At 43.4% G+C, this 126,981-nt stretch overlaps 2 protein-coding genes across 6 annotated transcripts; one reads left to right on the top strand and one right to left on the bottom strand.

Moving 5' to 3' along the window:
* Positions 1–8,985: 8,985 nt before the first annotated feature.
* Positions 8,986–125,742, bottom strand: RASSF4 (Ras association domain family member 4). Of its 5 annotated transcripts, XM_030203183.1 has the most exons (12): positions 100,199–100,318; positions 98,000–98,268; positions 79,238–79,334; positions 76,075–76,150; positions 38,493–38,641; positions 37,830–37,906; positions 33,079–33,233; positions 25,150–25,251; positions 23,966–24,017; positions 21,495–21,616; positions 17,720–17,817; positions 8,986–9,280 (listed from the first exon to the last, which is right to left on the bottom strand). In XM_030203183.1, the coding sequence occupies exons 3-12, from the start codon at positions 79,294–79,296 to the stop codon at positions 9,211–9,213; spliced, it is 960 nt and encodes a 319-aa protein (XP_030059043.1). In that variant the 5' UTR covers positions 79,297–79,334; positions 98,000–98,268; positions 100,199–100,318; the 3' UTR covers positions 8,986–9,210. The 5 variants fall into 5 exon arrangements, with proteins under 5 accessions (XP_030059043.1, XP_030059040.1, XP_030059044.1 ...); XM_030203180.1 differs by lacking the exons at positions 98,000–98,268; positions 100,199–100,318 and adding an exon at positions 125,659–125,742; XM_030203184.1 differs by lacking the exons at positions 98,000–98,268; positions 100,199–100,318 and adding an exon at positions 125,659–125,742 and having other exon boundaries at positions 33,079–33,230.
* Positions 63,880–66,305, top strand: DEPP1 (DEPP1 autophagy regulator). Its single transcript, XM_030203185.1, has 2 exons — positions 63,880–64,119; positions 65,471–66,305. The coding sequence occupies exon 2, from the start codon at positions 65,473–65,475 to the stop codon at positions 66,199–66,201; it is 729 nt and encodes a 242-aa protein (XP_030059045.1). The 5' UTR covers positions 63,880–64,119; positions 65,471–65,472; the 3' UTR covers positions 66,202–66,305.
* Positions 125,743–126,981: the final 1,239 nt, after the last annotated feature.

The raw sequence follows: 126,981 nt of genomic DNA, 5'->3' as shown, positions 1-126,981 counted from the left end.
TTTCTCATTCATTCTCCTCAGAGCCTCTGTGCCAGTACAGTAATCCTGAACATTACTATCCCTTGGTGCAGAGACGCCAGGAGTGACCCATCCCAGTGCTGGAGATTTACCACCGCAACGGTGCAGACTGAAAATGAGTGAGATTTTTCTCGTGGGCTCCAGCCATGGCATGTGAGCTGGAGAATAGCCTATTCTCCAGCTCACATGAATATCTTATTCTGAATAGGGCCAAATGCGTGTATCGCTGTAGGTGCAAAACAAAAATGGAACTGGGGGCCACGGCGGAAGTGAACTTCTATACACACAATACTGTATTTGTAACAGAAACATGTGGGCAGGTAAAGACCAAATGGCCACAGAGATCCTATGTACTAGTTCCAAAGCTCTCTTTAATTGAGATACTGTTTTCATCTACACCGCTCTGCACTCTGAAAAATATAAAGAAAGCAGAGTACATTTGCTGTGAAATTGACATTTTCTCTTTACTGAATTAAGAATAAAATTCTTTGTACCTTTGTCGTCTGGTTGTTTTTTGTTTTTATTTTTTCCAATCAATCATGTTTGTCCCAGGCTCCAGTTTCTGCTTTCCTGTGTCTTTTAACTTTACAGTAACCAAAAACAGCGAAGATGACACAAAAAAAGGAAAAGAAAAAAAAAAAGGACGACACAAAAATAATGATAAAACTATGGATTTATTAAGGTGGTATGACTCGACACAGCTGTGTTTCAGCCCAACTGGCCTGCATCAGGAGTCTGTTACACCATGTGCCTATTCTCTGGTTGTATCAATATTTCTGTGAAGAATGTTCTATTAAACAATACCTTATTGTAATTACTCTCCCTTAAAAACGGCTGTGTGCGCAATCTTGCAACAATCGCTATAAAGAACTATGGCTAGAAACCGTCTCACTGGAGTAGCTGCAGATGAGCTTCTCATTCACTTTACAACATCTCCAGTCCAGCTGCCATTTTTTCTCTCCCTTCTGGTTTTCACTTCTTCTATCCATCTTTGACTTTGATCTCTTCCTTTCAGCTTTCCTTCATTTATTTTTCTGCCTCTCTATTTGCTCAGACTTCATTCATTCTTACTATTCAGTCTTCAATCCTGGAGTTTTTTTAAACATTTTTTTACCATATGTACCTGCTGCTTTTCATCTCCCTCTCCCCATCCGGTCAATAGTGAGTTAATTGAAATCACCTATTATTATACTGTTGCCCAACCTGTCAGCTTTCCTAATTTCTGTAACCATTTCTTCATCTGTCTATTTGTTCTGTCCTGGTGGACGGTAGTACAGCCCTACTAGTATACTCTGCTTCACAGATGGAATTTCTATCCATACAGATTCCAGGCTGTTTCATGTAGAATGTAATTCCCCCTAACATAATAGCACAACACCCCCCCCCCCCCCAAATTAGATCCATTCTATTATTGCGATATAATCTATACCTGATAACATAGTGTCCCATTGATTGCCCTCTTTCCACCACATCTCCGAGATACCTATTGTATCTACCTCTTCATTTAGTGCTATATACTCTACACTCACTCCTATCTTATTTTTTTGAGGCTTCTAGCATTTGTATATAGACATTTCAAATTGTTTTTTTCCTTGCAGTTATAAGCTGCTTTGAAGTTGACAGGAATAATTTGCATTCTCGTAAGTATTGCCATACTGCGAGAGACCAAAGGTCCATCAAGCCCAGCATCCTGTTTTCAACAGTGGCCAATTCAGATCACAAATACCTGGCAAGATCCCAAAAAGTACAAAACATTTTATACTGCTTTTCCCAGAAATAGTGGATTTTCCCCAAGTCCATTTAATAACGGTCTATGTACTTTTCCTTCAGGAAGCCGTCCAAACCTTTTTAAAACTCCGCTAAGCTAACCACCGTTACCACATTCTCTGGCAACGAATAATTACACGTTGAGTGAAGAAATATTTTCTCCAATTAATTTTAAATTTACTACATTACATCTTCATCGCATGCCCACTAGTCCTAGCATTTTTGGAAAGCGTGAACAGACGCTTCACATCTACCCGTTAACTCCACTCATTATTTTATAGACCTCTATCATATCTCCTCTCAGCCGCCTTTTCTCCAAGCTGAAGAGCCCTAGCCGCTTTAGCCTTTCCTTATAGGGAAGTCGTCCCATCCCCTTTATCATTTTTGTCGCCCTTCTCTGCACCTTTTCTAATTCCACTATATCTTTTTTGAGATACGGCGACCCGAATTGAACACAGTATTCGAGGTGTGGTCGCACCATGGAGCGATACAAAGGCATTATAACATCCTCATTTTTGTTTTCCATTCCTTTCCTAATAATACCTAACATTCTATTTGCTTTCTTAGTCACAGCAGCACACTGAGCAGAAGGTTTCAATGTATCATCAATGACGACACCTAGATCTCAGTTTGGGGCCTGCTCAACAAACACCACATTAGGCACATTTGCAACTTTTGACAGAAACTGGCCCAGATGCATTAAAGACGTCGGTAATTCCTGTTCCCTACCGATTCCATAGCGAATCGGTAGGGAACGGGAATGCATCAACGATAGGGAATGCAAATGAGCTACTCGTAGCTCACTTGCATTCTCTATTCCTTCGGTACCTGAGTCGGAGAATCGGGACGTCCCTTTTGATTAGGCTCCGCTTCCTGGTCTCTTCAGCCAATCAAAGCGGGCTTAGCTGGCTGTTGTCAGCGAAACGCGCTCTGATTGGCTGAAGAGACCAGGAAGAGGAGCCTAATCTAAAGGGACGTCCCGATTCTCCGGCAACCAGGAAAATATAAAAGTTTTGCTGTGGAGGGGCGGCGAAGACAAAATAGAAGGGGGGAAAAAACACCAGCGCCGGCAGAGCTAAAAAAAAATGCGAAAAAAAGACGCCTCTCAGAAGCGCAGGGAGAGTACGTCCTTAAAGGATGCCCCTCACATGCGCTCCCTGCTTTTTTTTTTTTTTCTTTTTTACCTTTTTTGGGGGCCCTTTTCTTTTCCGATTCCCTCACAGGAGCCCTAACGAGAGGTCAGACATCTCGTTAGGGTTCCTACGGTAAGGGAATCGGAAAAACGGTAGTGCATCTCATTATAATGGGCTGCAACGGTAGTGCAGCTCATTATAATAGCTTTTCAATCATTTGCATTCCATTTTCGTTGCCTGCTACCGTGGCAGCGAAAATGCCCTTAGTGCATGCCCAGGGTGAACTACTTGCGTTTTAAACTGGCTGGAACCAGTTTAAAACGCAAGTTGTGGGCTCGTTAGGTTTTGTGCATCTGGATTCTATACATCACGCCTAAAAAAAATCGGCACCAAAACTAAATACGCCTAGGCATATTTTATAAAGTATGCCTAAATTTAGACATACTTTATAGAATAAGCCTATATTTCCACACAGCTTATAGAATATGTTGTGTGCCTGTCCACATGACTAAATTTAGTTAAGGGCAGTTACGCCAAGTAAAACTTGGTGTAAATGCTGACACCTAAATTATGCACAGACCAGGTGTATTCTATAACCACACGCATAGATTTTTGAAACGCCTAAAACCTGTCCATTCCACGCCCTCTTTTCAAATTATGCAACTTAGAATTTATGTGCATCACGTTATAGAATACACCATTAATTGCCATTAATTCTAATTCATGGCAATTAATGTCAATAATTAAGTGGCAATTATTGGTGCCAATGGGCTAAAGTTGTGCAAACAAATCCATAATACGACTGGATTTGTGAGTGCAACTTAAGTCATGCTATATAGAATCCGGGGGTAAATGTAGTAAAATTAAAAAAAGACAATTCTCAAAGCCATTTACACAAGGAGATAGCCATTTATGCTTCTAAACTGGCCATCTTAAATTTGTCTTTCCTCTGTGATTTAATATAAAACACAATTTCAGTTCTAAAGTGGTTTACAATATCAAAAATACAACAAACAATTTAAAATATAATATATAGTAGGAAATAAACAATCAATCAAAATCTTACTAAATGGGGTTAAAGAAAGAAAAAAGTATTTAATGTAAATCCAATCCATAACTCTTCTCAAATAACCAACCCCCGATATTCAGCTGGTGGTGGGCAGTGCTTTTTATGTCCGTCACTGGCATTGAACCTGGATATTTAATACCAGGCCACAGTGCATTTTGTTCTAGCAAAAAAGGTGCCAGTATTCAAATGCTAGGCCACCCTTCAGGGGTGGGGTGATCACGGAGGGACCTACCCCACAATAGCCAGGTCCCCTGCAACAAGTCACAGAATCTATGACAAGGTAGAATTGCTATGTAGAGTCTGAGCTCTTTCATCAAAACCTAGGGTCCATGGTTCAGTTTTAGCAGACAATGGAAAAGGTCAGGGCCATGCCTAGGGTCTCTGGCGCCCCCCTGCAGTTGGCCCCGCGTCCACCCCCCCTGAAAACGATCGCTACACTACCCGCCGCCCCCAGAAAACGATCGCTACACTACCCGCCCTCCCCAGATCCTTTTCTTTTTGTTTAAATTTACCTCTGTCCGGCGGCAGCGTAGCGTTAGTGAGGAGGTGGCGCTCCCCCGCCCCGACGTGCCAGTCTTCCCTTCACTCAGTTCCCGCCTTCTTCTGATGTCATTTCTGATGTCAGAAGAAGGCGGAACTGAGCGAAGGGAAGACTGACACGTCGGGGCGGGTGAGCGCCGCCTCCTTCTCACTAACGCTACGCTGCCGCCGGAGAGAGGTAAATTTAAACAAAAAAAAAAAGGAAAAGGATCTGGGGAGAAGAGGGCGAGGTAAGCATGGTGCGGCGGGGCGCCCCCCAGAGGATGGTGCCCTCCTGCCATGCTTACCTCGCTTACCGTGTTGGCATGGCCCTGGAAAAGGTGCCAGTACTCAGTACCCCCAAGTACCCCCTCAAAAAAAGCCATGTTGTGCCATATCCAGTTGCCATCATTGAATATCTTTTAAGCTGGCTAGCATATGCTCAGTTAACTCAATATTCAGAGCTAACTGGCCGTTTGTTAAGGTATAAAAGATAGGACAGTTATTTATGTAGCTTTATTTATATTTATTACATTTGTATCCCACATTTTCCCAACTATTTGTAGGCTCAATGTGGCTTACATAGTTCCGGAGAGGTGGTTACAGACTCCGGATTAGTTAGTACAAGTACAATTAATTAGAATTGGGGTGATTCGTCCCATGCAGATTGCAAGGGTGGGATCCGCAGCAAGGGATAGGATATTTTCTGTTTCCTAGTTTGATTATTGTGCTTCATTATTTGGTGTTTATGTCTGTTCTGTGGGGTATGCCTTTTTGAAAAGGCAAGTCTTTAGTTTTTTTTGGAAGTTTAGATGGTTGTTCGTGGTTTTCAGATTTTTTGGTAATGTATTCCAGAGCTGTGTAGGAAAAGCTGGACGCATATGTTGATTTATACTTCAATCCCTTGCATCTTGGAAAGTGAAGGTTTAGGTACATTCTTGCTGATTCAATTGTGTTTCTAGCTGGTAAAGTCGATTAAATCAGTCATGTAGCCCGGAGCTAAGCCATGGATTATTTTGTGAATGAAAGTACAAATCTTGAAGGCAATGCGTTCTTTGATAGATAGCCAGTGCAGTTGTTCGCAAAGGAGTTTTGTGCTTTCAAATCTTGTTTTTCCATAAATGAGCCTGGCCGCCGTGTTCTGAGCGCTTTGAAGTTTCCTTAAGATCTGTTCCTTGCATCCCGCGTAAATTCCATTGCAATAATCGACGTGGGTTAGTACTATTGTTTGAATCATATTACAAAGTTTCCCAGGAAAGAATTGTTTTACCTGTTTGAGTTTCCACATTGTGTGGAACATTTTCTTTGTAGTGGCAGTGGCTTGGTGCTCTAGAGTTAAGTTGCTGTTTATGGTAATGCCAAGGATTTTCAGGTTATCTGAGATCAGTATTCCTGGGTATGTGTGGCTGTGGGGTGGATTGTGCTATGTTGGGATGAAAGAATGAGACAGTGTATTTTTTTCCTTTGTTGAGTTTTAATTTGAAAGCTAATACCCAAGAATTCATTATGCTTATGCTATTCTTTATTACGCTGGTGATTTCTGATGGGTTCGATTTGAAAGGTATGTATATTGTGACATTGTCTGCATACAGAAAAGGGTTAAGGCCTTGGATGGCAAGTGCCTTGGCTAATGGGGTCATCATTAGGTTGAACAGAATGGGTGAGAGGGGTGATCCCTGTGGTACTCCACAATTGGTTTTCCAGGCTGGTGAAATGCTAACACTGGCCAGTTAGCTCTGCATATCGGAAGCTAACTGGACTCTACGCCTGAACCCCCCTCCCCCCGAAACCTAACTAGCTCGTATTTCAGAGCTAACGGGTCATTTTCAGTGAATATAACCAGTTAAATGCTGCTAAAAATGACCAGATAGCCACTGATAAACAAGTTAACTGGTCAGTGGCTGTTCCCAGCCAGTTAACTCACTTTGAATATTGGCCAGCAAGTCTTTAAAGGCTTGCAAAATGCCAGATTAGTAATACTACTCAACTGTGATGGTAATAAATTCCATAATGACGCTCCAGCACAGAAAAATACCCCGTTTCTGGTATTCCTTAGTATGATAGAACTCAAATGTGCTTACAATTACATCTGCTTTTAAACATACACAAAATTCCAGGGTTAACATACTCATACATTTATTTTAACATATGGCCATTAATGCTAATCCTACTCAGGAAGGCCTCAGCTTAGTTTGGGAAAAGTAAAGGTGTATATATGCAGGTAACATTTATGCATATATTGGATGGGCAATTTTATAATCACCTATTTCCGTGAATAAAGGAAGCATGGCTTATACCTGCAGAAATGGCTTCCAAAATCGTCTTCTCAGTGTTGATGCCAATGGAGGTCAGTCAGTTTAGAAGGCTTGGATTTGGATTCAGATTTTAGTTCATGCCATTCCCAGTAGATAAAAGGTTGGTTATAGTCAGGTACATTAGGGATTTTCCTGTTCCCAGAGAACTTACAATCTAATCCCCTGACATTTAAACACTGTAGACAGTATTGAATTCAAACATTGATGGTGCCACTTAAGTCTATACTCAGATATTCAGAGCCAGCCGATGCCCAGATATTGCCAGATACTGGTGCTGAATATTTGGGTATAGAGCTTTCTGCTGTCCTAACTTCCCTGGGTAGCTGTCTGGGTACTGCTGCTGAATACAGGTGGTATGCGGATAACTTTCCACTCCCTCCCCTGGACCACCTTGGCACTACTCGGATAGTGTGGAGACCTTCAGAGATGATGTTCATAGCATTAAACAGATAGTATAAAAAAGGGTTGCTTAACTCTTGCTCCCTTTGTGCAGCGTTGCTTCAGATAAGTACTCACCTGTTGCTTAAAGACTATTTAAGAATGTTGAAAGACTTTTTAATTTCACATATGGGATATGAAGCACAACTTATATTGCTAAAGCCATTGGGCAAATGATTGAGAAAACTTTTAAGGTCTGGACATCATAAGGGAGATATTCCCTATAAAATATCCTTACTCTCTGGGCAGAACATAAGTGTGTAACCCACTTATGCACACAGCTTACAGAATACTGTAAGTTACGTGAGTCCCTGCTGTATTTAGGTGCCCACAGTTATGCCAGCTCTATGGCTGGTGTAAATGCAGCACCTAAATTTAAGATGAACTGATGCTGGGTTATGCTAAAATTCTATAACAGAATCTGGGCACTCAAGATGCCATTACAGAAAAGACGCTCACCACATAGAACTGAAACACATGAACAGGGCTGCCCAGTTACAGACTTGCATTAATGGTCATAACAAGCTGGCCTCCCTGCTGGCACAGTTGTGACTCACCATGATCCCGTCTCCTGGCTAGTTCATTGCAGCTTCCCCCACATGAAGAATACTGAGTCCACTGTGGCCCTCCGAGCCTCCCAAATGATCATGCAACAATCTAGACCCCACTTATAATATCAGAAGTACCTCTGACATGTTTCTCTCCTGCCAGTCAGGGTGCCAAAATCAAAATTACATCACAGGCATTCTGAACAGAACATCAAATCATAGGGGTTGGGCAGGTCTGCTACAAGGGGCCTGTGTCTTTTAAGGGTGGTGAAAAGTTTGTTTCCATGTTGATTTTAATAGAGCTTAGTACATAGATTTCTACATTAGTAAAGCATGTGCTCCCTACTGATAAAGGAAATGCTACATCACTATCCTTTTATTTTACAGTGAACTTTCCCAAAGTACTTTGGGACCTTCAAAATGCAGAATTCCTTAGTTTCTTTTAATCCCTGGACGAGGTTCATTTTATTAGACAGTAATGAGGAACACATAATCATGTTAACAGGCACAAAAATGAGGATGTTATAATGCCTTTGTATCGCTCCATGGTGCAACCGCACCTCGAATTTTGTGTTCAATTCTGGTTGCGGCATCTCAAAAAAGATATAGTGAAATTAGAAAAGGGCGACGAAAATGATAAAGGGGATGGGACGACTTCCCTGTGAGGAAAGGCTAAAGCGGCTAGGGCTCTTCAGCTTGGAGAAAAGGTGGCTGAGGGGAGATATGATAGAGGTCTATAAAATAATGAGTGGAGTTAACGGGTAGATGTGAAGTGTCTGTTTACGCTTTCCAAAAATATTAGGACTAGGGTGCATGCAATGAAGCTACAATGTAGTAAGTTTAAAACGAATCGGAGAAAAGTTTTCTTCACTCAACGTGTAATTAAACTCTGGAATTCGTTGCTAGAGAATTTGGTAAAGCCAGTTAGCTTAGCGGAGTTTAAAAAAGGTTTGGACGGCTTCCTAAAGGAAAAGTCCATAGACCATTAGTAAATGGACTTGGGGAAAATCCACTATTTCTGGGATAAGCAGTATAAAATCTTTTGTACTTTTTGGGGATCTTGCCAGGTATTTGTGACCTGGATTGGCCACTGTTGGAAACAGAATGTACTTAAAGCAATGAAGTCAGTTAATTTAGTTATAATGTAAACTTTTATTATAAATCAAAGTTTTCACATGTTCAATATTTGTATTAGGGGAAACATTTCCTCTCTGTTTATTAGTACAAATAAATATGAAAATCGGAGAAATTAAAATGTTACAGAACATAGCCGTTTACAAAAGTATAAATCTGTGCAATAGATTTTAGAAATGAAAGCTTTGGTTTCGGCTCAGTGGCATGTAATCTGAATAAATCATTAATTCTCTGCTACATGTCTGACTTGTTACTACAGATATCTGCTGTTAGACGTGATCTTCAATATCCACAAGTTTCTCCAAGTGCTGCTGTATCATTAAGCGAAGAACACTGAACCTTTGAAAGATAAAGAAATAATTGACAGAGCTGCATTTGCCGCAAACTTATAACTTGTTATTGATAAACAGAAATGTATATCCTTAAATACTACTGCATACAAAAAACAAACAAAAAAAATCTTCTAATGCATCTACAGTAAATTTAATTTTAACCTAGCAATTTTCACTTGCCTCTATGGAGATATTCTGATATTCAAACAACTGGACTCCTAACTTTGAGAGTTAGGTTCCTAAATTAGCTTCTTTGAAAACCGATTAGAGTGTCTAAATTTAAGCTCCTAGTTTCACTATACTCCTAAATTTAGAAGCCTAAACAGTATCAGTCAACAGGGCAGATTTAAGGCAGGGGAAAATATTAGGAACCTAGCACATATTTTCAACACTAGGGACTAGATTTTATATAAGGCGCCAAAACAATTGGCATGGAACCCCCCCCCCCCCCCCCCCCGCACTTGGCGCTATTCTATAACCCATGCCTAATATTAGGCGTGGCTTAAAGAATACGTGAAGCGCCCATACCCGTGACTAAATTTAGATGCTATTACTTACACCAACTAAAACCTGGTGTAAATTCCAATGCCTAACTTAGGTGTGGGTCGGGTATATTCTATAAGTGTGTCTAATTTCTAGAAACACCAATGACCCACCCGTGCCCCTCCCATGGCCACACCCTCTTTTTAGACCTGCGCATTAGAATTTATATGCACCACTTTACTGAATACATAAATTCTAATTAGTGACAATAATTTCTCGTTACTGACCAATTATCAGCACCGATTGGCTTGCTAAGCAATTAAGTTGCACGCACAACTTTAGTCGCCATATATAGAATCTGGGGGTAGAAACCTAAATTAGGCTCATAAAGCTAGGTAAATTAATGACAAGCCTAAATTCTAGAGCCTAACTTAAAGGCACCTAAATTTAGCTTATTTTTCAGCTGAAACCTTAGGGTTCTAAGTTTGGCTGAAAATAGGACTGATCCAGGTGTACATTTGGGTATGTAAACACTATGCAATTCTGTCCCAGTTCTTCCCAAACTAAGCCCTTGGGAACACTTCCACACAGTCTCCAATCGACATTCAGCAGTCAGCTGTTTTTAAGCCACTGTGAGCAGAGTTAAGCTCAGTTGTTTAATGTTAAGCCATGACCTTCACTAAAACTGAGTATCAGTGGTCAGACAGCAATATTCAGTGCTGAGACCTGCATAACTAAACGGGTAAAGACAGGACTGACTTTTGTGCAGTCCTATCTGCATGCTTAGCTGTGCGGGCACAGGCACTGAATATGAGTGCTGCCAGTATCACTGCTGGTTCCTCTCCGACTCTGCCCGCCGACTTCCCCGGAACTACCCAGGTGGTGCTGAAGCTGATACTGAGCAGTTAAGTGCTGCCGAATATGGATGGCCAGCCTGCTCAGTGTGGTTTAAGTGGGCAAAAGCATCTGTTGCCTGCCTAAACTATGCTGAAAAGTGAAACTGTAAACCAAGCGGTATATAAATACTCAAATGAATGAACGAATGTCATCTCTTCTGTGTAAAAGTAGGCATGCTTTTCCTGTGTGCTTTCTTTTTATTCATGTTTAGTCCCATGCTATATAATAAAAGTGTTTTTCTGTTTGTAAAATACGTTTTACACATGGAAAATGTTTTATAAAATTACCCCCATGTGGAGTACTTTTATAAGACATTTCTGCATATAAAGGACCAAATTCAATAAATAGTGCTGAAAAAAATAACATGCTAAGCGCTAACAGCACTGAAAGCTAGACACAGTTTATAGAATACATTTAGGACAGGGATCAGTGCCCAACTTTAGACACACACATTTACACCAAGTAAACCCTGGTATAAATCCTTGCATCCAAATTAGGCGTGGATCCTCCTTATTCTATAACAGTGCACAAAAATTGTAGGTATGCCCCGATCCGCTCATGACCCTCCCATGGGCATGTCCCCTTTTTGGAGCCACGCGATTTCCATGACTACAAATGCATGCATAAATTTCAATTAATGCTAATTAGCACCCAATTATCAGTGCTAATTGGCTCATTATTCAATTAAATTGCATGCACAATTTTAAGCGCCATTCATAGAATTTGGGGGAAAACAACCTTTTGGGGGCAATGCTATAACTGAGTGCCCTATAATTAGGCACCCCAAGGGGTGCGTGATAGGATCCTATTCTATAAAGGAAAGTAGGCAACTCCTTTTCCTTTACAGCGGTGGTTCTCAACCCAGTCCTCAGGACACACTCAGCCAATCATGATTTCAGGATACTCACAATGAATACGCATGTGATAGATCTGTATGCAATTGAAGCAGTGCATGCAAATCTAACTCATGAACTAGGTGTGCCCCGAGGACTGGGTTGGGAATGGATGGTCTATATATTTAAGCTTATATGATAATACCACTCCTTGGGAGAGAAGAAGGTATGTGAGGATTTGTATTCTGCTTTTCCAAGAACACCTGCCACAGGGAAGTAACTTGGTTTTCTTTAAGGAAATAGGACAGCAAGTTCTCATAACTTAGGACTCTCTAGCTACAGGCTGCTTTGAACAGAAAAAAAGATGAATTAACTAATATGTAGGGCGTTTTTCCCGGGGTACTCTGTCAAACTGAGTACCAGAACTTTTTCCACTTGACTCATGGTCCCCAAGTATTAATGAAAGAGCCCAGGCTCTGCACACTCCGAATGTATATACAAAGAATACCCACCATGGGAGAAGGTGCACCTTCAGTCAAGGCCTGCAGTCCAGTGCAAAAATGTGAGCCCCGAAGTCCCAAAACTGTCTCCCAAGCATGCTGCCACATCCACACAGTAGCAAGGGAATACATCGCCACCTTGCTGGAGACAGTAAGGTAGTCTCCACCTAGGATGTAACTGTACACCGTGTAGAATAAGCCCACGAGGCCTGAGGAGCCCGTTTGTCTGCTTTCTTTGAGTACTTTCATGCTGATTGCTTACATTGCACACTGTCACACAAGTACATGCACACAAAGAGCATGTAGGATGCTATGCAAGACGTTAGCATAGCATTCTGGAAAATTTTCTTCCAGAAGACTCTAATGTCCAAGCTCCTCTCCCAGGGGGCAACGAGGAGTGAGTTTTGGAAAATGTAATTCTTCTGAGTGGATCTGACCACCATAGAATAGTAAGGAAGCTGCTGCTGCTCGAATCCCAAAAGCCTTTTGGACTCTGTATATAGGGTCGACCTTCTTAATTAGGAGGAACAGAGAGGTGAGTCTCCCACATTCACATCTGAACCTTCTTCAGGATTCTGTGAATGGGCACAGTGCCTCCTTGGGTAGGTCAAGGAACTCTTGTTTATCAAGTTTGTCATGGAAATGGCTCAGGTCATCCTATTTAAGCTGGAGATGGTAAAGGAGCCTAAGTCATAAACACTGGATATCTTCCAGTTCTTCTTGTGGGGAAATATCTTTCGTGAGGTGGGAAGATATCTAAAGGAAGATCTTGGAGACTCCAAGACCACATCTAGTTCTTCCTCACACTCCCTGGAATGTTCTGAATCAAACTCATAAAAATACTACAATGAAGAGGTTTGAGTCTGCTATTTCAATTTACTGACCTCAGGTTCAGGCATTGGCCAAAGGCACAGAGAATCCCCAATGAGTTGGCGAAGTGTCCTTCCCTGACGCACTGGAGACTGACTATGCCACTCAAAGCCTCAGTGTCCAAGGGGCTCATTTTCGAAAGAGAAAAACGTGCAAAAGTGTCATAAAAAACACTTGGACAGATTTATTCTCTAAACATCCAAATTGAAATTGTCAAAACCTATTTTGCAGACACTTATCTATACATTTCATCTGCAGTGTGTCCAAATCACAAGAGGGCATGTCGGGAGCATTTTGAAGGGCAGGCTTAGGGCGTGCTTAAATACTTACGCCCTAGATGTTTTACAGCCATAATAGAACAAAATGAAAATGTCTAGGGTGAAAACTTCAACGTTTTGGTTTAGACCAGTTTTCAGAACGAATAAGGCACAAGAAGGTGCCCTATATGACCAGATGACCACTGAAGGGAACCAGGGATGACCCCCTTACTCCCCCAGTGGTCACTGACCCCCTCCCACCCCCCAAAAACATGAATAAAAATAGTATTCACCAGCCTCTATGACAGCCTCAGATGTTATAGCCAGGTCCATTAGAGCAGCATGCAGTGCACTGTAAACAGGTGGACCCAGGCCTATACCTCCCCCTACCTGTTACACTTGTCGTGGAAACTGCAAACCCTCCAAAACTCACCAAAAACCCAGTGTATCCATCCACATATAGGTACTCCCTTCACCCATAAGTACTATTGTTGTGGTGTACAGTAGGGGGGGGGGGGGGTAGTTGGTTTGGGTGAGTGATTTCAACTGCTATAAGCAGGAACTAGAAACACCAAAATGCACTGGCATATACGTTTAAAAACAGAGGAAGAGCACAGGGGGAGGGACCCGGCCACCCGGGTGTGACACCCCACAGGGAATAAGAAGCCCCTTAGGACTTACACCCTGTAATAGAGATCCAAGTGTGGGTTCTCTAACATTTACAACCCAAACGGGCCTATCAGACTGAGTACACTGCACAGGCTGCACACATCTACTCTCTGCTGAGACTGAGAAAATACTGGTTAGTAGAAGGTCTGCACAGGCTACTTGTATAAGAAGTTTTAGTGTTCTCAGTCTCCCTCTGCTGGTAGGAGTGCATAACCCAAGCGTCTTGAACGGTCTGGAGGATTGCTGAGGAATAACAAATATTAAGGCAATTATAATTCATTATTGTCTGGTATTTGCCAATTAGATATTTGTCATCTGCAGATCATTCAAAACACAGCATTTAAACTTATCAAGGGAGTGAGGAAATGGGACCACATGAATCCATTTTTGAAATTTGAACACTGGCTTCTTGTTACACACATGATTACATTTAAAATTCTGATTTTGGTCTTCAAAATCTAGCTTACAGGGTTATCTCTCTTTTTAGAGCGAATACTGGTATTTTATTCGTCATCTAGGGCCCGATCAGCACATCAAACTTCATTGTTGATCCCATCCTTCTGACAAATGTATCATGATAAAATTAGAAATTGTTTCTTTAGTGTTATTGGTCCTGTGTCTTTGAATAAGCTTCCTAACTCACTTAGAATGGGATCCTTGCTTTCTTAAAATATATCGTTTCCTTTGTATTTGTACCTGATGGACAGGGGAGGATGGTGGGTGATCTGCCCAGATTGTGTAGAAAGCTATAGAAAACGTTGCGGACCTGCATCTGAGAAACTGTAGAGGTCCATATGGTGCTTACCCTCAATAGAATGAAAGCACTGAAAGCAGTAGCCATCCTAACGGCAAGAGTGAGTGCCGCAAAATATTGCAAAACTAGGAAAAAAGGCCCGTTTCTGAAACTAATGAAACGGGCGCTAGCAAGGTGTTTCCTCAGAGTGTGTATGTCTGAAAGAGTGTGTGTGAGAGTGACTGTATGAGAGAGAGAGAGAGAGAGAGAGAGAGAGAGAGAGAGAGAGAGAGAGAATATGCGAGTGTGTGTGTGTGTGAGAGAAAGTGAGACTGAGTGTGTGTGTGAGAGAGAGAGTGTGTGTGAGAATGAGAGTGTGTGCCGGCAGGTCCCCCCTCCCCTCCCCTCACTCCCTCCCAGTTCCAGGGTCGTCCATCCGTCTGAGTTCCAGGGTCGTCGTCACCCCCCTCCCCCCCCTCTTCCAGGGTCGTCCCTACCTCCCAGTTCCAGGTTTGGTCTTTCCCTCCCTCCCTGTTTCAAGGTTCCCCCCTCCCTCGCAGTTCCAGGGTCCTCTCTCCCTCCCAGTTCCAGAGTCCTCCCTGAGTTCTCTCCCTCCCATCCAGCATCTCTCCCCACCAACCCCATGTCCACCATCAGTCGCTTTCTGTTCCCATCCAAGCCCCTCCCCCTGAGGTCTCCAGTCGCCCCTGCCCCCGATATCACCGATCACAGTTCCCCCCATCTTACCGCCGTTTCAAAGTGCTGCACGCAGCAAGCCAGCCCAGCAGTTCGCTTCCTTTTGTGTCTTCTTCCCTCCTTGTGCCCCGCCCTCGTGTGACGTAACTTCCGCAAGGGCGGCACACAGGGAGGGAAGAAGACCCGAAGAGAAGCGATCATGTGGTGGAGTGCTGCTTGCAGAAGTTTGACAGGTATTTGAGAGGCGGTGTTCCTTCAATGCTGGGGGCCTGTGCCGTTGGTAGACCGGGTGGGGGGCGGCTGAAGCAGCAAACTCGTGGGCGGAGTGGTGAGCTGGGTGGGTGAGCGAGCGATCGAGTGAGCGATCTGTGTGTGGGGGGGGGGGGGGGGGTAGCGGCATTGTGGAAGGCTGGGTGTGAGTCTGTTTCCCTGGCTGGGGGCTGTTTTTGTTAGTGGCAGCGGGAGTGCTCGGGTGGAGTGGTGAACTGGTGGGCGGAGTGGTGACCTGGCTGGATGAGCGAGCGAGCGACCTGGGGGGGGGGGGGGGGGGGGGGGGTTGCAGCATTGTGGATGGCTGGGTGTGAGTCTGTTTCCCTGGCTGGGGGCTCTTTTTTTGAGTGGCAGCGGGAGTGCCTGGGTCGCTGTTTGCTTGGCGTGGTGGTGCAGGGTGGTATTGGTGGCTACCTGGGGTGGGTGTAGGGGTGAGGTGTGTGGCGACCTTGGGGGGGGGGGCATTGCGAAGTGCAGATACTGTGCCTCCTACCTTCCAAAACACACCTCCAATGCGATTGGGTGAGTGATTGCTCCTCCCCCGACGCCATAACGTTTGACGCGTGGGCGGGGCAGACAAGTGGTCTCAGCCGCCTCACTTTAGAATGTTGGGAAAGTGAGGCTTCATTAGAACGTTGGAGGTGCGTTTTATATAGAGAGATGGGAGTGAACTGAAGGGAAAGACGTATCCATTAAATAGCAGAGCCAACATTCTTTTTAAAGACCTTCTGGCCGAAACACAACGTTGTGTTGAGTCGCTTTGATTTTCAATAAACACTGTTTTACTAAAGACTGTTTGTGTTCCTGTCTCTGGAAACCTTGGTCTCTATTCCCACTCTTCTCCCTTTCTTAAATAAACTAAAGGCAGGCCAAAATTAAAAAAAAAAATAAGAGAGAGAGAGAGAGAGAGAGCGAGAGAGAGCACGAGATCTCTTTTCATTTATCAGAGTTATATTTTTCAGTGATTCCAACATCAAATATTAAGATTTACTAAGCCATGCTGTAGGTGCACTAGCGTTTTTAGCGCACGTTAATGCTAGAGACGCCCATATATTCCTATGGGTGTCTCTAGTGTCAGCACGCGCTAAAAACACTAGCGCACCTAGTAAACAGGGCCCTAAGAATTATGCAGATGGGGCTTACCCCAAGGCTAAGTGCCGCCACTTAGATGGTTCTAGTTCAATTCCCAGATCAGGATTTCTGCACTGCAGGTTGACTGAGGCTAGCAGTACTGCAGTGGTAGCATTCACAACCCCAGGGGAAAGGAATGATGCTCATCATTACGGTGGTCAGATTCACAGTCCATGATGCAGGGTCCTGGTGCATAGTCTCTGGTCTCGGGAGCACTGACTAGAGTAGGACTAGTGGGAAAGTAGAGGCCGGCCGTTGCAAGACTCCCCCACCCCCATCAAACCAGTCTCCTGCTCCCCAAGAGAAATCCCATCCCCCCCCCCCCCCCCCACCAGCTCCACCTGCCCTCCTCCTCCCGGGCCTACTTTCTAAAGGCCCTGATAGTCTAGTGGCTTCTTTGGGGGCAAGAGCATTCCATGTTGCTCCTGCCCCTGGTGGCTCCATGTTAAAAATGGTGGTCGTGAAATCCCCAAGACAATCCACATTAGGGAAGTTGAGGCCATCATTTCGAACACGGAACCACCGAGGGCAGGAGCAACGCGGGTTGATCCTCCCTTAAAGAAGCCACTAGACCACCAGGGCCTTTAGAAAGTAGGCCCGGGGAGGAGGGTAGGGCTGGGTTTTGTCTGGAGGAGTGTAAGAGGCTCACATGGGAAGGGTAAGAGGTTTGACTCAAGGGGTGGGGTAGGGCCATGTTTTCAGTTCCGACTGAAAATGCTTAGGCATTTTTGGCCAAAACCCGAACCCAAATTTTGGGGCAGTTTTGGTGACGAATCTGAAATCTGGTCAGCCTCTATAGCAAGGTGGGGCTATTAAAATGAGAGAAAGTCCCCAGGTCCTTGTGAAGGCTCAGGGTGGCATTATCCCCAGCACTGGTTCTGATTCAGAAAAAAAAGGGGAAAAAAAGGAGAAGTACTTGTTCAAAAAACCCCCCAAAAAACCCCAAAGGAATCAAATACAAGTATTAAACTGTCATTTCCTTATACAGCCCAAAATATTTGACAAGCAGAAGTATAAGAATGATATTATCACAGATGTAATTGGTGGCATGCATTCAGTTCACAAAAGGTAGTTCTACATTTCCCATGCCTGTAAAATTAGCTTTACCTCAACGTCAGTTTGGAAATTTCTCTCTCTTCTTCCTCTTTCAGCTTTTCAACAAAACTGTCCAGCACCGGCATTTCAAACTTAATATATTGTGCAACCTAGGGATGTCAAATCAACACATGCTAGTAAAAGGCTCTTTAATATTTATGATGAGAGAGCGCTGTGCACTTCTGCAAGAATAGTGATGGACCAAGACAAAGATGAAAGCCCTCAAGGCTGCCAGCCACAGGAGGCATGAAATCCACTTTACAGTAGTGCTAAATTAACTACAATAAAAAACATTAAGGGCTTGATTTTATAACAGGGCACCTTTTTAGAATGTCCAAAACAAGGGACTATTTTCAGTTGTTTTATAAAAGCAACATAGGTGCCTATGAGGCATATTTTCAAAGCACTTTGGGAGGCTAAGTTCCATAGGTTTCTATGGAACTTTGGGAGGCTAAGTGCTTTGAAAATGAGCCTCTATGTGTTTCTATAAAACAGGCTCGTATAATGACCCCCAGCAATGCACAAATGCTCCTGTGCAAATTTACACTTGCTCTGAAGGTGAGAATGTGTGCATATTCTTCAAGTATACAAGTATATTTAATAAAACACATATGTACATAACAATTTTTCACCAGCTCCATCTGAACTAAGTCCCCAGGAATGCCTATGTAAAAAAGTAAGTGTTGATTTTCTGTGCACCTACAATTTACTTGTGTATAGCCCTACATAATTTTATAAATCGCTTTCTCTATGTAAACATGTTTGCATATGAAAAAAAGATCTATAAATTTACCCCTAAATGGGTACTTTTTGCATTGGAAATTAAAGGTGTTGGAAAATAGAATAAGGTGCTTACTTTTGAAGCATATGAAAGTCTCAAAATGCTGAAATGACGTCCATGTGCTTGAAATGTCCAAATCCCAATTTTGCAAAGGCAGGATTTGTCTATCTGACACTGCTGAATGTCCAAATAGCAAGGGTGTGTGTTGTGGGCATGTTTTGGACGAGATTAAGAAGGGGTCAAAATCAGAATATTCAACAGCAGTTATCAAAGGGGAAGAAACATCCAAATCTAAAAAGAAGGATGTCCTAAATTAGACCTGTTTCAGGAACATCCAGGGTACATAAAGGAGCTCTGATTGAGCAAGCTATCCACTGGAGGGATTAGGCATGACACCTCCTTAAACCACCAGTGACTACTGTCACCCACCCGTCTCCCCTGAAAATGGGCATTCTTAACAAAACAGGAAGCAAGACCGAGGAGTAGCCTAATGGTTAGTGTAGTGGACTGTAAACCAAGGAACCCAGGTTCAAATCCTACTTTTTTTTTTTTTAAATATTGTGAGCCCTCCAGAACAGGAAAATACTTTCTGTAACTAAATATATAAGTGAGTCAGTAATAAAATCTCTGTTTGACCCTGCTGTCCCAGTCTCTGGAGTCATTGGTCCACTTCCCACTTTTTATTGTTCGTTGGTTTTGTGGGATTTTGTTGTTCATCCACCTAGGTGGATTACCCGTCCCTGTATGTGTGAAGAGGTCATTTAAAGTTGTTTTGTGTGTGGTAGTAATAGTGAGTGGGGAAGATTGGAAAAAAAGGACAGGGAGGAAATTGGGGGTCCCCTCCTTAATTTCTGCCCTGGGCCCCTAGTATGTCTAACACCAGCCCTGCCTGCCACCCTTTATTTGGTAGCCTTGTGAACTTTTCCTCATTTAAATGAGTGTGTCTCCAGGCCAATGGCATAGCCAGACCTACCATTATGGGTGAACCTAGACTTAACATGGGTGGGCCCTTCCAAAACTCCTCCCCTTTTGTCATGTGTCACTCTCCCTCTCCTCTGTCCCTGGATCTGGCAACTGTCCCTCTGAGCCCCCCCACCCTTTCTTCCCTGCTCTATTTCAGAATCATCACCGGCTGCAGCAGCAATTCATATCCACTGCCTGCACTGGTTCCACTGGCTTTCTTTTGCCATGTCCCGCCAGAGAGGAAACAGTGACATTGGCAAGGGTGGGACACAGCAGAGGGAGCCTGCAGGGCCTGCGTAGGCAGTGGATAGGAGTTGCTGTTGATGCCGGCAATGGTTCTGCGGTAGAGTGGGGAAGGAGGGGTTTAGAGAGAGAGGGGCAGATACTGGATCTAGGGGTAGAGGAGAGGGAGCTAAGAGAGTGATGTGGCCGCCACTGAAATGTTTTGGGCGCCTCAGTGGCCACCAGACAAGGTGAGCCTGAGCCAAGAATGAGTGGGCCTGTGTCCAAATAGGCCCAACCATAGCTATGCCACTGCTCCAGGCTACCTGATGCAGCTGTAGCTAAGCCCTCACTATCCTTTGGGGGAGTCTTGTGGTGAGAGACCTAGGTCATTACTGAAGTTATTTCAGAGCAGATGAGTGTTTTTTTCTACTGATACTATTTCCAAATTAGAGGAACAGGACTAAAGACTTACTACAAGTGGAAGGTCTTTGTTCCAGACTGGAAGCTCAGAATTTGCCCCTGAAAATTACTGGACTTTACAACAAAAGACAGTCTTATTCTTCATAGAAAAGCTGAATTACTTTAGAATGTGTGTGCTTGGAATTTGTTAACTTTTCCTAACACACACTTATTTGTTCCTATTATACTGCTCAGACAGTATTTTCATGAAGTTCTGGAACTGTCATATGTGAACTATTTGATTTCTAATGTTTTATTATATTTCCCCACGAGGTTTATATAGGAACGCAATGGGGGGGGGGGGGGGGCTGATATTTTGAGATCAGCTAGTATGGATTTCTCAGCTTTTTTTTTTTTTTTTGTCTGCTGTCGATGAAATTAGTGAGAGGGCTACTCGCCTCAGTGTGTTCCAGAATAAGTCTGATATGACTAGTATTTTGAAGATTTAGGGGTCCTTTTACTAAGGTGCGCCGAAAAATGGTCTGTGCTGGTGTAGACGCATGTACTGGATGCGCGCAGGTCCATTTTTCAGTGCACCTGTAAAAATAAAAAGGCCTTTTTTTATAGCTTGTAAGTAAGAATCAGGTCCTTCTCACCTCTTGATTTGGGCTTGATTGAGCTTTATGACACTACAACTTACTTATTTTTAATTATTGCTGATTAATACTTGCAAAATAATGTGTAGTTATAAAAATTAAATAAAAAAGTATGGCATGCTCTATATTATTTAGTTCAGGCATAAAAAAAGTAACCCCCCTAGAATTGTTTGTGGTTTACTCTTGAATATCAGACTTTGAATTTTAAAATGTGTGTGCAGGCTGCATAGGCCTAGGTAGGAAAATTCTTTCAGGTCAATATTCAGCCAGTGGTGGTCTTTTTTTTTTTAAACACTGGCAGTAGTCAGCTAAATTAGCCTCAAATATTCAGTGCCAGACCATGTGCAGGCACTGGAACTAAACATCCAGGGCAGGTCCCAGCCGATATTCAGCTGGGGCCCACTTAAGACAGTTATGTGGCCCCCAGCTAACGTCCAGAACCCACATGACAAAAAAATTCTGCAAATTCTCTCCAGCCCCAATCCCCACTCCTCCCATCATGCAAAATCCCACCTACTCCTTCAACAAGCAAGATAGGTCCCTCCAAACCTACCTGCAATACCTAGTCCAGCAGAGGTGGTGGGGCAGAAGCGAAGCCCACTCGCCTCCGCCCCTAGCAGCTGCATTTCCAAAATGGCTGCTGTAACCTCTAGCGGTAGCCTCGTGGTACTACCGGAACTTTGTTTCAATGGGGTGCTGTTAAGTAACACCACATTTTTCATGCTACCCTTACTTTGAAGGAACTCACAAATCTAAGTCTTACATCATAGGGCACTTCTTCTCCCAGATCAGCTTCCATTAAAAATATTTTTGCTATCTTCTCGCAAGGTCCATGAAGTATTCTGCAGATCAGAGGGTATTCTGTATCTTTTAATTTTGACCTTTCTGAAAGGAAAAACAGAAATGGTATTTTGAAAGACACAATCTTCCTGAAAATTAGAAGGAAATTAGTTTGTAACTATTACAGTAATACTACTTTATAATCAATATTTACTTGAACTTGAAGCAGATGTGTATTTGTTTTCACTGTTCACAATCTATTAGAACAAGGGACCATTTTACAATTCATGTAGAATACAAGTATTTATATAATATAGAACCCCATTTTACACAGAACATAGAGACTGCCCTGTAGTATATCACATAATTGAATCATCCAGGCCAGGGCATGTTCAGTTCCAGTGGAATTTCTGAAAAGGATCTGCTGACAAATCCTTTTCTAAAATACCTGCAGGCATTCACGTTTCCTTTGCACATGCAGCAGGCACAGCCATTTTACTACGTTGTGTGCTGGAATGTGCCAAGTGGTAGTTTCACAACACATGGAAGTGGTGCCATTTCCAAGTGGAGCTGTGCCATTTTACAAATCTCAACCTGCCAGTGCTGTCAGTTTAAGTACTGAGCCTGCAATATTAACTTGGCTTCATTGAAGTGTTGCACTTGGGGGGGAGGGGTACCTTTTTTTTAAGATACCCTTGCAAGTGCATAATAAGGCTTGGGGGCAAAAAATATGTATTTCTGGAACCTGCTCATGTCTCTGCACTTATAGCCTCAGCAAAATTGGATAAACGACAAAATAATTTAGGCATCACCTCTTAATGTAGTGCAATATCCAGTTAGAATTTCTTTTTCTGTTGTTAGTTTCCAGTATTTTTCCTATATCTTGGATTCCTCATTTATGGACTTGAGTGTCAATTTCTTATGAAGAGTGAAATTATTTTACTTTTTGTGATTAAGTTTTCTCTGAGAAAGATTTATGTATATGTATGACACTTCCTAAACAAGATGTTTCTTGCAATAATTTGAATAATTGAATAAATAAATAAATAAAAAAAAACTTGGCTTCATTGTAGAGGAGGAAATAAACTACATGGGATCAAGAAGAATAATTTTTTGACCCCCCTCATGTAAAATCCTGGTTAAAATGAGCTGGTGTAAAACCTGATGTAGAAATATTTCCACATGCATGTGTATTCCCTTTATATAGTTTTTAAAATTATTTTTATGAAAGTTTTAAATTCAAGTAACCATCACACATCAAGCAATTATGACAATAACTGAACATAAAACAATGCCTTTAAATCGCAATCCCCATCCCCTCCCTTCCCCCACCCCTGCTAATTAAACTTGTAGTCCGATTGATGGCCAGTGTCCATAAGCATGTCATCTGCCCAGTCGATCAATCCGGTAGTACTATCAGCCTAGGGGCATCAAGATCAATCCCAGCGTGGGATCTCCAAGTAACATATTTGTCCCATTGTCTATAAAATTGTATAATGTGTCTAGCAGTCATTTTTGACATCTGGTATCAATGGTCCATTTCATGGATAACCGTCAAAATCCCAGGCGGAAGGGGACTCTTTCAGGCCGACGCAGTGATTTTCCCCGCCACCAACCACACTGAGGCTAGGCGATGCATAGCCGGAGGAACCCCAATGGGGCAAAAATGCAAAAGGCAAGTTGTATTCCCTTTATAAATGGGGAATACATGTGTAGCTTTTAGTCTCGCCCAACCCCTTGTAACTAGTGGCTTTCTGAAATCAGTATGCGATATATACATGGAAATGCTGTGATACACACATACAAATAGCAGCATCGTGCATGTGATATATACATGCATATGCTGCTATTTACACATGAATCTGTTTCTAAAGTAATGGCCATATTGTCTGAACGTACACAAAGTTATTTGCTAATAGGGTGCGGTAATGCCATTCATATGCATTATTTGCTGCAGGACCCATTTTATACAATAGGTCCTACGGCAAATGACACACGTTACCAGCATTAGCATGCACTGCTGGTAAATTACCGTGACAGTGTGCAATGGTGCTGATCTATCCATGCCTAAACATTAGGAAGCTGATTTTCAGACTGTGGGAGTTAGACCAGGATAGCTGGTTATTCCCCACTGAATACTGGCGGACAACCGGTTAAGCACTATTTAACTGGTCAGCAGCTGTTCTGGCCGGTTAAATAGCTTGAATATTCGGGGGTAGGAGTTAGCTACAGTCAAAAAAGAGAATCAACTAGGGTGTAAGGATCTTTGGGTTATTACTATTATTATCATCACAATCATCATCACAAGGTCAGCTATAGGAAAGATGCAATGGCAGCTTAAGAAGGCCCCTATAAAAAGATATCACTGATATATTGTTGAATATAGTTTTTCATTTCTAGCACAGTGAAAAAATATCAAAATACTGATCACAAGTAATATTATAAGTAACATACCACCAGATTCATGAACCAAATAAAGTGCAAATTCATGTGGGCTGCTCTCAACCTGCAGCATTAAAAAGAACAAATCAGTTTGTCATATTTATTTATTAGGATTTAATTTACCGCCTTTTTGAAGAAATTCACTTAAGGCGGTGTACAGTAAGAATAAATTAAACATGAGCAATAGACAATTACAGCGGTAAAAATATTCAAACAACAATAATACAAAGTATGGTATAGTATACTACTTACGAAGTCAACACAATATGTAATAGAACGTTTTAATTGACGGTGTAGGGAATAAGCAAAGATGGAACATTTAGGGGGCCTTTTACAAAGGCGTGTAAGGGCCTATTCATGTCCAGCATGTGCCAAATCAGCATTACTGACCAGCTACCATGTACTCCAGTAGGTAATTCTGAATTTGGCGCGCACCAAAAACATGAGGTGGAAAATATTTTCCATTTTCTACCACATGGCACTTACCCGGCGGTAAATGGCAGTGGACACGCGCTGCACATCTACTGTCCAGGTAGTGAACAAGACCTTACTGCTAAGTCAATGGGAAGCGGTAAGGTCTCAGGCCAAAAATGGACACGTGCTGGATTTTATTTTGCTACACGTCCATTTTTCAGCCCCTTAAGCCCTTTTTCCAGGACACCTCGAAAACTGGCCCGACATGTGCCCAAAAGCCGCACTCGTACTGCTGAAGGCCACTTTTTGCCGCGGCTTAGTAAAAAGGCACCATAGATAGGTAAGAGAGTATGAGGAGTTAGAAAATAAGGTGACTAATTTAAATAAAGGTTCACATGAGGTCAGAGAGATGGTTAAATATTATCTTATCTAGGGTAGGAGTGGGTAAATATGTCCTATTGCAGTATGGGCAGCCTGTGTCACTCCTTGTGTGTGTGAGTGAGACTAATAAGTTAGTTACTTCTTCCATTAAAGGCCTGGTTGAACAGCCAAGCTTTAACCTGCTTCCTGAAGTAGAGATAGTCTTGTATTAAGCGAAGCCTTTCAGGGAGTGCATTCCAGAGTGTAGGGGCTATTCCAGAGAAGGCTCACTTGCGGGTATCACAGTGTGTAACGTCTTTTGGAGAGGGTGTGGTTAGTGATAGTCCTTATGATCGTAAGTCTTACATTTTACTTACAGAGAATGTCATTTTAACAAAAGTTAACCTTACAAAGTGACTTACTTTGAATTTGTTAAGCAGCAGACTCAACACTTGAGGCGTGGTCATGGTACTGTTGACACGAACATTGGTTATAGAACCATACGCTGGTGTAAAGACAGATGTCTACAAAGGAGGAAGGTTTAATCAAAAAACAGAAAAATTGCTGATCTATGCTACATGTAATGCCTATAAAACAGCAACATCATTAGACCTTAACCCTTATTACTGCTCAGTCACTCATCTCTCATAAGCACTACACCAGTGATCTTCACTATTTTTCTAGTGGGGTACGTTTGCAAAAAGAGTGAGAGCCAAGATTATTGCTTCACAAAGCAGACAGTACAATGGTCTAGTCCTGAGTCTCCCTAGTTGGCTCCCGTGCATTGTAACAAAACAAAGTTTACCACATACATTTTCTCTTTCCCTAAGCCCATTTCCCCACATATATTCTCTATCCCTGTTCCCCAGATCCTTTCCCCAACACACTCTCCTCCAATTCCGTCCTAGCTAGTCCCAATCCCATCCCCACCAGCCAGCTTTCACTATGCTGTGTCCACTTCCAATCCCTTCAAGCTAGCTCTTCCCCAGTTTTCTATAATCCTCCTATATTTGTTCCAAAGGCTGACAGTGACACATCTGGAACATGTTTTCTTCTGGCACCACATGACTCAGCAAGTATGAGCTTTTCAGTGCCTAATCTCCCATACTGCTTGTTCAGTCTTATCAGAACAGGAAAGGAGTTAAGGCAACAGGGTGTCAGACATACAGACAGCTGAATGGCAGCAGCAGAGAACACAACTGATATGGATGTAGTGCTAATAGTAAGATGGGGGGGGGGGGGGGGGGATGTCGCTGGCCCCAGAGGAGGTGAATACTTGGAAGTAGTATGTGTTGAGGTGCCGAAGATGGCATTGATGCTCAAAGCATTCCAGTTTTTTTTTCCTGTATGCTCTATGGGTCCAATACATGCTATTGTACTTTTTCAAAAATCTAAAAAGATAAGCAATAACAATTTTACATTTTTCTCAAATTACACTGACTCTGTGGGCATAACAGATTATCTGTTCATCTTGGTCTGTTCAAAGAACAAAAACTGATACCTTGAAAGAAAAAGTCATAGATCAAATGAAAATAGAAATGACAAAAGAAAATTATATCATTGTGTGCCATGCTAGCCCACTTGGCTAAATAAAAATCAAGATCCATAAATAAGGTACCAGTGATACCTTTTATAGGACTAACTTATGGCTACATTTACTAATGTGTGTTTACCACGTGTTATTGCACAAACATGTTATTTAACACAGGTCCCATTATTACTAATCATACGTGTTAACACATTAGTAAATCTAGTCATTAATACATTTGTAACTCAAGAGTTGTTATTTATAGGGAATCAGTTGTCAGTTTACTGATGTAGATGCAAACAAATGACAAATTTATTATTTGGTATTTCAATGTAACAACGTACATGCTACTCAGTTAAAGAAGAAAGGGAAACCAATTTCTATATAAAGAATGCTGGAATCACAGAATGCTCACAGACACAAGACTCCTTTATTAAATCATAGGACCCTCCCCTTTTCTTGTGATTTGAGATTGTTGTGCAATGCATTAGGAAAGCTAAGTTCTACCAAGTTAGCAAGACAACTTTTCAAGGGCCTATTTTAGAAAGATATTTTCAAAGCACTTTGGGAGGCTAAGTTCCATAGGTTTCTATGGAACTTTGGGAGGCTAAGTGCTTTGAAAATGAGCTTGACTGGCACCTAAAGTCTTTTACTCCTGCTGGAATTCTATGTGCGGAAAAAAAAATTCTGCACACAAAATTAACAAATTCTGCAAGTTTATTTGTCATAATTTAAATATTACAGACCCCCTCCCTGCAACCACACATTACATCCACCTTTTTCAGCACCCCACAATTCATCCAAATTCTGTATGGCTGGTGAGCCCCCACCTTTTTAGCCCCCCCCCCCCACTCCATCCAAATTCTGGCAGGCTGGCTGGTGAGCCCCATCTTTTTAAGCCCCTCCACTCCATCCAAATTCTGGATGCTGGTGAGCCTCAAACTTTTTGAGCCCCCCTTACTACATCCAAATTCTGGCTGGCTGTCCCCTGATGCCAATGCCCCCCCCCCCTCCGCCCCACCGAGACTTGGTGGGCTCAACCCGAGCCTAGATGAATACTCCTGGTGGTCCAGTGGCCTCTTCGGGAGCAGGAAGGAACACCACTCTTTCCTGCCCACTGCTGCTGCTCTGGGCCAGTATCGCCACTTCTTCAAAATGTCCACTGAGACTTCCTGTGGCAGCCTCATGAGATTACTGCTTGAAGTCTCAGCAGCCATTCTGATGAAGCGGTGGCACTGGCCAGAGCACAGTGATAGCGGGCTGGAAAGAGTGAGGTTCTTTCCTGCCCCTGAAGAGGCCACTAGATCACCAGGGGTGTTAAGGTAGGCCTGGGGAGGGCCCACCAAGGCTGGGGGGGGGGGGGGTAGAGGTTGGTGGGCGGCCAGTCAGCATTCCCACATTACTACCACACCTCGGGATTTCTGCTTAAATTCTGTGCTGCACAGTACCATGCTTGATTTTAAAGATAAATTAGATATTACAAAACAATTGTTCTGCAAGTTCATTTTTCAATTCTATCAGTATTCTGGGATATATACCATCCTGTCCAGTCCAGGTGATTTGCTACACTTCAATTTTGTCAGATTGTCCCATTACATTTTCCAGGTTTACAGAGATTTGTTTCAGTTTCTCTGACTCGTCAGCATTGAATACTATTTCCGGCACAAGTATCTCTTCCACATGAAGCAAAGAATTCATTGAATCTCTCCACTATGGCCTTGTTTTCCCTGAGTGCTCCTTTTACCCCTCGGTAATCTAGTTTTCCAACAGATTCTTTTACCGGCTTCTTGCTTCTAATTTACCTAAAAAAGATTTTACTATGTGTTTTCCTCTCCAACGTAATCTTCTTATCAAAGTCTCTCTTTGCCTTCCTTATCAGCACTTTGCATTTGATTTGCCAGTCCATATGCTGTTTCCTATTATTTTCAGTCAGATCCTTCTTCAATTATCTGAAGGATTTTCTTTTAGCTTGAATAGCTTCCTTCACCTCACTTTTTAGCTATGCCAGCTGTCATTTGGTCTTCCTTCCTCCTTTAGAACATGGAATTAGAGAATGACACAGGGACAAAAAGTTTGTCCCTGTCCCCACAGGCTGTCTCTGTCCCCGCCCCCAGGTTCTGTCCCCATCCCCGCCCCTGCTCTGTCCCCATGGGCTCTGTCCTCATTTGCAGATACCTCGAACAATTATGATTAAATCTTTTTATTATATTAAGTATAAAAAGGAACAATATGCTGTGCAACTATTGTGTATAAGTTACAAATAGAAAACAATAACAGCGAGCAGCTTTAATAACCCTCCTCACCACCACCCTCCACCCTTCCAACCCCAACAATAGCTGATTTCTACTACTCCAAGGAATCCTAATTCACCCTGTTAAAATGTCTAGGGGTACAAAATGCAACCCGTTTTGTATGCCCTAGAGGGGAGAAATATGCCCTATGAAGCACTGTTAAGATTTTTTTAAATCTGTGGATAAATAAGAATAATCAGAAGTCATTAACAATCTCAGGATTCAGTCTAGCTCTCCTGTCTTCCACATTCCTTCCTGCAATAGAAGATGTCTTCTTAGAAGATGTGCTGGTAGCAGGATGTACAGGATCCCACGTGAAAATTTTGCTAGTTGTGGCCAGCATGTTTGCTTGTTTTTCCAAAAACTCAAAATACCGTTGTCTGCATCACTCAAACATAAATAACAGTCCAGTTCATTAACAGGCCTCAGAGTAGAAAATGACATAGGAACAAAGTTTGTCCCCATCCTTGTGGGCTCTGTTCCCACCCAGTCCCTGTGGGCTCTGACCCTGTCCCCATCCCCGTGTCATTCTCTACATGGAATATATCTGGTCTGGGCTTCCAGGATGGTACTTCTGAATAGCATCCATGCCTGATGTAAATTTTTGACCTTTGCAGCTGCTCCTGCAATTTTTTTTTTTCACCATTCTCCTCATTTTATCAATGTCTCCTTTTTGAATGTCAAATGATATATATTGGATTTCCTGTGCATACACAATCCAGAGATTATATCAAATCTGATCATCATGGGCATAGCCTGGAAGGGGAAAAAGGGGGCACATGAGGGAGGGGAGATTGCGAAAAATGCTGGCTGCGGAGGGGGAGTGCGAGATGCACTACTATGGGGATGGGACAGGGGAGAGAAGATTGAGAAATGCTGAACTTGGGGTGGGAGTTCAGGAGAAAGAGAGAAAGAAGGGGGAGAAATACAGGGACAGGGGGAGGGATGGGGCACATACGGCAGATACTTAACATGGAGGGAAAAGGGACAGGGACACAAAAGAGAGGTAATAAACAGGAGAGATAGGGAGACAGACAGAATAACAGTGGACACAGAGAAAAAAGTCAAATAGATAGGAGGTACTGGAAGAAGAAGATGGATGGGACTAGGATGTGTATGTGGGAGAGGGAAGGAGCAGAAGGTGGATGGGGCTAGGGTGGAGGGGAGGGGGAACAGAGCAGAAACTGGATGGGGGGGGGGGAGAATGGGAATAGAGCAAAGATGACTAAAAGGGGGGATATCAGAAGATGGATATGACTAGGGTGTGGGGGGAAAAGAGGAACAAAGCAGAAGATGACTGGAACTTGGTGATTGAATGGGAGAGTGCTGGGGAGCAGAGCAGGGAATTATGGATAGGAAAGAGTGAGAATTTTTAAGGGACAGTGAATACTTGGCAGTTTTAGGTATGAATGGGGGTATAATGATGGGTTGGGAAAATGAGTGAGGGTGTGAAATGAGGGATAAGAGAAGAGGGACAAGAAAAGGGGATGTACGTATGTACTTATGACATAGGCAAAGATTGAGACATAATGTGAATGACCTGGAAGACTGAAGAAAGTATGAGAGACATTGAAAAAGGAGGAAAGGGATGGGTCTCTGAAGGGGTTGCATGGGTGGAAATGGGGTTAAAAAGATGGTGAAAGAGAGGCAATAAGACATGGGGTAAGAGATATAAGAATGGCCTTGGAGGAGGATAAAACATTTAACTGGTTAGGATAACTGCATAAAACACAGTCCCCATCTTTATGCAGTTCATCCTAGCCAGTTAAATGCTGGATATCACACTAAACCAGCAATGTTTTATCTGGCCGCGTATGCCTGGATATTCAATGCTAGGCATGACCTGGTACTGAATATCTGTGAATAAAGCTGGAAGTGGTCAGCAAACACTCACTACTGGCGGATGAATATTGGGTCCAGTATGTCTGCAACTGGAGACGGATTATGTTGCTGATACTGAGAAGAAACCAGAATCAGATTTATTTTTTTTGTATGGTGAATTCTATGGGGAAATACTCCAGTTCAGCTCTGCACCCATTGTTGCATGAGGAAGGTTCCCTGTGGATGCAGAATATATGCTTGCATTTAACACTGTGACATTGTAAAGTCAGGGGTCAGTATTTTATTTATACTGGAGCTCCAGGCAACATAATTTAACTCAAATAATTTTTGTGGAGTATAACCAGTGATGGCAGTTTTTTTTTTTTTTTTTTGTATGGCTTGGGAATATAAACTGCATTCTTTTTTTCCTTGGGACAACTGCCTGACTAGTGTTTAGAATGAGGGGACCTCCTCACCATCCTTCCTGATCAGAGGTTTCAGGGGTCCCTCTCTTTTGGGTGCCTGGGGGGATGCTATTCTCGCCTTAGGCAGCAGACTGCCAACACAGTAAGTGCTGTCAGTGGAGGGGGCCAAGAGGAAAAAAGTTATGACTGAGGGGTAAGTGTTGCCTCTAGGGGAGGAGAGTAGGAAAAAATTGTTGCCTGTAGTTGGGGGTGGAGAGTGCTGCCTGTGGATTGCCCTAGGAAAAAAGAAATGCTGCCTGCCTGTTTGGAGTGGCAGGGGGGTGGTATTTTTTCCTATCCATGTGGCATGGTATGTGGAGTTGCTGGTAAGGAGGGAGAGAGAGCTGGTATCGGGTCTAGGGAGAGAGGGTAAGTGTACTCGCCCCTTGCTAATTCACGTAAATGTGAGAAGGGGCATAATGAGAGAAATTTCCCATGGTGCTGGCTCATTTCAGTTAAAAAATAAATATATCTTCACTGTTTTGATATGCTGTCTTCATAGTCCATGTTTTAGTCTGGTGTGTGTGTTTTTTAAAATAACTATAATGTATGTTTGCAAATGAATATACTAATGTGCAAAGGCCCCCCTCCCCCCCAAATGAAACAAACTACGCCCATACTGATCATGTTATGCTCACCGTTATCAAGTGGCCCCAACACCATTACTTCTTGCACCAGATCATACGCTCCACTAAGGACTACGTCTAAAATTGTCCCCCCTTTCTTTGGTTCCTGAACCAGCTGCTCCAAAAAGCAATCCTTTATTCCATCAAGGAAGTTTACTTCCTTAGCTGCCCTGATGTTACATTTACCCAGTCAATATTAGGGTAATTGAAATCACCAATTATTATTGTGTTACCAGTTTGTTAGCCTCCCTAATTTCTGATAATATTTTTGAATCTGTCTGTTCATCCTGGCCAGGTGGACGATAGTAAACTCATATCACTATCCTTTTCCTCTTTACACATGGAATTTCTATCCATTGGGATTCCAAGATGTGTTTTGTGCCCTGAAGAAAAAAATAAGTCTATTCAATTCAAAGCCCTTCTTAACATATGTTACTCCTCCACCAATTCGATCCACCCTATCACTGCGATATAATTTGTACCCTTGTATGACAGTGTCCCATTGGTTATCGTGTATCCACCAGGTCTCAGAGATGCCTATTATATCTATCTTTTATTTAGTGCAATATATTCTAACTCTCCCATCTTATTTCTTAAGTTTCTGGCATTTGAAACAATGTTTGTTGCTCCTATTTACAAATTGCTCAGCAGTAGACAATGATAATTTACAACCTTGAAAATCTGTCTGCTCTTTATTTAGAAGACACCAGGTCTGCTATGGTCTCTACTGAACCTCGCTATTGGGATGCCCCATCATCCCTATTTTGGTGATATCTTTTAAAGATACCTTGTTTCAAATCATGCACTTTTGAGCAACTGTCAGCCTTCCACTGGTTTCTAGTTTAAAAGCTACTGTATATCCTTTTGAAATGTTGATGCCAACAGCTTGGTTCCACTCTGGTTAAGGTGGAACCTATCTTTCCGGAATAGGCCCTTCCCTAGAATATTGCCCAGTTCCTAACAAATCTAAGCCCCTTCTCCCCGCCTCATCCACGCATTGAGACTCCAGAGCTCTGCCTGTCTCTTGAGCCCTGTGTGTATGGAATGGGGAGCATTTCTGAAAATGTTACCCTGCATGTTCTGGAGCTTTATACGCAAGAACCTAAATTGGCTTCCAGAACCTCCCACACTTTCCTATGTCATTGGTACCCACATGTACCAAGACAGCAGGCTCCTCCCCAGCACTTTCTAAAATCTTATCTATATGATGTGCGAGGTCCACCACCTTTGCACTAGGCAGACAAGTGACTAAGCGATTCTCATGTTCACCAGTCACTCAGCTATCTACACATCTAATGATCGAATCTCCAACTACTATGGCCATCTTAACTCTTCCCTCCTGGAGACACATCCTCAGTGTGAGTGGATATTACATCACCTGACGGGCAGGTCCTGGCCACAGGATCACTTCCTGCCTCTCCACAGTGATTTTCGGTTGTAAAGTTACCCTCTTTATGGTCAAAGGCAGTTCATAAAAGCATAACCTGCTCCTCTGGGAAGACAGAAAGGATTATAACTCACACACATGCTTCCTAAACTATTTGTAATCTAGTAGTAATAGCCACCCATGTCTTTATGTCAACTGCTTATGCAAACAGCCAAACACATCAGCATCAATTACCTTGTGATTATAGAAGTGACCATTAATTGAAAATCGGTGACGTTTTATCTTTTGCACTTCACCAGAACTGCGAGAATTAGTTCTCCTTTGTACCATGAAACTAGCATCACTTTTTGTTCGCATTAGCTGAGGAATCTCCTCTTCACAGGAGTCTGCTGTGTGAATGAAAGTTGCATAAAAATTAGCACTGGTATGTTGGTAGGGAATCTCTAATGCCATATACAGAAAGAGCCCATTATGATATAAATCAATTGCCGAGAATGAATAGAGCAAAGATGTAAAATATTTCATGATATGTTATCTTTCACCTAAAAGTTGAAGAAAGCAGCAGTTTTAGCTCATTTTAAAGAAAAGCATTGTTAGTTTTACAATCCTGCAACAACATCCTACATAGGTATTCTATAGTTATTCAACATGGTGCCCCATGATTGCATCACACTGCTAAGGTACTGTAGCGTGAACTGATGATCCTGGAAGAGAGAACCTTCAGCTGTGCACCCCCCCCCCCCCAGGGGTGACCCAAGGCCCCATACCACCCTTAATTAAGCATTCCCTCTTCCCTCCTCCCTATAGTCTAACATTTCCCCTTCCCTTCCCCCCCAGGTGGCCAGAATCTCCCTTCCCCTCTATCTCCCCTTCCTCTCCCTAACCGCCAATAGCCAGCATCTTCCTTTCCCCTCTAACACCCCACCTATTTTGCCAGAATGTCCCCTTCATCTTGCTACCCTTCAAGATGCTCAAGATCTTTCCTTCCCTTCTAACCTCCTCCCTCAGTTTACCAGCATCTCATCTCCTCTTCCCTTCCTCCCCATAGTTGAACATTTCCCCTTCCTGTCCCTAACCCCCTAAGTGGCCAGAATCTCCCCTTCTCTCTCTGCCTAAGTGGCCTGCATCTCCCCTTCCCCTCTCAACCTCCCCTCCCCCGGGTTGCCAGTATCTTCCTTTTCCCCTCTACCCACCATTTTGCCCACATTTCCTCTTTGTCTCTCTAACCCCTAAGGTGGTCAACATCTTTTCTTCCCCTGTAACCACACCCCCTCAGTTGACCAGCATATCATCTCATCTTCCCTTCCTCCTCATTCTGCATCTACTTCCTCCTGCACCAGCCGAATAATGCACAAGTCCTCCAAGCACAGGCCCACACTCATGTACCGCTTTGTCCTGTCTTGAAGCAGGACTTTTTGACGCCAACCTATACACATTGGTGCTGGACTTTAGAGCACACAAATGGCAGTGTCTAAAAGTCCTGCCATCACAGCAGTTTACTCCACTAGAACCTGTGGTTTACACTGTAACAAGGTGTGCTCCGTCTCCACTGTCCCAGACGTTGACTGCCAGCACAGAAGGCCCACTCTCAGGCTTATTTTTGAAAGAGAAGGGCGTCCATCTTCCGACACAAATCAGGAGATGGGCGTCCTTCTCTCAGGGGCACCCAAATTGTCATAATCGAAAGCCGATTTTGGGCACCCTCAACTGCTTTCCATCGCGGGGATGACCAAAGTTCACGGGGGCGTGTCGGCAATGTAGCGAAGGCGGGACTGGGGCGTGCCTAACACATGGGCATCCTCGGCTGATAATGGAAAAAAGAAGGGCGTCCCTGACGAAAACTTGGCCGACTTTACTTGGTCCATTTTTTCTTGTGACCAAGCCTTAAAAAGGTGCCTGAACTGACCAGATGACCATCGGAGGAAATTGGGGATGACCTTCCCTTACTCCTCCAGTGGTCACCAACCCCCTCCCACCCTAAAAAAAAACAAACTTATTTTTTTTTTTTGCCAGCCTCAAATGTTATACCCAGCTCCATGAAAGCAGTATGCAGGTCCCTGGAGCAGTCTTAGTGGGTGCAGTGCACTTCAGGCAGGTGGGCCCCTACCTGTTACACTTGTGGTGGTAAAGGTGAGCCCCTCAAAACCCACCACAAACCCACTGTACCCACATGTATGTGCCCCCCTTCACCCCTTAGGGCTATGGTAGTAGTGTACAGTTGTGGGGAGTGGGGTTTTTTTTTGGGGGGGGGGGGTTGGGGGGCTCAGCACCCAAGGTAAGGGAGCTATGCACCTGGGAGCAATTTGTGAAGTCCACTGCAGTGCCCCCTAGGGTGCCCGGTTGGTGTCCTGGCATATGAGGGGGACCAGTGCACTACGAATGCTGGCTTCTCCCAGGACCAAATGGCTTGGATTTTCTCGTTTATGAGATGGGCGTCCTCGGTTTCCATTATTGCCAAAAATCGGGGACGACCATCTCTAAGATCGACCTAAATGTGGAGATTTCGGCATCCCCGACCGTATTATCGAAACAAAAGATGGCCGCCCATCTTTCGTTTCGATAATACGGGTTTCCCTGCCCCTTCGCGGGGTCGTCCTGCGAGGACGGCCCCAGGAAAACTTGGGCACCCCGTTCGATTATGCCCCTCCACGCCTCCCAGACTGCTGCTGCTGAAGCTCCACCACTGAAACGCTCCCCTACACCAGTGATGTCAGCAGGGAAGAGAGACAACCTGCGCTGCGAACTGCAGGGGTGAAGCATCAGATGAGAGCTCCTGAATGACAGCATTGTCAGTCAGGGATCCCTCTGCTGCACCTTCCCACACCCAGTGACTTGAGAGCTCTCGAATGAAAGTACAGCCGATCAGAAATCCCTCTGCTGCACGTCTTGCATCCTTCAGTTTGGACGGCGAGTGCTTCCACATGGCAGAACTGCACAGGCGGTGGTGTGGTGGGGGTCTCAGTGCTGGGCTCCTCATCGGTGTCATGCTGCCGGTGGCTGTGTGGTTTGGTGCTGAGGTCCTGCTGCAGCCTATACAGGGCGTGATGGTGTTCCGTGGGAAGGGGAGTGGGTCCTACTAGGCCCCTAGATTGGTGCAGCTACTGTACTGGCACAGCAACATGACGCTCTTCGTCAGCAACAACAGCTAACACTTACTGGCCAAGCTGCTGCAGTACTTCTCGCGCCTGGGCTTTGGAAGCATGCAGTCAGAACACTTGTTCAGCTTGACCCTCTGCTCAGCACTTTTCCTGCGCCACTGACTCACCACCGAGCCCAACACCAAGGTGTACGTTATACAGGACCCCGACCTGCGCACACTGAGGTTCATTGAGGACCTGGTAGAGAAAGGGGCTGGCGAGGTCAACTCTAAATCTGAGTCTAAGTCCTGTGTGCATGCTGTGCTGGTGGGCTATGATAAGGAGTTCAACTTCCCAGCAAGTGAGAGACCTCAGCTTCTGATCCACTGGGCTCAGCCCAATTGCAGGCACAAGTGTATAGCTGATGGGAGTAGAGCAGCATGGATAGTGCCTATCAGCCAGCCGTGGTGCCCATAAGTCTTAGACACCCAAACACCAGTGTCCAAACAGAAGGCCAAAACAGTGGCACCCAAAAGTCACAACCCCATCCTGCATTCCTCAATCTAGACTTGATTTCTACTACTTTGTCACAAATATTTTATACAGACACATGGACACCTATGTGTCTTTATAAAATGGGCCCGAAATAGGCACCTAGGTGGCCTGTTATATCATCACTCTTTATACATGTACATGTGTATTTTATAGTATGTAAAGTACGCTACAATTCTTCCCCTGCTCCACCCAAATTATGCCCCTGGGAACTTGTATGCACAGACTGCATAAAAGTAGTGATATCTTTCTGCCGACCTGAACGTGTATAACTTGGAGGAAAGGAGAAACAAGGGTGACATGATATAGACATTCAAATATTTGAAAGGTATTAATCCACAAACAAACCTTTTCCGGAGACAGGAAGGCAGTAGAACTAGAGGACATGAATTGGGGTTGAAGGGGGGCAGACTCAGGAGTAATGTCAGGAAGTATTTTTTTCACAGAGAGGGTGATGGATAGATGGAATGCCCTCCCGCAGGAGGTGGTGGTGATGAAAACGGTAATGAAATTCAAACATGCATGGGTTAAACACAAAGGAATCCTGTTTAGAAGGAATGGCTCCATGGAATCTTAGCGGAGATTGGGTGGCAACGCTGGTAATTGGGAAGCAAAACCAGTGATGGGCAGACTTCTATGGTCTACGCCCTGAAAATGGCAAGGACAAATCAAACTCGGTTACACATATAAAGTAACGCATACCATGTAAAATGAATTTATCTTGTTGAGCAGACTAGATGGACCGTACAGGTCTTTATCTGCAGTCATTTACTATGTTACTATAAAATCTACTGAATAAGTGAAAATGCCTTCTAAAATTATTTCCATGTTCATAGATTACCAAGAAGCCCAATAAGGCAAGAGGAAGTGGCAGTCTGCCAAATCCTGCAGGGGAGATGGTAACAGTGGCATTTTAGAGAGGTTACTGTTGGCCACCCTAAGAGGTCTCTGTCATATTGGCCCAAATGGCAGGGGGCTGTTTTATATTCAGGCCAATATAGTAATACATGAAAACCATCTATGCTGCAGTCTAGTTTAAACCCTGCTATAGGAATGAGGCAAGTGAAGTTTATTACTGTTAGGGAGCTCCGTTTGGATTTCATTATAGACTAGATGGGATAAATAATGGCTTAACAGTATAAAAGTTGTTGACATGTTTATATGTCTGAATTTTTGTTCTCTGTCAAAGCATCACCTTGTACTTTGGGGAAAGGGGTTTAATATACAGAAATAATCAAAAATCCAAAATCGGTTCAAAATTTTGATCAGGGCACATTGGTGGAGTGAATAGGGCAAAAGCAGGGATGTTGACAAGTGATCCGTTTTGGTTTAAGCCAGTTTGAGCATTCTACTTACTTATGTCTGGTTTTAGACTTATTGCAGAGTTTACTGCATTATTATTAGACTCCATCACTCTGTCCTTGCTTTCACATCTGAAAAATATTAACATTTGATTATATATGAGGAAATAATAATATTTTACCAAATAAATATAATACATTTTTGTCTCAAGAAACAAGGCAGACGATCCGTAAAATCCAATGTAGATTGTAGTATCTGGCTGACAAAAAAAATCGGAGTAATTCTACAAATTGGTGCCTCTGTTTAGGCACCCCAATGCCGTGTGCTTAGTGCCAATTCTATGATGGCATCTTGGCACCAAGGTTCAGGCATAAGTTGGCGCGCCCAGATGCACTAAGGGGTCTTTTTACTACGCAGTAGTAGGGCTAACACACAGATAGTGCACGGCAAATTGGAACTACTGCCGGGGTAGTGCAGGCACCCGGAAGTAATTCCGAAGTTGGCATGCGCTGTTTTCCAGTGGTAGAAAATAATTTTCTATTTTCTACTGCGGTGAGTGGCCTATATGTGCCAGTTCACAGAATTGTCCCATATGTGCATCTGAGTAGTGTTATCAGAAACAGAACTGGTATTTAAAAACAAATTAAACTACAAAAACATATTATTAAAGAACATTTTTTGGTCTCTTTCGTATCAGGTGAACTACTTTTTGCTCACCTGTTCAAAAATCCAGATTGGTCAGCCTTCCACTGTCCAGAGGAAGGAAGCCAAATTCTTTCATTATCATCCTGCATCTGAAGCCTGATAGGCCGTTTTAGCCCCCATGAGATGTTCAGAAGACCTTCAATTATTAGCTCACCTTCTTCCTATCAATGTAATAAATCATTTATTTATTAGGATTTATTTACTGCCTTTTGAAAAAATTCACTCAAAGCGGTATATATATTTATTTATTGCATTTGTATCCCACATTTTCCCACTGTATGCCAGGTTCAATGTGGCTTAAGGTAAAATTATGTATCATACCTGATAATTTTCTTTCCATTAATCATAGCTGATCAATCCATAGACTGATGGAGATAGAGAGCAATCCTTTTGCCTCCCTATATGTGGTCATGTGCTGCCGGAAACTCCTCAGTATGTCGATATCCAAGCTCCATCCGCAGGACTCAGCACTTAGAGAATTACACCCACAAAGGGACACTCTGCCCAGCTCACCACCGCCGAAACGGGGGAGGGGAATTAACCCAGCTCATCCCCACATAAGTGGGGGAGGGGAATCCGTCCAGCTCATCCCCGCGGAGCGGGGGAGGGACACCACCCCGCCGATGCGGGGGGATCTGGCTTATCCTGCAACCGCAACCACGGGAGGAGCTGACTGACCCTAACTCCGCCGAAGCGGGAGGGGTACAAAGCTGCCCTACTGCCGCACGAAGCGGCAGGGAGCGCCGGCAGAATTTAAGTCTCAATCCAGCCCCGTAAAACGGAGGGGAGAGGAATGCAGCAGCTCACTGTAACACAAATTCGTCTCAACTCTTGAAGAATCCATTGAAAAACTTGAACACGAAGTCCTCCTGAACAGGAACTGAAGACTAACTTGAACCTGAAATGCAACCAGAATATAAACAATACAGATTTCTGGGAGGGACTATGGATTGATCAGCTATGATTAATGGATAGAAAATTATCAGGTATGATACATAATTTTACCTTCCATATCATCATGCTGATCAATCCATAGACTGGTGGGATGTACCGAAGCAGTACTCACCCAGGGTGGGACATAAAAATCCCTGACCGCAACACTGAAGCTCCAAACCGGGCCTCCGCCCGAGCAGCCACAGTCAAGCGGTAATGCCTGGAGAAGGTATGGGCCGATGCCCAAGTTGCCGCCTTGCAAATCTCTTCCAAGGAGACGGACCCGGCCTCTGCCATCGAGGCCGCCTGAGCTCTAGTGGAGTGAGCCTTCAGCTGGATAGGCGGCACCTTCCCCGCGGCCACATAAGCTGCTGCAATGGCTTCCTTGACCCATCTTGCCACTGTAGGCTTAGCAGCCTGCAGACCCTTACGAGGACCTGCAAACAGGACAGATGATCCGACTTCCGGAAATCATTGGTCACTTCCAAGTATCTGATGATGACTCGTCTCACATCCAGATATTTGAGAGCACAGTATTCCTCTGGGTAGTCCTCCCTACGAAAGGAAGGGAGACAGAGCTGCTGATTCACATGGAAGCGAGAAACAATCTTGGGCAGGAAGGAAGGCACTGTGCGAATAGACACTCCTGCCTCCGTGAACTGCAGAAAGGGCTCTCGACATGAGAGTGCCTGGAGCTCGGAAACTCTTCTGGCTGAAGTGATAGCCACCAAAAAGACTGCTTTCAACGTCAGGTCTTTCAGAGATGCCCTTGACAAGGGTTCAAAAGGCGGCTTCTGCAAGGCTCTTAGCACCAGGTTCAGATTCCACACAGGCACCACTGAGTGCAGAGGAGGGCACAGGTGATTAACTCCCTTGAGAAAGCACACCACATCTGGCTGCGAAGCCAGGGAAGCACCCTTCAGGCGGCCCCTGAAGCAAGCCAGAGCCGCTACCTGGACTTTAAGGGAACTGAGCGACAGGCCTTTCTCCAGACCTTCTTGCAGGAATGCCAACACTGAAGAAATTGGAGCAGTGAAGGGAGAAAGTGAGCCTGCTTCACACCACGCTGCAAAGGTACGCCAAACCCTGGCGTAAGCAGTAGAAGTAGAGCGCTTCCTCGCTCTCAGCATAGTGGCGATGACTTTGTCTGAGAAGCCCTTCTTTCTCAGACGCTGCCGCTCAATAGCCAGGCCGTAAGACCAAAGGGGGAGGGATCCTCCATCACCACGGAACCCTGATGCAACAGGCCCTGCTCCACTGGCAGCCGCAGAGGATCGTCCACTGAGCCTGATCAAGTCCGCATACCAGGGACGTCTGGGCCAGTCCGGACCCACCAGGATTATCCGGCCCAGATGCTTTGTCACCCGGTCTAGCACCCTGCCCAACATGGGCCAGGGCAGAAACACATAGAGAAGCTCCTGTGTCGGCCACTGTTGGAGAAGAGCATCTACTCCCAGGGATCGAGGGTCCCGTCCTCTGCTGAAAAAGCGCGGCACTTGGCAATTGGCCGATGACGCCATCAGATCTAGGCTCGGCTGGCCCCAGCGCTTCGTGATGTCCAAGAACGCCTGAGCAGATAGCTGCCACTCTCCGGGATCCAAGGTATGGCGACTGAGAAAGTCCGCCTTGACATTCATGACTCCGGCAATGTGGGCCGCTGACAGCTGTTCCAGGTTCGCTTCCGCCCACTGGCATAGATTCATGGCCTCCTTGGCTAGAGGGGCGCTCTTGGTACCTCCCTGGCGGTTGACATAGGCCACAGCCGTGGCATTGTCCGACAGGACCCGTACTGGCTTCAACGCCAGTACCGGGATGAACTCCAAAAGCGCCAACCGAATGGCTCTGAGTTCCAGGAGGTTGATAGACCACTTTGCCTCTGCAGGAGACCAGAGCCCCTGCGCTGTCCTTCCCAAGCAGTGGGCTCCCCAGCCCGACAAAGAGGCGTCCGTCGTGACGACAATCCACTCCGGGGTCACCAGAGGCATTCCTGCAGACAACTTGTCTGTCTGCAGCCACCAGCTCAGCGCCTTGCGCACTGCTGGGTCCAAGGGAAGGCGCACAGCATAATCCTCCGACATCGGAGTCCAGCGCTGCAGCAGAGAGTGTTGTAGTGGTCTCATATGAGCCCTGGCCCAGGGCACTACTTCCATCGTGGCCGTCATAGAGCCCAACAGCTGCACATAGTCCCAAGCCCGAAGAGGAGAGGCTACTAGGAACTGGTCCACCTGAGCCTGAAGTTTGACAATCCGATTGTCTGGCAGGAACACTCTGCCCACTTGGGTGTCGAATCGAACTCCCAGATACTCCAGGGACTGAGTCGGGCGCAGCTGGCTCTTCTCCCAGTTGATGATCCACCCCAGGGAGCTCAAAAGAGCAACCACCCGGTCCACAGCTTTGCCGCACTCTGTATAAGAGGGGGCTCGGATCAACCAGTCGTCCAGATAAGGATGGACTTGTACTCCTTCCTTTCGCAGGAAGGCCGCGATGACCACCATTACTTTGGAGAAGGTCCGCGGAGCAGTAGCCAACCCGAAAGGGAGGGCTCTGAACTGAAAGTGTCGGCCCAGGACTGCAAAACGCAGAAAGCGTTGATGAGGAGGCCAGATGGGAATATGCAGGTACGCTTCCTTGATGTCCAAGGAAGCCAAGAACTCCCCTGCCTTCACTGCCGCTATAACAGAGCGGAGAGTCTCCATGCGAAAGTGCCGGACTTTCAAGGCCCGATTGACCCCTTTGAGGTCGAGGATAGGCCGGACAGAACCTCCTTTCTTTGGTACCACAAAGTAAATGGAGTAACGTCCCTTGCCAATCTGATTTTCTGGCACCGGAACGTCCGCACCCAGGCGTATCAGGTTGTCCAAGGTCTGCTGCACTGCCACAGCTTTGACCGGAGACTTGCAGGGAGAGAGTACAAACCCGTCTCTTAAGGGTCGGCAGAACTCTAACTTGTAGCCGTCTCTGATGACTTCCAGAACCCAAGTGTCTGAAGTTACCCTGGTCCACTCGCCCAGAAACGAGGACAGGCGTCCTCCAATCTGCACTGGGCCATGGACCAGGGCCCCGTCATTGGGTACGAGACCCTGGGGGAGGACCGGAGGGCGTACCTCCGGGACGGCGGTCTCTGCGAAAGGAATGCTGCTTGGGGGAGAAGTTCCTTTTGAAGGAAGAGGGGGCACAGGAGCCCGACTTGCCCGGGCGGTACCGACGGGCTTCCTGAAACCGTCCTCTGGAGATACCGGGGCGAGCACTGGCCCGAGCCCTGACCTCTGGTAACCTCTTGCCCTTAGACGTGCCGAGATCGGTCACGATTTTGTCCAGCTCGACCCCAAAGAGCAGCTTGCCTTTAAAAGGCAACTTAGCCAGGCGGGACTTAGAGGCGTGGTCCGCAGACCAATGTTTCAGCCAAAGCCAGCGCCGCGCAGAGACTGTCTGAGCCATACCTTTAGCCGAGGCTCTCAAGACATCATACAGTAAGTCTGCCAAATAAGCCAAGCCCGATTCCAGGGCCGGCCAGTCAGCCCTCAAGGAAGGATCCGAGGGGGAAGCCCGCTGCACCATCGTCAGGCACGCCCTGGCCACATAGGAGCCGCAAACTGAGGCCTGCAAACTTAAGGCAGCCGCCTCGAAGGACGACCTTAAAGCCGCTTCCAATCTTGTCTTGGGCGTCCTTTAGGGCCGTGCCACCTTCCACCGGCAACGCCGTTTTCTTAGTCACCGCAGTGATTAAAGAATCCACGGTAGGCCAAATAAAGGCCTCACGTTCACTTTCAGGCAAAGGATAGAGGCGGGACATAGCCCTAGCCACTTTGAGGCTCGCTTCCGGGACATCCCATTGAGCCGAAATTAAGGTGTGCATGGCATCATGCACGTGGAAGGTTCTAGGCGGGCGCTTCGTCCCCAGCATAATGGCAGAGCCAACAGGGGCTGAGGGAGAGACGTCCTCTGGCGAGGAAATCTTCAAAATGCTCATGGCCTGCAGGAACAGGTTGGGCAAATCCTCTGAGCGAAAGATCCACGCTGCAGAGGGGTCATCCGCTCCATCCGAGCGGGAACCCGTCTCCTCCAAGGAATCCCCAAAGGACCGTTGGGAGAACTCAGATACGCTGCCCTCATCTACATCAGAGGAAACAGCGTCCTCTAAGGCCTGGGAATCCAACCGAGGGCGTTTACTTCCGGGGGCCTCAACCCCGTTATCGGACAAGGGAGAAGGGGCAGCGTTTTGCATAAGGAAGGCCTGATGCAGCAGCAAAATAAACTCGGGGGAGAAACCCCCCAGACTGTGTATTTCAGTAGCCTGGGCCACAGCCCTAGACGCACCCTCAACCGGCGCTCGCAAGAGCGGGGGAGCAACATGCTGTGCATCCAAGATGGCGTCCGGCGCGACACTCCGCGAAGGAGCCGCGCGGGAAGAACGGCGCTTAACTTTAGCCGCTTTTTTGCCGTCGCCCAAATCAAGGGCGGCCATGGCATGAACGTCTCCCAGCTCAAGGGCGGCCCAAGAAGAAGCCGTCCGAGCAGAGTGGCCGGCCAAGATGGCGGAGGCGAGCAGCGGGGGATGGGCGTTTATGGCGGGAAAAACAGCCGCGCCGGAGGAAGACCCGGGACACTGACCGGCCTCCAAACTGACACCCAACAAGGGCGAATCGGACTTTAAAACCCCCGCATCCCCGCTAGAAGCGCACACGCGGTCCGGGGAGCGATTCTTTGCGCCCTCGCCCTCCGACGCCATAGGCCACGTGGAGATCAATCGGGGAACCCCCTGCCCGCTATAAAAAGGTAAAAATTACCTGCTTCTCGCTCCGAGCTGTAACGACCTGGTGTCCTAGTGAGTAGCTGCAATAAACGTTTAAATAAACGTCGAAATAAACGCCCTTAAGGACGTCCAAAAATTTTTTTTTTTTTTTTTAACGGAGCCAGCGGGAGGGGGGAGAAAAGGAGGGACCTGGCGCCACCAGGTTTGCACTTGCTCAAGAAGAGCCCTCAACTCCAGGTACTCAACAAAACCTAAAGATTAGGCTTGGAGACCTAGCCAGAGCTGCTGCTGTGTGTGACCACCACCTGCTGAGATAGAGAACATACTGAGGAGTTTCCGGCAGCACATGACCACATATAGGGAGGCAAAAGGATTGCTCTTTATCTCCACCTGCTGCTAGATGGACACAACCCACCAGTCTATGGATTGATCAGCATGATGATATGGAAAAGGCGGTTACAAAACTTAGATTTTTAGAAGTCTAGTACATAATACAGAAGTACAATAAACACGTAGGTTGATATATTAGCACATTGTGAGAGCGGTTAATATTATTGTTTTCCATTTCTGAACTTTTCGTGATGTAAGGTGGTGTGGGATTAGGCAGATCCGGGGGTGGGGGGGAAAGACTTCTTGAAAAGATGTGTGTTTTCAGTTTTTTTCTGAATTGTAGGTAGTTTTCTGTGAGTTTCAGGTCTTTGAGTAGTGAGTTCCAAAGTTGTGTGCCTATAAACGAGAGGCTTGCGGCATGTGAAGATTTGTATTTTATACCTTTGCAATTGGGGTAGTGAATGGTTAGGCAGGTTCTTGCTGTTCTCGTCACGTTTCTTATTGGTAGATCGATAAGTTCAGTCATATAATCTGGTGTGAGTCCGTAGATGATTCTGTGGACTATTGTGCATATTTTGAATGTTATGCGAGCATTAATAGGAAGCCAATGTAAGCTTCTTAGGAGGGGTTTCACGCATTCGAAGCGTGTTTTTCCGAAGATGAGTCTGGCAGCCGTGTTTTGTGCCGTCTGTAGTTTTCTTATGATTTGATCTTTGCAGCCTATGTAAATACTATTGCAGTAGTCTACATGGGTTAGCACCATGGTTTGGATCATGTTGCTGAATGAATCCCTGGGAAAGTAAGGTTTTATACGTTTGAGCTTCCACATAGTATGGCACATTTTCTTGGTCGTGTTCTTAGCTTGGCTTTCTAGCGTTAGGTTGCAGTCAACTGTTATGCCTAAGACTTTCAAGTGGTCTGAGATTGGGATATTGGTATATAGCAAGTATAACCCCAGACAAATGCAAATAAGCAATTTCAACAGTAAAATATTCAAATAGCAATACTTAGTCCGTTATTGAGATGGACATGCGGGAAGCCACTGCTTGCCCTGGGATTGGTAGCATGGAATGTTGCTACTAATTGGGTTTCTGCCAGGAACTTGGCCACTGTTGGGAGGCAGGATACTGGGCTAGATGGACCATTGTTCTGACCCAGTATGGCTACTCTTATGTTCTTATACTACGGCACAGCAAGCTATTTACAAAGTCAAGACAACACACATTAAAACAGCTTAACAGCGTAACTTACTATCAGTAATGTGCATCACTTGGTGCATGTAGGTATGCCCATTTACACCTGTCACTGACATAGTTGTAAAGGGTTGGCATGCCCATGCCAACTTACGCTACTATTTTATGTTTAAATATTTTATTGGAAGGATAACACCAAATTACACAACCATCATACCAAATCGTCAAATCAGTATGTCATCATTCTAGCATTAGATAAGAACATGTACACTTATGAGTTTTTGTGTGTTTTCTCCCTTCCTTTCCCCTCCCCTACCCAATTCCTGTCCCTGCTACTACAGTATCAACACAAACCTGTGTCTCTATATTTGATTAAGTGAGTGAGTGATAGTGCCTTCCACAGTAACCCACAATCACAAAATGTAACAGCAAGGTGTATAGGCCTAAGCTAAGTGCATTTCAGGGCTTAATTACTGATATGCCCCCGTTCTTGCAAACAATCCTCGCCCATCCTAAGCGTAAATATTCATTTAACAAGGAACTTCTCCCTCTAGATGGGAGAGTGACCCACATGGGCTCCCACTGTGCCTGGAACATCTGGCTCAGGGTGCTTTCCATATCAGTTACTCCACATCTATCTACTCGCATTTGCTTTACTAGCTGTGACCGCCACACCTGCATAGGGGGCTCTTCTTTAAGTCTCCAAAACTGTAAAATAGTAGTTATTCCAAAATCTACTGCCATCCTTGCAAATGCTTTAAATCCCTCCGGGGGATCCGCTGTATATTTAAAAATGTTAAATAATAATAAAGGATCCCAGAGAAAGGTGCAGTTCCATAAATCGGTCCATCCCCCTTACCACCCTTCGCCAGAAATGTTCTATATACTGGCAACTCCAGAACATATGCCCCAGAGTAGCCAATCTGTGGTTACATTTCGGACATGCCCCGCTTGCAGCAAACCCCGCTCGACATGCTCTATGGGGAGATATGTGTGTTCTCAATACCCACCTATATAGTCTCTCTCTTACGCTACTATTTTATAATGGCACCTTCAATATAGAAATGGCGCCCAGCACATTGGATTAGATTTATTAATTTGATATACCGCTTAATACAATTGTGTTAAAGTGATGTACGATAAAACACTTCAAAATACAAAATGATCATACAGTTACAATAAAATAAGATACAGTATTAGTATTAGAATTTAACAATAGGTTCCATAACCTAACAGAAGCAAGTTTCGAAAATCCAAGTTTTCAACACCTTGTGAAAGCCAAAGTTGCTAGCCATGTCACTAACATTGGATGGTAATGCGTTCCATAATAAGGGTCTTATGTAGCTAAAAGCTTTTTTTCTTGTAGTAGGCAGCTTAACAATTTGGAGTGAAGAAGTTGTAACAAACAGTGCTGAGAAGAGGATAAGAAAAATGTTATTGCTTAACTAACTCATCAGAAAGATATTCAGATAAATTCAAAACAGAGCTTTAAAAACCAAATATATTTTAAAATAAATTCTTGAAGAGATAGGCAGCCAGTGTCAATCAGATAATAAGATACCCAGGCAGTACTTTAAATTTTGAGAAACAAAAACCAGATCCAAAATGTTGCCCTGCGAATGAGTAGGAAAATGAACTACTTGAATAAAACCCAAATTTCCCATTGTTTCTAAAAACAAAGCATGCATGCCATTCTTAGGTCTGAGCAACAGGTATATTAATATCTCCCAAGACTAAAAACCTATCACTATCCATACATAGGTTAGAAAGGATATCTATAAATGCATAATATACTCAGCATTAGGAGGACAATATACTATGAGAATACGAATCCCAGATCATTTGGTTTCTTTTTATTCAACCAGACATTCTATGTTTACAAAACTAACAGAAATCTGTGTAAATATTAAATGGGTATGGTATGCATTTCTTAATACGTTTACCATTTAATTGATGCAGTGTGACATTAAGTTGCGGATTTATGACAGTATTTGGATTTACAGCAGGGGAAGAGGGGGGAGTGGCGGGGGAAGGGGAATTTCTTGGAAAACACTGTCATTTATATTTGGTTATATTTTGGATGAAAATTGGAATGTGACCATTTGGTAATTTGTATCTTGATTCTAAAATATATTTGACGTAAATCAGTACGGTAAATTAACACAAGTCCCCCTCCCCTTTTAAATTTACGAGGCATATTAAAGTATAACCTGTTGGACAAAGTTGATTAAGAGAAACACTGTCCCTTTCCACCAACCAAGTTTCAGTTAAACATAAAAAAATTCAAACTCTTATAAATAATCCAATCACAAATATCAAATCTCTTTTTTTACCTACAGCACCTGTGGCAGTGATTTAGATTTCATGACTGGTATTGGCAGCAAAACTCAAGGCCTGTGCACATCATTAAGTTTCTTAACAAAATCAGGCCTAGAAGAAATAAATACAGGAATGGTATTTAAACCATCCACCTTAGCAAAACACATGATCATCGGTAACACCACTTCACAAAACCAAATACTAGGTCTTCATATAAGTCGCTGCTCAATCGCTGTGCAAAGCAGCGCACCTTTGGCTTGCACCTTAGATGACGTATCAAGTGATGGTGCGCTGCTAGGCGCTAAGTTTAAATAGTGCTGCATGTGATATCAGAAAGGGGGCAAAGCAAGCTCCTACACCCGGACTCCAGAAGCAGTGGCTGGCACAGCAGAGATGGAACAAGACTGCACTTCAGAGTCAAGCTGGAACGCTCCTGGATGCCAAAGTAGAACAGCTCAGCACTCTGGTGCACTTAAATGGAGACACCAATTTATAGAATTGCTTCTTACATGCTTAATGGCAGCTGAGAAATATAGAACTTTCCTATCCATGTATTTTGAAAGGCTCTATGAATAGTTCAGGTCAAAAATCTGCCTGACATGCTGAAGGGGAGGAGAAAGAGCAGAGTGAAGGTGGCACAACTAAACTGTCCATATAGAACCAATATTCAGCCTCTATGCTAGAGCTTCCCAAACCATGGGTTGGGAACTCAAATAGGGGAACAAAACCTGCATTTGAGTTCACAATGTGGGTGGACCCTCCATAGGTGCATCATTATTCTGCCCCTCCAGTTCTATTTAACCACAATCATGGGGTCACGGCCACAAAAAGAATGAAAAGTTCTGCTCTATACAGATAATACAGGTAATTAATAAACCCTGAACAGCAGGCCTAAACTAAATGGATTAAGCCAACAGTGGTCAACAGCCAATATGTATATTCAGTGCTAACCATAAATATTAAATTTAAAAAGTGGCATCTGTCTAATGCTGTAAACTATGCCCATAGTTATTAATTAGATACAAGACACAAACAAGACAGTTAAGAGAATACACAGTAACAGATTTACAACAATATTTAAAACTTTTTGCCTTAGAAAGAATGCTTTGCTAAAAATAGAGCTTGTGATTTTCTCATAATTCAAAATAAAACTTTTAGAAACCACTGGATCAACATTCATCTAGTACAGTCATTGTCTTAAGTTAGGCATCAGCACTTGCAATTAACTTAGTATGTATATTCAGCCGTGCTAATCTGTACAGGAAGCAGTGTGAATGTACTTACTTATGTTTATTAGATATAAAACACTTAGCCTGCCCATCCACAGTTCTAGGTAGGTCTCAAACAATATATGAAATATTTAAAAAGCAAATAATAATCAATAAAAACAGATCATAAAATATATAAATTGATTACAAAACAGAGGCCAAACACTCACCCATTCACACCTGCAAACACACCTTGGATACTCAACAACAAACTATCACAAGTATTTCCAAATGCTATCCTAAACAAGCGAGTTTTAATCTGCTTCCTGAAACACAAGAGACTCTTCTTCAATCTAATCTCTTCCGGAAGGGAGTTCCAGAGAACAGGACCAGTGATCAACAAGAGCACTTAAGTGACCTTATTTGAAACAACTGTCAACAAGCCATACCTGCTGGAGCACAACAAACAAAAGCGTACCAAAAAATGATGGAAGAGCGTAGTGTATGGTAACTTCAAGTGAGAACGAAAAACCACTAACGAGTCTTCGCTTGCAGCCAAATAGCTCGTGTGAGATCTCACTTGCTTTAGCGCTCGGAACACTTTATGTGCTGCTTGTTTATCTCATATTGATTATAGACATCATTCCAAGTGGACATTTCAATACAATTTAAGAGACCCCCTGATGCAGGCCCTGTTGGCTGAAACACAGCTGTGTCGAGTCTTGTTTGCTTCATAACAAACATTTAGACCAACTGAAGCATTGTCTGCCATTTTTGAGTCATCTATGCTGTTGTGCTCTGTACCTGGATATTCAGCATCAATATCTGAATATCAGGTGGTGTTGAATATCTGTTTGTAATGGACAGAGCCAGGAGTTAGTCAGATCATGGAGATATCCATTGCTGCTATTATTATTATTAGCATTTGTATAGCGCTACCAGACGCACGCAGCGCTGAACACCTGATACAAAGAGACAGTCCCCGCTCAAAAGAGCTTACAATCTAAATAATACAGACAGACAAGACAGTTACGGGTGAGGGAAGTAATGGGTGAGAAGGGAGAAAGGGACAAGGGGAGGGCAATTGTGGCTAGGAGCTAAAAGCAGCAGTGAAAAGGTGGGTTTTCTGCATAGATTTGAAAACAGGTAGAGATGGAGCTAGATGTATAGGTGCAGGAAGTCTATTCCAGGCATAAGGTGCTGCGAGAGAAAAGGAGCGAAGCCTGGAGTTAGCAGTGGAGGAGAAGGAGGACGACGAGAGACTTGTCCAGTGAGCGAGGTTCACGGGGAGGAATGTAGGGAGAGATGAGAGCGGAGAGGTAATGGGGGGGCTGCAGAGTGGATGCATTTAAAGGTCAGTACGAGAAGTTTAAACTGAATGCGGAAGCGGACAGGGAGCCAGTGAAGTGACTTGAGGAGCGGGCTAGTGTGGGTATAACGGTTCTGGCGGAAAACAAGTCGTGCCGCAGAATTTTGGACAGATTGGAGAGGAGAGAGATGGCTGAGCGGAAGACCAGTGAGAAGTAAATTGCAATAGTCCAAGTGAGAGGCGACAAGGGTGTGGATAAGGGTTCTGGCAGCTTATTCAGAAAGGAAACCTCCAGATAAGTTAGGAGATGGTGTCCTATGTTATCTGGAAGGTTACCCAGATAGTAGAGCTGAATATTACCGGTCTCCAGGCAATCCTGGGCTCTGCCTAAGCACCGTCCTGGACTGTTAGTGCTAGGGCAGTTTGTAGAGCTTTCCAGTATCATTATTTAGATCAATGGTTCTCAAACCTATTGTCACCATCATTATATGCAAATCTCTCATATGCACATTCATTAGGGATATCCTGAAAACCCAACTGGCTGGTGGTTTCCCCAGGAAAGGTTTAAGAATCACTGAGCTAGATAATGCCACTGAAAATCCAGGACATTGCCCTGGTTAGTGTCACTTATCTCGAGAGTGCCATCTGCTATTGGAGAAATGCCAAAGAATACCAGGCCGTATGTTTTCTAAATCCACAGCAATTTTGGGCTTTTGTACATATTAAAGAGCATGCTGGCATCCCGGGATCCATAAATGTCAGGATGTATTTTTTCACGGAGAGAGTAGTGGATGCTTGGAATGCCCTCCCGCGGGAGGTGGTAAAAATGAAAACGGTAACAGAATTCAAACACGCGTGGGATAAACATAAAGGAATCCTGTTCAGAAGGAATGGATCCTAAGGAGCTTAGCCGAGATTGGGTGGCAGAGCCGGTGGCGGGAGGCGGGGATAGTGCTGGGCAGACTTATACGGTCTGTGCCAGAGCCGGTGGTGGGAGGCGGGGCTGGTGGTTGGGAGGCGGGGATAGTGCTGGGCAGACTTACACGGTCTGTGCCCTGAAAAGGACAGGTACAAATCAAGGTAAGGTATACACAAAAAGTAGCGCATATGAGTTTATCTTGTAGGGCAGACTGGATGGACCATGCAGGTCTTTTTCTGCCGTCATTTACTATGTTACTATAACTGCTCAATCAATTAATGGTCAAGTTTGTCCACTTCTATGCCTTGCTGATTTTTGTTTCCCTTTGATTTTCCCTGTTATTGTTCATTTATCTGTTCCCCCTTAGTTTGGGGTCTGATGTAAAATCAGGAAGAACATAGGGGCCCTTTTACTAAAGCTTAGCATGCACTAAGTACCACATGGCCCATAGGTATAAAATAGGATGTGCATTTCGTGCACACTAATGTCCGTTAGTACGTGCTAAGTTTTAGTAAAAGGGCCCCATCACAAAGGGCCCTAGAGAATTTCATTTTGTATAATTGCTTTCCCTATTATTGCTTTTTTCTCTTGAAAATATAAATAAAAAGTAAAAATATCAGAGAGAAAAACAGACGGTTCAAAATTTCAAATTCTTTATTTGAAGGACATTTTTCTGTTAACTGCAAATCATTTGTAAATGAATGCAGCTAAAGCTATATCACATGTTTTCTAGCTCTCTCAGTCTCATTTCTTCTTTATAAACACTGTAAACATAGATACCCACCTTACACCATTGAAAGAATCAGAATTGTATCAAACACATCATGTACCTCCCATCCTAACTCTGGATTGATGAGTTTCCTATTTATTGCTGACATGTTTATTACTTATAATAAATAGGATTATTGTATAATATTACATATATTTATTGTCATTCACAAAATCTAGCAAGAGGAAATGAAAGAAAACACCCTTTTCCTATGTGCTATGTCCTCTTACACAATCTGTGCGCCAAAGAGGAAGTGCTGGAAATCTGGACCTGTGACCTTGTAAATCAAATGCTACAATTACTTGATTATGCAAAAAAACAAATCAGGAAGCATAAGAATTTCTTTTTAGTCTTAGTATTTTTATTAATTTTGTTGCAAAGAATAATAACAGATAACAGCAATTGTAATACAATACAATGCAACGCAATGAAATGTAAAGTTTAGATTTAACGTTGGGAGCTTAAAGATGACAAAGGAGAAGAGGGAGAAAAAACCCCAAACAAAACAACCTGAGGATTTAAGATAAAGTATGATTCATGCATATATCACAATTGATAGTCAATCAGCAATAGGATGAAAAAAAAGAAGGAACACTTCTCATTTTACTTCTTTAAAGTAAGACAACAATGGAGACCATTTTTCCTTATCTCTCTATATAAAACGCACCTCCAACGTTCTAATGAAGCCTCTGTTAGTTAGCCAACATTCTAAGTGAAGGGGGTGAGATCGCATTGTGTCTGCCCCGCCCACGCGTCAAACGTGATGACGTCGAGGGCGGAGCAATGACACTCAACCAATCGCAACGCTCGGCAGCGAAGCGTCAGGGAAGGAGGCGGCGCTCTCGACGTCTAGCCTTCCCTTCGCTGTGTTCCGCCTTCTTCTGACGTCAAGGATGACGTCAAAAGAAGGCGGAACACAGCGAAGGGAAACCTAGACGTCGGGAGCACCGCCTACTTCCCTGACGCTTCGCTGCCGGAACCGCAACGGAGGTAAATTTAAAAACAATAAAAAAAAAAAAAACAACCCATGTTGGGGGGAGAGAAGAGGGTGGCCACTAAAGTACAACAATGGGAGCGGGAGGGCAGGGGAGAAACGACAGCATGGATGCGAAGGGGGGGGGGGGGGGAAGAAGAGGGCGGGCCAGGCTGGGACATGAGAGAGAGAGAGGAGCATGGATGCAAGGGGGGGTCATGGAAGGGAGACAGGGGACTTGCTGGAAAAGGATGAATGGAGGCGGCAGGGGACAGAGGAGCATGGATGGGCATGGATTGGGAGGGCAGGGCAGGGCTCAGGGAGAGAGGGCAGTTGCTGGAAAGGGATGAATGGAGGGGCCAGGTGACAGAGGAGCATGGATGGGCATGGATTGGGAGGGCAGGACTCAGGGAGAGAGGGAAATTGCTGGATAGGGATGAATAGAGGGGACAGATGGGCATGGATGGATATGGATTGCAGGGCAGGCCTCAGGGAGAGAGGGCAATTGCTGGATAGGGAAAATGGATGGGCCAGGTGACAGATGAGCATGGATGGGCATGGATTGGAAGGGCAGGACTCAGGGAGAGGGGAATTGCTGGATAGGGATGAATGGAGGGGACAGATGGCCATGGATGGATATGGATTGCAGGGCAGGCCTCAGGCAGAGAGGGGAAATGCTGGATAGGGAAAAATGGAGGGGCCAGGTGACAAAGGAGCATGGATTGGAAGGGCAAGACTCAGGGAGAGGGGAATTGCTGGATAGGGATGAATGGAGGGGACAGATGGGCATGGATGGATATGGATTGCAGGGCAGGCCTCAGGCAGAGAGGGGAAATGCTGGATAGGGAAAAATGGAGGGGCCAAGTGACAAAGGAGCATGGATTGGAAGGGCAGGACTCAGGGAGAGGGGAATTGCTGGATAGGGATGAATGGAGGGCACAGATGGGCATGGATGCATATGGATTGCAGGGCAGGCCTCAGGCAGAGAGGGGAATTGCTGGATAGGGATGAATGGAGGGGCCAGGTGACAGAGGAGCATGGATTGGAAGGGCAGGACTCAGGGAGAGGGGAATTGCTGGATAGGGATGAATGGAGGGGACAGATGGCCATGGATGCATAAGGATTGCAGGGCAGGCCTCAGGGAGACAGCGGAATTGCTGGATAGGGATGAATGGAGGGGCCAGGTGACAGAGGAGCATGGATTGGACTCACACTTTCACTCTGACTCTCAAACACTCACTCTCACATACACTCTCCCAAACATACACACTCCGAGGAAAACCTTGCTAGCGCCCGTTTCATTTGTGTCAGAAACGGGCCTTTTTTACTAGTATAAGATAAAACAAGGTGATTTTTTTTTAACAAAATATGTTTCATATTTATAAGTTTGAAATAATAAATTCCACCATTCTTGATAAGTGACTTGGTGCAGAGCTTTCCAATGTGAAAAAAAAACTACATTCATTAGACTTTAACATGTTTCTAAAACATTGATCCTTAAGTATCACCTATTTATATAATACTAGACTTTGAGCCCGTAAAAACGGGCTATTATAGGAAGGGGGGGTTGAAAGGCCCACCCCCACCGCCGAGTTCGCCGCTGCCCCTCCCCCTCCGAGTTCGTGCCCCCCCCACCGAGCCGTCACCACCCACCTTCCACCCGGCCGGGCCCTCGCTCCGCTATTGAAACAGCGAGGGTCCGGGAACGCAGCACTGAGCTCTGCTGAGCTGCCGACGTCGGCCTTCCTTCTTCTTCTCTGCCTGTCCCGCCCTCGTGTGACATAACGTCGGGTGGGGGGAGCGTTAGACGGTGGTGTCCCTCCCTCAGCAATGCGCAGTACAGACCCTCTGTGTTCCGCCCCCCGTCATCACGTATTTACGTGGGGGCGGGGCAGAGAAGGTCTCTACTGCGCATTTGCGAGTGAGTACGGTCACTCGCCGTTTATATGTTTGATTGGACCAGTAAGATGGAATACGTCTATCAAAATAAGCCATATATCTTTCCAAAATTTTTGAATACATATACAATCAAATGTAAGATGTTTAATAGTGCTTTGTTGGGATTGGCAGGACCAACATAAATTGGAAACCTGAGGGTCAATTATGTGTGACCCGAGAGGTGTCCATAGGGATCTATGTGTAAAGAAATAAAGAGATTGTGTTATCGAAGAAGATCTGAAGCATTTAAATAGTGAACTCCACATCTGTTCCCAATTTTTATCTGCAATAGATTGCTGAATATCCTCTTCCCAGCATCTACACAAGCCCATACATTTAATAGGAGATTTGCTTAAGATGAAAGTATAAATATGGGATGGAACATGTCTTGCCGACTGAAATCTCTTAGTTATATCAATGAGCTCAGGAGTATGATGCATCTTGGGAATTTGTAAGTTGCTTTTCTTTAACATTGAACTGAGCTGTAGCCATTGATAAAATTGAGTATCTAATAAAGAAAATTCGACTTTCATAGCTGAAAATGGTTTCCAAGTGTGATTGTTCAAATCAATAAAATTGTTAAGATCTCGTATACCTATGCGTTGCAAATGTGACTTGTTTTTTATTAATTGTAAATTCAGGATTATTCCATATAGGCATATATGTGGTAGAAGACCAAGGAATGCTTAGTTGATTATCAAAAGAGGATATTAAGTTATGAGTAGTACTGATAATGGGATTAGAAGCAGATGCATACCAATTAAATAAGAGCGTATTAATGGATCTATAATGGATTGCTCGAATACCCATCTAGGTGAGGAAGCAATCCATTCCAATCCTTGACGAATAATAAACGCTTTATGATAAGGTAAGAGATCAGGAAATCTTACCCCTCCTTGCAATTTAGGTAATTTTAGTTTACCTAAGGAAATTCTGGGTGACATAAAATTCCACAGAAAACCCAAGAGTAATTTTTCCAACTTTTTATAAAAAATACTAGGAAAAAGGAGAGGATTCATACTCAAAGCATATGTAATTTTGGGAACTATCATCATTTTGATAGTGTCATGTCTGCCCCACCACGTTAAGTTGAGTGGGGACCAAGATAAAAGACAATTTTCAACCTTGGCTATAATTTTGTCAGAGTTTATTTTGATGGTGGTAGGGAGATCCCTATCAAAAAAACCCACCCAAATATTTAATAGAGGAGATTACCCATTTAAGGGGATAACCTGGAATAGTAAAAGGAATAGCGGTATCATTTAAAGGCATCAATTCAGTTTTATACCAATTGATTTTATAGCCAGATAACCTTGAAAAATGAGAAATTAGCTTAATAAGTGCTTTCATAGATGTCTGTGGAGCAAGATATAACATTATATCATCAGCATATGCTGAAAGCTTGAACTCCTCCCTAACCATGAAAACGCCAACAACATCATTTGAATTTCGAACAGCTACCAAAAAGGGTCTCAAGAGCCAGATTGAATAGTAAAGAAGATATAGGGCAACCTTGTCTGGTGCCTCTGTGTAACATAAATGGAGCAGAATGCTCACCATTAGCTGCAATTCGTGCAGTTGGTAATGAATACAATAGGTGCAACATGTGTAGGAAGGGTTCAGGGAAACCAAAATGTCTGAGTACATTAAACAAGTATTTCCACTCCACCCAGTCAAAGGCTTTTTCAGCATCTAGGGAAACAGATAGGATAGGGTAATCTATAGACCAAGCAGAGTGGATGAGATGACACAATAATCTAGTATTATCAGCACCATATCTGAGTTTTAAAATACCAGCTTGATCTCTATGTATGAGTGATTGGATAATGGTCTCCATTCTGCAGCACAATAGCTTTGTATAAATTTTGTAGTCTGTATTTAGCAATGAGATCGGTCTATAATTCTGCACAAGGGTACAATCTCTATTAGATTTTGGAAGCACTATAATGTTGGCGTCCAAAAAAATGGCCTGGAGATGATGAGTCTAACAAAGCTTGATAATAAGACATTAAAAGAGTTGAGATAGAAGCAGAGAATGATTTATAAAATTCCACTGACAGCCCATCTGGACCTGGTGCTTTTGATGAAGACAATATGTTGATTGCAGAGATTATCTCTTCGTGAGAAATGGGTTGATTGAGTTGACATATTTGTTGCTCAGAGAGGCGAGGAAGGCTTGATGAAAGAAATTTAGAAATTTCAGAATCATTAGGTATGCATTCTAAAGAATATAATGACCTGGGACCCTGCTTTTGTAGCATGGGAACCGTTTTTGATCTGAAGCTGATCCAAAGCCATGCTTCTCTGTAAGGCAGCCATAATTTTTGGACCTGGTACCGCCCCGTCCCCCTTTTTTTGCTGTGAGGGGACCATTTTTGATCCGAGACACTGCTTCATCAATGCTTGTTTGAGCATTGGATAATGGTAAAGGAAGTGCTAAAGAAAGTAAACAGTAAAGGAGTTTTAAGGCAAGACCTTGCTTTTACAGCATGGCAGCAATTTTTGGACCCAACACATTGCTGCTCTGCAAAGACAGCACTATTTGACCCCAGAACAATTTATGATCTGAGACCATGCTTTTGCAGCAAGGAAACCATTGTAAGATTCTTGTGCACAATGAGTTTTATGCAGTACTTTATGTACATATATTCCTGTTTGTTCGTTTACATTTATAGCACTTCCTTTATTCTTACTCTCATTCTTAGATCTGTTTTGCCTGTGAACTTGGAGTGTGGAGAGTTTCCAGTTTCAGTTCTGTTGTCTTGATGTCTGCTTCATACAGTACTGTTATTGACTGGAGAAGACAAAGCAGTGAGCGCTTGAGAAATGGGGCTCCAATTATGTTCAGCTCAATTCTGTATTTCTGTTCACACTGCCTGCTGTAGAAGACAACTCAAGTGAGGATGAATATGCAGTAGGTAAATACTGTTATGTTCCCTTGCTGAATTTTATATTTTTGTTCACACTGCCTCTGTATAATTGCTGTTTTGTACAGTACTGTACTGTATTGTGAAATATATGGCTCTGTATTTGTGCTCAAACTGACTCATGTTTAAGAAGCACAATCATACCCTTTTTTCATGTTGTTTTTGTTGCTGGTTAGTGTTTAAAACAGTATTGTTTAAAATAAATACAGATACTCTATGCCTATTCTTTATACATAAAGTATGTTTTCTGTGCATTTTTTAAGGGGTTACCATTGTTTTCCACGTTATCCAACTTTTCACTTATCCGACAAACCGCTCGGTCCCATTTACGTCAGATAATCGAGACTGTACTGCACCTGGTTATGCTACAATGCTATAGAAAGAAAAGGTGTCTACTTTGTATAATAGACTCCAGATAGGTGGGTGCCCTTTTATAGAATGGTCCTCCACAATTCTGCAGGGTTTGCCAACCCAGTTCACAGGGAACCCCAAGCCAGTCTGGTTTTCAAGACATCCACAATGAATATGCATGAGACAAATCTATCTCATGCATATTCATTGTGGATATCTTGCAAACCAGACTGGCTTGGGGATTTCCCAAGGCTAAAAAGTAAGGAAAACAAGAAGGTAGACGGACTCTGCAAATGTACTGGACATAAACAAAATAAAGGGTACTGCAGCCCCCAATCAAAGTAAGATTGCCTGCTCCCTCCCCCTAAAAAAAGATCAAAATAGCACTACATATAAATATTTCTCGCTGGCTGTACAGTTTCATTTTTCTAACTTCCAAGAATAACAAATCAGAGGTTATAGTATAGTGAGCCTCCGCCTCTTTCCTTGCAGCACATTTCAACTCTGACCTTAACCACACTGCTATGGGAGACCCAAACTTGAGCTAACCCAGGGACCTCAAACCAGTCCTCATAACACGCTTAAGCAAGTCTGGTTTTCTGGATATCTCCAATGGGTATATACATGAACTAGATATGAATGTACTGCTATCATGATATGCAAATCTATCTCATGAATATGTTCATTGGGGATATCCAGAAAAGCTGACTGGCTATGTGTTGCCCAAGGACTGGGTTGAGAAACTCTAGTCTGACGGAATGAGTCTTCCACAGCAAATGGTGAATTATAAAAAGCATACAGGCAATAAGAAGAGCTTCTACAAAATTCCCTCAGGAGTTACATGCACAAAACTGGGTGTATTTTTTTTATACATGATGTGTATCTAGATGTGTTTTGGAGCAGAGTTTGGGTGGAGTTACAAAGTACGTACATACACATTTGCATGTATTTTATTTGCTAACTTTTACACCTGGCATGTGTATGGCTTTTATCTAATCTATAGCCAACGCTTGAAGTCACACAAACAAGTCAAACACAGCGAGGGTGACAAATAATTGAACAGCAGACAATGTCCAAAATATTGTAGCTTTAATACAACATCCGATTTCTGCTGATGCACACCTGGGGTGGGGGAATTCCATATCTGGTGCCAAACATGAGGTGCTACTTCTGCACTGAATTTTCAGTGCATAAAAGTATTATACGGGATGTAAGATGCCGAAACGGGGCAAAAAACGGCAGATCCACTCGACAGCACACGTGCCTATTTAAAGGCACACGGATCTGCAGAGTGCACAGCCATAGGAGGCCAGGGGGAATTCTCTTACAATGCGCGCAATGTTATAGAATTCAAGGGAATCATGCTCAATGCACGCTGGGGATTCACACCTGATTTCAGCTGGTGTAACTCCTCGCGCCCAAAGTTCAGCATGACTCCCAGCGCTACATCCCATTTTATAAGGGGTGCCGATCCCCCAACGCCCGTTACAAAGTACCGTTCAATGCTGATTTTTTTTTCAGCGCCACATTTTGAGCACCATTTATAGATTTCCCCCCTAATGTTTTAAAAAGATTTATAAGTGCCTATGTGTTTATAAAATCCAATTCTAGGCAAACTGTTATAAAATTATCCTCGTTATATATTGAGGAATTATTGCCATTTGTGTGCTTAAAAAAAACCCATATACTGTAAACATCATAGTGCATTTAGCTGTACAAAAATCAAAAGGCTACGTGCTCATAAATCTGTCTTCTAAAATCAGTCCAGGAGTTGATCTAATTCTTCCGTTCTCAAGACTGGATGTGTACTAAAAAAAAAATAAAAAATCTCCCAGGTTAAAAATAAACACAGGGGCATGGGCTGGACTCCAAAATGAGCTAAACTGGCCAGGCACACACTGTAAAATAGCACATCTGAAGCTATCAGCTTCAGGGCCTTTGTTATACAGTGTAAACAGATCATAACAACACAAAAGGAACTGAGTAACAAGGGAAATTCTCACAATGATTTTGATGATATCATTTACTTTAACTCACAACAGCCTAAGATGGAATTATAAGAAATCTTCACAATTGCACCTTTTAAAAAAAGAAATCATGTTTTCTTTAAAATATTCAATTTATATCTGGGGTCTTCAACTCAGTCTTTAGGGCACACTCGGCGAATTGGGATTTTTGGATGTCCGAGGTAAATATACACAAGAGAGATCTGCTAAGGGCCCTGTTTACTAAGGTGCGCTAGCATTTTCAATGCATGTTAAAAATTAGCACATGCTACCCATGTAGACGCCCATAGGAAAATTTCTGGCACTCTTAGTGGACGCGCGTAAAAAATGAACTTACCGCTTGGGCCACGCGGTGGCTGGGCGGTAGTTCAAAATTAACACATGTAGGACATGAGTACGTACCTACGCGGCTTAGTAAAAGGGCCCACTAGTTCGTAAATGCAAGGGGACGTTCCCATGGGAGATGGATGGACGGGTCAAGGGTGTTACAACTATTTCAGTGCATGCTTTCTAGAACAGTTGCATTTACGTACTTAATTGCTAATTTTAGGCGCCAGCATTTACAACAGCCATAGACATGGGTGTAAGAGGTCGCACCTAAAGTTTGGCATGTAACCATGGGCTTTTGCTAGTATTCTATAAGATACAAGCCGTTGAGCCCATTAAAACGGGCAAGAGAGCGGTTGGAGCCCCGCTGGGTCCAGCCAAGCCCCCGCCCAGGAAAGCCGCCCCGGGGGATAGTAGCAGAGGAAAGCGCTCGGGTCACAACAGCAGCAGCAGCTCATCGGACCTGTCGTAGTGCGCCTTGGAGCTGCTGTCGGACGATCCCCGCCCGGTGCTCTCCGGTCACCTGTAGCTCTGTTCCTGCGGCTGCCTCCTCTAACAATGTCGGAAGAGATTTGTGACGTGCCACGCATGAGCAGAACAGCTGCACTGTTCTGCGCATGTGCGGCACGTCGGTCACTCTTCATTTATATAGTAGGATGGAAAGCAACTCTGTCATTAGTGCTCAGTTGTTTGGCCACCTTTATGGAATTCCCTCTATTGTGAGCACACTGCATTATTAAATCTGTTCACATTGAGGTAAATATTCAGATAGCAGCGATCAGCATTTTCTTGTGGGGGGGGGGGGGGGGGGGAGGGTGGCTGCCACCAACATTATCCCTGGATATTCAAAGCCAGGCCATGTCCGGGCACTGGCAATGAATATCTGGGTTTGTGTGACCGGCTATCCCGGTTAAGGGCCCCTTTTACCAAGCTGGAGTAGCAATGGCGCGTGGATTTTCTGCACATTGAGGCCCCTTTTACTGCAGTGGGTAAAAAGGTAGAAAAAAGGAAATGGATGTGTAGTAAGTGCACACTTGCTGTGTGGCCATTTATGGGGAGGTGTGTGTGTGTGTGTGTGTGGGGTGATTATTTAGCTGGTTGGCACCAATATTCATCGGCTGACCAACTAAGTTATAGTGGACAAAGCCAGACCTGCTATATATGCAGGTCTATCTGGCCAATGAATATTGGTGCTAACTGGCTATGTTGTGCGACATAGTCAGTGACTGGGCTAGCTGCTAAGCTCTAATATTCAGCCGAGATAACTGGCTATGTTGTGCGACATAGTCAGTGACTGGGCTAGCTGCTAAGCTCTAATATTCAGCCGAGATAACTGGCTATGTTGTGCGACATAGTCAGTGACTGGGCTAGCTGCTAAGCTCTAATATTCAGCCGAGATAACTGGCTATGTTGTGCGACATAGTCAGTGACTGGGCTAGCTGCTAAGCTCTAATATTCAGCCGAGATAACTGGCTATCTCGCAGGCCAGGAGCCTTTCCTGTCTGGTTAAATAGCACACATCTAGAAAGGGGGCATGAACATGGGCAGATCAGGAGCGTGTCTTGCAGTTGCATGTGTAACTTCTAGAATACTATGGGGCTCATTTTCAAAGCACTTAGCCTTCCAAAGTTCCATAGGCTAAGTGCTTTGAAAATATGTCTCTATGAGTCGCACATGCAACTGCCAACTTCAGGCATGAACATTTACAATAGCCTTTGACGTGGTGTTAAGTGCTCATGCCTAAAATTAGGCACTCACATGCCAACTTATGCTCTATTCTATAACTGCAACTTCGGTACAATTGTCATTTTCAGAATTGGTATTTACCCCCAGATTCTATATAGTGCGCTGAAGTCGGTGCAGATTCTGTAACACCGCGCGTAACGTTAATTGGCTTAACAAGTTAATGAGTGCTGCTAATAGCACTTAAAAAGCAATATAATGAGCACTAATTGGCACTGATTAGAATTTAAGCGCACAACTGTATTCTGTAATGATGTGCGAACTTCTAATGCGCAGAGGCAAAAACAGGCGTGGTTATGGGCATTCCAAAATTTAGGCGCCTAGGTATAAAATATGGCCCACTGCGCCTAAATCTACACGCTGAGATTTACACCAGGTTTTCACTGGCGTAAATGGATGTGTGCAGATATTGGCGCCGAAATATCAACTAAGCATTTTCTATAATCAGCACATAAAATCTAGGTACTGATTATAAAATACGCTTAGTTGGCACGGATTTCAGCGCCAATGTTTTAGGCGACGTATGAAGAATCTCCTCCTTAGCACCCATATTTTTTAAGCCTAATATCTGGCGCACTTTGAATCTACCCCAATGAATCCTTCATTCACTGAAAGGCATTTTTCCTTTAATCCATCATCTTCCTACAACATTGATCAGAATCTAATGCAAGAGCACTGCTTAGCTAGCTGGAAGGAACTGCTGCTTGGCACTGTCTAGAGCTCTCTTTCTCCCTCTCTAGATTTGTCTTTTCTTCTGTGCTTAGAGTCCTGGAAGCCCATTGCCAGATTTGAGAACATCACAATGTTTTCCTGAATGCTGACATTTGATCCTTTATAATGGGTGCAGTACAGATGGATAATATTGCCAAGAGAAAGTCCTTGCTCATCCCCAATAAACAGAAAAATGCCATGTTGTCTGTGAGCACTTTCCAGATCTACAGGTTTTCAGGATTTTAAAAGATAAAAGCATTAAAATCATTATACTTCTTAAAATTACAACAACATGGTACACTATACAAGTGTGTTATGGTGGTAGCCTAATAATGATATAGTCAACATTATATCAAAATAGGTATATGTTTAAATCCTAATGCTAAAAATTTAAGAATTCCTTGTGCAAGTTAATGTGCCTTGGCTCACAACGACATCCATATGTGAAACAAGCGTTAGAATAACCATGGCAGTAAAATACACAATAGCTCCACGCAATAAGGAAGCAAAATTATAAAAAGCAAATGTTTGCTCAAAATAATGAAAGCTATAATCCTCCTGGGAATTTACCTTCCTGAAATCTCCATGTTCACTGCAGCTGCTATATTAGGAAAGCACTTTGTTGTGATCGATGACTACAGGAAGGTATAAAAAGCCTCCATGCCAGGAGCTTGTGTTCACACGCAGCCTGAACTACTTCTAGGAGCTGCTCCATGCACAATTATCAGAGACAGCTCTAAATGTAACTACCTTACTGACAAAGTTCTATCTAGTCTGAACTTGATTTATTATTTGGTCAGGAGCAAGTGTCTGGAGCAAGCTTCAAACACACAGATTATCAAGCGCCTGGAGAAGAGCTGAGTGCTTTAGAGACCATCGCTGCAGCAGGCAGAAAAAAAAAAAACGGGGCTAGCACAGAAGAGACAAAAGGTAAGCTTTTGGTTTTATGAATCCAATGAATGTGGACTGAAGGCTTAGAAAGACAATGGTAGAACTAATATTTTGGTTCCACCCTTCGAAATTCCATTTCAAGGGAAATATGGCTAAATCCATATAGCTATTCGATTTTTATTTTTAAAAATAACTGGTAAGGTTTGACACTTTACTAAAGTGCTTAAATGAATTATTCTGTCAAGATTTGCTCACATTTTTCCTGCTGGAATGAGCTTTGGTTGTTTTAATAGCTTATCACTTGTTATGTATTTCTGTAGGATTTGTTTGTTTTTCTACCTCTGATGTTCAATGCCTACCGCCCATTTCTTAGGACAGATAACTTAGGGGTCCTTTCACTAAGGTGTGCTGAAAAATGGCTTATGATAGTGTAGGCGTGGGTTTTGGGCAAGCGCCAATCCATTTTTCAGCACGCCTGTGAAAAAGGCCTTTTTAAAAAATTTTGGCCAAAAATGGACGTGTGGCAAAATCAAATTGACACACATCCATTTTGGTCTGCGACCTTACCGCCAGTCACTGACCTTGCGGTAAAGTCTCAGGTGGTAATGACCTACACGCGTCAAATGCCACATGGTGCGTGTCCGAAAATAAAAATTATTTTTCGGCCGAACGTATCGAATGCACGCCAAAAATGAAATTACCGCACGAGCCACGCGGTAAATCCATTTTGGCATGCGTTGGGTGCGAGTTGACGCTTACACGGGTTAGTAAAAGGGCCCCATAAAGTCTAACTGCATATAAACAGACAAGATTTTGATTTTCATCTTTAAGCTTGCTATGTTTGGATGGAGACCATTAAGTATAAACTATATGTAAAGCTTATAGGTTTGGCTTGAACACAGAAAAAGTCAGGTATAACTTGGGGTATCTGGGCCAACTGTATAAGCTATATATGCACAGTTGTTTATATGTAGAAGAGGCAATATTCTACATATACTCTATGGGGCAATTCTATAAGCAGGTGTCCCGATGCAGTGCACTGACATCCTGCTTTATAACAGCAAACGGCGTTGGTGTGCCTAAAATCTAGGCACCCACAGGTACACTAGCCACAGACCTGCTAAAACTGAAGGTGCCTAAAGGCATCAAAAGCTCACACAACTTAATATATTTTGTAAGTTTATATATGGATTTTCAGTGGTGTGTGATGTAAGTATTGCATCACTACAAATATATCTATACTTATAGCAAACCACCTCTATACATTCATTTTAAAAAGTGACCTGAAAGTTAAACTGTGGAATCTGAGGTTAAAGGGTAAATGAATGATAATTTTAAAGACAGCAATATAACTTGAATGATTAAACTATTATTTTGGTTTCCTTTCCAGAAATGAGATCAAAGCTTCTAACGTCTGTAAGCGCTCTTCCTACCATCTGCGAATATGTAGAGGAAGCTACTGAAGATGGAACCAAGGAAAAGCAGGAGGAGAGAAGTAGTCAGACACATTCACCTCAAGCTCTGGATGAATATGTCAAATCTATCCAGCAGCTAGCTCAACCAACTTCTCTATCTGACGATGCCCTGCGCGTTCATTACAGTGTGCAAAACAGACTACACAGGAGGTCGAAACATAATCACGTACCTTCAATAAAAAATCAGAACAAGATGGTGCCTTCAAGTCATGGGACTGTATTGCAAGACTTTAATATCCAGTTACCCCAACCACCATCTGAAATGGCTTTTGTGAATAGCAATGACCCGCTAAACTTGCTTTATGGACAAGATGAGAAAAGCGTAAATAAAGAAAACAGTCCCTTGACGAGAATGACTGCTCATTTTCACTACGCACAATCAATGACCGCCATATGCCACCCAGTTTCAGTGCTGCAGCCGCAAAAACAGACTGAAACAGGAAAAAAATGCTTGAGATGGGGAATCAGATGCAGCGAAACAAAAGCATGCAAGGGTGCAGTTCAGAAACCCGATCACAGTACTGAAGTGCCGGGGAACAGAAGGTCCTCTCAGAGGCTCCACAAAACATACATTTACAGCAGTAATAGCAGAGGCAGACTAAGCAGGTCACAAAACCAGCACCTGCCTGTTATTTATGAACTATAAGAGAAATGTAGATTTATATCTTAATATATTTTTGCAATAATTGATATGTACTGTAATTCCCCTAATTTAAAATCATATTTGCTTTTTGCAGAATACCGAAATAAATGCCATAAATGAAAGAAACTGCTTGGTTGTCTTTTTGTTTTAGAATAAAAGAACATGAGCATTGCCTTACTGGGACAGACCAAAAGGTCTATCAAGCCCAGTATCCTGTTTCCAACCGTGGCCAATCCAGGTCACATTTACCTGACAAAATACCAAAAGAATAAAACAGATTTTATGATGCTTATCCTAGAAAAAAGTATTTGATTTTCCAAAGTCCATCTTAATAAAGGCTTACGGACTCTCTTCTTTTAGGAAACTATCCAGATTTTTAAAAAACCCCGCTAGGCTAATTTTTTTTACCACATAAGTACATTAGTAATGCCACACTGGGAAAATACCAAGGGTTCATTGAGCCCAGCATCCTGTCCACGACAGCGGCCAATCCAGGCCAAGGGCACCTGGCGAGCTTCCCAAACGTACAAACATTCTATATATGTTATTCCTGGAATTGTGGATTTTTCCCAAGTCCATTCTCCAACAACAAATTCCAGAGTTTAATTACACATTGAGAGAAGAAATATTTTCTCCGATTAGTTCTAAATTTACTACTTAGTAGGTTCATTGTGTGCCCCCTTGTCCTTGTTATTTTTGGAAAGAGTAAACAAATGATACACATTTACCATTCCCACTCAGTATTTTACAGATTTCTATCATCATCAGTTTGCCGCAATGTGCAGCTTGAAAAACTGAAAATCGGGAACTATGCAAGCATATTTTATTGTTATTATTTCATTTGTGCTGAGCTCAACTAGAAGTGCCCCTGCTGAGGTATCTGCAGTTAACTGCGGCATCTCCACATTTAGGGCTTCTTTTACAAAGCAGTGCTACATTGAATGCGAAAAAGCCCATTCAATTCTTTTGGGCTTCTTAGCATTCAGTGCATGCTAACTTGTAGAGCCACTCTGTTAAAAGAGCCCTTTATTTCTTCTCTACCACCCCCTTTACTGCCTGTCCAGACATCTCTGTAACAGCCACAAGCTATATAACTTCAGAATTTGGTACAAATGCACTTTGCATCTTACCAGTAATGCACTGCTCTAGTGCTGAGCTGCCTCTTTCCTCTAGGGTTGTGAACCCAACTAACAGTATCTCTGGCCTACTGACTCTCTATGCAGAAGAAGCTGGGTCAAAAATCAAAACCAGATCTCCAGCAGGATAATGTAGAACACTGCTAGTGGACCATGATGACAGCACAGTCATTGATTTTACTAGAAATAATATAAAATTTCTTTAATAAGGAAGACAATTCTCATGGGTTCAGTGAATTGTGCCCCGTTGGCGGTGGGAGTTATCAAGATGCAACTTGTATGGGTATGTATGAATGGTTTTGTTATTTTAACTCACAAACATACTGTATTTTTCGGACCATAAGACGCACCTAGGTTTTAGAGGAGGAAAATAGGAAAAAAAATTTTGAAGCAAAAAGTGTGGCGGAGATCTGCTGGAGGACCACAGGTTGTGCAACACTCTTGTATGGGGACAGCAGTTTTGCACAACCGGTGTGGCTCTGCAGTGGAATTTGTCCTCCCCTGCCATCCATGTCCAACGATTCTCCTCTCTCCCCTGCTCTCCCCTCCCCATGTCCAGCGATTCGTTCAAACCTCCGCCCACCTGCCCGCCCACTCTCAGCTCCCCGACTTTCCATTCGTGCAACTGTGCTCCCTGCCTTGAAATCTTTAATTTACATACCAGAAGTCGCGGCGAACTAGCAGTAAGTAAAAGCAGCAGGCAGGCAGGCAGGCTCATCTCCTCGTCGCTTCCCTTCCCTCTCAGCGCGTTCCGCCCTCACGGAAAGGAAGTTACATCAGAGGAAGGCGGGACGCGCTGAGAGGGAAGGAAAGCGACAAGAAGGCGAGCCTGCCTGCTGCTTTTACTACTGGTTCGCCATGACTTCAGGTAAATTAAAGATTTCAAAACAGGGAGCACAGGTGCACGAACGGAAGGAAGCGGGCAGGTGAGCCGGACCTCACAAAAAAAGCACTGGGCGGAGCTGAGGTGCGCCGCAAAGGGCCCCTTTGAGCGCGAGGCCCTATGCGGTTGCAACGCTCGCCTCGTGCGTCTTATAGTCCGAAAAATATGGTAATATAATTACTTATTTAATAGTTTTTGTTTTGGGAATCTTTTCAATTGCTCCATCAACAAATAATAAACTGCTGACTTCATTAATGACTATCGGATCAATATTCAAAGTAATTTATCCAAGTAATGGCTGCCGTTATCCAGAAAAAAAAAAAAACCTTAGTTAGGCTTATCCACCAATATTCAGTGGCACTGACTGGGTAGTACCACTGCATATCCACAAAGACAGCCTCAGCATTATCTGGATTGCATCAGGGCAGTCTTGAACTGGAGACTGGATGGAGTCAGGAATTATTCGGATTAGTCCATTAATAGAATAGTTATCCAGATAAAGTTATAACAGCAAAAAGGCTGTCCTAACTTTATCCAGATAGCAGTTTCAACATCACCAGTATGTGGATAGCAGCATTGGTTCTTGTCAAACCCAGACATTCAGCACCAGCCAAAATCTGGACAGTGAGCTGAATTTCCAAATTCAGCAACAGGAACTGTTAAAACAAAAACACACTGACCACCCCAGCCGAATACTGACCTGTGAGAATTTACCAGGGGTTATTTTCCAAACCTGTGCCTCTGAAAGGGAGTCTTGAGGCCAATTCAAACCCTATTTTTTGGGAAGTGTTATTCTTACTGAGGAACTTTATATTTTTGACTTTTGCTGTTTTAATTCCTTTTACATGGGTAACACATGACTAAAATCATTTGCTTGATGCCTTAAAGGGCCTGTATTACCAAGCTGCGGCAAAGAAGGGCCTGCACTGGCATAGATGCGTGATCTTCACACGCACAGAGATAGATGCGTGTTTTTCACACACACTGAGGCCCCCCTTTTACCGAAGGGTAAAAAAAGAAGTCTTTCTTTTCTGCAGGAAATGGCCATGCAGCAAGTAAAACACTTGCTGCACAGCCATTTCGGGAGGGGGGGGGGGGGGCTCCACCCATCGAGGTGGAAGGGCCCTTGCACCAACCTGGCAATAACTAGGCAGAACGCGGCACTACCCAATTACTGCCGGGTACACCCTGGTGCTACAAAAATAAATATATTTATGTAGCGCCGGATGTGATGGTGCACTAGGGGTGGGAGGGTTTTACTCCCTGTTTAATGAGCGGTAAGCCCGCGTTGGGCTTACCGCCACTTAGTAAAAGGAGCCCTAAAATACACTTCTTTAAGTGTAACAACTTTGCATTAAGTCTTTTTCAGAATATAAAACATGCTATTTAAAGACAGATTTTGCATCTAATAAGTTTGCATAGTGCTGTATATTAAATAACAAATTTTAGTTTACATTAGAGAAGTAAAGCAGTCTTACAAGCTATTTTGCTATTTTTTGGAGAATTTTATGTGAGGAAGAAAGGGTTGTCAAGAATGGCTATGGGGAGAGGTTTCTTTAGAACAGGGAACGTCAGGGAGAATGACTCCCAATAATGAAGGGAGGAGAGGGAAAGGAATGAGGAAAGGAGAAGGAATATCTGTGATGAAGGGAGGAAATGAGGTCACAGGAAAGTGAGAGGATCTAGGATCAGGAGAAGGGGAGATCTGGGACTAGGAAGGAGGAAAATCTGTTATAAGGATCCAGGGTCAAGGATCACACACCGACATGGCTCCCTTCCTCTAAGTGGCCCAATCATGCCCATAGCAAACGATACCTTCTCTCCCAGCTCCAGTCTTTGAATCTTCTTTCTCCCTTCCCCCTTCAATTACTGAACCCTATGTTCACACACATTTTCTGGCCGATTCCCTCTTGCTCATATTCCTCATTTCCCCTGCCTCTAAACAGGACAAATATGGTGTCTTGGGATGAATTCTCCTTTTCTGCTATCTGAGGTTAGATCCCTTTACACACTCAGATACTGGATGGCAGGAGGAGAATGTGGCCTGAGCTGCTGCTCTCCTCCTACCACCAGCCGGTGGGTGCAAGAGTGGGGAAGGGAAAACAGAAGGCTTGATGGGGAAGAGAGATAAAGTCACCCAACCCCTGTTCTGGCTTATTCTTTCATGGACAGTCCCTTTTTCTATTATTCAGTGGGGAATGGATGAATATGCGGTAAGGGCTAGAATTTGAATACCCTGTCACAACAATGTGCAGGCAGTGCTTATAGAGGGCAATTGTATAAAAGGGTGACTCGTTGGAGCCTAATTCTATAAGGAGGAGTGGCCTAGTGGTTAGGGTGGTGGACTTTGGTCCTGGGGAACCGAGTTCGATTCCCACTTCAGGTACAGGCAGCTCCTTGTGACTCTGGGCAAGTCACTTAACCCTCCATTGCCCCGTGTAAGCCGCATTGAGCCTGCCATGAGTGGGAAAGACAGTGTCTAAGTGCATGGGATACGCACATATCTGTTCACTAAGGTACATAAATGTGAAACCTGTTCACGCTCCGTCCAAACTCTGCCCATGTGTACATCCACCTGTCAACAATGTACTATAGGAGTGGAGGAGTGGCCTAGTGGTTAGAGCACTGGTCTTGCAATCCAGAGGTGGCCGGTTCAAATCCCACTGCTACTCCTTGTGATCTTGGGCAACAAGTCACTTAACTCTCCATTGCCTCAGGTACAAACTTAGATTGTGAGCCCTCCTGGGACAGAGAAATAGCCAGAGTACCCGAATGTAACTCACCTTGAGCTACTAATGAAAAAGGTGTGAGCAAAATCCAAATAAATAAATAATATGCAACATATGGGCATCATTCTAGAATAGTGCTTAGATGGAATTCTGGAATATATTTGCATACATTTTTTTTTCTTCATTTATATCCAACCAAACACATACATAATACATTAAAACTAACAAACTCCAGTCATAACAATAAGAACATAGGAGTAGCCATACTGGGTCAGACCAATGGTCCATCTAGCCCAGTATCCTGTTTTCCAAACAGTGGCCAAGCCAGGTCACAAGTACCTGGCAGAAACCCAGATCGCGGCAACACTACATACTACAAAATCCCAGGACAAGCAGTTGCTTCCCATGTCTGTCTCAATAGCACACTATGGACTTTTCCTCCAGGAATCTGTCCAAACCATTTTTAAACCCAGATACACTAATCGCTGTTACCACATCCTCCAGAAAAGAGTTCCGGAGCTTAATTATTCGTTGTTTTAAAAGTATAAGCTAGTATTCTAAAAATTTCTGCGCAGAAGCCAAATGAAAACGTTAGCATCTTCTTTATAGAATTGCCTGCAGAGTGTGGTTGTCAGACACAAATTGGATTTTTTTTTAAAATCTTTGCAATAACCAGAAAAATGCAGAAAAACAGCCAGCCTCTCTATTTATTAAGTCCACAAATAGCTCTATTATAGATACATCTCTGAAACCTACTATGTAATGGATTCATTGGAATTCTACATCTGAATCTCCTAGTTGAAACAACATCTCCCGCACAGTTAATTTCAAATGTCAAAGGCAGATCCAACAACAGCATATAAAGAGGAGTATAAAAACCAGGAAATGAATTCTTGATCCTGTGAAGTATAAAACTTTTAAATCAAGACGATAACAAAACATACACATATACGGTAACGTAAAACTGGGATGGCAGGTGGCAGACTTAATGCTATTAATATTAAAGCTGATTGAAATGTCAAGGTTAGAAGAGTAGCATAACATCGCTTATTGTGATTAATTGGAATAGGAAATACCAGGGCTGCCTTTTCTGCGTTTGAAAAAGGGGGGGGGGGGGGGGCGTAACAGCAAAACATATACAGGATGCAAAATATTTTGCTAATTGTTTTTGGAAATGGTAGAACAAAAAGGAAAGCATGCTAGATGGCATGAAATGAGGCAGTGAGGAGATAAACTTAAAAGCAACATCAGGAAATACTTTTTCAGGGAAAGGATGGTGGATGTCTGGAATGTCTTCCCAGAGGAGGTAGAGTGGACAAAAACTGATGAAATTTTTTAAAAAAAGACATGGGATAAACATAGAGGATCCCTATATAGCAAGAGGATGGAATCAAAGGAAAACTAAATGGCTTTCACACCTTAGAAAAAAGGCACAGAGGGAAATAAGTACATGCCATACTGGGACAGACTAAAGGTCCATCCATCAAGCCCAGCATCCTGTTTCCAACAGTGGCCAATCCAGGTCATTTGCTGGATGCCTGTGAAATACTTTAAGTACCTGGCAACATCCCAAAACAGCACAACATATCTGCTGGATATTCTAGAAATAAGCAGTGGATTTTCTCCAAGTCCATTTTAATAATGGTCTATGGACTTTTCCTTTAGGAAGCCACCCAAACCTTTTTTCTAAACCCCGCTAAGCTAAACACTTTTACTACATTCTCTGGCAAAACAAATTCCAGAGTTTAATTACACGTTCCACAGAGCGGCAAGTACAACCCTATACAAAGGCACAGAAGAGGTAACCAGTATAGCGTTGCGTGAGTCTGGCAGCGCCTTGGACATGTTGAGTAGTAGTAGAGCCGGTGGGGGGAGGCAGGGCTGGTGGTTGGGAGGCGGAGCTAGTGCTGGGCAGACTTATACGGTTCTTTGCCCTGACAATGGCAGATACAAATCAAGGTAAGGTATACACAAAACGTAGCACATATGAGTTTATCTTGTTGGGCAGACTGGATGGACCGTGCAGGTCTTTTTCTGCCTTCATCTACTATGTTACTATGTTCTGTACAGAGCAGCAGGTACGACTATTGCCACCTTACTGGGCAGATTCAGATGAACCATACTAGTCCATCTGCTGTAGTAAGTGTCAGGGTGGTCCTATTCAGTAAATTAGCTAAGTAGGGGAATACAATTCTATCTTTGCCTGCTTAGTTATGTGGGTGCTGGCATTCACTTAACTTTCAGGTTGGCAGCTGATCCAGATACTCAGTGCCAGTGCCTGGACATGTAATTCTGTTAGTGGCTTAAAAGCCACCATACCTACTGTACCTAAATGTAACTCACTGAAAATGGCGTGAGCTAAATCAAAACTCCCTTCCCTTCCACTCTGACTCATTTTCATTAAGCTATGTCTAACTATATTATCAGTAATGCAATTCTGTTTTTTTTCAAATTGCTTCTGCAGTAATGAATATGCATGAGATATATTTTCATATGTTGCCTGCATTGTAATACGTCTCATATATATTCGTGCAAACCAGAGAGGTTTGGCACCCCTCCTGCTTGAGACTAACTCAGTGAGCACTGGTGGGACAGAAGTTTGAGACCGCACGGTCTGGAGTTAGAACCTATGTGGTCTAAAACAGCAACTTGGACTTTGGGATCAAAACAGATTGAGAGGTAGAATAGGCTCCATGTTCTTAACCTATTCAACAATGACTTGGTGCAGAGGGCAATGACAGAGACTTAGTGTGCTGGGTCTGTACCAAATACCAACACACACTGCATTAAAGGAGAGAGGCAGTGAGAGGATAATTGCTCAGGCCCGGATCTAACCATAGGCAGCATAAGCTACCACAACATAGGTATCCATGGCAATGGGAAACTTCCACAGGAAGCGAGAGTGGGAAATATCTAGACTTGTCAGAGTGCTAAGGCAGGCACACACCATGTTGGATTTGTTCTTTGAATTCTCTGCTATTGCTGTGGGTCAGCTGTTTGCAAGGCAACAGCACACCTGAATGTGAGTAGGGGACAGAGGTAAAAATCTGGGCAGCAGCACTTCATTGGGAAGGGGGGGGGGGGTTCTCCGCATCTCCCCATCTATGGGTGCTTAAAATTTAAATGTGGTACTGCACCGAGAAGACATGAGGTGTTCCACACTGGAACCCTGATACACTGTTGTGTCGAGTACATATAGGCAAGCCTCTATCCAACTCTGCCACAAAATGTGCTGATGACAGTATCAGGGTCCACTTTGTAGTGGAGGGATGTCCTCCATTCTCTTTCAAGGCTGATGTTGAAGGCTCTAGACTAAGCCTCTGCAGTCAACATAGTATGGTCTGTGCCTGGGAGACTGAATTTACCTCAGAAATAGCCCCTTTTCACTGTGTATTAGAACTTTACCTGTATTTCTAGATATAATGGATTTAATTATGCTCCAATCTCCTTGTGACAGAGGGGACTGGCTTAGGTTAGGGAAGACCCTCTGGGGTCAGAAAGTCCTTTCGGAGAAGGGTGAGGTATAAACAGAAATAGAAATGAGTTTCAGAGCCTCTTGGGCACAAGCTGAGTAGAAGCAGTTGAAACTTCATGGATCTTGGATTGAGCAATCAATTCTAGCTACAAGATGATGGATTTCAGCTCAACAAGGAAAGCTTACAGCCTCTACTTCTGGGACGAAAGCACACTAGTAGTAAACCTGTAATGGTCAGTAATGAACATTTTCTGTTTTCATTTTGACAGATCTTCAAGTCACTGGCCAAGTTCAAAGTGGTGAGGAAAACTGATGAGGTAAAATCTCAAAGAAATATTTCTCTTACAAAGACATTTCAGGAAATGAAAAATTATCCAAGCAACCTGCTGGCAATGGCTGCATTCCAACAAGCTCTGTGAAATAAAATGAAGCTTAAAATATGCAACCCCCCCCCCCCCCCCCCCCAAAAACAAAAATCTCTAATGAGGGCACATTAAGGGACGTTTAGGCAAAAATCTCTTCAGATGATCTCTCTCAACTAGAAGATGCATCCCATGAGCAGTAAACAAAGAATACACTCTTATTACTTTTATTTTACTTGCAGAGTTTAAAGCCCACACATTCACACTATTAAAAGTTTTTGTTGTTCCAGAGAACTTTGGAAGATTCTGCTTGGCTCTACGTACACTCATGTGTCCTATTTGTATGACTAAGGTGAACAGCTTGTCTTCAGAGAAAAGGAGAAACAGAGGGCCTCTTTTACAAAGCCGCATTAGAAATTCTCGGTGCGGCAAATAAGAGGAAGCCCATTCAATTCCTATGGGCTTCCTCTCATTTGTTGCGTGGGAATTGCTAGCTCGGCTTTGTAAAAGCAGCCCAGAGTGCATGTGTAGGCAAGATAGCAAGGACTATATAAAAGGCTGGCAAAGTAGGTTAAAAACAGGAAGGATGGAGAGATGAAGAAAAACATGAAATTGTGCTACATTTTGAAAAATGCCATGACTCTCCCCCTTAAAACAAACATTTTAACTGGTAATAGCAATATCCTATGAATTAGACATTTGTTGTCAATTAGTAAGGCTCAGCCTTTCAGCTCCTCAAAAGCATTAACTATCATCAGTAAATACCCTGACTTTTGAGGATTATTCCCCAAAATAATATCACTGAATCCATAAACAGTCTTATAAGAATTTTTTTTATGTGACATTATAGCATGCCTCACCAAAAAGCCCCATGCGTGTTACAACAACAAATAATAGCCCACCAACCCTCCATCTTCTAACCTACCCTTCCTACAACCCATTAAAAACAGCATTCTTTTGTTCCCTTATCCATCCAACAGCCTTTTTCATAAACCCATGTTTTTTCAGTTTCTTGTTTAAGCATTAAAAATAATATCTCACTCTGTACAGCTCCAATAGCGATGAGTTCCACAACTTGGTATCCATCGCTATAAAAAGTTTGTGAGCATCCAGATTTAGTTTCACATTACCAGGCACTGGGAGTAAAGTCTGCTGTGAGGAATATAGCCTTCTAAAAGGTTCATACATATGAAATAAATCCAGCAAATACAACAGATTTTTGATATACAATTCATTGTGAAAGTATGATCCAATTCTCATTTTAAATATAATACTGAAACACAATTCTTACCTCTCTGTGCCTCAGCTGGAAGCTTTTCCCCTCATGGTAACAATTATATGTTTTTAAGAGAGATAAAAGCTCTGACCTAGAAACAAAAACACAGGCATTGATCTTTCCATCCCACACATCATATATACATTTTATAAAATGTTATGCTTCACTTGCAAATGCTTCCCCTCCCCCCTATTCTGACTCAGCTGATCTAAAGTTATATAGAAAAATAGGAACTGACAAAACAAAATTGGACCTTTATAAAATTTGATTTCAATAGGAGCTGAATGATCTAAACTAAGGAGTTATTTCATAAACCAACCACAAAACTGCTTTCAAAATAAATGCACCAAATTTATTTTTTTAAGAAAAACAAATACACACCAGAAAGTATTACATAATACATTTTTACAAAGAACAATATGAAACAGGTTACTGATAAGGTCTAGTTACTAGAAAAAGTAGCTTGAAAAGATGTCTGGCCCAAGAGCTCCAAAAAGGAGGCTCTGAGACTTGTAACCATATGAATAGAAGAGACTGTTTTTGAAAACCTGGCTCCTGAAGAGAAGGTTTTTGACCCTTTGCAGCTAGCCAGGGAAACAAAAGCATTCTTGTGACAGCACAGCTTTTTGCCGATGCTTTCAGAATAAAAGTGATACGAACCCTAGGGCCCTGTTTATAAAGATGAACTAACGTTTTTAGAGCGTGCTAACCGTGTAGATGTCCATAGGAATGTTTTAGGCGTCTTTATGGTTAGCAAGCATATGTAAACAAGGCCCTTAATGTTCCAGTAAATAAACACTTCCTCAATCACAGATTGTAGTGTTTATATAAAAAAAAAATACAAAGCAGCAAAAGCTTAATTTGTGTATCAACATGAAGGGAATTAACAGAGTACCTCTGGTGTGGGTAAGTAGTCTAATGGTTAGTGTAGTGGGCTGAAATCCTGGCAAACTAGGTTCAATTCTCAGTGCAGCTCCTTGTGACCTTGGACAAGTCACTTAACCCACCACTGCCCCAGATATAAAACTTAAGACTGTGAGCCCACTAGAGACAGAGACAACTTTATAGTCTTGTGTCATCTGCAAATTTAACCACCTCACTCGTTATTCCGATTTCCAGACCATTTATAAATATGTTAACTAGCACCAGTCCCAGTACAGATCTCTGTGGCACTCCAATATTCACCCTCCTCCATTGAGGAAAAATGGCCATTTAACCCTACCCTGCTTTCTGTCCTGTAACCAATTCCTAATCCACAGAAGGAAGGAAATGGGACTTGATATACTGCCTTTCTGTGGTATTTTGCAACTACATTCAAAGCGGTTTACATATATACAGGTACTTATTTTGTACCTGGGGCAATGGAGGGTTAAGTGACTTGCCCACAGTCACAAGGAGCTGCAGTAGGAATCGAACCCAGTTCCCCAGGATCAAAGTCTGCTGCACTAACCACTAGGCTACTTCTCCACCCCAAGAAGGATATTGCTTCCTGACTTTTTAATTTTCTCAGGAGTCTCTCATGAGAAACTTTGTCAAAAGCTTTCTGAAAATCTAGATACACTACATCAACCAGCCCACAACCAGACTACCTTTATCTACATGCTTATTCATGCCTTCTACGAAATGAAGCTAATTGGTGAGGCGAGACATCCCTTGGCTGAACCCATGCCAACTCTGTCCCATTAAACCATATTTGTCTTTGTGTTCCATAATTTTATTCTTTATAATTATTTCCACTATTTTGCCCAGCACTGAAGTCAGGCTTACTGGTCTGTAATTTCCCAGATCACCCCTGGAACCCTTTTAAAAAAATAAAAATAAATAAAAATCAGTGTTACATTGGCCACCCTTCAATCTTCATGTACTACGTATGATTTTAATGACATGTTACAGATCACTAACAGCAGATCAGCAATATCACATCCGCTCCAGGTGATTTATCACTCTTTAACTTGTCGATTTGGCTCAGTATGTCTTCCAGGTTCACCAAGATTTTTCAGTTCCTCCGCATCGGCACCCTTGAAAGCCATTTCCGGTATAGATAGATCTTGCATCTTCTTCCATAAAAACCAAAGCAAAGAATTCATTCAATCTCTCCGCTATGGCCTTGTCCTCCCTGAGTGCCCCTTCATGATCTAATGGTCGCACAGATTCCCTCACAGCCTCTCTGATATACCTGGAAAAAGTGTTAATGAGTTTTTGTCTCTACAGCAAGTTTGTCCTCATATTCTCTTTTAGCCTTCTTTATCAGTGCTTCACATCTAGCTACTCAGTGCTTATGTTACTTATTTTCTTCATTCGGATTCTTTTTCCATTCTTTGAAAGATGCTCTTTTGGCTCTAATAGCCTCTTTCATTTCACCTTTTAACCATGCTGGCTGTCATTTGCTCTTCTTTCCACCTTTGTTAATACGTGGAATATATCTGGTCTCGGCTTCCACGAAGGTATTTTTGAACAACAATCTTGCATGATTTAAAGTTCTAAACTAAGCAGCTGACCCCTTTAGCTTCTTTTTAACCATTTTCCTCATTTTGTCGTAGTCACCCTTTGAAAAATTAAATGCTTGAACAGCAGATTTCCTTAGTGACGTCACTCTAGTCTGCTAGCACTGCTTATTGTTGCCTTAGGAAAAAGGGCAGAGAACGTTCCCAAGCAGCTAGAGTACCTGTGTGGAAGTTTGAGTTGCTGAACTTAGTGCTCCCCATCAGAAGGGGAGGGAACGACAGCTGTGATCTAGAAATGATATGTAAATGCAGCAATTAAGCCACTTAGAAAAGACATGACAGTTCTTCTGAAGAAGACCAGCAGAGATTGACATCTGAGCACAAGCTTTTGGGCAAACAAGGTACGTGTAAATCATTGTTATTAATTTGGATATAATTAGCCTGTATTACATTGGAATTGAAATTAAAGTCTCTCTTTCTTGGTGAATAAAAAATAGGTTATGTAAATTTCAAACTCAGTGTGTTAAAGAACATATGAAGCAAGGAGAGATGGGGCAAATCCTCTTTGAAAATTCAGAAGCAGTAATGCTTTCAGCTAGTGACAGTAGGGGACAGTGTTGCTAGTGTCCTAGTGTTGCATATCCAATATGGTGGCAGACCATCATAATATACATTTACATATATCTATATATTTATATACACACCGTTGCATGTATGCAGATGTTTATACTTACTTCAGAATGCATTTACTGCTGTTGACCTTTACATAAGGATTTGGCTGACTGTGTTCCATCCTTTCTCCAGGTGCTCACAAAGATGAAGGACCACTTCCTATAAACAAAAACAGACTTCCATAATTAAGTAGTCTATATTTTATAAGTTTATGTAGAAACTACAATATAAAAATAAACTTTCAAAGGAAGATCTATATAAATTTAACACAACATGAAAAGAAATAAAGAGTTCTCAAAGATACACTGGACCTGGTGAATGCTGTAATCGTTGCAGGTTCTCTCTTTTATTAAACCAAGTAAAATAAATTGAAGCATAGGGGCTTCCAAAACCTCATAGTTGCATCTGAAGGAGGGGCCTATGGATCTCAAAAACCCATGGATTGCAATATCTTTTTTTTTCGGGGGGGGGGGGGGGGGGGGCAGGATCTTCATTATGAGGTAGCTCAACCTACAAAGATGCCAGCTTCTCAAGCATACTATATTTGTTCAAATCAGATTTTCACTGGATATGCCCTTTTGACTGGTGACAAAGACCATACTATTATCAGAAATTATAACTAAAGGACTACCCAATGTTCCCCTAAAAACACATACCTGGCTTCTTCCATTAAAGGTTAGGGAGAAGAGCAACCACCTAGCTAGTCATAAGTACATAAGTATTGCCATACTGGGAAAGACCAAAGGTCCATCGAGCCCTGCATCCTGTTTCCAACAGTGGCCGATCCAGGTCACAAATACCCGGCAAGATCCCCAAAATGTACAAAACATTTTATACTGCTTATCCCAGAAATAGTGGCTTTTCCCCAAGTCTATTTAATAACAGTCTATGGACTTTTCCTTTAGGAAGCCGTCCAAACCTTTTTAAAACTCCACTAAGCTAACCGCCTTTACCACATTCTCTGGCAATGAATTCCAGAGTTTAATTACACTTTGAGTGAAGAAGCATTTTCTCCGATTCGTTTTAAATTTACTACATTGTAGCTTCATCGCATGCCCCCTAGTCCTAGTATTTTTGGAAAGCGTGAACAGGTGCTTCACATCTACCCGCTCAACTCCACTCATTATTTTATAGACCTCTATCATATCTCCTCAGCGCCACCTTTTCTCCAAGCTGAAGAGCTCTAGCCACTTTAGCCTTTCCTCATAGGGAAGTCGTCCCATCCCCTTTATCATTTTCGTCGCCCTTCTCTGCATCTAGTCACATACATAAGGACTAATACCATGAGAATCTGAGTGATACTGGGGATGATTCTGAGCACCTATGTTGTTTTTTATAAAATGGGAGCCTTTCTGAACTTTCCCGCTAAGAAACTTGTTATAAACTTACTCCCTTTATGTTTACTAATACCTGCTCTCTGGAATTCTCTATCAGAATGTGGGATTTGTGATCCAGTTTTCTGGCCACACCCAGTTACTATTCTCCCATCCAACCACACATTCACTTATAGTATTCCGACATCAACTTCCTGTTCCGGGGCTGGGGACCTGCAGAGCAGACAGCCGCATTCAGCGCATTCCCTTGGTCGGAGGAGGGAGGTACTCCACCCCAGGGGTATGTGTGTGTGTGTGTGTATGTTCCTTCCCGGGTGGCAACCAAGGTAGGTACGCCACTGGCTGAATATCTGGACAAAGTTAACCTGTAAAAGTGTTCACTATTTTAGATAGAACATAGATATCAGAACTGAGACATCCAGGTCAGTAGGTGCTGAATTCCAGTGGTATTTTAGAAGATCTGCCAATGTATAGGCTTTTTAAAATTTTGAAGTTACAAAATTATAAATCCATAAACAGAATCGGATAAAGAAAGATCAGTTCTAAACACTCTAAGTGCTGAGGATAATAAAGATCATCATATGAAGAAAAACAAAAATCACTAATCTTCTATAGTCCACTACATATTGGGGGGGGGGGGGGGGGGGGGCAGGAAGGTGTCTCAAAGAAGTAAAGACCAAGAAACTAATAGTAATATACTATCACAAGGGCTTTACTAAATTACCTGCAGAAGTGCACGTTTGCTGACACATACCGCAGGAGTAGACTTTTTACAAATATACATGCTGTGAAGGACTTGCAACTCATCTGTATATCCTCACAGCCTTCTGAGAGGTGACTCCCAGGTCCACCCTGATGCACCCAAGGCCTCTGGCTGCCTGCCAGGTGCTGTGGAGGACTTACAGCCCATCTGCATATCATCTGCACAGCCTTTCCCCCCCTTCTTCTCTACTTTTCTCATGTGCTCTGTGGAATGCCCACTCTGTCTCCAACAAACTTTCCTACATCCACGACCTCTTTATCTCTCGTACTCTCCATCTGCTTGCCCCGAGACTTGGCTTTGCCCTGAAGATTCTGCATCGGCTGCAGCCCTGTATCATGGAGGTTACCTTTTCTCCCGTACTCCTCAACCGGTTGGCCATGGAGGTGGTATTGGGCTACTACTCACACCCTCTTATAGATTTCAACCTCGGAGGTGGTGGTGGGCTAGTACTCTCACCCTCCTGTAGATTTCAACCTCTTCTTCTACCTCAGTCTCACTGCTTTCTTTCTTTGAAGTCCACTCCATCCGTCTATTCACTCCTCTACCTCTCCGGGTAGCAGTCATTTATTGACCCACTGATAAGTCCCTTTTCTTCCTTTCTCACCGACTTTGACTCCTGGCATTCCTGTCATTCCTTCTTTCTTGAACCTTAATCTCCTTCCTTCATTCTTGGGGATTTTAACATTCATGCTAATGATCCCTCTGAGTCTTATGCTTCTCAGTTTCTTGTTTTAACATCCTCTTTCAACCTTCAACTTTGCCCCACTAGCTCTACTCACCAGAATAGCCACGGTCTTGATTTTATCATTTTTTTTCAACTGCACACACTCCAGTTTCTGCACCTCAGTTCTTCCCCTCTCTGATAACTTTCACACTTAAAACACTACCCCCCCCACCAAAGTCCCATCCAATCCCCACCAATACATTTAGGAATCTTCAGGCTATTGACTCTTGCAGTCTCTCCATCAGTGTTTCAACCCTATGTTATCCAAGTCTGTCAATGAGGCTGTCTTTTCCTATATAATAATATTCTCTCCTCTGCTCTGGATACTCTTGCTCCTCCTATTTCCCGTTCTGTAAGGCATAGCAAAATCCAGCCTTGGCTGACCTCTAGAATCCGCTACCTACATTCCTGTGCCCGATCTGCTGAATGCCTTTCGCTGAAATCCTGTGCCCATGCTGACTTCATACATTTCAAACTCTTGCTGGCCTCCTTTCACTCTGCTCTTTTACTTGCCAAACAGGACTGCTATATCTACTTGACAAACTCTCTTGGATCAAACCCTTTGACATCTCTTTGCCACACTGAACTCTCTCCTCAAAGTACCTTTACCTCCAACATCCCCTTCACTTTCTCCCCAGACCCTGGCTGACTACTTTCACGATAAGGCTCACAAGATTAACCTTGAGTACTCAACCAAGTCACCTCCACCTCTCCTTCCCCAGTCCATTCTATCAACCGTCCTTCAACCCCTGCCTCCTTTTCTTCCTTTTCTGAAATAGCTGAAGAGGAACCTGCACATTTTCTTTCCTCCTCGAAACTAGCTACCTGTTCCTCTGATCCTATTCCCACCCATCTACCCAGCACCATTGCTCTTTACTATCCCCCTTTCTATCTGTCATATCCTCAATCTTTCACTTTCCACTGCAAATGTTCCTGATGCCTTCAAGCATGTTGTAGTTACACCACTCAAAAAACAAACCTTCATTGGACCCTACCTGTCCTTCCAACAATCACCCCATCTCTCTCCTCCCTTTCCTAGTCGAGCTATTTGAACATGCTTATTCATCGCTGTTGTCTTGACCTTCCTTCAAAATAAGATACTCTTGATCCGCTTCAATCTGGCTTTTACCCTCTTCATTCAACTAAAACCGCTCTTGCTAAAGTCTCCAATGACCTCTTCCTGGTCACATCCAAAGGTCTCTATTCTATCCTCATCCTTCTTGATTTATCTGCTGCTTTTGACACTGTTGATTTCCACCTACTCCTTGATATGCTGTCCTCACTTGGATTTCAGGGCTCTGTTTTTTCCTGCTTTTCTTCTTCTCTCTCCCATCGCACTTTTAACTTATGGTTGATCCTCCACGTCTATCCCACTATCAGTTGGTGTACCTCAGGGCTCTGTCTTGGTACCTCTTCTTTTCTCCATCTATACTTCTTCCCTTGGTGCTCCAATCTCATCCCAGGTTTTCAGTATCACCTTTATGCTGACAACTCCCACATCTACCTCTCCATTCCAGAAATTTCAGCAGGAATCCAGGCCAGTCTCAGCCTGCCTGTCTGACTGCCATCTGAAACTAAACATGACCAAGACTGAGCTTTTTATCTTTCCCCCTGAACCTACCTATCCTCTTCCCCCATTATCTATCTCTGTGGATAACACTCTCATCCTCCCTGTTTCATCAGATCATAACCTTGGAGTCATCTTCGACTCCTCTCTCTCTCTGCACATATACAACACACTGCTAAAACCTGCTGTTTTTTTGTAATACCACCAAAATTCATCCCTTCCTTTCTGAGCATACTACTAAAATCTTTATCCACACTCTTATTACCTCTTGCTTAGACTAGTGCAACTTGCTTCTCATCATAGGTCTCCCACTAAGCCATCTCTCTCCCCTACAATCTGTTCAAAAGTCTGCTGCACGACTTATATTCTGCCAGTGTCTCTATACTTATATTAGCCTTCTCCTCAAATCACTTCTTTAGCTCCCTATCCATTTCCAGATACAGTTCAAATGCCTTTAACTAACTTACAAGTGCATTCACTCTGCAGCTCCTCAGTACCTCTCCACTCTTATCTCTCTCTACACTACTCCCTGGGAACTCCATTCATTGGGTAACTCTCTCTTATCTGTACCCTTCTCCTCCACTACCAACTCCAGACTCCGTTCTTTTTATCTTGCTGCACCATATACCTGGAACAGACTTCCTGAGTCAGTACGTCAAGCTCCATCGCTGGCTGTCTTCAAAATTTAGGCTAAAAGCTAAAAGCCCACCTTATTGAAGCTGCTTTTAATTCATAACCCCTATCACTTGTTCAGTACCTATGTCTGTTATATCATTCCCACCTCAAGTAATTCCCTTATCCCTTATTTGTCCTGTTTGTCTGTCCTGATTAGATTGTACGCAGGGACTGTCTCTTACGTCTAGAAGCACTATAGAAATGATAAGTAGTAGTAAAAATCAACAAGGAAAACTTGCCACTTACGTGTGTATGCCAGCCATTTTGCCAACACAACTGTTGTGAATGTTGCTAACAAAAGCTGCAATCTTTATTTATTATCAATTTGGAGGCAGAAAGAAATATGGGATTAAAAAGGCTACCTCCCTTAATCCCTTCAGTGAAGGGCTGGCCGAAATGGGTACTTTTAAAAAACCTGTACATGCCATGGTGTAGCTGTATGTGGAATTATTATTCCACCACCAGAACATCTAAATAACAGTTGTAGTGCCTGAATACAGATGTACCTACCCAGAAACAGTCTTTCAATCAGAGGGCCTGATCAGACCAGTTACATCATTTCTGTGCAGAATGTCAGTTGAAAACGGCTTACTTCCCCTTCTGAGGTAGGAGGAGCTAAAGGCTGTTTGTATCAGTGGCATTTCCTTCTCACTGCTACCAGCGGAAAATTTGAACAACCGCAGTGCCTAATTACTGTTTTACTTACCTGGAACAAGTCTTTCCACCAGAGGACCTGGTCCTCTTGGGGAGCACCACTGTGGCCTTTACACTCTCAAGACCAGTTTCCAAAGTCAGGTGTAAAGCTATAGGGAAAGGGCCTGTGCTGGAGAAACTAAGCAGCTGCCAGTGCAAGGGTGCTCTGTCTCACTGCCACCAGAACAGTCTCCACAAGACTAACATCGGGCTTCTCTCCCTAGAACTATCACAAGACTCCATCTTCTGTGACATCACAGTTGGGCGTTAAGAGATAGGGAAAAGGCCTGCAATATAACTCGGTCACATTTGTTTCTACTTTGGGATGGATTGGGTGGGGTGGGGATGTTTTTTAGGGAGGTGTATGGAAATCAAGCATATTCAAACAGTATATGGTTGTTATGTAACAATTACGATAGGCATAATAGAAATAGTGGGCTGGGATGAATTTATAATTGTTGTTTGTTAACAATACCACGTGTGAGACCATGCAAACATAAGGTATCGTGTTATATGTTACTGAATGTTTGTTCTGTGCTTGATTCAAGATCTGATTGCTCAAAATAATTTGGATGTCCTGTTTTTAACTGAAAACTTGGTTAAAGCCAGGTGGGGATCCAGCTAGGGCAGTGGTTTCCAAACCTGGTCCTGGAAGCACCCCTTACAGTCAGGTTTTCAGGATATGTACAACGAATATTCATTAGAGACAGTTGCCTCCACTGCTTGCAAATCTCTCATGAATATTCATTGTGGTTATCCCGAAAACCTCACTGGCTGGGGTGCCTCCAGGACCAGGTTTGGGAACCACTGAACTAAGGTGTTCTTATGTCCGGGAGATTTTAAATTTTGGCATTTTCCTAGGTTGGGAGAAAGGGAGGAGTTTGCTATAATAGCTTGGGGGGATTTTAGTTGAGAACAGCAAAAATTGGGGGGTAATAGATGGGATGGAAGGTTTGATTTTAAAGTTAGGGAAGCTATGTTCTGCTACTTTTGCATTAATTTTGAGATGGATAAATGGGTGAAGTTGAGTTAAGTCTTGTACTTTGTAAGATGAGATATGCTGATTTGTTTTGGGAGATTTTAATGCCCATTATGATGCAAAGGCTTATTTTATGACATTTCTGTTGGGGAAAGCAGGTTTACAACAATTAGTAAAGGGAGCTACTCATCAGGGTGTTGGACTCTATTTTTGTAGAAATTAAGGGCTCTGTTTACTAAAGTGTGTAGGCATTTTTAGTGCATGCCAAAAATTAGCATGCTGTAACCGTGTAGGTACCCACAGGAATATTATGGTTATCTACACGGGTAGCTAAAAACGCTAGCGCACCTCCAGCACGGCTTAGTAAACTGGGCCCTAAGCAAGCTTCTATAGCATCTCAAGTAGAAGAGAATTTGGAGTAAAGTTGACATTCCCCTTTGGGAGTAAACCTTATCTGATTTATTAGGGAGTATGGGTTCTGGAAAGATTGAAAAACTATATGCTAATTGGGCTATGAATGTTAAGTTAGCTTTAGAAAAAATTGCTCCTATAAAAATCAGTCCATACTAGGGAGGATAGACAGAATTCCTGGCTTACTAGTAATCTTTATGAATATAAACAGAAATTTGGAGAGAGAAGATGGCGGAACACAAAATCTCCACAGGATAAAAAAAAAACTTTAGAGAAAGGAATCTAATATTTATTTAGCCTCTCTTAGAAAAGCTAAATGTCAATCTTTTTCTCAATAATAGATGCACATAGTCATAAGCCTAAAATGTTATTTGGTATGGTACAGACATTAATGGGGGAGGGGTATTGGGAGGGAAGGAAATAGTAATTACACCCACAGCTAATTGCCCCAGGTACCAATAAGTACCTGTATATGTAAGCCGCATTGAGCCTGCCATGAGTGGGAAACCGCGGGGTACAAATGTAACTAAAATAAAAAAAATAATATCCATTGATTTAAATGCAGCCTTTGATGTGATTGATATAACTATTTTGTTGGAACAGTGTAACTCATTGGGTTTGGTGCCAGATGTTTAGGCTTGGAGTAATTCATTTTTGACTGATAGGACTTTTAGAACATGATTTGATCAAGGGGTCCTTCTACCAAGGTTCGATGAAAAATGACTTGCGGTAGTGTAGGTGCGGGTTTTGGGCGCATGCCAATCCATTTTTTTTAGCGTGCCTGTAAAAATGGCCTTTTTTTTTTCCAAAAATGGATGTGCGGCAAAATCAGAATTGCCACGCGTCCATTTTGGGTCTGAGAACTTACCGCCAGCCATTGAACCAACGGTAAAGAATCCAGGCGGTAATGACCTACGCACGTCAAATGCCACTTGGCATGTGTCCATTAGGCGCACCCAAAATGAAATTACCGCAAGAGCCACACGGTAGTAACTCCATTTTGGCGAACGTAGATGATTATGTGGCTTAGTAAAAGGGCCCCCAAGTTTCGGCCAGGCGAGTTCTGAATTTGGCCATACTGTTGCTGCTATTGTTCAATATTTATATGTCACCTTTAGGGACTGTGGTGAGATGTTTTGGTTTCTCGTTTTTAGTGTACACAGATGATATTCCTCTTATTACTCAGTTGGTAGGAGATGAGAAGGTAGTGCAAAAACAAACAGATCTAGAAAGGAGTTGGTTCACGTTAAGTGGACTGGTTTGGAATATCAATAAATCTGCAACTTTATGTTTTGGGGGTCCAGTTTTGGAGACTACATTTGATTTAAAAGTGGGGAACGAACAATTACAGTATTATCCTTTTTAAAGGTATTAGGGGTTGTTTTGGAGGTCGATGGTATAGTGGTTCATCATATTTCTCGGGTTGGTTGGCAGAGTTATTGTAAGATGCAGATGGTTAGGAAATTAAGATCTTTCTAAACACCAATTTAAGACAGTAGTCATCCTTTGACTATTGCAATGCTTTATATATGGTGCTGTGCTTGTTCTTACTTTCAAGATACTTTGGTCAGGTACCCCTGACTATTTACTGTCTCTTACTATCCCCTATTCCCCTTCCTGAATCTATATCTTCCTGAATCCATTAACTTGCATTCCCTGGTCCTTCTCAGGCTAAGTAGGAATTCACCAAAAATAGTGCATTATGAGGCCCTTTAAGTAAGCCGCGGCAAAAAGTGGCCTGCAGCAGTGTGAGCGTGTCTTTTGGGTGTGCACCAGGCCAGTTTTTACTGCGCCCTGGAAAAAGGGCCCTTTTTTTAAGGAGCTGGAAATGGATGTGTGCCAATTGTGAAGCTGGTCACCCTTCCAGGACCCGGCCAGGGATGACCCTGCTTAGCTTCTCTCACAGTCACTGCTGGGCTCTTCCCTGCGTGGCCACACACCAGGGCTCTGCCTCACACACTGGAGAGCTTGCTGCCTCCTCTTTTCTCTTCACCATAAACGTTCACCAACACCAGGCTTCTTAGAGTTAAGGGTTTTATTAATGGCCATTTAACACACTCCTTATGGCTTGTGGCTTCTTTAACATAAACATTTTTTCTTTAACTCAAAAGGGTCCTTTCTCAGAGCCTGCTAGATAAACCCTTCTCAACTTAAGACAGTTTCTTAAACTCAAACAGTCAAACAGAAGTCTTTACTTTCCTTCTCCAGTTGTCAGCGTTTCCAGAGAGAGCTGCTCCAGTGTTTCCGATCTACTCCAACTCCTCCCTACAGCTTTTCACCCCTCTCTTAATGAAGCTGCCTCAAACCCTCTTACAGCTGGTTCAATTTTCCAATTAACTTCTGGCTTTACCCTCTCCTGCCTAGAGTCCTCCCCCGGACTCTCTTGCTGCTGCAGTGCATTCTGATCCTTGTAGTTGCCTGCTTCCTCACACAATACACAAACCAGCACGCGTTCACTTTTAGCCTTACTCCCACCTATTGACTTAGCGGTAAGTTCTCATGTGCTACCCGGGCGGTAGGCATGCAGCGCACACCCACTGCTGTTTACCACCAGGTAAGCGCCAGATGGTAGAAAATAGAAAATAATTTTCTACTGTGTGTTTTCAGCTCACGCCAAATTCAGAATTACCACCCAGGGCACATAGTAGCCGGGTGGTAATGCCGATTTGGCGCATGCTCAACACATGTAGGCCCTTACACACCTTTGTAAAAGGGCCCCTACTGTCTTTAAAATCATAAACTGTTCAAACAAGGTCTGAAAATATACTTATTCAAGCTTGCTTTCTGCTAGCATTCTGGGGACAGATAGCTGTCCTTGGATTTTCTTTTTTTTTAAACTGGCCTTGTATTTGAATTTGAACCTCTATTATATCTTAACAGTATGTGTAATGGCTGTGCGAATGCGATGATTATAAGAGCATAAGTGTTGCCATACTGAGACAGACCAATGGTCCATCAAGCCTAGTATCTTGTTTCCAACAGTGGCTAATTCAGGTTACAAGTACCTGGCAAGATCCCAGAACAGTAAAACAGATTTTATGCTGCTTATCCTAGAAATAAGCAGTGCATTTTCCCAAGTCCATCTTAACAATGGCTTATGGATTTTTCTTTTGGGAAATTATACAAATATTTTTTTTAAACCCAGCTAAGTTAACTGCTTTTACCACATTCTCTGGCAACAAATTCCAGAGTTTAAGTACAAGTTGAATGAAAAAATATTTTCTCTAGTTTGTTTTAAATTTACTACTTAGTAGCTTTATTGCGTGCTCCCTAGTCCTACTATTTTTGGAAAGGGTAAGCAAGCAAATTCATATCTACCCATAGTACTCCACTCATATCAAGTCTTCATATTAGCTATTTCAAATTTTATTGTGTCTTTGGCTTTGTGCAAAATCCTGTTAAGTCCACAAGAAATAGTCCCACAGGAAAAGAAATAAAAAGGTTAGTTTCTTAATATATTAATCACTTCCCCCAAATTCTATAAATGGCGCCGTAAGTTGTGTGTGCTAAATTGTCAAAAAGGTGGTAAATAAATCCTAATAAATAAATAAGTACGAATACACTTTTCATAACATATGAAATTCTGACCATACAGAAAAGAGGTGATTGGGGGGGGGGGGGGGGGGGGGAGAGGTCCGTTTTGGTGATGCGTTTGACAACTACATGGATACCTCCAGAAAGTAAGTTCACTTCAAGAATGCCATCAATGCACCTTTCATCCTCATCCTATATAATAAAACTCGCCCTCAATGTTCTGAGGACATTGACGTCACTGTCAGGTCCTCCGGGCACTTCCTTCTGGTTCGAAGTCTTCGTGGTGGTGAAGCCACCGAAAACACTGTATTGGGGCCCCGCCCTCGTGTCAAACGTGATGACGTCGAGGGCGGAGCAATGTCAACAGATTGACGGTGGCGACATGCCGAGGTCCGCAACAATGGCGGACGAAAGCTGACGGGGTGAGTAGGGAGAGGGGGGAGGTCCGGGCGCAGCTATGCCAGCAGATTGACGGTGGCGTGCCGAGCTCCGCAACAATGGCGGATGAAAGCCGACGGGGTGAGTACGGAGGGGGGGAGGTCCGGACGGAAACCGTGCTAGCGCCCGTTTCATTGCCGCAAGAAACGGGCATGTTTTACTAGTTTTGAAATAAAGAAGGGCATACACTTACTTTTAGGCACACAACCCAATGCTGAAACACAATATATATGGAAACCATTTATTTGCAAATCAGCTTGTTAGGCACAGGCTTAAATGTTTGTATATACCTTTGCACTTAAGCAAACTATTGAATAAGCGCTCCATGCCTTAATATAGAGCAGTGAATCTGCTAATGACCCTACTAAGCAAATTATGCAAGTGAAACAGCACCACCTTGTGGATCTTTAAACTATCACATACATGTGAAATATGACAGTGGGTAAAGTAAAAACCCTGATTTGAAGTTGATACAAAGGGGAAGGGAAGGGAAAGGGAAATGGGACTTGATATACCGCCTTTCTGAGGTTTTTGCAACTACATTCAAAGCAGTTTACATATATTCAGGTACTTATTTTGTACCAGGGGCAAGTTCCCCAGGATCAAAGTCCACTGCACTAACCACTAGGCTACTCCTCCTTCAGCTTAGTGTGACAAAAATCTGCCTAACATAATACTGGAATTAAGAAAAATATATATGACCTGCGTGGGTCTAGTACAAAGCTGTAATCTGCATAGCATTGAAGAAAACTGCTCAGTTAAAGAAATAATTTTTATATTTCCTTATTCTTTTTTTTTTATTTTAAATAAGTATTTATTGAATAAAAAGAGATTACACAAAACAGAATACAACATCTTAAACAAAGGTTACAGAAATAGTACAGGACTACTCTAATAAGACTAGAAACATCGTATTTAATGACAATGAACATCCTTAAAAAGAGAACAAAATGGTAATCTCTTATAAGCATCCAAGTACACCAAAAGAGTAACTTCCATGTTTTATCATAATCTGCATAGCATTGAAGAAAACTGCTCCGTTAAAGAAATAATTTATATATTTCCTTATTCTTTCTAAGGGTGCATGACACTATAGAATATTGCAAATATCACACCAAAGGGGCACAGAGAACAACTGAAGAAATCTAAACAAGCAGCACATTTAACAATACATAGCGTAGGGGGTAAGCAAACATGTGGACAATGGGGAGCCGGTTGATATTGTATATCTGGATTTTCAGAAGGCGTTTGACAAAGTGCCGCACGAAAGACTCCTGAAGAAATTGCAGAGTCATGGAATCGGAGGTAGGGTATTATTATGGATTAAGAACTGGTTGAAAGATAGGAAGCAGAGAGTAGGATTGCGTGGCCAGTATTCTCAGTGGAGGAGGGTAGTTAGTGGGGTCCCGCAGGGGTCTGTGCTGGGTCCGTTGCTTTTTAATGTATTTATAAATGACCTAGAGATGGGAATAACTAGTGAGGTAATTAAATTCGCCGATGACACAAAATTATTCAGGGTCGTCAAGTCGCAGGAGGAATGTGAACGATTACAGGAGGACCTTGCGAGACTGGGAGAATGGGCGTGCAAGTGGCAGATGAAGTTCAATGTTGACAAGTGCAAAGTGATGCATGTGGGTAAGAGGAACCCGAATTATAGCTACGTCTTGCAAGGTTCCGCGTTAGGAGTTACGGATCAAGAAAGGGATCTGGGTGTCGTCGTCGATGATACGCTGAAACCTTCTGCTCAGTGTGCTGCTGCGGCTAGGAAAGCGAATAGAATGTTGGGTGTTATTAGGAAGGGTATGGAGTCCAGGTGTGCGGATGTTATAATGCCGTTGTATCGCTCCATGGTGCGACCGCACCTGGAGTATTGTGTTCAGTACTGGTCTCCGTATCTCAAAAAAGATATAGTAGAATTGGAAAAGGTACAGCGAAGGGCGACGAAAATGATAGTGGGGATGGGACGACTTTCCTACGAAGAGAGGCTGAGAAGGCTAGGGCTTTTCAGCTTGGAGAAGAGACGGCTGAGGGGAGATATGATAGAAGTGTATAAAGTAATGAGTGGAATGGATCGGGTGGATGTGAAGCGACTGTTCACGCTATCCAAAAATACTAGGACTAGAGGGCATGAGTTGAAGCTACAGTGTGGTAAATTTAAAACGAATCGGAGAAAATTTTTCTTCACCCAACGTGTAATTAGACTCTGGAATTCGTTGCCGGAGAACGTGGTACGTGCGGTTAGCTTGACGGAGTTCAAAAAGGGGTTAGATAGATTCCTAAAGGACAAGTCCATAGACCGCTATTAAATGGACTTGGAAAAATTCCGCATTTTTAGGTATAACTTGTCTGGAATGTTTTTACGTTTGGGAAGCGTGCCAGGTGCCCTTGACCTGGATTGGCCACTGTCGGTGACAGGATGCTGGGCTAGATGGACCTTTGGTCTTTCCCAGTATGGCACTACTTATGTACTTATGTAATTGTAATGTGCATGCTGAAAGCGTTACAAATAAGAGCATTTTGCTGACTAGGTAGGTTGAATGGTGTGGCTTGGATCTCTTTCAGGGAGAGAAAACTAACAACTTATAGCAGCAGCTTCAGAGAGCATTTTCCATCTCACAGATAGGCTGCAGAGAATACCTTCTCCTGCTTTAGACTTAGCCTGGCCTCAGAATGACATCCTATAGTATATCTCCTATCAAACTGAGCTCTCTTTTTCATCAAGCACTGCCATTTCCTCCCCTCACCCTCCCCACTGACAGTTTGAACTTCGTGGGTGTGGCTTGGATCTCTTTCAGGGAGAGAAAACTAACAACTTATAGCAGCAGCTTCAGAGAGCATTTTCCATCTCACAGATAGGCTGCAGAGAATACCTTCTCCTGCTTTAGACTTAGCCTGGCCTCAGAATGACATCCTATAGTATATCTCCTATCAAACTGAGCTCTCTTTTTCATCAAGCACTGCCATTTCCTCCCCTCACCCTCCCCACTGACAGTTTGAACTTCGTGGGTGTGGCTTGGATCTCTTTCAGGGAGAGAAAACTAACAACTTATAGCAGCAGCTTCAGAGAGCATTTTCCATCTCACAGATAGGCTGCAGAGAATACCTTCTCCTGCTTTAGACTTAATCCTACCCACCCTACCCCTCTACCCACCCACCCCTAGAGTGACATGTCTTATATAACCTCCCTATCAACCCACTCATTACTTTACCTCACCCATTTCTATTCTTCTATCACCTTCTCCCACTACTCCAACCAGAGTTACACCTAATCACACTGACCACCCTTCAACATCTTCTGTCCTTCTGTGACTGTTCTCTTGTGCTTGACTGCTTAAATATTTTAAATTTAAATGCTTTACTTTTTGTCTATTAGATTGTAAGCTCTTTGAGCAGGGACTGTCTTTCTTCTGTGTTTGTACAGCGCTGCGTACACTTTGTAGCGCTCTAGAAATGTTAAATAGTAGTAGTAGAAAATTTTTCTTCACCCAACGTGTAATTAGACTCTGGAATTCGTTGCCGGAGAACGTGGTACGTGCGGTTAGCTTGACGGAGTTCAAAAAGGGGTTAGATAGATTCCTAAAGGACAAGTCCATAGACCGCTATTAAATGGACTTGGAAAAATTCCGCATTTTTAGGTATAACTTGTCTGGAATGTTTTTACGTTTGGGAAGCGTGCCAGGTGCCCTTGACCTGGATTGGCCACTGTCGGTGACAGGATGCTGGGCTAGATGGACCTTTGGTCTTTCCCAGTATGGCACTACTTATGTACTTATGTACTTATGTAATTGTAATGTGCATGCTGAAAGCGTTACAAATAAGAGCATTTTGCTGACTAGGTAGGTTGAATGTGTATTTAATACCCAAGATATTCCTCTCCTGCTGGGTTTCAAAATGGGGAATTTCCTGTGTGTCATGAGTGGCAGAAAAGGGATTGAAAACCTGCAATGACATCCACTGTTGCTGGTGGAGGATGGCAGAGGGAGGAGCCCCAGGAGAGTTCGATTCAGTCTGAACCAAGGGGGCAGGGAGAGCAGGGGGTAAAAGGGAGAAGTTCAAGAATGAAGGGGTCGTAGGGAGAATCCCAGACCTTGTGAGATAATGTCAAAAGCGGTAGGCGACTTCTACTACAAAGCAGGGGTGACGTGGAGGGGCATAATTGAAAGGGGCGCCCAAGGTTTCCTGAGGACGCCCGGCGAGGGGGCGGGGAAACCCGTATTATCAAAACAAGATGGGCGGCCATCTTTCGTTTCGATAATATGGTCGGGGACGCCCAAATCGCAAAATTTAGGTCGACCTTAGAGATGGTCATCCCCGATTGTCGGCGATAATAGAAACCGAGGACGCCCATCTCAGAAACTACCAAATCCAAGCCCCTTTGCTCGTGGGAGGAGCCAGCATTCATAGTGCACTGGTGTCCTGGCATGTCAGGGGGACCAACTGGGCACCCTAGGGGGCACTGCAATGGACTTCATAAATTGCTCCCAGGTGCATAGCTCCCTTACCTTGTGTGCTGAGCCCCCCAAAACCCACGCCTCACAACTGTACACCACTACCATAGCCCTTATGGGTGAAGGGAGCACCTACAAATGGGTACAGTGGGTTTCTGGTGGGTTTTGAAGGGCTCACATTTACCACCACAAGTGTAACAGGTAGGGGGGGGGGGATAGGCCTGGGTCTGCCTGCCTGAAGTGCGCTGCACCCACTAAAACTGCTCCAGGGACCTGCATACTGCTGTCATGGAGCTGGGTATGATATTTGAGGCTGGCATAGAGGCTGGAAAAATATTTTTTAAATTATTTTTTGAGGGTGGGAGGGGGTTAGTGACCACTGGGGGAGTAAGGGGAGGTCATCCTCAATTCCCTCTGGTGGTCATCTGGTCATTTAGGGCACATTTTTGTGGCTTGGTCGTAAGAAAAAAAAAAAAAGGACCAGGTAAAGTCGTCCAAGTGTCAGTCAGGGACGCCTTTCTTTTTTCCATTATCGGTCGAGGACGCCCATATGTTAGGCACGCCCCAGCCCTGCCTTCGCTATGCCTTCAACACGCCCCAGTGAACTTTGGTCATCCCCGCGTCAGAAAGCAGTTGAGGACGCCCAAAATCGGCTTTCGATTATGCCGATTTGGGCGACCCTGTGAGGACGCCCATCTTGCGATGTGTCGAAAGATGGGCGCCCTTCTTTTTCGAAAATTTATTTTATTTATTTAGCACATTTATACCCCACTTTTCCCCCAGTTTTGCAGGCACAAAATAAGCCTGATAGTGACCTGCTCCCCCTCCCCTCAAAAAAAAAATGGGGAGGAAGAGTGCTGGTGGTTAGATCCCTGATGGAAAATACACCCTGGGGGAGCAGTTGAATTATTATCCTTGAATTATTCTCTCTCTCTAGAAATGTTAAGAGAATAATTTAAGGGTCCAGAGTTAGAGGTGTGAAGGTTTCCAAGGTCTGGGATGGGACTATGTTAGTGATTGAGGGCCCGAGGCACAAAACCTACCGGGCCAGCAATATGCTTTTTTGACCACAAGAACATAAGTATTGCCATTCTGGGACAGACCGGAGGTCCATCAAACCCAGCATCCTCTTTCCAACAGTGGCCAATCCAGGTTACAAGTATCTGACAAGATTCCAAACCAGTACAATACATTTTATGCTGCTTATCCTAGAAATAAGCAGTGGATATTCCCCAAGTCCATTTTAATAATGGCTTATGGACTTTTCTTTTAGGAAGCTATCCAAACCTTTTTAAATCCCATTAAGCTAACTGCCTTTTCTTTTAGGAATCTATCCAACCCTTTTTTTAAGTCCTGCTAAGCCAACTGCTTTTACTACATTCTCTGGTGAATTCCAGAGTTTAATTACACACTGAGTTTTGTCCAATTCGTCTTAAAATTTACTACTTTGTAGCTTCATTGTGTGCTCCCTAGTCTAAATTTTTTTGGAAAGAGTGAACAAGCAATTCACATCTACCTGTTCCACTCCACTCATTATTTTATAGACATCTATCATATTTCTCCTCAGCCGTCTTTTCTCCCAGCTGAAGAGCCCTAGCTGCTTTAGCCTTTCCTAATAAGGAAGTCGTCCCATCCCCTTTATCATTTTTGCCACCCTTCGCTGTACCTTTTCTAATTCCACCATATCTCTTTTGAGATGCGGTGACCGGAATTGACAATATTCGAGATGTGGTCGCACCATGGAGCGATACAAAGGCATTATAATGTCTTCATTTTTGTTTTCCATTTTATTCCTAGCAACATTCTATTTGCTTTCTTAGCCACCACCACCACCACACACTGAGCAGAGGGTGTCAACATGTCATCAGCAATGATACTTAGATCCCTTTCCTGGTCAGTGACTCCTAAATGTGGAACCTTGCATTATGAAGATATAGTTCGAGTTCCTCTTTCCCACATGCATCACTTTGCACTTGCTTACATTAAACCCCATCTGCCATTTGGATGCCCAGTCTCCTAAGGTCCTCTTGTAATTTTTCACAATCCTTTTGTGATTTAACAACTTTGAATAACTTTGTGTCATCAGCAAATTTAACACTCTCAGTAGTTACTCCCATCTCCACATCATTTATAAATGTGTTAAAAGGCAGCAATCCCAATGCAGACCCTTGGAGAACCCCACTATCTACCCTTCTCCATTGAGAATACGGAACTTTTAACCCTACTCTGTTTTCTATCTTTTAACCAGTTTTTAACCAACAATAGAACACTATGTCCTATCCCATGACTCTCCAATTTCCTCTGTCAAATGCCTTTTGAAAATCCAGATATACAAATATCAACAGTCTTACCTTTATCCACGTTTGTTCACCCCTTCAAAGAAATGTAATAGATTGGTGAGGCAAGATTTCTCTTCACTAAATCCATGTTGACTTTGTCTAATTCATGCTTTTGAATAAACTCTGCAATTTTGTTCTTTATAATGATCTGTACCATTTTGCCCGGCACAAACGTCAGGGCTCACTGGTCTATAATTTCCTGGATCACCTCCAGAACCTTTTTTTAAAAATCAGCGTTACATTGACCACCCTCCAATCTTCTGGTACCATGATTGATTTTAAATATAAATTACATATCACTACTGCAAGTTCATTTTTCAATTCTATCAGTACTCTGGGATGAATACCATTCAGTCCAGGTGATTTGCTACTCTTCAGTTTATCAAACTGCACCATTACATCTTCCAGGTTTATAGAGATTTCATTCAGTTCCTCTGACTCATCAGCTTTGAATACCATTTCTGGCACCAGTATGTCTCCCAAATCTTCCTTGGTTAAGACCGAAGCAAAAATTATTTTAATCTGTCCCCTACGGCTTTGTCTTCCCTGAGTGCCCCTTTTACCCCTCAGTCATCTAGCGGTCCAACGTATTCTTTTGTCGGCTTCTTGCTTTTAATATACCTAAAAAAAAATTTTACTATGTGTTTTTGCCTCCATCGCAATCTTTTTTCCAAAGTCCCTCTTTGCCTTCCTTATCAGCACTTTGCATTTGACTTGCCATTCCTTATGCTGTTTTCAGTTTAGCGAGCATGTTATTCAGTGGGCAATGCACAAAGGGGCTCAGCGGACTTTTTACCCTGCGGGACAGCAGACAGTGGGAATCCTATGCTAATATAATTAAATGAACTGTTTGGCATTCAAACATGCAATCCAAGCGACGCACAGCCGTTTACAAGCAGTGAAAAAATGTAGCCCCTACCTTGAAAATTTTTGCAGGAGGTCAGGAGCTGTCGTAGTATCTTCAGAGGATGGGAATCACCAGCTGCCTGCCTGGCCATGTTTGCAAGCAAAAGCTTCCATCCTCTTCGGTATTGGAAAGAGCCCTTTAATTATATTGTTCCGTACTGTAGACTTCAGTGTTATTAGGTTGTGCAGGCAAAAGGTTGGTAACTGAAGGTCTCTCCAACCATACAAAAATGATTGCAATCCTCCCCTCTACCAAACATTCAAGATACACTGCTCATGCTCCTAAATAATGTAAAAAAAAAAAAAAAGAAAAAAGGTGCAAGCTAAAGAAACATAGCCAGAAGATTTTACAGGCCGTCCAGGGGAGAAAAATTACTCATGCTGCTCTAATTTTTGCTCCAGATTACAACAAAGATTTTCCCCCTCCACTGAAAATTTTGGGTTGAATTCTTGATGACTGTCACCTCAACATCTGGATTTCATTTGCATCCAACTGGAGAACAGGGGTGATGCTTTCCTGGTGCTCTTAACCCTCCAGTGACCATTCCTGAAGAACTGGAACTATCTTCACACACTACACACGGCTTTCATAGACGCAGCTTATATGTGTGTATAAAAGCCATGGGTAGCATGCTGTTCCGAGTATGCACAGAGCAGCCACACTTAGTGATTGCTCTGTGCATGCACAACTTACGGACTGGCTTTTTCCTTACCAAGCTGCTGCTGTTTTTGCTAAGCAGCTCATTTGCATTCCATTTTTTTTTGAGCATCACTAGCTATTTTCACCTTGGTAATTTTTACTGAGGTGGAAATAACGAGTGGTGCTTTATGGGGACTTTTGTGCATTGGCCCCTGAGACTGTTGTAGAACTGAGCATGAATAAAAGCTAAAAGCAGGAAGCTATCATTTTAAGATCCAACTTCTAAAAGTTAACCCCTTGACTGCATTCCTGGAAATTTAACATAGATTGACTTGTTCAGTAAAGTTAACGTTTTATTTCATAACCTACGTTTTATTTCATAATCTATTGGTAAAATTAAAAAATGGCGGTTTGCGCCAAAAACGTCCCGATCGTGGGCCCACCCCGGAGGTGTCAGAAAACACTCTTACCTCACTAGATCGAGTATCACAGCTCCGGTCCTGCAGAAGAATCTCAAGGAAAAAACCTCTTTTCCAAGATCGCTGCGACGCGAATTATTTATTTATTTATTTAACACTGTGAGGAAAGCAGAGGCAAAAGAGGTAAATAAAAACACTCCGGAGGCTCAGATGAGTGGGAAAGGCAGGGAAAGGCGAACCAATGTGCCTGCATCCACTGAGTGGGAAAGGACAGGGAAAAGCAAGCTAATATGTCCACATCCACGGGGGCATGGGTAAGGCAGGGAAAGGGCTGACCTATGTGCCTTCAAAGTGAAGCTGCTATAGCCACTAACACCCCGGCTAACAACTGACAAGCCAGGAGCCACCCCCAGGCAGATTTCTGATGGAGCTCGAAGAAGCTGCAGCCACCCTGCTTGGGGAGATAGAGAATACTGAAGAGGCAGTGGAGCTGGCTGGCCATGAGGCACTGTGAAAAGTTGAGTGCTCTCTATCTCCCCCTGCTGGTTGATGGACACAACCCATACGTAATGGCTTCATCTGCTTGATGACAAGGAAGTGACTGATATGCATGGTTAAGATCTTAAATGCCTTCAGGGCAATATAACTCCAGACGTTAGCCAGACAAATTTCTGTCAAATTTTCCCCCTGCTTGCACGATGTATTTTGTTGGGGCAAATTACTGCCTGCACAAATTTACCCAGTTTAAAAGAGCTAGTACTGGGAAGCATTCCTAGTTGCACAAACAAATGAACAAATTTTGCCCGATTACATTTGGAAGAATTTTCAGATGCAAGCCTAGGCTGTCGGTTGCAGTTTAAAAATTGGCTAAAAATAACAGGGTAACAGGGATACCTCTGCCACTTAGTGGCTTACTGAAAATTGATCTTCATGGGATCACTCCCACACTGCTCACTGGCCAAGTCTTCTGATAAAACTCCAGTTTCACTCATCTGCCTCAATCTTGTCAACATTTTCCTGTGCACCAGAAACCTGAAGCGGTCCTCTCTTATCTCTTTATCGGTCACACATTATTTAAATCCATTGCTGATTCTTCTTTCCTGCCCTAGTAATTTTTCTCTATCATCTTAATACATTACTGCAGTTTACTTACCTTCTCTGTTGACCTAGGCTGAACTAATTCACATCTCTCATCCTCCTTTTAACACCTTTGGACTAAATCTTATGAAATCCACAGTGTAACAAGAGTTTTTCTACTACAATGGTTGAAAGTCTGCAACAGCTGTGAAAAAGGAAGACTAAACTCTTCCTTCCTTGTTTTGTGAGAACTGGTGCAGCTGCATTCTGTGCCAATTGTCTTCAACAAACACAGCTTTATGAAAATTCCCAAGGCCCACATTCTAGCTTGGAAAACAAGCCCAGGATACAATTTATATCTAGCTTTACTGCTGGCAACTACCTCAAGTTTTTCTTAGTAACAGGAGACCATCACTGGTCTTTTGACTTGCAGAGATGCCAAGTGGCACTCATTAGGAGTATGCCACAGACATTTGAAAACTCTCTCGCTCTCATATTCTTTGAGCCCTTTTTCTTGCTCGGATTAGAGCGTTCTGTGCCAGTGCACAGATCCTAGCACTGCTTTCATGAGAGGTAAGCCTAAGAGGAGAAAAGCCAGGCCAAAACAGTAGGAAGAAATCTGAGCACGCCTTCCTGTGAACTGCCTGCCCACCCCATACCTCTTCCCTGCATCTAAATATGACATGTTCTGAAACAGATTATAGCTAGCAACAGGCTTCTCAGTAATGTCTCAAGACATACAACATATAGGTATCACAACAAAATCTCAAGACCATAATAAGCTATCCTTTTGATATTTTACACATGACCTCAGTGGCACCACTCAGGGCTCAATCATCTCACATCCTCCAAGCTTTATGTATCCTATTCGTCATCAGTCCTTTAATAATTTAAAGGAAGATTTATTATAAGTTTTCACAACACTATTTTTGTATTCTATTATCAAATCGTCACTTATCTTAATATAAAGATGCCCAAATAGGCTTGGGGAATATCTGTCCAACTTATACCATGTTTCACCTACTAGCTTTTTCAAGGACCATCCCCTGTAACAGCACACATATCATTCATTTGGTACATAAAAAAATCAACTTTTAAAATAAATTAGTAAAATATAAATACCATTTAGTGCCAAAATCGCCTCTAAACCACAGTTCTTTCAGGACAAAGATGGCATCAGAATTTTTAAACTGCTCTTATACTATCCAACTCTAACCACCTGACTTCATCCAACCAATAGCAAAACTTCCCAAACTAAATCAGATCAGCGAGGTCCATTTAATTTCAGAATTGAGATCAAACAGGTTAACACTATTAAGAACATGTATCCAATGCTGTTCTTTAAAGTTTTTACAAATTTTCCATACTTTCACCCTACAGTCGTTTGATCCATCACCCTCCATCTAATATCCAACGCCTTATGCTTACTATCCTTCCGATCCTGGACTAAAGGAGCCTGTCTGGATAGTAGCACCAAAGGAGGTTTGATAACAGGAGACAGTTTGAGCCTATATGGCCCATTAGGAGGGTTGAAGCCAGTAGGCGGAGCTTGTCATCCTATTTCATTGTTTTGGGTGTACCAAGATGGCGGTAGCTGCATTGGGGAGAATTAAAACCTCTTTGGGTGGAGACCAGCTTCAGTCTTGTGACATGTCATCTCTTGTTATCAAACCTCCATGAGACCAGGACTCAGGGGTCGTGTGCAAAAAACCAGGAAGCCAGCAAAGATACACATGGCATATCCTCCTGCAGCTTGCAAGGTATAAAAGGACAAGCTGTTTCCCAAGAGTCAGATTCTCTTCAACTGCAAGCAACTCAGATTCTCTTCAGCTGCAAGCAACTCAGATCCATTCACTGCAGAAGCCCTCCTGTCCTAACCATGTGCTCATCAATCAGCTGGACCACAGCATGCTTGTAACAAGGACTTGTAAGTTAACCTACCTGCTACTTTGTTCTATTTTATGCACAGATTACCTGTAAAGATCTCTTAAAACCTACCTCTCGTGTGCAATTGTATATTAAATCAATATTTTTAAAGCTAAAAATATGGTCTCTTTGTGTTCTGAGTATATGGTATCTTTTATATATACTTAATCTATTTAATTTATTGCAATTATCACCTTTGGTGATTGGTGGAGAAATTAATATCCTAAAACTTATAAATACAGCATCTGCTCTTAAATTATAAACAGTAGCAAGTGCTCTCGAGCTATTTTCCCCAAAATAAATAATTTCTTGTAACATATTTATTCATTTCTTGTAACACCTCCTACAAGAGATATGGGGGTCTTGGGGGTCTAGGGATGGGGTGGGCCTTGGGTAAGGAAAAATTAGTCCTTACCTGATAATTTTCTTTCCTTTAGTCCCAAAAGATTAGTCCAGACTAATGGGTTATGCCCATCTGCCAGCAGGTGGAGACAGCGAGCACTAATGAGTTGTGCTTTATATGGTACTGTGCAGCCAGACTCTGCCAGTATTTGATAGCTAAGCAGTGGAAATGTTACTTGTAAGCAAAAACTCCTGCCTCCTTTATAAATATAGCAATGTGAAACAGAATAAAATAAAAACTTGAAAATTTCATGCCTAAGAGCCAAAGAGACCCATAAAACATGGCCATTATGAGAAATTGAATATACCTCATGGGCAGGTTCTGAATTGATCCTTTGAGACTAAAATAAAGAAAATCAGGTAAGAACTAATTTTTCCTTCAATTATGTCACCAAAGGATCAGTCCAGATTAATGGGATATAAAAAAAAAAAAAAGCAGTCTTTACTAGGGAGGGATTGTGACACCCTACAGAATACCTGGAGCCCTCTGGACCTGCAATCACAACCAAATAAGAATACTCACCTAGCACAAGAAGTAGAAGGGATCTTGCAGAAACAGCCTGCACATCAAGGACAGCAACTTCCCCGACAAATAAGCTGAAGAAAGCACCGGGAGAGCTGAAGAAGCATATCAGAACCCTCGTAATGTCCAGGAGATATAGCAAACAGGAACCTGAGATATAAGCTTCCCTTTAAAGCAAAGGTACGCATATTTAAGATGAAAGGAGTAAACTAGCCTAGATAGAGAAGAAGGAACTGCCCTCAGGCAGGCTGCCGCCTCAGAAAGGTACAAGAAAAAATGCCTACAAGACAGAGCCCGTGTCCCTGAAGATCCTCCTGAAGAGGAGCAAAGGACTATAAAAAAATGATTTCAAAGATCTTTGATCAAGGCTTTAGCAAGAGGTGCAAAGTAAACCTTGGAAGAGCTCCACGCACCAAGATAAGATGACATTCTGGACAAACTCTCCTAAAAGGAGAACACAAAGGAGTAACTCCCTTAAGAAACCAGACAATATCAGGATTTAGGGTTTGCTCTGAAGCAGCCCTAGTGGGCGAAACTGTGGCCATTATTGCCAAAGAGTATAGAGGCACAGCAACAAGCACACTCAGTCCTGTGTCCTTCTTCCGCCTCCTACTTCCCTTCCTCTCATTCCCTATGCCTTTCCCGTAGCACTCCCGCATCCTTTATCTATCTCCCCCGATTTTCCCTGCATCAGCACTGGCCAGAATTTTTATTTTATTGTGTTAAACCACTTAGTCTCCTGTCTAGGATCAATTTTGCAGTATATCAAGTGTAACAAATAAAAATTCATATTTTGGTTACTGTACATCGAGGTCTTTTCCTCATATCTTATTTGAATATGTGCCATCTACTAGTTTACTGAGAGGAGCCAATTTGGAAGTTCAGGTTACAAGTACCTGACAGAGTCCCAAAAAGTGGCAATATTCCATGCTACTTAATCCCAAGGATAAGCAGTGGCTTTTTCCAGGTCTGCCTTACTAACAGTTTATGGACCTTTCCTCCAGGAATTTATCCAAACCCTTTTTTTAAGCCCGGTTACATTAACTACTTTTTACCCCTTGCTCCAGCAACGAGTCCCGAATTAAAAATTAAATTTTCTCCTATTTTGTTTTAATTTAAATCTATTTTATTGATGGAATAACATCAAATACAGCAGTTAACTCCCAATGAAACATTTCTTAAACATGTAGTTCCATACATTTTCTCCCCCCCCCTTTCTCTTCCCTCCCCCCAACCCTTCCCTTCCCTTTACCCCAACCCCATTCCAATCCCAACGTTATGCAAAAACTCCAACAAGTGCTTACCAATATTAAATCTCTAACCCGCTTAATCCTTTATATAACATAAGGTTGCCCACATAACAAACACCGCTGTGTTGTCAAAAAGGTTCCAACAGTGCCCCACTCCTTTGATGTCTTGCTGACAAAGATGCGCAAGGGGCTTTTGGCTCTTATAGCCCCCCGTCGCAGTAGGTCACCACTGTGGAGTACATGTTCATTGAACCCTTGTTAATATTTGCCATTAGGATTTACGCATATTATGACATTATATACTTGCAACAAATCAAACTCAAAACTTGAACATACCTTTCGACAGCACTCCCAATGCCAATTAAACATTATCCCGTATCAGTCAACCTTTTCTTCCCCCCTACCCCTCCCCCCAACTCCCTCCCTCTTACCTATCCCCTTTCCCCTTCACTATAGCACCACTTAGTAGCAAGTGAGCATGTGATAGACACAGAACATACCCCCCCTACACCAACTTGATATCCCAATCTTCTCATGTGGGTACTGTAGCGAACATGACAGTAAGAATTGAGGCTTCCAACCTCCTCTTCCACTCATCGCACCTTTAACTTCCAGCAATGACGGCTTACCACAAATTCTCAACCCATTCGTTCCTATCACATCTCTTCCATGCACCCGATCTAACCTAAAACATTCAATACTTGACTCCGTGCTCTTGGGGATATTTTTTGCAAATAGGCCCCCCAGACTTTCATGAACCGCTGCCGCCTCTTTGGTGAGCTACGAGCATCCTGCATTTCCCATAACATCAGCTCATGAAGCTTGTTCCTCCAGTACCAATAAGAGGGGCCTTTATCCATGATCCAATGGTTGAGAATACATTTTTTCCCCAAAATGCAAACTTTGCTAAGAAAAATCTTTTCCTCTAGGGAACCTCTATTCCAAACCCTCACTGAACTAAATAAAACCCGCTCAAAGGACAGGTCCACCTGATATCTAAGGACCCAACTTAGGAACCGGGAGAGAGCCGACCAGAACCCCTGTATCACCCTGCACTGCCACACCCCGTGGAGAAACGATGCATTGTCCACTGCACACTTGGGGCATTCACTGGTTTCCACCACACCCGCATACCACGCCTGTTTAGCTGAAAAATATGCCCTATGGATAGTTGTAAAGTGGCATTCCTGTAACTCAGAACTATGCACCACCCTTACTCCTCCCTGAAGCGCGGCTAATATAATCCCCTCTATTATTCTACTTCCCGCCTCCTGGCTCCATTTCTCAGCTAATGGTTTAACATCTCTTTTAGGTTGTTTCCCTATCAGCACCTTGTGAAACCAGGACACTGATATTTGTCCAGCTGCATCCCCGGCCAGGAGCTCCCTGATACTCATCCCAAACTCTGGTAATAGGTCTGCGGCGGGGAGGCTATATATATAATGTGATAATTGGTAGTAAGCTAGTTTCGCTAATATTCCTCCAGTACAGAGCCTCTCAAATTCTAAATAAGTCATGACTTTCCCATCTCTCTGTAGGAAATACTCTAAAAGTATCACTCCCTTCTTCTCCAGGTCTCGAAAGACCTTATTTTCCCTCCCAGGCAAAAAATCCCCATTACCCATAATGGGCAGCAGTACACTCTGCTCCGGATTATGCCCTAAAAGTCCCACTACCTCTCTCCACAAATATCGCAAAGGCTGCAAAAGGCAGCTACGTTTTACCCCTTGCGGGAGATTACTAAATTTTGTGTGCAAGAGGTAATTAAGGTGCCAGGGGCTAAAGTACAGGCGCTCCAATTGTGTATCAGTGTATATAGCCGTGCCCAAAACCCAATCTCCCAGATGGCGGAGCAGACATGCTTGGTTATATGTGCGCATATCAGGAATCCCCAGTCCCCCACTCACCTGGGTCCCGCCAAGACTATTCCACCTGAGTTTTGGTTTCCGCCCCGCCCAACAAAAACGATTTACCTGTCTCTGGTGGGCTTTTAAATCTTTTTTCCATAACCGTATTGGCAATGTTTGTAACATGTATAGCCACTTCGGGAACACCAGCATACGATACAAATGTATCCTTCCCATCAGTGACAACGGCAAAGGAGGTCCACTTGACCAACTGTACCTTTGTGTTCTGCAATAACCGAGGAACATTACAGGCGTACAGCCTTGCTGGATCTATTGTTAATTGGATACCCAGATACGTAAAGGATCCAGTCACCCAGCGCAGCGGGAACTGTTCCCAGTCCGCCCTCCTGACCTCCGGACTCGCCAGGGCCTCAGATTTCATATAATTTAAGTGTAACCCCGAAAATTCTCCATATTCCTTTATGCTTTCCATAAGATATCCCAAGGACCTCTTTGGATTTGTAATTAACACCAGCAAATCATCGGCGAATGCCGCAATTTTAAATACCCTATCTCGAATATGTACTCCTTGTATATCTGTATTAGTCCCAATCTCTCGTATCAATGGGTCAAGTGTTAACACAAAAAGGAGTGGAGAGAGAGGGCATCCCTGGCGCGTTCCCCGGCCTATAGGAAACCACTCCGACCCTAGACCATTGACCAAGACTCGCGCCCGAGGGTCATTATATAATGCCCTAACAGCCTGTAGAAAGAATCCATTCATCCCATACGCCTTAAGTGTTTCGAAAAGGAACCCCCAGTCCACCCTGTCGAAAGCCGTTTCGGCATCAAAACTAATTAACATTGCCGGTGTTCCCTCCCTCTGCACTTTTTCCAAAGCAAGAATTATTCTTCGCATGTTCTTTGCTATTTTCCTTCCCCTTATAAATCCCACCTGCGGTTCCTCCACCAAAGCAGGGAGATACCTGGCCAACCTATTGGCTAACAATTTAGCCAGAAATTTAGCCTCTGAATTCAAAAGTGATATCGGTCGGTATGATTCTGGGCGATTGGCTGGCTTACCCGGCTTTAATAGCACTGTTATGTGAGCCTGATTCATATGTAATGGCATGGATCCCCGCTGAACTGTTAAATTAAAGACCTCAGTCAGAATCGGGCAAATTTCAGTCTGCAATAGCTTATAAAATTCGTTCCGCATTCCGTCCGGGCCTGGTGTCTTCCCCAAGGGGCTCTGCTTAACTACCCACATCACCTCCTCCACCGTAAAGTCTGCATTTAATACCCGGAGTTCTTCATCTTCTAATCTAGGTAGATCTATACCAGTCAGATAAGTCTCGCTAGGCGTGACTAAGTCATCTTGCGGCTGATACAGTTGCTCAAAAAATTTCTTGAATACTCCTGAGATTTCACTATCCTGATGTACCATGGCTCCTTGTTCATTTGCCAGCATGAGCACCTTACGGTAGCCTGCCTTCCTGCCCATCACCCGTGCCAAAAACTTCCCTCCCTTGTTAGCAAACTTATACAGCCGATACTTATAATAGGCCAGGGACCTCTGAACTATACGATGCACTAGCTCATTAAGACTCTGTTGTGCCTCTAACAGCTGAACCCGGAGCCTTTGCGAATGTCCCTCACTATATTGTCGCCTCAGCATAGTTACTCTCTTCTCTAATCTAAGTATCTCTTGTTTTCTCACTTTCTGTTTAAAACTTGTGTATGCTATAGTCTCTCCCCTGAGAACCGCCTTAGCAGTCTCCCAGTAGAGCATTGGATCCTCCCTATGATTCTCATTGGTCTTACTGAAGTCTTTCCAACATTGAACCAAGTGGGGAAGAAACTGCCCATCCCGATATAACCAGCTTGGAAATTGCCACACCTTGTCGCCTCTCCTCCCCTCATCTAACTGTAATCTCACCATTACCCAGGCATGATCAGAGACCACAACTGGACCGATCCTAGCGGTATCCACCTGTGTGAACAAGTCCTCTGTGACAAATATATAGTCAATTCGAGACCAAGTGGAGTGAGCCCTCGATAGATGGGTATAGTCCCTCTCAAGAGGGTTAAGTGTTCTCCACACGTCCACCACAGCAAATGCCTCTTCTAGCGCCGCTATTCCCCTCAGAGGTCCGGCCAGCTCTCTCCCCATTGGTTTAGACCTGTCCAGTGCTGGATCTGCTGCCTCATTAAAATCTCCCCCCATTATAATGGGTATCCCTCCCAAACCCTGCAATGTACGAATAAGCTGCGTATAAAATTGTTTTTCGAATGTGTTTGGTGCATAGATATTACAAAGTATAACCGGTTGTCTATCCAACACTACAGATGCCAGCACATATCTCCCTTTGTCATCTCTCACTACCTTGTCAACCTCCACATGTATTCCTTTTCTTACCAATGTGAGCACTCCTCCCTTCCCTCCCACTGCTGGTGACTCAAAAATTTCGCCTACCCACCAACGTTTCAATTTAGTATGTTCTGCCTGTGTTAAGTGTGTCTCCTGCAGAAATGCAATTGACGCCTTTTGATCATTCAGAGTTTTTAAAATTTTTTGCCTCTTAACTGGTGAATGTATACCCCCCACATTCCAAGTTAAAACTTGTAGTGGAGCCATATAGTCTCTACATATCTGTCAATGCCTCCATATGATATTCCTATAATCTCAACGGCGAGGTGTCCCAGCCACCACCTCCCCGGTGCGTCCTTCCATTTTATCACAACTATTTCGTCACACCACTCATCCTTCACAGCCTCACAGCGTGCATATTTATGATCTGTGCCCCCCCTAATCCCTACCCCCTCTATTTCCCCCTGTATCCCGTCCCCACCCTCCCCCCACCCCTCCCCCCCTGTAACTCTTCAGAGTCTTCTTCTTGTCTCAGACTTCTCTCACTCCTGGAAGCCCCTGGCCCATCAGCACCTACTTATTTTTCGAACCCCACCCCTCAGGACGCCACCCAACTCATGGTCAGATGGCCCTCACAAATCCCAAATCCCCCACAGCCACTGAAACTTCTCTGTGTTCTTACCATCGTAACTGTCCTACCAAGAAAACATTAACAATTAACTTACAACCACAACTTTCAAGTAACCCCCACATTGTTCATCACTTCTGGGTCCGTGGCCCCCACCCACAGAGAAACGTAGGAGGGGGCCACCCGACTGTCCAGCAAATTTCATACCCAGTACTATCTCATGTGTCGGGCTCCTTCATGTCCTTGTCTAGGAACTGCTGGGCCTCCTGTGTGGTCTGGAAAGAACGCCACTGGTTCAGATGGTGAATCTTCAAAATGGCTGGATAGAGCAGCATGAATCTGGTCTTCTTAGCAGCCAATGCAGAACAAATGGGGTGAAAACGGCGTCTCTGCTCCTGTACTCCTGCTGAATAGTCTTGAAAGATCTTTACCTGGGATCCCTCATATGTAAGGGAATCTCGCTTCAATCTGTAACCCCGCATGATTTCTTCCTTGTGCAGGTAATTGAGCACTTTAATGATGACGATTCTCGGTCTCTGCAAGTTTTGTTGCCAGCGCCCCAACCTGTGGGCTCGTTCAATACACAGCTCTCCGTAACTGTCAGAGAGAGCCAATTCTTTTTTCAACCACTGTTCCAGTATATATCCCAGCGATTTTTCCGGAATCTTTTCAGGGATTCCCACGAGTCTCAGGTTACATCTCCGTGCACGGTTTTCCATGTCTTCTATTTTTTCCTGTTGCAGCTTAAGCTGATTCTGGAGTCTGGCAATCTCCTGTGTATTGTGTGCACAACAGTCCTCCGTTGCGGCTATTCGATTTTCCGCCTCTCCCACCCTCCTCTCCGTGTCTGCTGCAGATGATTCCAAGTTTTTTAATTGCCCCGCCAGCAGATCAAGTCTTGGGCTGAGGGCCGCACTCACCGCTGCTGTTATTTGTGCCAGCTGTTTATCGGTAAACTCTACCTCCACTGAACTTTTCAAGTCCTCCATTTTATGGTTGGGCCTGAGAGGTGTGGGCTTTTCTTTATCAAACTTCGTCCCCTTGCGAGTAATCCCAGGCGACATGTGTTTCAAATATTGCTCCATACACAAAGCTCACCAGTTCACATGCGTCCTCCGCACAACTTGCCTCCCGAATTTACTAGACTTTAGTTGTCTAACTTCTGTGGGGACTTAGCTCCTATGTGTATTCTCAGCGGCCTCGGGGCACTCCGAAGTTCTTCTGGCACTCAGCCCGTACCTTCCGCGGTCTCTCAGGTTTGGAGATGGGGTGGGAGAAACGTTATACCACTCAAGGCTACCGTCTGAAACCTTCACCCCCAGACTGGGGGGGGGGGGCAATCAGGAAGTATATACAGCACTATCCTGCACGAAACTTGCGCCCACGATATGCCTCAGAGAGAAAAAAAAAAAAAAAGATAAAAACTTGTGCCTCCCCCAGACTCTCTGCTGCTCTCTGTCACTTGCCTGCTCAAGCCCGTCTGAGCCTCGCTTCTACTCCGGGGTTCGCGTTGCGTCTGAGGGGTCTGCTGTGCCTGCTTCCGATTTGCACTTCTCTGCCTCCAGTTTTTAACAGGTTCTGACTTCTCCCCTCGCGTGCGTCCTTTCTCCCCCGATCACCGCTGGCCTCTGGGTTTCACTGGTTTCGTTTCTCTGCTGCCGCCGCCATCTTGAAAATGCGGATCGTGAGAAACTCTGCGCGGGGGCTGCCAGCTTCTATGGTGGGGTCGTTCGTAGGTGCTTCCTGGTCTCCGCTACCCTCCGATGTCCCTTAGAGCCATCGGAAGCGGTGCCGGTGCCGTTGGTTTCGGGGCTTCGCTCGAGCGGTACGGAGCTCACAGCTCGTCGGCCATCTTGCCGCTCGGCTCCACCGGAAGTCTCCTATTTTGTTTTAAATGTGCCACTTTCATGGAGTGTCCCCTAGTCTTTGTACTTATCAATACACGTTTACCTGTTCCACTCCACTTCGATCACATGTCCCTGCAGCCTTCTCTTCTCCAAGCTAAAGAGCCCTAACCACTGTAGCAGCCCTAATCTCTGTGGCATTTATTCATACTACAGTCCTTCCACCCATTTTGGTCATTCTCTATACCTTTTCCAATTCCATTATATCTTTTTGAGATGCAGTAAACAGAACTGTACATAATACACAAAGTGTGGTCTCATGAAGCAATACAGAGGCACTATGTTATTCTTTGATTTACTCTCTATTCATTTTCTAATAATTCCTAACATTCTGTTTGCTTTTTTGGCTGCCGCCACTCACTGAGCAAAAGATTTAACATATGGTCCATGATGATCCCTAAATCCTTTTCCTCGGCGGTAACTCCTAAGTGGCCTAGTGGTTAAGGTGGTGGACTCTGGTCCTGGGGAACTGAGTTCAATTTCCCACTTCAGGCACAGGCAGCTCCTTGTGACTGTGGGCAAGTCACTTAACCCTCCATTGCCCCAGGTACAAATAAGTACCTGTATTTGTAAGCCGCATTGAGCCTGCCATGAGTGGGAAAGCGTGGGGTACAAATGTAACAAAAATAAAATAATATGGAACCCAGCATCATGTAGCTATAATTTGGGTCATTCTTTGCAATGTGCATCACTTTGCACTTGTACACATAACCCCCAAAAGTGAATGGGCTGTGTCGGCATTACCACAGCGCCAGCCAGGCTTAGTAAGCAGGGGGTTAAGTTTTCATTTGCTATTTGGATGCCCAGTCTTCCAGTCCCCCAAGGTCCTCCTAAAATTTAGAAGTCAGAATGTAGTTTCACAGCTCTGAATAGTTTTGTGTTATTTGCAAATTTGATCACTTCACTCATCGTTCCCATTTCCATATCATTTATAATTGTGTTAAAAAGCACTGGTCCCAGTACAGATCCTTGCAACACTCCACTATTCTCTGTCCTCTATTGAAAGAATTTATTTCTTTATTTGATATACTGACATTCGCCATCAAAAAAATTATCCATTTAACCCTGCTCTCTGTTTTCTATCTTTCAACCAGTTTCCAATCCACAACAGAATACTGCCTCCTAACCCATTGCTTCTTCATTTTCTCTGGAGTCTCTCATGAGGAACTTCGTAAGAAGATTTAAAAAAAAATCTTGACACACTACATCAAATCGACTCCCATTCGTCCACATGTTTATTCGTACCTTCAAAAAAAAGTGTTCAAGATTCAAACTTAAAATCAATCCCGAATACCAAAATATATAAAACACAACAGCTATCTCAGGAAAGAAAACAAATTTTAATGCATTGTTAAAAGTGAAGGAATGATGAGAAACTTTCAGTATAGGCTGTTTCCCACAGCCTAGCATGCCGAACTTCAGCTCACTTATATGCTCTATACATCATAATGCTTCTCAATATTTTCCAACACCATTTTTTTTAAATGAATAATTTAAGCACATAAAACTCAGTGCAATGATGATTTTTACTAAATAAATGCCCAAAAAGCTGTATAAGAATGCACAATTCAGTCTGGTGAGTAGAACTCTCAGAAAAGGAGCTGATCACAAGTCAATTAAAATGAAGGCACCAGATTAGCAAAGCAAAAGGCAACAAATTTATCTTAATATTTCCGTGTATATATCCTGCTGCTGCTTTCTGAGCCATCTGACAGAGCACCCTGTTTCACTCCTTCATCAGGGACACTGGAGCCAAATTTCTTTAACAGCATCAGCAGATCATCCAAAATATCTTCAGCGTGACAGTGCCTTTCCAAAATAAATGTAGCAAAAAACTAACAAACTATACAAAAACAAACTACACTAACACACAGTCCCCACATGGTACACTTCCCACAGGCAGAACTAGACTTAGTTTGTCTATTCCCACCCCCCACCCCACCCCCACATGTAGCACTGATGTTCCACAGCAAGGAAGAAGCTGTGTAGGGATAGAGTTATCATCTTAATACCAGTTGGGTTCACTCTCACGCCTTCAGTGTTCATTTAGAAAGTCAAATTTAGCTGTCTAATACACCAGCAAGAGATGAAGATAAAGCGACCTTAAAATTTTATACGAGTCTGGGAAAGGTCACAATGAGAATCTGTGGTAAACAGAATAATAATTATTCCTCTTCTGGAGTTGAAAAGCTATTCAAAATTCAAAGCTACTGTGTTATAGACTAGTACACAGTGCTTGACTGCACACCAATATATTATCTACATAGCATAAGCTTCTAGCAAAAGGCATGACACTTTAGAAAGAAAAATAATGCAATTTGGAAATGCCCTGAAATAATATTTGAGAAGTGGTTGTACATGGTACAACTGTTTCCTAAAGCATCAATATCCTGCAATGTTAATGAGTGGAGTGGAATGGGTGGAAGAAAAAAAATCGCTTGTTTTTTTTTTTTACAAAAATACTAGGACTAGGGGGCATGTACATTTAAAACAAATTAGAGGAAATATTTCTTAACTCAACATGTAATTAAACTCTGGGAATTCGTTGCTAGAGAATGTGGTAAAAGCAGTTAGCTTAGCAGGGTTTAAAAAAGGTTTGGATAAGTTCCTCTAAGAAAAGTCCATAAGCTATTATTAAGATGGACTTAGGAAAATCCATTGCTTATTTCTAGGATAAGCAGCATAAAATCTGTTTTCCTGTTCTGGGATCTTGCAAGGTACTTGTGACCTGGATTGACCACTTTTGGAAACAGGATACTGGGCTTGATGGATCTTCGGTCTGTCCCAGTATGGCAACGTAACCTTGCTGCCCTTTGTTCTGCTAACATTCTGTTTTATATTACCCAAAAAGGTGGAAAGAAAACATTATCTCACTATGAATACCTAGCCATCTATCTTGAAGGATAGTACAAAAACAAACATTGATGCAGATGTACAATTAAGTTTCTTGTGGTGGCTCCCCCCAAAATTATTGCTATTATTTGTATAGCTACAGAAAACAACAAGGCAAACTATCCACAAACTCCAAAGTGGAAGACAAAAAAGCAGATCAGTGGTGGATATACACGATCTTTATTAATAAAATTGCATATAACATATATTGCCTGACACAGGCTGTGTTTCACCCAGCAGGGCTGCATCAAAGGCTACAAGAATAGAAAACAAATAAAATATATGAAAATATTAAAAACAACAATAAAAACAATATAATCGTATCAGCTGAAAATATAATACCATGACATAAAATATAAAATCCCCTTGATGGACTATATAAAAAATATATGTACATGTACAGTGGGGGAAATAAGTATTTGATCCCTTGCTGATTTTGTAAGTTTGCCCACTGACAAAGACATGAGCAGCCCATAATTGAAGGGTAGGTTATTGGTAACAGTGAGAGATAGCACATCACAAATTAAATCCGGAAAATCACATTGTGGAAAGTATATGAATTTATTTGCATTCTGCAGAGGGAAATAAGTATTTGATCCCCCACCAACCAGTAAGAGATCTGGCCCCTACAGACCAGGTAGATGCTCCAAATCAACTCGTTACCTGCATGACAGACAGCTGTCGGCAATGGTCACCTGTATGAAAGACACCTGTCCACAGACTCAGTGAATCAGTCAGACTCTAACCTCTACAAAATGGCCAAGAGCAAGGAGCTGTCTAAGGATGTCAGGGACAAGATCATACACCTGCACAAGGCTGGAATGGGCTACAAAACCATCAGTAAGACGCTGGGCGAGAAGGAGACAACTGTTGGTGCCATAGTAAGAAAATGGAAGAAGTACAAAATGACTGTCAATCGACAAAGATCTGGGGCTCCACGCAAAATCTCACCTCGTGGGGTATCCTTGATCATGAGGAAGGTTAGAAATCAGCCTACAACTACAAGGGGGGAACTTGTCAATGATCTCAAGGCAGCTGGGACCACTGTCACCACGAAAACCATTGGTAACACATTACGACATAACGGATTGCAATCCTGCAGTGCCCGCAAGGTCCCCCTGCTCCGGAAGGCACATGTGACGGCCCGTCTGAAGTTTGCCAGTGAACACCTGGATGATGCCGAGAGTGATTGGGAGAAGGTGCTGTGGTCAGATGAGACAAAAATTGAGCTCTTTGGCATGAACTCAACTCGCCGTGTTTGGAGGAAGAGAAATGCTGCCTATGACCCAAAGAACACCATCCCCACTGTCAAGCATGGAGGTGGAAATGTTATGTTTTGGGGGTGTTTCTCTGCTAAGGGCACAGGACTACTTCACCGCATCAATGGGAGAATGGATGGGGCCATGTACCGTACAATTCTGAGTGACAACCTCCTTCCCTCCGCCAGGGCCTTAAAAATGGGTCGTGGCTGGGTCTTCCAGCACGACAATGACCCAAAACATACAGCCAAGGCAACAAAGGAGTGGCTCAGGAAGAAGCACATTAGGGTCATGGAGTGGCCTAGCCAGTCACCAGACCTTAATCCCATTGAAAACTTATGGAGGGAGCTGAAGCTGCGAGTTGCCAAGCGACAGCCCAGAACTCTTAATGATTTAGAGATGATCTGCAAAGAGGAGTGGACCAAAATTCCTCCTGACATGTGTGCAAACCTCATCATCAACTACAGAAGACGTCTGACCGCTGTGCTTGCCAACAAGGGTTTTGCCACCAAGTATTAGGTCTTGTTTGCCAGAGGGATTAAATACTTATTTCCCTCTGCAGAATGCAAATAAATTCATATACTTTCCACAATGTGATTTTCCGGATTTAATTTGTGATGTGCTATCTCTCACTGTTACCAATAACCTACCCTTCAATTATGGGCTGCTCATGTCTTTGTCAGTGGGCAAACTTACAAAATCAGCAAGGGATCAAATACTTATTTCCCCCACTGTATATTCATAAAATGAAATCAGGAATACATAAAATAAAACCTTATAAATCTAGTATAAAAAATAATTCATACATATACACAAAAATAGTAAATAAATATTTAAGTAAATAATTAATATCAAATCAACTCTTCAATACATATAAAAAAATAAAAAATATAGCAGACATAAGTATTAGAAGCAAATATAATAACAAATCGTCTCTCTTGAATACATGTATATAATAAACATATGTCAGACAAATCACAAAGCTCAAATCATCATTTCTCAAGTATATAAATGGAAACCAAGATAGGACACCTACCTACTTTGTAATCCTTACTATGAGATACATGTAAAAGGATGAAGGTTCCAACAATTGTAACTACATATAAAAAAATAAAAATGTGAAAAATGATAATCAAATAGAGTATGTTCTGTACAGGAATTCTGTTTGCAACCTGCTTCATAAGGATGGTAATTTATTTGTATTATCAAGGAATGTCATCAATTGTTGAATTACAATTTTTCTGTTATCATCGAGAGAAATGGAAACAGAGATAGGATAGCAATTCAAAGGGTTTGAGGTGTTTGCATGAGGATCTTTGCAGGAAAACACTGGCCATTTTCCAACTAGGGGAGAATAGCCCAGTACAAAGGCTGGTAACAATCACAAAGAGGAGATACAAAAGGAGTGTCACTTGTTTCAGAAAATAAGTAGAGAGGTGTGGTAGCCGTGTTAGTCCACTCTTAAAGGTTATCAATAGAAATCAAACAAAATAAAACATGGAAAAGAAAATAAGTAGAGAGGTGTGGTAGCCGTGTTAGTCCACTCTTAAAGGTTATCAATAGAAATCAAACAAAATAAAACATGGAAAAGAAAATAAGATGATACCTTTTTTATTGGACGTAACTTAATACATTTCTTGATTAGCTTTCAAAGGTTGCCCTTCTTCCTCAGATCGGAAATAAGCAAATGAGGTAGCAGATAGTATATATGAGAGAAACATCAAAGCATTACTTTGACTGTCTGACAGAGTGGGAGGGTGGGGGTATGCATGGGGACATCAAAGCATTTCATTGATATTCTAACAGAATGGGTGTTGGTAGGTGAGAGGAGGGTAATAAACTGAGAAATAAACATAGAAATGCAGCTTATGTTTTATAATGAGTTAGAAAACCCAGATCCTTATTAAGTCCTGTTTGCTGGGTGTCAAAAATAAGTAGGAAGGAGATCTGCTGAAGATGGAGGAAGAAATAACCTTAGCCACCTCAGTAAGGGACAGTAATCTGAAGTTGCAAAAAGTAGTATGATATGAGCAATTACATGTAATGCCGAACTCTCTCATGCACTTGAGACTGTTGCTTCTGTATGTACTATCAAGCCATTATCTCACCCGAGACCACATAACCCATGGTTCACTCATAATCTCCAGCAACAAAACAACAACTCCGGCAGGCGGAACGAAAATGATACCACCATCCTTCACCTATTACTCTATCCATTTACAGAATTACAGCTCACTCCTATAAACTTGCTATCTCAACAGCTAAAAATTACCAAAACCGAAATTCCTTTATCTTTTCGAAAACTTTGCATACCCTTACCACTTAAATAAATCAACTTCAATATCTCCAGAGAATTCATCTTCAGCACAAGCTTTAGCAACCCACTTTATGACCAAAGTTTCCATGCTTCAAAATAGCTTCCCTTCTTCAAGTTCATCCTCAACTTTGTCCCCAACAGGTGATGCAGCTGTGCCATGCAGCACCTTCAGTCAATTCAACATATGAAAACTAGTAAAAAAGGCCCGTTTCTAACACAAATGAAACGGGCGCTAGCAAGGTTTTCCTCGGAGTGTGTATGTTTGAGAGAGTGTATGTGAGAGTGCCTGTGTGAGAGAGAGAGAGTGAATGTGCGAGTGTGTGTGTGAGAGAGAAAGAGAGTGAGACTGGGTGCGAGTGTGTGACAGAGAGAGAGTGAGACTGGGTGCGAGTGTGTCTGTGAGAGAGTGTGTGTGTGTGAGCATGAGAGTGTGTGCCAGGGCCCCTCCCTCCCTCCAAGTTCTAGGGTCGTCCCCTCCCTACCTCCCTCCGAGTTTCAGGGTCCCCTCCCTCCCCTGCATTCATCCATATGCAGGCAATGTCCTCTGTGCCCTGCCCCCTCCATCCATTCATGTGCAGCATCTCTCCCCTGCCCCCTCCACCTCCCTCTGAGTTCCAGGCCCCCCTCCCTCCCTCCTTCCCCCCTCTGAGTTCCAGTGTCCCCCTCCCTCCCTCTGTCCCTCCATCTCAGTTCCAGGGTCCCATGGAACTGGGAGGGAGGGGGGGACGGAGAACGTTGGAGGAGTGACGTCAGCAGGTGTTTAAAATCTCAGTGACACACATTGGAACGTTGGAGGAGTGATGTCAGCAGGTGGTTACGATCCCAGTGAGACACACTGGAATGCTGGAGGAGCAAATTATTATATTAGATGACCACAGCCCCCACTGACCCTGTTCTATCCACTTTGATTAAGTGATCTCTTGATTCCCTCACCTCTTTTATTCATACCTTGACTGCTCTCAGTCTATCCTCAGGACTTGTTCCCAACTTTTGGAAATTGGCTATCATTTGCCTGAAAGCCAAAAGTGCCTCTGGTACGAACAATGATCTCAACAACTATCATCCAGGCATCAATCTTCCTTATACCGCCAAGACAGTCGAATCTATAGTTCATACCCAGCTTATTGACTAATTCTAAAACTCACATGCTACATCCAAATCAAACAGCTTTTAGGAAACACCTCAGCACTGGAACTGCTTTACTAGGGATTACGAGTTACCTCTACCGTGCTCTTGATCATCCAAATCAGTTTTTCTTCTCTCTCTAGATCTATCTGCTGTATTTGGCCTGGTTAACCATTCGCTCTTGGTTCATCGTGTCCACTCCATTTGTATCATGGGACTGCACTTACGTGGAGGGGCATAATCGAACGCCTATCTCCATGGGCGTCTATGTCCAAAAACGGGTACGTGAAGAGGCGGGACAGACCGTATTTTCGAAAAAATGGACGTTTTCAGCTGGGTGTTTGTTTTTTTTTAGCGATAATGGAAACTAAAAACGCCCAGCTCAAAAACGTCCTAATCCGAGCCATTTGGTCGTGGGAGGGGCCACAATTCGTAGTACACTCGCCCCCCTGACATGCCAGGACACCAACTGGACACCCTAGAGTTCAGTGCGGTGGACTTCACACAACGCTCCCACATGCATAGCTCCCTTACCACGGGTGCTGAGCCCCCAACCCTCCTCCCTGAAAACCCACTACCCACAAATGTACAACACTACCATAGCTCTTAGGGGTGAAGGGGGCACCTACATGTGGGTACAGTGGGTTTTGGAGACCTCCCATTTACCAGCACAAGTGTTATAGGTAGGGAGGGATGCTGGGTCCACCTGGCTGAAGTGCCCTGCGGTACCCACTAAAAGTGCTGCAGGGACCTGCATACACGCAGGCCTCTAGGACTTGTTGCTGCTATATAACATTGGCACACCAGCTGACACCTGAAGACTAATCTCTCCGAAAACGTCTTTTATTGGAATAAGCATGCTTACTCACAGTTAACTGCAGATCAGAGGTTGTGCCCCACTGGCAATGAGTCTCACTGGTACTGAGATGAGCAGTAGGTCAGAGCTGGCAGAATGCTGTACAATGCCCTCTTTCAGCCACATTCAAGGTAAGAACTAAGTTCTGTAACGTGGCTAACACGTGAAAGGGATCTAAAACTGGCTTACAAAAATGGCCACTACCTCATGGACTACCGGAAACAAAACAGAGCACACTCTGACCCAGTAAGCAGAGGGGAAAGCACCATGGGAGTAGAGCCTACCAACATAGTGAGCATTTGCCACAAGCTAGTGGAATCACAGAGCCCAATACCCTACACCCACCACAATGCATTGCTGATGTGACTCTGCAGTGCGCATAACAGAAAAGGTGTCACACTCACCCGAGACCCACATCAGAACCAGGGAAAGGCTGTCACAGGATAGAACACATTCTGCTGTCATGGAGGTGGGTACAGCATTTGAGGCTGGCATAGAGGCTGGAAAACAAAGTTTTTAAAGTGGGGGTTTTTTGGTGGGAGGGGGTTAGTGACCACTGGGGGAGTCCGGGGAGGGCATCCCCGATTCCCTCCAGTGGTCAACTGGTCAGTTGGGGCACTTTTTTGGGACTTGTTCGTGAAAAAAAAAGGGTCACAAAAAGTGACCCAAAATCGTGGTAAAAACGCCTTTTTTTCGATTATCAGCTAAAGACGCCCATCTCTCCACAGCCGATAACCACGCCCCAGTTCCGCCTTCATCACGCCTCCGACACGCCCCCGTCAACTTTACCCGTTTCTGCGACGGATTGCAGTTGGAAATGCCCAAAATCGGCTTTCGATTATACCGATTTGGGCGCCCATGGGAGAAAGACGCCCATCTCCCGATTTGGGTCGCAATATAGGCGTTTTTCTCTTTCGATTATAAGCAGGATAGTCATCTTCAATGGCTCTACTTCTGCTCCCTTCAATCCCGGTATGGGTGTCCCTCAAGCATCCATTTTTTCACCTACCCTATTTAATACTTTCTCGGCCCCACCTTTTTACACTAGTCCAGTCTCTTGAACTACTACTACTACTACTACTATTTGACATTTCTAACTAACTAACGATGTTAGTCTATGCAGATGACATCCAAACTCTATGTACACTAGACACTTGTACACCTACTGAGATCACTAAGCTAAACCTCAAAACAAAACTTTCCTCAATTACAAACTGGCTCCAGGAACATAATCTTATCATCAACCCCCAGAAATCTAAACTTGTTCATTTCTCTAACGCAGCACATATACTCTCACCTCGACCCATCTATCTTTCCAATGTTCCAGTTACCCAGACTGACTGTATTTTGGATGTCTCTAATCTTTCCTTCAGACCACAGGTTTCTCAAGTAATCTGTGGCTGCTTCTACCTCTTTTTGATCCGTTCCATATGTTCACTCATTTTCCCATCAGTTCTTAACATCCTAGTCCATTCATTAGTCATTTCATAATTAAACTATTATACTCGCTTTACCAAGGACTTAGGGTTAAAGAACTAAACCACCTTCACACCATTCAGAACACTGCAATTTAGTTAATGTAAGAAAATATGATTACCACATATCTTAAAGATGCCTATTGACTACCACTCGCCCATTGCATCACCTACAAAATACTACAGATTGTCTTTAAGGTAATGACCTCAGGAGAACCTCCCTGTCTTTCATACCACTTAATTCCATACTGCCCTACCAGATTCCTTAGATCAGCCCAACAAAACCAGCTTGTTGCTCTGAGTTATTGTATGGTGTTACATGAACATAATACTACTAATTAGGGGACAATGCTCAACTCCCGAAGTCAAATTTAAAACCTATCACATAAAGACTCCAGTGTAATTTAAATATCAAAAGAAACTTTTATTCATTATACTTTAGTGTCATCCTAGAACAGCTGACACTATAAACTACCTAAAAACTCACATTCACTTCATTCATCGTTCTCAACCTGTACCTAATAATATGAACTGCACTGAATTGCATTACAAACATACAATATCTAACACTTGTTAAATTAAATTTACATTTTGCACAAATTTTACACTGTTGACAATTAGAGGAACACAACCCAGTCTGTCCAGCACACTGATTAACGCCACGATTTCCACCTGACCACAGTGTTCACATAATAAACAGGTGTTGGTTGTTTAGTCCCAAATGTACAAGAACAAACTAAAATGTTGATGCTCTATCCACTGCTTACAAGCAGTCCGCTACTTCAACAAGCGTCCTTACAGATCACTGTACAGGTACTGAGAAATCGGTGACCAATTCATTGATTCACCATTCATGTCTCCTACTCATATCGGTTCCCCAATGCTGGACCGCATTTCACAAGATCTTCCTCAGGAGGAACCACCATCACATCTACAACATGTCAATAATATCATCATTATCACCATGGATGGTGAATGGATGAAGTGAATGTGAGTTTTTAGGTAGTTGATAGTGTCAGCTGTTGTAGGATGACACTAAAGTTTAATGAATAAAAGTTTCTTTTCATATTTAAATTACACTGGAGTCTTTATGTGATAGGTTACATGAACATACCAGACACTACTTTTTTTGACCAAGGACCCAACTTATGGAATGCCCTCCTGAATTCCCTTAGAATGTTCATTCCGCTTAATAAATTTAAGGCTGAACTTAAACACACATTTGCTTATGCCTTCCAGTAATACTAGGCCCTTTTTCTCTTCTCCTCCCTTCTTCAGTTCAGAGTGAAAACTGAAACCAATTGAACAGGTTCCCCTCCTGTCTGTTCTACCCCCCCCCCCCCATCTATCATAAATGGTGTTCCATCCCCTTTCCCCTTTCGGTCATATGTTGTCCTACTACTACTTAACATTTCTAGAGCGCTACTAGGGTTACGCAGCGCTGTACAAAATAAACAAAGAAGGACGGTCCCTGCTCAAAGGAGCTTACAATCTAAAGAACGAAATGTGAAGTTGGGCAGTCTAGATTTCCTGGGTAGAGGTGTAGAGGTTAGGTGCCGAAGGCGACATTGAAGAGGTGGGCTTTAAGCAGAGATTTGAAGATGGGCAGGGAGGGGGCCTGGCGTATGGGCTTGGGGAGTTTGTCCCACGCATGGGGTGAGGCGAGGCAGAAAGGGCAGAGCCTGGAGTTGGCGGTGGTGGAGAAGGGTACTGAAAGGAGGGATTTGTCTTGAGAGCGGAGGTTACGGGTAGGAACATAAGGGGAGATGAGGGTTGAGAGGTAAGGAGGGGCTGCAGATCGAGTACATTTGTAGGTTAGTAGCAGAAGCTTGAATTGAATGCGGTACCCTGATCGGAAGCCAATGAAGTGACTTGTCCCTTGTGTTTGTATGTATTTAGTCGTTCTTTTTAATATACTAGATTGAAGACCACCATGAAGGTCCCCGCAGGGCGGGGTAGTAAATTCTGAATAATCTTGGAAGCTTGCCAGTCATGTTTTCAGGCTCACCATAATGAATATGCATGAGACAGATTTCCATATAATACATCTTTACTATATACAAATCTATTTCATGCATATTCATTGTGGAAATCCTGAAAACCCAACTGGCTAGTTGTGCCTCCATGAGAAGATTGAGAAGCACTGCTTTAAGTGAGGAGATGTGAGCAACCAGAAGCAGAATAACTTAAGGCATCTCTCTTTTCTGAGCAAACTTTAGTGTCACAGAAATAGAGCTTCTGTAATGCTTTACATGTGCTGATCAAAGCAAAATGTAAACTGGGAGGGGGGGGGGGGAAAGGACCCCTCAGAAGTGGTCATGCTCAGGGCCAGTGTAAGATTATGGGGTAATCCTAGGCGAACCTTCAACCTTACGCCTCTCCTCAGCTTTCAGGTCCATAATCTGCTACCACCACCAAGACATCATGATTTTAAATTAGGGCTGCATTTCGATTAAAAATTTTAAGCGTGATTAATTGCATAATTAAAGGCGTGGCATAGCCAGCAGTACATTCGGGGGGGGGGGGGCACAGGAGGGGAATGGATAGGACACATTTCCTCTCCCCCCACCTTAGATATCATACCTTTGCTAATGGGGATGCCAAAGCCCTGCCAGTCAAAGAAATCCACTGCCAAATCAGCCCCCTTCCTCCTTGTGCTGCATTGGGAGCAAGAAAGTCAGTGGGATGCCTCCAGGGGTGTGCTGGTAAATTGTTAACAGGGGGCTCTCTCTCGCCAGCAAAGTAAAAGAGAATTCAGAAGGGGCCCAAGCCCACATTTTGGGATCCATTTGTTAAAGTAGCCATGGAGAACCGGCTCCCAAAATTCTTAAAAACTTAACAAACGGTTCTCGAGAGCCTGTGAGAGCCTGCTCCAGCACACCACTGGATGCCTCCATCTGCCACATGCTTAGCTCATACACAAACTGAACATGATTGGGGAGTGCAAGCGTTAGTGGCTGTAGGCACCCTGCTGACTTCCTCAGCAGTGTGCCTATAGGAGGAAGGGGGTGACTCAAGCAGCGGATTTCTTCGGTTGGCAGGGCTTGAGCTACCCCACAGTCATTGAAAATGTACTGCAGCTTTGGAGGGAGCTTGAGACCAAAGGAGGAGACCCAGGTTGCCAAGGTCCCTCCCCTCCCCTGTGGCTATGCCACTGATTAAAGGCCCCTTTCTCCCGCCTTCAGGTCCAACTCTCTCTCCTTTCCTCCCCTCTACCCCCAGTCTAACACCTCTCTCTCTCTCTTCCTTCCCTCTACCCTCTCCACCCCAAGTCTATTATCTCCCTTTCTCTTCTCCCTCCATCCTTCTCTCCTTCAATTCGGCATCTCTCCCTATTTCCCCCTCCTCCCCCCTTCACAGCCCAGCATTCCTCCCTCCCTCCCCGACCACCCAAGGTTCTCTCTCAATTCCCTCCCTCCCCTTTGTAACTTCCCCACCACTACAGCAGAAACTTACATTTTCTGGTGAATGTGTGAAATTGAAAGGCACATACAAGTTACAAAACACATTTTATCATGAAAAGCAAAAACAAAACATCTGAAGATTTTAAACATCTAACAGGTAAGGATGGGTCAGTTCTGCTAAATGCTACTATTATGTCTTAGCTCTCCCTAATGTTGTGACTGCTATTACTTTCATAATAACCTTCTCACCAGGGGCGGACTGACCACTGGAACAGTAGGGCAGTGCCAGAGGGCCCAGAGCAGTAAGGGGACTCTCCCCTAGCTTAGCTTCCATCTAATCACTTTTCATAGGGAGTTAGGGGCCCATGGCCCTTACTGCCCAGGGGTCCAGATCACTGTCAGTACGCCCCTGCTTCTCAGCATTTTAGACGTTTGAAAATTACTGACAAATTGCTAGTCAAAAACACTTGTGGATGACAGACTTACACAGGAGCTGCTGAAGAGAAAGATGCCTTTCAACAATTCTAAATGAACACGTTGCATGAATGGCTTTATTGTAGTATTTCGACAGCTGTCCTGAAATACTACATATGATAACTGTATAACAGTGAACCCCTAAGGAGGATCCCCACCTGCTCCATTAAATCATGCAATGAGATTGGTGCAATTATGATCACTCAACTGTAACGCCACAACTTTACAGAAGTCTGTAAAAGATCCTAATACATCTCAGGGAAGACCTTACAACAGCAGCAGAGAATCCCAAGTGCCAATAAATTGCTTTCCCTTAGTAATACTATATAATTTACTAATCCACGCTAGAGAGCTACAACCTATCAGGTGTCGATATCGCCCTTGAATGTTTCGCTTACGAAAACTCTGATTTGTTAGATAGAAAATTTGAAAACATGAAATTAACATGTTCACTGCGGAGACTGAAAATATTTAGATCATTTTTTACAATGCTCGTTACAAATAAAAATCTCAATACTCACGCTAAACACACAAATCTTAGTATAAACTAAATGTTCCATTGCAACCCCCCACTTCACGATATATAAAACTCCCAGAAGGTGTACGAAATAAAAGCCAACAACAAAAAAAAATGAATCCCAGAGTTCAGCAAAATAAACGATGCAAAACAAACATCGCACGAGAGAAATGAGCCGATGCTTCCGTCTAACAACACGAGACTTGGAAGCGAGCTGGGAAAGCGCCTCTAGTCCAAGAAACAGCAGCACGGAGCGCCCGGAAAGGTCACCGAGGCCAGAGGGAGGGGGAAGGGATCAAAGCGAATCTCGTCTCTGTGCCTGCATGGAACAGAGCAGCATTTACACCAGCGGTATCTTACACTGACCTCTCCCTGCTGTTACATCTTCATCCTTCTCCGTGGTTCTTCAAACGCCTTATTATTACGCGGTCTGCCGACTCGGCTGCTTCTTCAGGCACCGCCTCCAGCTCAGACTTCACGCCAGCCTACACCATTCACAAGCCACGATCTGAGACAGACCGCTCCTCTTAGCCAATCGGAGGGAAGAGAGAACGGGAAGGGTCCAATGTTTGGTGAAAGCAGCGTTCCACATGGTAGAATGGTCCCTTTGTCGTCGCCTTGGAGACAGTAAGCAGGTTCGCTCTGTATCTTTCAAAAAAAAAAAAAAAAATTAGACCTCCGCGGAACTTAGCGAGGGCTCAGTGCAGTCTTCCTTATTATCCTAAACCATGGGTGGTGGAGGCCTGGAATGGCCTCCAGGTGGAGGTTGTGGAGTCGAGGACTGTTCCAGAATTTAAAAAGACGTGGGATAAGCATATGGGATCGCTTAGGAACAGGAAGAATTAGGGGTTACAGAGGATGAACAGACTGGATGGGTCATATGGCCTTTATCTGCTGTCATGTTTCTCTGTTTCTCAGCTCAGTCTGAGAGAAACACCCAACCAGTGGTTTTCAGGATACCCACAACAAATATGCATGAGATAGGTTTGGATACTGTCAGTGGCGTAGCTAGGGTAGTTGACACCCGGGGCCGGTCATTTTTTAACACCCCCCCCCCCCCCCAAATCCAGTACTAGGCATACCGAGAATACAAAACACTCAGGACCTATAGAGCAATTCTACCATACCATAAGCAGTCATTTCTACAAATCACACAAGGAAAAGGAAAGCATCTTAAACACTACAATGCGCTGATTCCCCAGCCTATAGGCTCCAGCTTGAGCACCCCCAATATTCAGAGAATTCCTTGTATGTGCCCAGGGAGGGGTTATTGCCTTTGAGTTTGGAACCCCTAATCATTCTGAAAAGCTGACTCCCCTGCCCCAGCTCCATTCCCTTCTCTGAAGCTGACCAAGAATCTGCTTAAGGCTTCCTGTAGCCAGGAGCAGAGCAGCTTTTTGATTGATAGATATGGATTGAACCAACCAGTCAACCTCTGTCTCTGCACCCCCTCCCCCAATTCCTTATTTGTGCATGAGTCCGTGTAGGACAAGCAAGTTTTGGGGGCCACGTCGCCGGTGGCCCTGCTTCCTATACCCTGAGGGCCAGTAACTGCGCCAGATGTTTTTTTTTCTCTTTCATTGGCAGCACAATGAGGCCATGACCCATCACCCTACCAAGATTTTTACCCAACAACGCATCAGCAATTAGAAAATATGGGGGTGGGGACGAATATTGATTTATTTGGCC

This window comes from Microcaecilia unicolor, chromosome 5 (genome assembly GCF_901765095.1).
Source record: "Microcaecilia unicolor chromosome 5, aMicUni1.1, whole genome shotgun sequence".
NCBI classification, from domain to species: domain Eukaryota; kingdom Metazoa; phylum Chordata; class Amphibia; order Gymnophiona; family Siphonopidae; genus Microcaecilia; species Microcaecilia unicolor.
This window is presented reverse-complemented; position numbering and strand designations above follow the sequence as displayed.

What these genes read in the sequence shown, in the direction of transcription:
- DEPP1 (XM_030203185.1), top strand. Translation starts at nt 65,473, where the DNA reads ATGAGATCAAAGCTTCTAACGTCTGTAAGCGCTCTTCCTACCATCTGC.
- RASSF4 (XM_030203180.1), bottom strand. Translation starts at nt 79,296, where the DNA reads ATGGAACACAGTCAGCCAAATCCTTATGTAAAGGTCAACAGCAGTAAA. An exon ending in AAGTCTAAAACCAGACATAA is followed by an intron (nt 33,234 to 37,829) that starts GTAAGTAGAATG and finishes TCATTCACACAG; the next exon opens with CAGACTCCTGTGAAGAGGAG. An exon ending in GTCACTTCTATAATCACAAG is followed by an intron (nt 25,252 to 33,078) that starts GTAATTGATGCT and finishes CCTCCTTTGTAG; the next exon opens with ACATCTGTCTTTACACCAGC.